This window comes from Hesperophylax consimilis, chromosome 12, assembly GCF_061612785.1.
Source record: "Hesperophylax consimilis isolate HC1 chromosome 12, BYU_Hcon_1.0, whole genome shotgun sequence".
NCBI classification, from domain to species: Eukaryota; Metazoa; Arthropoda; class Insecta; order Trichoptera; family Limnephilidae; genus Hesperophylax; species Hesperophylax consimilis.
Window position 1 is genome coordinate 28,718,718 of NC_142847.1, and position 144,179 is coordinate 28,862,896.

A 144,179-nucleotide genomic window follows, 5' to 3' on the forward strand; every position below is an offset into this window, starting at 1 on the left:
TTGTTTGAATGATTTGAAACTGTCAATCGGCAAAATTCCGTCATCTCTTTCTGTTACACGAGTCATTATGGTAGAGAGCGAGAGATCGAACCAATCCTTCTGTTCTCACCAATGAGATCTGAGCTTTTAGCCATATTATTCGTTTTCTATAAGAATTTTGAGGTGGGCGTGGCGGTTTCAAATGAGTTTCGAGGCCAAAGCTTAGTTAAATGCCCCTGGCCCATGGGTCCTAATGTTTGCCATAGATAAAAGTCTGTAACTGAAAAATATACGTCACTACTACACATACTCACCATCGACTAGGATAGAAACTATAAAAAAGGCGTAACCATAGACAATATAATTCTCATTCGGAGCCAACCCATTGGCTAGCCTAAAATCGGCCAATGACAGCGGCCTATAAACATGCATGAAGTTCGTACTGGAATGTGGAAAATATACGTCACAAGTCACCCATAGAGATTACCGTGTCTTTTTTTCTGACCCACTTTTTTCTCGGAGTTATACCCCCCTGGTGTAGGTTCATTCATCTTGATTCATCTCTTTACGGCATTCCACAGAAAAATTCTTTGTAAATAATCTGAGAAGCTAGAAGTCATTCCGGTATTTGCTGCGTGTTGAGAATAGTTTGGGGCTTGATGGAGTCTTCAAAATAACAGACGCATGGTTTTGGTTGCACAAAACTGCATTTGTACTTTATTTAATGTTACGAGTTTAAATTTATTCCCGACCCGGGCATAACACTTTTACAGGTGGTCAGTTGACCATAATTCCTGACTGTTACTATTTTTTGGAGAGAAGTGAAAAAAAATCCACTCGGCGAAGCTTTTTATAGCCTAGTCAAACAACACACACTGACAAACTAATAATCAAAAAACAAAACACTGTCAAAGAAAAGTCAATTGGTAATTAAAACACCTGTTTTATCTATAGGCCCTAGTTTTACTACTGACCGCTAGGTGCTAGGCAGTGGCCTGTAAAATAAATGGTTGTGCACTTAGCTAATAGCTTGTACATTTTAAACATATTGCCACCGCCGGGATGAAAAAAAAAACTGGTGGTTTTTTTTTGATATCAATACAAAAAACTTTCAACAAATATTAAAATAGTTCATTATAACTAAAACTACCTAAACCTGAAGGGATCGGGAATATAATTTAAAACAATCAAAAAAATATAATAACCCTCATACAAATACATAATCCATAAAATTAATCACATTATTCCATAAAATTAATAAACCCATAACCTGATAAATCATAAAATTGATAAAAATTCATAAAATTAATAACATTTACACATATAGATCACTTAATTAACTAATATTCTAGCTCCCGTATAGAGCAGTTCAAAAACTGAAGTCTGTTTTTTTATGAGTTCATACTTGACTCTTTTCTTTTAATAGAACACAAAACACTGTAATCACTGCACTGTGTAGACCGTTCACTCTGCATTCGGTCCAGTGGTGATCATCCTGTCAAGGGTGGTACATGTTAACTCAGGGGGTTGAGTCTCATATTAAGGGTGCCCTGTCCTGGTAGGCAGCGAATACCCCTGGTCCTGGTTGACTGGAAGCCCCAGTGGCTTCTGGATATAGGTTGGTCAACCACAGCGATGCTCTATGGTCAGTAGTCCTGTGTGGTAGCATCGGTTCAGCCCTGGTTACATTAGGCTGTGACCTTGGGAAGGTCTGTAGTTTGCCGGGTCTGGAGATGCAGATCCTGGTTTGATTCTATTGGCATCAAACATATTTTTGTGATAGGTCGCACAAAAATGCCTTGAGACGTCTTGAGGGTAACCACCCTCACTACGCCATCAGGTCCTGGATGAGTTGCTGTTATGCGCGCCATTCTCCATAATGCAGGAGGCAGATTGTCCTCCTTCAAGATGACCAAATCGTCCTTTTTTATGACTTTTGGGCTGCTGGCCTGCCATTTGGTCCGTTTTTGTAGTTCAGCAAGGTAATCTCGTTTCCATCTACACCAGAAAGTTTGAATTAAGACATTTAATTTTTGATATTGGCTTAGTCTGTTCTCTGGTAGCTCGCGGACGTCTAATTCAGGGATGATAGAAGCCTCAGTGCCCATAAGGAAGTGGTTGGGGGTGAGGGGGAGTAGGTCGTTGACGTCATCAGACAAGGAAGTTAAAGGACGGGAGTTCAAACAAGCCTCTATCTGACAAAGTAAAGTATATAATAATTCAAACTGTAATGGATTATTTTTGGTAATTCTATATAAATGAAACTTGGTAGATTTAACTGCAGCTTCCCACAACCCGCCGTGATTTGGCGCCCTAGGAGGAATGAAGTTCCAAACTATACCTTTATCTGCTAAAAACCTATGAATTTTGTCATTGTTCAGCTTTAGACTGGCATACAAATCTTGAAGCTTGTTGGAAGCTCCTCTGAAGCTAGTTGAATTGTCAGAAAATATTTTTTCAGGTTGACCCCGCCGGGCGATAAATCTCTTTAAGCAATTTAAAAAAGTATCGCTTGACAAATCCGTTACAAGTTCTAAATGAACAGCTTTAGTAGAAAAACAAACAAATATGCAAAGATACGATTTGATAAGTGGAGACTTCCTCAGCGTTCCACTCTTCATGTCAATAGGTCCAGCATAATCAAGCCCCGTCACCGCAAATGGTCGACTGGGAGTGATTCTTTCAACAGGTAAGTTTCCCATAATCTGAAGGCAAACTCGAGGTTGGTATCTAAAACATATAATACAGTTATGTAAGACTCGTTTAACAGTATTTTTTCCTAGTATGGGCCAGTATTTCAAGCGTATTTCCGCTAACAGCGCTTGTGGCCCGGCATGTAAATGCACATAATGATAATGTCTTATGATTAATTCGGTTAATTTATGTGTAGGCGATAATATTACAGGTTGCCTTTGTTGATGTGATAAGTACGTAGCTAGTTTTAGTCTACCATTTGCACAAATTAAACCATCTAATAAACAAGGATTGAGGGCTTTCAATCTACTATTTTTGTTTACCATCATGTGATTTTACCAGTCCTTTAATTCTCTTTTAAGGAATGTTCTTGAGATGATTTCAGCAGACATTTTAAGGCTGCTTCTAGTTCGGTGACAGTTATATTGCCTTCGATTTTATCTTTAGAATTCCGACAGTTATTTATAAATCTCAACGCCAAAGCGGTAATTCTCTTCAATTTGGTTAGCGATGAAAATTTTTCGAAAATCTCCCATTCTTGAACATTAGCTGCCAGTAATACATTTAGTTGTGATAGTTCACCTAGATAGGCCCTCCAGGGTAGTAAAATTTCATCAGGTAGTGTGTCGTACCATGCTGCTTTTGATTGCCATAATTTCTGCATAATTAATTTGGCCACCACTATTATGGGGCCTAGGAGACCCAATGGGTCAAAAGTTGAAGCTATGCACGACAATATCTGACGCTTACTTTCCGTCTTACTTGACGGTCTTTTAATTTCATATGATAAATAATCTGATTCATTATCCCAGATCAAACCTAGGATCTTTTCAATTTTGGAATTGTTAGTGATCATTTGTTCACCATTGCTTTTCTCAGCAATTTCACCCTGGCCCGACCCAGATGACAATTCCGAAATATTCGATCTCCACTTCCGCAGGGTCATTCCGGCGGACAGTAAAATATCATGTACCTGTTGTTTCAACCTGACGCATGCGTCCAAGTCGTCCTCTCCGGTCAACAGATCGTCCATGTAGAAATCGTTTTCTATGACCTGGCTTGCTACGGGAAATTTAATTCGATTGTCCATACCGATTTGCCGTAGACATCTAGTTGCCAGGAAAGAGGAAGGTCCCAAACCGTAGGTGATTGTCTTCAATTTATAATGCCTGAGTTCCTCTTCTGGAGAGTCGCGCCATAAAATCTTCTGCAGGCTGCGATCCTCTGGGCGTACGTTGATTTGACGGTACATTTTTTCTATGTCCGCCGTCATGACGTATCTATGTTTCCTAAAACGTAAAAGATGAGTGTATAAATCTTTTTGAATAACAGCTCCTACCATTAATGCATCATTCAGGGAAATACCGGTCGACGTTTTAGCCGATCCGTCAAATACTACACGCACTTTAGTAGTGCTGCTCGCTTCCTTTATTACCGCATGATGCGGCAAAAAATAGGAATGGTCCTTTGTTTTCTCACATAGCTCCATGTGATTTAATTGCTCATATTCTTTCATAAATTGAGCATACTGAGATTTCAGTTCAGGATTCATTAAAAATTTTCTTTCCAAACCTTTGAATCTTTTTTCCGCTGTGCCTAATGAGTCACCAAGTTGGTTGACACACGGCCGGCGCGGCAAACTCACTACGTATCTACCATCGCTCTCTCGGGTGTGCGTGGCTACAAAGTCGGCTTCACAAGCCTTCTCCTCGTGGTTATAAAAACTTGGAGGCATCACCTCTTCCATTTTCCAAAATTTTTCAACTTAATTTGACAGTGTATTTATTGATAAACTACAGATTTCTGGTACTGGCCTTTTTTATGGTGAGCGTTGATCGGGCCCGAGATGATCCATCCTAATTCTGTCCTTTGGAGCGTAGGTCCGGTATCCAATCTTAGCCGATCATTCTTCAAGATCTCCCAAAAACTCTCAGCGCCCAACAGTATATCAATTGGTGCTGCTATGTTGAAGTTTGGATCCGCCAATTCCAATCCCGGCGGAAGCTTGAAATCCTTCCTGGCCACCGTTGCTTGCGGTAAATTTGTAGTTATTTCCTGCAATATTAGACATGTGATATCTTGTTTATAATTTGTTTTTAAAGATTTCATTTTAATTGCAACCCGTTTCTTTATATGGGTCACGTTGTTATGTATACCCGACACGGGTTTGTTTATGTTTTCACACTTCAAATTCAATTTTATTGCGAACTTTTCGCACATAAAATTTGATTGAGCTCCTGAATCAATTAATACCCTTGCTTTATGCATTTCATTATTGCGATCCAACACTCCTATGATTGCTGTCGACAATAACACAGTTTTTTCCGCCTTCACCAAGGCGGAGTGGTTGGACACTGAAACTCGTTCAGTTTCCATATGGTCGCTACCTCCAGGGCGGGCTTCACCATTTTTATCGGAATCATTACTCGGGTGATTCCCTTTATGCAATAACGTGTTGTGGCTATCGCTACCACATAACTTGCATTGTATATTAATTTTACAATATGAGGCCGTATGCCCTAACCTCAAACATTTGAAGCAGGCCCTACACCTCTTTATCATTTCGCTTCTCTCTCCTGAAGTTAACTTTAAAAACTTTTTACAATAATAAATTTTATGTCCTTTATCGTGACAACATATACAATTATTGTGGGCGGCTGCTAAGAAAACTGATTCCTTTCTAGGAATGTTATTGTTGCCGCCATTTGTTTTCGGGTAGGTAACATTTTTTTTCGATTCTGTATGTAACATTAATTCTAAAACTTGCGCCCTTGACGTTAGACACTTGAGAAATTCTCCTAACGTTGGTAATTCTTCCTGTAATGTTGTTTGTTCCCAATGCTTTCGCGATATTGCGTCTAATTTATTAGAAACTATATAAATAATTAATGCATCCCATTGATCGATTTTTAAGCCTAAATTTTGCAGAGCCTTTAGGTTAACATTAGTCTCATCAATTAAATAGCGCATGGCTACCGGATCCTCTTGTTTCATTTCTTTAAGTTGAAACAAAGCTTGTATATGCTTATGAACGGTAGTTCGTAAATTTGCAAATCTTTGTTGCAACAATTCCCAGGCTGACACGTAATTTAAATCTGATACTTCGAAATTGGCGATCACTTTCGCTGCATTTCCCTTTAAGCAGGATTGCAGATAATAGAATTTTTGCACATTATTTAACGTTTGATTATTATGCACCAGTGTTTTGAATGTCTCTAAGAAGTTTACCCATGTTTTTTGATCACCATTGAATTCCCTTAATTGGAGGTTAGGAAGTTTTATTGCTACCTTGTTTTGCTCAACGGATTGTAACATTTCTTTTGCTTTCGCTAAAATCGAATAATATTGATTCTCAAAACTTTCCCTTTGGGAATTATTCTCGATGTCGTCAGAATCTGGTAGAGATTCTATTTGATCTTGAATTAATTCAAACTGGTTTAATACGTTTTCAATTTTTTCGTACCTAATTTGGATCTCATTTAACGATAAACTATTTATTGAATCCCCGAACCTCGTGAGTTTCCCTTTTAAAACTCCTCGTTTGGCGATTAGCGATTTCATATTATCCATCTTAATTGCGTAAAAACCAAAAAAAAATGTTCCCTTTAAAATATTTTCTGCGCAATCGTATTATAATTAAAACCACAAATAATGAAATAACCAAATCCAGCCGTACCTTGACAAATTCTTACAAATAATTTGTTTGAGCTACCTAACCTTAAAAAACCAACAATAATAATACACAATGACTTGCATCTATGCTGTGGGTAGCCGTTTTTTTCTTTTCAAATTATTATATTAGCAAAATACACAGTAAAACATAGCTTGTTTGAACTTGGGGTAATTATTCGGAATCGCTGGACAAGGGTTATATGAAATATTTATATATAAAACCTTCTGATTTACCTTAATTTACTATAAAAGGAATCTGACTGCATTTGGGATATTTTTAATTTTAGCATTTTAATTTTTAATTACGTAAATCGAAAATTCACTCTCGTTGTATGGGATGACAGCTGGAATGGTTTCTGTTGATAAAATTTTCTTTTGTTTGTATTCCTGATACGAGTGGCTATATTTTTTACCATGTGCAAATACTAGGTAGGTACTATTTTAGCCAAACTCGAAAAATAAAATAAAGATATTTAGGTATGTTTTATAAAATAGAAAAATTAAAAAAGGTGATGTTATTATAGGTAAGGTTGGATAATTTTAGGTTAGGTTGGTTTATTATTAGGATTTAGGTTAGGATAGATTGGATATTATAGGTAAGTTTGGATTATTATAGGTTAGGTATGATTATTATTAGGATATAGGTTAGGTTGGATTATTATAGGTTAGGTTAGAATATTGTAGGTTAGGTTCGATTATTATAGGTTAGGTTAGATTATTATTAGGATATAGGTTAGGTTAGGTTAGGTTGGATTAGGTAGAATGAAATCACAAACCAGTCTATACAAACCTAGCGTAGCCCACAAACTACTTGAAAACTGGTATATAACTCTAAAGGGGACGCGAGCAGGCGTTATTAAAGGTTCCCCAACATTTATAGGTTAAGTTAGGTTGGATTATTATAGGTTAGGTTGGATTATTATAGGTTAGGTTAGGTTAGGTTGGATTATTTTAGGTTAGGTTAGGTTGGATTATTATAGGTTAGGTTGGATTATTATAGGTTAGGTCGGTTTATTATTAGGATTAAGGTTAGGTTGGATAATTGTAGGTTAGGTTCGATTATTATAGGTTAGGTTCGATTATTATTAGGATATAGGTTAGGTTAGGTAAGGTTCGATTATTATAGGTTAGGTTAGGTTGGATTATTATAGGTCAGGTTAGATTATTATAGGTTAGTTTAGGTTTGATTATTATAGGTTAGGTTGGATTATTATAGGTTTAGGTTAGGTTAGGTTGGATTATTTTAGGTTAGGTTAGGTTGGATTATTATAGGTTAGGTTGGATTATTATAGGTTAGGTTAGGTTGGATTATTATAGGTTAGGTCGGTTTATTATTAGGATTAAGGTTAGGTTGGATAATTGTAGGTTAGGTTCGATTATTATAGGTTAGGTTCGATTATTATAGGTTAGGTTCGATTATTATTAGGATATAGGTTAGGTTAGGTAAGGTTCGATTATTATAGGTTAGGTTAGGTTGGATTATTATAGGTCAGGTTAGATTATTATAGGTTAGTTTAGGTTTGATTATTATAGGTTAGGTTAGGTTGGATTATTATAGGTTTAGGTTAGGTTAGGTTGGATTATTTTAGGTTAGGTTAGGTTGGATTATTATAGGTTAGGTTGGATTATTATAGGTTAGGTTAGGTTGGATTATTATAGGTTAGGTCGGTTTATTATTAGGATTAAGGTTAGGTTGGATAATTGTAGGTTAGGTTCGATTATTATAGGTTAGGTTCGATTATTATTAGGATATAGGTAAGGTTAGGTAAGGTTGGATTATTATAGGTTAGGTTAGGTTGGATTATTTTGGGTTAGGTTAGGATATAGGTTAGTTTAGTTTAGGTTTGATTATTATAGGTTAGGTTACTATAGTTTAGGTTAAATAAAACAATAATTATAATAATACCTAAATATAAATAATTTAAGTTTTTTAAGTAACATAAAAATATTTTATTTTTCGAGTTTGGCCAAAACAGTACCTAACTAGAATTTGCATTCTGAAATGATTCAAATTCTAGCTACTCGTATAAGGAATACAAACAAAAGAAAATTTTATCAACAGAAACCATTCCAGCTGTCATTCCATACAACGAAAGTGAATTTTCGATTTACGTAATTAAAAATTAAAATGCTAAAATTAAAAATATCCCAAATGCAGTCAGATTCCTTTTATAGTAAATTAAGGTAAATCAGAAGGTTTTATATATAAATATTTCATTTAACCCTTGTCCAGCGATTCCGAATAGGTATTTACCGAACTTGGAAATGATTAAAAAGATAGGAAGGCACAAGGTTACTCATCTGAATTTCTTTTGGAATTGGCATCAATTTTTTCCATCAAAAGCCTTTTGTTTGGTGCTGGTTCATTTTTTCTGGTAAATCCTCTGATTATATCCATCCGCTCGTTAGGACCATGTTGAGAATAGTTTGGGGCTTGATGGAGTCTTCAAAATAACAGACGCATGGTTTAGGTTGCACAAAACTGCATTTGTACTTTATTTAATGTTACGAGTTTAAATTTATTCCCGACCCGGGCAAAACACTTTTACAGGTGGTCAGTTGACCATAATTCCTGACTGTTACTATTTTTTGGAGAGAAGAAGTGAAAAAAATCCACTCGGCGAAGCTTTTTATAGCCTAATCAAACAACACACACTGACAAACTAATAATCAAAAAACAAAACACTATCAAAGAAAAGCCAATTGGTAATTAAAACACCAGTTTTATCTATAGGCCCTAGTTTTACTACTGACCGCTAGGTGCTAGGCAGTGGCCTGTAAAATAAATGGTTGTGCACTTAGCTAATAGCTTGTACATCTTAAACACTGCGTAAAGAACGAGAATAGCCCAAGCGATTGTGACCTTATTCTTCACACAAATTCTCCACACATAAGGGTCAAAATCGCAAATAATTTTATTTTGTTTTTAAATTGGTAGATAATGTGCCGCACTCACAACTCACATAAGCGGCCGCGGCGAGAGTGGTTTATTTATGGCCGCGGCGCACCTCGGGATGATATTCGGAAACGTAACATAAAAATACAATTGTACACAGACATTATTGTTGTTAATTCCGTTTCAGTTTAGGGTGAAAAGCATACAAAGGATATTTATATGCTTTTACTTGCATCATATAGCATTTGTCTACCTCATTTTAAATCATTTCGGCAAGCAATCAATATTAACAAATAAACAAACCAAAAATGATACCGGTGACAGTTGGCGGCACATAAATAAACCAAAAAACCACCCACAATGCACAAACCACTCTCGTTGGCGGCAAACATAAATATACCTATAATATACCATGGCGGCAAACGTCACTTTTAGAAGTAGTGAGAGTGTAACAAAGTCATTACTATCCAGCGAGGTACTTACCTTTTTACAAAACTCAAATCTTTGATAAAAGGCTTAATTATGTTATTTAAAAATAAAATAAGCAGTGATTAAAATGCATTATAGTATAAAGTAATTGTTTTTAAAAGTTTTATGACAAATAACAATACTTACCTATATTTTAATGATGTATCCCATTCCTCGACTCATAAAATACCCAACAACAAATTATAAGCCGTAATAACTGCATTAACGAAAAAAAATCATAATTCATCATGTACTACTTTGCATACAAATCAGTTCAAAAGTAGTCGTGAGATGGCAAGTATACAAGATGGCTGCCAGGTAATTTTCTCTCACCCTAGATTTGCCTTCAATACCATTTATACAAAATCGCTCTAATGCTCTATGGGCTCTTTAGGTCCAGGTACAAAATGCACGAAGTTATCAATCTAGTGGGTGGTTTATTTATGGGTCGAGTTAAAATAGGACTTCGCCACGGTCATTAGATATTAGAGAATTATTATTACATCATCAGAAATTTGATATAAACTGACTCACTAATAATGTAACTAACTAGCTAATGAAGCGTACAACGCATCATTGGTATAACTTATCAATGATAGATAATGTGAGAAAAAATAGCCGTCACAGGACGCTTGGCAGATGTGAAACATTGGAATTGATTTTTATGAAGTGGGAATGAAAGTGGACCAGTCTTTAAATTTTTGAAAATACCACAATTATTCTTTTATTACCAAAATATAAACAAAGAAATAAATTACAAATTAAAAATTCATAGTCATTAAGAATAGATCCATTGCCAATTTATTGAGAACACAAGCAAATATACCGCACAGAGTTTTGGCGGCCGAAGAGCCGACGAGTCACGAGACTGGCCGAATGAAGCATCGTTCCATGCAAAAGTATCATTCCGTCTTGATACGTTTGCTACGCAAAAGAGTCACTTTTATCTCCCCAAGTGCGCCAAAAGATGTTTTACGTCAAAAATATAGCTGAGGATTTGCCATGGAAAGGCTGCCCTTCCTCCCATTTGTATTTAAGAGTTAGTTGTAAAAGTACATAATATAAATGCAAAGGTTTGCAGTCTGCCGCCGACCTCGGAATCGTTCTTCTACTCTCTGACTCTGACTCAATTCAGTTGAAAGATTCGATTACTCCGACTCTTTAAAAAAATAGACAAAAAAGGTTTATTTTGAAATCGACATCTCGACAGTACTAACCCCAACGCTAATTACGCTATTTAGTATTAATGCTTAGGTAGGGGATATGCACTTTATCTGCGCACTTCTTTGGGTGGCTATGAATAAAAATATTGAAGCCATACGTTAGTTTGTTTTTTATACTACTTTATAGAAAAATGTTTGAATGTCTGTCACGTGTTGATTGTTTATGAATTTTACGAAGACGTAAATAAAAGAATTGTGACATTTATATCGATTATTGAAGATGTCAGATATGCCTCCACACTTGCCTTCTGATGAGGAGGACGAAAGTTCTGACAGTAATCAAATAGACCCGTCTAAAGAACTGACCGATTGGGAACTTCCCTTGAGCTTTGTAAGCAATAGACATTGCGAATCTATTGAAGGGGCAAAAAATATCGAACAGACATGGAGAATGAAAGAAAAGGTTAGAATTCATTTAATTTATTACATGTATTAAAGCTGCAATGATGTGTCACAACATTTTAGCGATTGTTTCGCTTATTGCCTGACAGCACTTAAAGACATCCAGATTAATTTGTGTTGAACGTTTATACATGTGTATAAATTGCAATCAGATCCCTCCAATGTCCACATCCAGTTCAGCTAGACACACAAAACAAAGCTTGTGGTGTAAATAATAGCGATTTTATGACTTCTGGATTTGGTGGCAACTGTTATCTAATTCATTATTACTTGTTCCTTATCAGATATCCTTGAGTACTAATAATGATTTTTTCCTTTGATTTCAGTACAAAACGCATTGCGTAGCTTTGGTGCTATGTTTAAATGTTGGTGTTGATCCACCTGACATTGTCAAAACACAGCCATGTGCCAGATTAGAGTGTTGGATAGGTAAACATTTTACTCTTTTACATTCTAATTTCTATAAGGCGATGATGATGTTTTTTCCATATTTGTGGTCAAATTCGCATCAATCTTGTCGAATTCCGCTGCACGCTTAATATAAGCAGCACTTGGTTTCAACTTAAAGAATTAACTATTTTGTGGTGGGAGATGTAAAAGATGCATTAAAGTTCCATTTTTTTCAAAGTTAGGTTTGAAGGTTAGGAAATACGCACAAAATATTAAAATAACCAAAACTAAACCCTAAAAACATATTTTGTGCATGTTTACTGTAACGTCAAAGAATTATGCAAGTTTGGATTGCCACGGTAGTGCCTGATTATTGTTTTGTTGAGAGTTTTTCGGGTGGCTGCCCTGCGAGCGGTTGGACGGGCGGGCAAAAATAACGCGGGCAGATTTAGATCGGGACATTACGGGAACAATACGCGAGACGACGATTCCGCGGTGCGGGTGGTTTTTGGGCGAGAAAGAGTGATATGGAAAATAATGAAAAAGATCGCGCGGATACCTTGAACTTAATATCCTTCGGAGACTTTCCGTTTAAATTTACAAAACATAAAACCAACGTTTCGACTCCTGTGTGAGATCGGCCTGTGCTGGTTCGAGTGTTGTGGCTTGAAGAGATGGAAATATACAATCGTTTGTTTGAAAGTAAAAAATGGTTTTATTTGTGAGGCGTAATTCCTTGGGGACTACACTGGATTACCAAGCATGCTGTCGAAGTGACACAAAGATGAATCATCATTGTTCCGTTAGACGTTAAATGGAAGCTGATTAATTGAGGATGGCCTCGCGCACTCGTTCGCCCTCCATCTGACGAATCTCTACCCGGCGCAACCTGCTCATCAGACGTGACAACATGAACAAGGTTCTTCAATGTTTTTTACACATTATGCCTGCTTGCTTTACCCCATAATAGCCCTGGTGATTGACAAGGGTCCATGCTCATCAGACGGGACATCAAACGGGACTTCAGACGTGACATTGGCGCTCCAACGTAAATAAAGTTTTAAAACAACTTTAGGTGCTCGTATTTAAGCCTATGGCAAGGGCATACTCTCTATCGTATCAAATTTAAGATTAAAAATTGTAATTTAATAATTTTTAATGTATAAATTCTCTAATAATATGCTTAATGTATAGATATGATGTGCATTACGAAGTACCTATGTGTGTGCATTGTGGTTGCGTTGTGGCTTCGTTCGCTTTACATTGATGTTTTGCTCGGTAGCCGGTGTACAATTTTGACGTGAACTAGCTTCGTTCGCTCATTTGCTCGAAATATTTATTTTTTTAAATTAACTACTGAATTGATATTCGTGTACCGTTGTTTTATTCCACTGGTAACACGGACCTGTCAGTTGATATTGTTTTGAACATAGTGACAGCGATAATGTTTATTATTGTCGATCATTTGATATGTCATTACATTTGTAAATGCCAGCTATACACTTATAAAGAATTTGAACACATTTGTTACGACTTGCGGTAACGTGTTAGTGTACCAGACTGTTTTTTAAAATTTCAGAGGTATTGTTTTTTTAAATAATTTTTTTTTGAAAAATTTCTCAAAATTTTGTTTTTTCATTACAATCAAAATGGCGATTTCTAATATAAACGCAGCTACAAAGGAGGAGATGATACAAATGCTTTCTGAAGTGAATATCACTCCAGAAAGTACATTATCAGCTATGCGGGAACAGGCTCGTATGTATAATAAGAGCTTAAAACAATCCGGTAGTGATTCTTCACAACAAAATGAAGGCAATAGTGATAATGCGAATCAGACTACAAACATAGTTAATAATAATTATTATCAATCTGCAAATACAAATACGTCCGTACATTCTTGGGGTATTAAATTTTCGGGTTCTTCTGATGTTAGGGATTTTATACAACGTGTGGAAGAGTTATCTAGATGCCGTCATATAGAACTGTCATCGGTTGTGATTTCCTTTGCTGATCTTCTGGAGGGGAGAGCTCTGTCTTGGTATCGGACAATTTATAAAGATTCTTTATCTTGGCCTGAGTTGAGAAATCACCTCATAGCACGTTTTGACCGTTATATTAACCAAACAGAGGCCCTAAAAGCCTTATTCGCAATGAAACAAAAATTTAATCAAAGTGTTGTGGATTACGTCGAGGACATTAAATTAACTAATCTCAGATTAAACGTTCCACTTACGGAGGAACAGTTGGTAGACCTAGTTTCTGATAGTCTGTTACCTAAATATGCCTTGGCTATCGCATATTTTGCAGAAAAGGACTTAACTTCTTTGGTAAATGTGTGTAGGAGATTTGAAAAGCTCTCAGTAGATAAACCCTTACCGCATTTCACTTCTTCTCAAGCAACTTCCTCTTCATCAACTCATACTTCATCTTCTTCTTCTAATAATAGAAAAACTTTATATTGTTTTTATTGTAAGGGGCAAGGTCATACAAAACAATTTTGTAGGCTATGGAAGTCTGAATCTCAGAGAAATTCTGGTAAACGTAAAGATGACTCCGCTCGCACAAACCCAAAAAACTAGCGTGTGATCCTCTGCGTCCTGCTAGCAAGGATGCCAGGAGATCATCACCCTTAGTTGATAGCTCCAGTAACCGGTTCTTCGGGCGTGACATGGACGCATGCATGCCGATGGCTAGTTCTGGACAGGACATCAGACCTCATGCGAATATTTCTATTCAAAATCTTGTCTTTTCGGGTCTTTTGGACAGTGGTGCGACTGTCAGTTGTTTTGGCGGTTCTCTTTACAACTTCTTTATTAGTTTAGGGTTTAGTCTAGATAAGTTAGAATCGTACGTTACCACCGCTGATGGGGTACGTCAAAATGTAATTGGTACTATGCGGGTACTTGTTACTTATAATAATATTAAGAAATATATTACCTTTTTTGTTATTCCGTCTCTTTCACCTGTGATTGTTTTGGGAGTCGACTTTTGGAAACAGTTTGACATCGCTCCTCAGTTGTTTTCAAAAGCCAACAGTGGTCGTGATGTTGAGAATACTATAGGTGAAATTCGCAAAATCACGTCAGCTTCCCTACTGTCCCCTCAAGACAATCGTAGGCTAAATATTGTTATAGATAAATTTAAGACAATTTCTTTTGAAAAATGTGGATTGGGTCGAACTCATTTAGTTCAGCACAAAATTAATACGACAGGAGATCCCATTAAGCAACGGTATTACCCCTTGTCTCAAACGCGTCAACAACAACTTGACTCTCAACTTAAGGAAATGCTTGAATTAGGTGTTGTTCGCCGTCACCCCCGACCTAAATAGTTGTCTCCATTCGATATTTAAGTTGAAATCAAGTGTTGTTTTTTAAAGAGCCTTTGCATGCAGCGGAATTCGATAAGTTTACCAAATTCGCAAGTCTGGTATGGGTTTTAAAATGTTTATCTAAGATCTGACATTTGTATAATATTTACGATCAGTGGTGACAGATGCAAATCAAACTTCTGTATAGAAATACAACATAATAAAACCAAAAATAAATTTTAATATTTAATTATTGAAGACAATATTAGCGATTCCTAAATTAAAATCTGTAACAGAAAAATCAGAGAAAGATGCGGTCACATCTAGGTCCTAGATGTGACCATATCTTTTTCTGATTTTCTGTTTCAGATTTTCGTTTAGGAATCGTTAATATTGTCTTCAATAATTAAATATTAAAATTTGAGGTTTTACTCACTTAGTTATTCCAAAAAATAAACATAAATGTATTATTTAATTCTTTAGCAGATTCTCATTACGTTCAAACTCATGTTGAATGCCAAATATTAAATGTATCTGTTAACTTTTAGAGTATTATTGAGTATCATGGTCATAGAATAGCGATGGGCATAACCGATATACTCTTTTGAGATGATAGATTAATTAAAGACCTAAAATATTTAAAAATTTCATTCGATCCATAGACTTCCAAATTGATAGACTAGCTCATCAGAGAAAGGGGACCAAACCAAGTGCGCGGAGCGGGGAGGGGGCGTGACCGTCTCACTTTCTGTAATTTATCAATAAATAAATCTGACAGTAAACAGGCAACTCACATTGTAAAACATATCACCATTTAGTCTGCGCAAATAAAATTTGCTTACTAATAAAATTGCTGGCTGCATTAAAAACTTAACTACAAATCCCAAATCGGGTAAACAAAGGTTCGGGCATGTTTCCAAAACTGAATATTTTGTTACAATATTTAGTTAGACACAATTTGGGAGGCAGGTTTGGGTGTCGCCACCCCGGCAACGACTCTGCCATAGGTCATGCAAATAGGTCTGCCATAGGTTCGCTACATTTGGTGGTTTAGTATGGGAGCCCTGGTTCGTTGGATGAGGTGTGTTCAGTATGTGTCTGCCCACCAGCTGCGTGGCGTGTCAGATTGGGAGAGGCTGGTTTGGGTGCCGCCACCCCGGCAACGTCTCTGCCATAGGTCATGCAAATAGGTCTGCCATAGGTTCGCTACATTTGGTGGTTTAGTATGGGAGCCCTGGTTCGTTGGATGAGGTGTGTTCAGTATGTGTCTGCCCACCAGCTGCGTGGCGTGTCAGATTGGGAGAGGCTGGTTTGGGTGCCGCCACCCCGGCAACGTCTTTGCCATAGGTCATGCAAATAGGTCTGCCATAGGTTCGCTACATTTGGTGGTTTAGTATGGGAGCCCTGGTTCGTTGGATGAGGTGTGTTCAGTATGTGTCTGCCCACCAGCTGCGTGGCGTGTCAGATTGGGAGAGGCTGGTTTGGGTGCCGCCACCCCGGCAACGTCTTTGCCATAGGTCATGCAAATAGGTCTGCCATAGGTTCGCTACATTTGGTGGTTTAGTATGGGAGCCCTGGTTCGTTGGATGAGGTGTGTTCAGTATGTGTCTGCCCACCAGCTGCGTGGCGTGTCAGATTGGGAGAGGCTGGTTTGGGTGCCGCCACCCCGGCAACGTCTCTGCCATAGGTCATGCAAATAGGTCTGCCATAGGTTCGCTACATTTGGTGGTTTAGTATGGGAGCCCTGGTTCGTTGGATGAGGTGTGTTCAGTATGTGTCTGCCCACCAGCTGCGTGGCGTGTCAGATTGGGAGAGGCTGGTTTGAGGAGACCCTTTGACCTCTCCAAATGATCTATCTTGCCTCTATCGTGCCTTGGACACACTGATCCCTAGATTCCTACCCACCCCTCATACCCCTTTCCTTCCCAGAGCTTCCTCTCCTTCTTTTCCTTAAAAAGACCTTCCACACAGCTTCCCCAAGGATGACATAGGCCCCGGGGGAAACTATTTTCCTTAAGGCCTCCTGTGTGGAGTTAATGTAAAAAAAGACACTTTTACAAATGTGTTATAATTTACCCACCACACTCATTTTTAGCATCGCTACGCAATCCGATTTGAAGGCAGTTCGGTGCGGAGAAAAACCCACAGTTGACTGGCTGCAAACCGTTGCCTTACTTTAGCGAACTTTTCTTTTCAATGCAGAGTCTCGTTATTTCGTGGTGCGCTCTTCGGCATTCAACGTACGACTAATGTCGTAGATTATTCAAAGCATTCTCGAACCCTCCTGATGCCAAATATATGGTCACATGTTTTGCCCCCAACTCGACGAAATGATACCCCGATATTAAGTCTTATCAATTTCGATGTCTACAATGTTTAGCATGTTTTGAATTATTTTGCATATTTATTTGAGACGCCGTTTTAAAGTTGGTTTGGCCAATTCGAATTCCAATTGGCGAAGATTTCATTTATAAACATATTTGAATTATTATGACGCTCTTTCTATTCATGAGTTTGGTATACCCACCTTTAGTTAGTCTAATACTACCAGCGAAATTACACCAACCTGTATTAAGTGCCTGTTGGTAAACAATGGCGGTCATAAAATCTCCCTATAAGTTTTTTGTTATAGGTAAATGTATTTTTATTAGACTGCATTGTGTTTGTATCTCACTGAATTTTTCCTCTAGTATAATATATTATAAGGACAAAGTCCATATCCCTCAAAAAAAAGGCTTTAATTTAAGAAGGCGCATACACAAAATAAAGCACATGTAAATGAGGCAATTAAATCAATGCTGCTTCTACTACCAGCACATAAGGAACGTGGCAGATGTGTTGGCATTTTCTTTGAATTTTTATTTTCTAGGTAAATAATTAACATTTTTTTGTATCAGTCAGAAATTATTATGAACAAGGTAACAACAAAATAGTCAGGCAGATTCACAATGTAAACTTCACCGATAAACCTCGATTGTTACATCTCTATTATACTAATATAAAGTCCCTATCCACGTCTGTCTGCTTGTACGCTTAGTTCTTCTAATCTATGCAATGGATTTTGATAGGGTTTTCACTATCGTTTAGAGATTTTCTTCCGGAAGGTTTAAACAGGTTGTCAAGAGACGTACTTGACTTACCTTAACCAGTAATTCCTGACATTATTTTCAGTAAAAAATGTAAATGAAATTTTCGTCTCCGGTGATTTTTGATTTTTAAAATTTATTTTTTCAACAAAGAACATAGAAAATTAGTAGGTAGACCAACATTTCATTTGCACTTTTTATTCCAAATAATGTCAGAAATCACTGGTTAAATTAAGTCAAGTACGTCTCTTAAAACCCTGTATATATATATATATGTAATACATGCATATTATATTTATAGAAAATAGAGAAAAGTCGTGCAACGTCAGGTCAGCTAGTGTAATATAAACTATAGTGTACTATGTATATTAGTGATGGGTCATGACTCATTTTATTAAGAGCCGGAGCCGTAGTACCAGCTCAATATTGTTTTACGGCTCAGAGTCAACTCAATCGAACGATGGCTCGATTGAACGGGAGCTGTTAGCTGTGCTCACCCGATACGACTTGCCCGATACGACTTGCCCGATACGGCCCCCCGATATGGCTCCCCTGATGCGGCTCCCAGTGTAAGCATATGAATGCATATGAATAAGCCTCTTAACACATTGTAGTCAGGCAGTTAAAACAATAGACTCTAGCCTGTAGTGGGTGTTTTTCGCGATTAGCGCAAAAATATATCGCTTTCTTAAAATTGACACAATTTCTAAACAAAATAATATTTTCAATTGAAATTTTCAAAGAAATCATATATGACATTTGATCATCAAAAATAAATTATAATTGCTTTGATTACATCATAATTTCACAATTAGTTCAATACGTGAAATGACTCAAACTAAACTGGAGATTGAGATCGCATAAAAGCTGTAGATTTGTGGCGACGCCTTTACAAGCGGCACACTAGCCAATCCGGACAAGGAATCTCAAATAACGTGGACAGATTGTCACCTAGCACCCAGGTAGCAAATTACCCTTCAAGGCGTTTTATTTCACGCTGATGACAAACCCGTATAATGCCGTTTCCCGCCAAAAACCGACAGTCGACAAAAACGGCATTTGCCGTGTCCCGCAGTTGACCGACAGTCCGCGAAAAACGGCAAATGCCCTGTCCCAACGACAATGTGTTAACATGAGAAAAATAAGATGCTAAGTAATTAGTAAGTGTAGGTACATATGTCCAAGTCAGACGCCATTCATGTCTCTGAGTATCAATTAATACTTGCATAATATTAATGGCGCTATTATTGTAATAACTAATCTCCTGATAAGAAAGAGCAACCGTTCAATTGAGCCACGGTACGGTTTACCAGGAGTTGTACAAATGAAAGTCGTACATTAAAAAGAGTTAGCGGCTCGTTCATGAACAACTCATAGCTAATGTATATACATGCATCTCAAATATATTATATTAATAAAATAAGACAATAATATGGCAATATTGTACCTGCAATGTATATTTTTTAATAATAATCGATCACACAAGTGTTAAAAAATTACACTAATGAGTAAATTATCGGTATCAAAGTTTTTTTTTGTGTTATTGCATGTGTAGTTAATTAAATCTGTGTAATGGTTTGTCAAAGTATAAAGGTTGTACAATACTTTGAACCACATCAATAATGTCGAATTTTTCAAACTTAGCACTCCATCACACTCAAAAGTCACAAGCCGCCACCCTGTATAATACCTTAATTCACAAAACAATTATTATATAAATTTTTATTTTCTGGTCAAACCTTCAGCCACTAAACAAGGACACAAAAAATTCAAATAAAATGCGTAAAACACCCAAAACTATACCTTTATTTCGTTGCCCATGTATGCTACAACACGTGTTTGTGAGTGAGGAAACATTATAATATTGTTTGTAACTTGAAAAGGCTAATTTTTGAGTTACCTAGTTATAGTAATTACACCTCGATATAATAGATGTAATCTTTAAGTTTTTTGTCTACGACGCCACCATTTTTTTCCAGATCCCCTCTCTCTATCGCCGGCCAAGTCGTTAGAGTTAATAGGAGGCAACTTGAGGCTGCAGTACGAACAGTGGCAGCCCAGGGCGCGCTACAAACAGTCCTTGGACCCCACAAGCGACGAGGTAACACCCCCATTCTACCACTCTACCTCACTTTACCCACTAAATGATTGTGTACGTCCAAGCTGCCAGGATATTGCAATAGTGTTACCCGGTAGCGAAGAGATTGAGAAGTTCACATTTAATTATATTAAGTTTCTCGTCAAAGCAATTTTACCCCGAAAAAATCCCATACAAATGACTTCTAACTAACCATAATACATAATGTTATTCTGACTCTTGAGATGATCTGACTCAATTATTTGATTCACTTGATCGTGCCATGTCTTCCTCGGGCATCCATAACTTCTACTGTTCATTTTCACACCAGTTTTCATGTCCTTACAATTTTTTCTTCGTTCATCGGCACTACTTGTCCAAACCATCTAAGCGTCCCTTTCTTAATATTATTTGTTATGGTTACAGCAGCTTTGCATTCTTTCCGGATCTCCACTTTTGTAATATAGTTTAACAACACATTTGCCTCAGGGATCTCATTTGCACAGCGTTCAGACTATTATTCTTTCTCTGCCAAACGTTTTATTACAGATTAGGAACAATTTGGTTGGTCATTTCTAATAATAAACCCAAAAATGTTTATTGTAGTTTAGCTCATAGTGTTGTAGAATATACATTATTTATTGCTTAAAGATTTTTGTATCAGATCTACACTGTTTATTGAATCTTGAGATAAGAATTTTTATATCCATTTTATATTGTGTTGCGTAAGTATAATTTTTTTGTTTCAAGGACATAAATCCTACCTTATAATATTTCTATTTTTGACCTTATCAGTGCATTTCTTAGAATATTTAAAAGACTAGATGTGGGATCTATTATGCCGTTTGGCAGAAAACCACTGCGCCCATATTTCTATAAGACCTTAAAAAATATGAATGTTCGGCGATTTGTTGGGCGATACGTGATATATCTCTTCTATCTCGTCACTTATGTATCTCGTCTATTTTGCTTCCGATATTGGGCTATTAACTACATATTTAAAGACATCAAGAAGAACAATATTTATTATTGCAGACATCGCTCCGATTTTTTTTTTGTTATTTTTGTTATTTGTTTTTGGGGTGTTATGCCGTGTTGCGCTAACTCCTTCTTTAGCCAACGTTTCGGACAGCATTGCAGTGTCCATCATCAGGGCAGATGTGTTATTTGCTAATATATATTTGCTATAAAATCTGCTTACGAAAATAACACATCTGCCCTGATGATGGACACTGCAATGCTGTCCGAAACGTTGGCTAAAGAAGGAGTTAGCGCAACACGGCATAACACCCCAAAAACAAATAACAAAAATACTTTTGGCCGTGAAAATCTCAAATCATCGCTCCGATTACTTCTCTAAAAGAATGTTGGATCACTGCAATATTGTCATGGTGATATTCTCTGTGGATTTTTTCAATATCGAACCATGATTGTCAAAAGGTCGTAACCGATAAAAATTTAATTATACAGATGATTTTTTCTTTTCATTGTACATGCATTCATAAAACTTTGTATGTGCATTCATGAAATTTTGTATCTGCATTCATGAAACTTTGTATATGCATTCATGGAAACTTTGTATGTGCATTCATGAAATTTTGTAGATGCATTCATGAAACTTTGTACGTGCATTCATGAAAATTTGTACGTGCATTCGTGAAATGAAGATCTGAAAAGTTCGCCCACCTTTAAGTGGTGGAACACCCCTTTAGAGGAAGGGGGAGATTTTTTGAAAAATTATGTTTCGTTTATTATATTTTCGTTGCGTTGAATGGAATGAGCCACTTACAAGTTGATAGTTTCAATATTTGGTGAGATAAGACAGGTTTTTAGAAAAATCTGCTTACGAAAACGGTATTTTATTTTGAAATATGTTTCAAAAACAGCAAATTTTTCTGGAATCGAATGTAATGCGAAAATATTTCCCGCCTAATCCGCATTTTGACAGTTAAAATACAAAGACAGACAGAAAAATACATTGCAAAAAATATAGGGCTCTAGGGGTTAATTTTTTTTTGTTACTGGTTTTCATTACTGCAAAACAATCAACATTTTCATAATATTTTTGCACTCGCAGACAAAGTTTCAGTGTAGAAGCTACTATTATATATACTAGCACATTGCTCATTGATAGGTGACTCAAGAAAACACCTCACTTCTAGCCTTTTATCCGTTCAGAAGCGCTTTTGAACTTCCAATCAATAATGTACAAATAAAATATTAAAATCCAATGCCAATCATAAATGCTTACAAAAGTGTTGGATATTTCATACTGAATAATTTATATGATTTTTAATAATAAATGTTTCCGTTTGCATTACTGTTGTATCGGTCACTTTATTTATGTGTGACAAATTAAAATTATGTTTGATAATAATTAATAGCGATGACCTACGGGATCATATTTAAATCGTAAATCTTTAAGACAACATACAAAATAATATATTCTAATTATTGGCAAAGATAATAATAATGATTAAAAAATAATAAACAATTTAAAAAATATACGCTAGGTGCAGAAGTTTTGAAAAAGGTACAGATAATATTAAAATCAATAGTTTTTATTTGAAGCTGTTTTCTTATAAAAAAATAAAGAAAGTTATGCTCTTACCAATCAATACAATGGACGAACACCGTTAAAATTGTGTTTGGAAGATTTAAAATTTATTTTTCCGATTGTGATTATCGTACATAGAATATGTAATTTTAATATTTTCATTCATAATTACTGATTTCAAGGGTGATCTAAAACTACACATTCCGAAACGGTTCCAACTGGCTACAACATCATTATGACATTGAAACTTCCGATGTCTGGTAAGACGGCTGTCACCAACGTCGCCCGGGGTGATATCAACTCCGCTGAATTCACAAATAAAAATGAACATGTCGTTTTCGCAGCAAATCGAAAATGGCACATATTAAATCATAATAGAAAATTTATTCGTCAACATAAAAATATTTTTAAAATTTTTTTCAAGAATATAAAAAAACAATGAAAATTGCGAAATGCCAATGGAAGTGGCGACATCTTGTGGCGAATTTTAGACATATTATTTGCGTTTAGCTTTGGTGTAGCCGTCAATTACCGGATACCAAGAGCTGTTGAGCTTAGCTCCGTCGTCTCTAGGCATTTCGCACTTGGACGGGCCCCAGGCTAACGTAAATACTGTGCTTTCACTTGAATTGCAGTTCCCTTGTACTGTAATACCTACAAGCCCATAGTGGATTGAAGCTGGCGGCACGGTATCGCTTCCAAGTAAATAAGCACAAACTCGACAACCAACAATTACACATCTTCGGATCTACCGGATCTGCCCTGATGATGGACACTGGAACGCTGTCCGAAACGTCGGCTAAAGAAGGAGTTAGCGCAACACGGCATAACACCCCAAAAACAAACAACACAAATCCTTTTGGCCGTGAAAATCTAAAAACTTACTTCCGATATAGCCTGAGAATAAGTTTGATTAAAATAATCTATTTGTAAGTGTGTTATAACTTTTTCCTTTTTTTATTTCAGGTTAAGAAGTTGTGCTGTTCTTTGAGACGCAATGCTAAAGATGAAAGAGTACTTTTCCATTACAATGGTCATGGCGTACCCAAACCCACGATCCAGGGCGAAATTTGGGTTTTCAATAGAGTAAGTATTCATTTACAACAGCAATAAAAATTTACTAACATTTAGCCAATGTATTGACTTTTATAGAGTTACCAAAAACATACCCTAAAAATGCCCGTCCCCACTTCCATTTAAAAATCAGACGCCCTACTGGCAGTAGAGGTTATATGAAGCTGTTCACGCTTATCCGACATGATTAAAAGTCGTCTCCAGCACTTTTTGTTGGATGGATAGCCAGCGCATCCGTTTAACAATTGCGTCGGAACTCGCTCGCTTATAAGTTTGTATCGAGTTATTCACACTCGTCGTTTCGACATGTGCCCCACTACAACTCCCCGACCCCACAACCTGCCCGCTCTCCAGTCGCAAGGAAGCGGGTTTTTACCGTCCAATTTTTAAACGTCCATTTTTTATTATCAAAATCACAATATCCTAACTTTTATTTAAATGACTATAAATATGTTTTCAGGCATACACCCAATATATACCTCTATCAGTCTACGAACTACAGACATGGATGGGTGCTCCCTCTCTGTATGTATACGACTGCTCTAATGCGGGGGTGATAGTTGAACAATTCAAGATATTTGCTGAGCAACATGAAAAAGATTTTGAGGTATGTATTTATTAGTCCCCTTAGATTAAAGGGTAAAAAAATCATTATAATCATGTAGGTAGGTACTTATTTTGTGTAAATAATTAATAAAATATGCATTGGGTAGGTACATGACTTCTTTTAATTAATTAATGGCAACACTGTTTTAATTTTGTTCTATTATTGAATTTCAAATGCTAGGAATATTTGAGGGAAAATCATTATTAAATTATTTATTTGTGTACTAAGCGTGAAGTGGAATTCTGCAAATTTACCATAATTTATTTTTGGTAAATTTGCAAAACGATTTATAAATAAATTTGCGTTTCCTCTTATTCGGTAATTTTTTCATCGTTTTTCAGATGTCACGCCAGAACAACCAACAAGATGGGGGGGCTGCCCCGCCCACTGCTCCCCCCTCCTTCAAGAACTGCATCCAGCTGGCGGCGTGCGCTGCCAACCAGGTGCTGCCCATGAACCCCGAGTTGCCCGCCGATCTATTCACGGCATGCCTCACAACGCCCATCAAGATGGCGCTCAAGTGGTTTGTCATGCAGAATCACGCCGCCAAGATCACACCGCCCGGCACCACCGAGCTCATAGACAAGTAAAAAAATTACATAAAACACTTTAGTTAACAAGGTTGAAGTCGGGACAATTTTCTGAAGACAAATCGCTGACATTGATCATTATTATTTGACGGCCGGCATAGTCCAGTGGTAACGCATTGGACTGCCATTCCGAAGGTCGCGGGTTCGAACCCGGCGTGCGCAAATAAATTTTATTTGATTAATTTGTGTTATTTCACAATTAATTAATTAAAATAATATATAGTATATTTGCGGCACGTTCCAGAGTGGAAGATACTACCAGTATCGCCCTGGTGTAAGACCACCATTCAGAATTGAAACGTTGCTCCAAATGGCTTTAGCCGTGTTTAGTGACTAGATCTGAATAGCCAGGTACTTCCCCACCTTCCTCTTTCCCTTCCCCACTTACCTTCAGCCTCACAACATCCCCCAATTGGGGATGCCATAGTCTCACTGGCTCCAGACGGGAGCAGTTGGGACTCTTGTGAGGTATTCACTATAAAAAAAAAAAAAAAAAACAACAGTAAGGAAGACACTGTGAGACCATAAGAGTTGTTCTCAAAAGCTAACAAATTAGCTTGAAGGGTTTTTTTGAAAGGTAACCGCCAATTTTTATAATTACCAAAAAACTTGTGCTTTCAGAATACCCGGACAGCTAACAGACAGGCGAACCATGATAGGAGAACTAAACTGGATATTCACAGCCATAACGGACACTATAGCCTGGAACACATTGCCCCCCGAACTGTTCCAGCAGCTCTTCAGGGCAGACCTGCTAACAGCTAGTCTCTGTAGGAACTTCTTGCTTGCTGACAGAATTCTGAGGTAATAAATTGTTGTGACTTTTCACTATTTTTACAATTGATCTATCAACATATTTATCTAAGATATTTGTACAGTAGAACCTCGTTAATTCGGAATCCACGGGACAACAAAATACAAATTTCGAATTAACAAATTCCCACGTAATTCGAAATTTAACTGACTTTTAGATTCAGATACACGAAATATTATGATTTATTTTCGCAAATATCAAGTTTTTTGAATTACACGAACAAATTTTCGTGATCAAAATAAATTTCGAATTACTAATTAACGAATTTCGAATTAAAAAACCATTTTTCTGCGGAAATTTTTTTGGCGAAAATATTGAATTACCCGTTTTTTGGAATTATCGGGGTTTGAATTAACAGGATTCTACTGTACATACCATAGACGTTCAAAACAATAGAACTGCCCATGAGTTTATTTTCATTTAGTTAGACACTTTTACAAATGTACTCACCTCACTCTTTCTTGCTTCCTGATTCTTGATCTGTAGACGGTTCGGTTAAAAACGAACATTCAAATCCTTTACAGAAATGAACTGCATTGCAAACTGTTAACTTACTTTAGCCAACTTTATTTTTCTGGTTATTTAAATGTGAGCTTCTTTGCGGTTATTGTAAAATTGATCAATTTATTCAAAACATTCTCGAATCCTCCTGGTCCTAAAAAAAAGTCATCTAGTTTAATTCCAGGTCATTGAAATACCCATATTTTACGTTACATACGTACATAGTAGATTTTGAAAGTCGCCGTTGCTGCAAGTAGTAACTGCAATATGTATTATTGCTACTTACCACGATTGTGAGGTCAACAATAGAAGAACACAATTCTACTTTCTAATTGACTATATTTCCCATGTAGATCATACAACTGCAGCCCTGTATCCTCGCCAGCCATGCCCTCCATGGCGGGGCACCCCATGTGGCAGGCCTGGGACCAGACCCTGGACCTAGCGCTGGCACAGCTGCCCGCCATGCTGGACACCAAGCGGAGCTACGTGCACTCGCCATTCTTCGAGGAACAACTCACGGCGTTCCAGGTGTGGCTGGATCTAGGTGAGTAATTTTCTTTTTTCCATCAAGACAAGCACGATTGGCACCGTAAATGAATGTATATTTCTTCAATCTATTCACACAGCTGAAGATGTCAAAAAGTGTCTCCTGTGTCCTCTTATTACTAATAATTTTCTTATTGCCAGGTTCCTCTTGCCGCCCCCCACCTGACCAACTTCCAATGGTCCTCCAAGTGCTGCTCAGCACCATGCACCGGGTGCGCGCGCTGGAGATCCTTGGGCGCTTCCTCGCCCTGGGGCCCTGGGCCGTCAACCTCATCCTGAGCGTGGGCATCTTTCCCTACATGGTCAAGCTGCTGCAGACCTCTGCCAGGGAACTGCGCCCGCTGCTGGTCTTCATATGGGCCAAGATCATGGCTGTGGATGGGGTGAATACAATAATTACAATAATAATTTTTATTCCAGGATGTGGGGAGGTTAGTGCAATCCCACACGTCCCATATAGATATACATATTTTTGTACAATACCAATGTTCGCTATGCAATTACATACTTATTTCATATTTACCTTGTTGCTGGAGCAAGACAGGCTGAGAATGGAGTTGAGGAGTCAGGCTTCGAGCTCGTTATATAGTGTTGGCCTGGAGTGACCTTTCTGTAGTATATAACTAAATATATTACTCCTAGCATTAATATCTCTGGCCAACCCAATTTAGACCTAAAACTTAAAGTACACGTCTGTTCTAATACTAATGATGCATACTGTAAATGTCTTCGTCTGTACTGTACCGATCATATTAAATACTGTCTTACGTTTGATCCACGTTTTAAATGGAACTCTCATTGCCTTCTAATCACAAAAAAAAAAATTATTTCTTCAAAAGTATTAGAAATATACTAATAGTACTTAAATATATGAAAATTGCATACTAAGCTCTCTGCCAATCGATCATCGAATATGGAATAATAACAGGGGGTGGTGCAACACTTTTGGCCATAGATTCAACGGTGTCAACATGTCAACGGTGCAAAAATTAATCATGAAAATTATCCAAAGTCCCTTTAAAAACAAGCACTGAAACACAACAGGATTATAAACATACATACTATTCAAGGTAACATTAGATATATAAGAACAGTAATAGAAAAAGTGTATAATGGCACAGTAATAAAGATACAATAATAATAGGTATATATTTACCAGCCTCACTAGGTGAACTTTTATTGAGGCAGAATTTTTAACAAAATTAATTTGTACACTGTCTGTGGTTTGTTTACTCATACATAAAACAAATTAGTTCATATAAAACCAATATTTACAAGTAGGTACCTACAACATTACTCATCGTCCATCTTACAGTAACTTTACATGAAAATCGCTATACAAGGGTGAGTTCACTGGTTACTGCACAACCTTCGTTGAGTATCCATTGTTTAGTGGCAATTTAAAATTATTATAGTATGAAAAAGTAGACTGTGCCAAATGTGGAATTCTCAAGAATCGCAGTTGAGAACTACAGTTCTGCTTTCCAGAGCTGGGATATAATAACCTTTGGCCCCAGCGACACAATTCAGTACCGTGTGTGATTTCAAAATATGTGTGTAGCTGACCAATTCTCCTATTTATAATTGATATTGTTTCTGTTTTCAGAGTTGCCAGGCTGACTTAGTGAATGCAAAAGGCCACAAATACTTCTTGTCTGTTCTTCAAGATGTCACTATCCCAGTGAGTTGTAATGTTCATTCAATTATTTTGTTTTATGATATCCATCTTACATTTATGAATACTAATGAATCTATGTCAAAATTTCTAAAACAATGTACCTAATATTTCAGAGTGAACATCGAACTCTAGCTGCGTTTGTGCTAGCGGGTATTGTAGACAATTATCTGCCTGGACAGGAAGCTGCGTTGCAGGTAAAATATTATACTAAAGGACTATCAATTAAATGTTTGTCTTTTTATGACAGTCTTATAAAGCTTGTATTTCTGTGAATAGTTTAAGCTCGTCAACAACAACAAAAAATCTTGAATGTTATATAACTCCTTAGACATAATTTTTTGATATGGAAAAGAAGAGCTGACCTAAATTGATGCCCTGGGGTACTCCAGATCACAAATTTTTATTTTTTTATTTTTTAATCAATACTATACAAGTTGATACCTTTCTGTAAAATAGTTGATCACTTGTTTATATGTATTGCTGAATGTTGTTTTGAGTATCGAAGATATTTCTCATAAATGACCCAATGTTACATGTTAACGATGTGGTCTTAGCAGGTGGACCATACTCGAAATATATTTTTTTGTATGGGCGATTCAAACAGTTTTGCCGAAGAAGAGCAAGTATTACAATTTGTTTTTTTTTTACAATTTTTCTTTTGTAGGGTTCCCTGGTGTCCATCTGTCTCGAGCAGCTGAGGGATCCCAACCCCACGCTCCGCCAGTGGCTAGCCATTTGCCTAGGCCGCCTATGGAAGGGCTACGATCAGGCGCGCTGGTCGGGGGTGAGGGACATGGCACATGAGAAGTTATACCGTCTCTTGGAGGACCCCGTACCTGAGGTAAGGCATCAACAATTGACTATATAAGGCTCTTCATCCCACTTTTACAACTTTTTTTGGTGACAAGAACTCATGCTATGTTTTGATGCCAAGGTCTCATCGAGTGACTGATACTTCTTGCTTGATAAGCCTCTTTTTAAGAGAATTTTGTTACATGTGTTCAAAAGAACAAGTCTATATTGCTTCGATAGTTCACTTGAAGTAACTTTTGAAAGTTGACATGAACTCTTGCTTTTATATGTCACTTGGAGTGATTCTTGCTGCCCTATATATGATTACACATGTACTAACACTGGTCTGAGGCAGTCAACTCTTAGATCAGCAACATCAGCAGCTGTAGGCAGACTGATGGAACCTAAGCGCAAGTCAAATACTAAGTTTGGTGATCGTGCTTTCGGAGTATCTGGGCCGAAGGCTTGGAATGAACTCCCTCCGGAACTAAGATCCATAACAAGTCCAACAGAATTCAGGTCTAAACTAAAATCTTACCCTTTTAAGCTGTCATACCCTTAAATTAAATATACAATTTCTGAGAGAAAGTCCAGTTATATCCAATTTTCCAATTACGTCCTAAATCCTATATCTAAATTTCGCTAATAAACAAATAGTTAATGTTAATTAAGTGTTAATCTCAATGACCCACCAGGTAAGTATTGTACTGTATTTTATCTCCATATATAGTTATAATATAGATCATTGTAGAAATGTATTATATATTTGTACAGCGCCCTTGAGGTGATTTTATAAATATTATTATTATTACTAAAAGACTTAAGAACTAATGCCTGAATATGTACATATTATGTATGTAATTTTGAGTGACAGAAATTCATGGTGTGTATGTACATAATGAGAATGTCATTTTGAGTGACTTCTGTTATCTCTTTTCCTAAAAGTGGCCCTCCACACAGCATCCCCAAAAATGGCATCGACCCTGAGGGAAATCATTTTCCTCATGGTCTCTTATGTAGAGTTAACGTTAAAAAAAAATGTAACATGTAGGTGCGTGCGGCCGGTGTCTACGCCCTGGGAACCTTTGTGTCTTCGGGCCGCGAGAGGACGGACCACGCCAACAGCATCGACCAGCAGGTGGCCGTCAGCCTCGCCAAGATAGCCCATCAGGACATGAGCCCTATAGTGAGGGCTGAGCTGCTGGCAGGTTGGAAACTTCAGTATTTCATCTAATTTCTTTAACCATTACAACCGGCTACATATGAGTGTGAGTTTGTCTTTGAAAAAATCCTGACGACAAAATAATCTGTTTTTGTGAACGGAACCGGTGTCGATGGAACGTGCGGAAGCTGCCTATGTAGGGTACCTTCACACGCTCGTGTTTGAACCAGTAAGTAACCCAGCCCCATGGCTCATCACAATTCGGAAATTTTTTGCCGGTTGCAAAGGGTTGTAAGATTTCCACATAAAATTCAAATCAGAAATTTCTAACATTTTATTTCGTTAACTTTATTATATGATACAATCCGTAACTTAGCTTTTTATGCAAATATTTGTAATTAACTTTTGCAGGTATTAACGCCTTTTTTCTCTGTTCTATCTTTTCTGTATTTGTTGTATCGTTGTGTATTACATTAATTAATTTTGTTCCCATGTTATTTTTTATATTCTTTTGATGTTATGCTCATGATGCTATACAAATATTACTATCTTTTATTATTATTATGTTCATTTGAATGCACTATGTAATGTAATTAATTTATACTTGTTTTATGAAAAAACCGGCCGGGCGTAAATGAATAAATAATTAGAAGTTTTCATGCTTATTAACACATTGTGATCGGGCAGTTTTCGGTCGCGTACTAGTGCTGGTAACGGGTGATTTTTTGCGTAATTTCGCGCTAACGTAGACCTCTAGAAAAATTGCGATAACTTCAAAAATATTTGTTTGATTTCAATAATTCTTTTTGCAAATTATTTATTTTATTATATTTAGAAATGTATTCTTCATCGTTAAACTAGTGCAGAATTTCACATAAAGTAGGAAAGTTTGAAAAAAATAATATTTTTTTTACATAACATCCTTTATTTTACAAATTATACACAAAAATTATTTCTAAATGTAAAATAAAAATTAGTATTGTTTTAGGGTGTGATATGAACTTCATAAAATTTGCATACAGACACGACATTGCCTTTGAACAAATTTCTTCTTTCCCTTGCTTTCAATTTTGGCTATCACATGTTTGCGCATGTCCATGGAAAGCCTTCCGGGAGGGTCACGAGAAGGAGCCCTTTTCCACGAAGATGTCGATGGCCCTGGATCTTCAGAAATAACTTCTTCATGAATCGAATCGGAAGTCCATTCGAAGGCAATGTCATATAAAAATCTTTTATATTTAATCTTTTTAGCTGTAATGGAGTTGTATACAACAAAAAAATTGAATAAGGCACAATTTATCATATACATTGCCACACGTTTTGTCCATTTCGTGGTTTTTCTCAAAATATTGTAATACGATAAATATTGATCGGCACGATCGACGCCTTTCATATACTTATTGTAATCAATAAGGGCATTTGGCTTGATAATCTTTTGTCGCGTCATTCGGTCGACGTTATGGCTCTCCTTCATTTCTGCAGAATGGATAGAAGATATGAGAGATACCTCTTTCTTGGATATCCAAACTTGTAACAATATATCATTTTTCCGACGGAATATTGTATCTCCTCTCTGTAAATCCGTTTTTTTTAGGCATTCAGGTAAGCCTCTATTTTTTCTAATGGTTCCACAAACCCTTATTTTCTTTTGTAAAAGCGCAACAGTATTGTCGACACTATTATAATAGTTATCCATATACAAATGGTGCCAGACATCAGTATATGGCGAAACTACAGTTTGGATTGTTTCAATCAATCGTAGTCCTTGCGCAGCGTAAATTTCAAAATTACAGATATATCCTGTATCACTCTCGGATAATATTCTCACGAGAATCCCGTACTTTATGATTTTTCCAGCATTGTACACCCTGAAGAATAGTCTTCCTCTCCATGGTATTATGCCTTCATCCAATGAGACTTGCTGTTTTGGCTTTTAGATGTTTTTGAACTTTTCAACGAAGTGATTGATTATAGGTCTTACTTTTTCCAGACGATCAGATGGGTCAGTAATATCTTCATTGTTATTGAAATGCCAAGCGCGCCATATTTGGTTAAACCTATCTCTTGACATTGTTTTACCGAAAAACGGCGTTTCTAAAACAGGATCTGTGGTCCAATATTCATTCTGTCTATTTTTCCGTACTAGCCCCATGAATATTATGAGACCTACAAACTTTTTCATTTCCGGAATGGTGATATCTTTCCATTTGATACCTTTGGTTTCTGATTTTAGTCGGTCGATGTTTTGATAATAATATCTGTTGGATTCGATAACCAAAAACTTAAAAAAATCGTCATCTATGAACAATTTCAACACATCCATCTGCGTTTTTGGAGGATTATTCAAGGTAATTCCAGGAATACCCAAAAAATCCCAAGAACTGGGGGATTACCATTTATAGACCAACCATCAACCTCTTCTTCGTCAGAACTGGACGAAATGGTTCTGCGGGTAAATGTTGTAGGCAGTGGAATAATATCTTCATCATCAACTAGATCGCTATCATCACTATCAAAATCACTTTCACACGATATGTCGGATAAATTGTCGGCGTATATTTCTTGGTCACTATCTTCATTGTGGTGAGACATTTTTCTTATGGGATAAAACACAATATAATAATATAACTAACTAAAAAAAATAACAAACTTTCAATCACAATCGTGGTAAAAATGTCTGTTTCATCGAAAATTTATCAAAAGTATTTTTACTTTTAAACACTAAAATAAAATGTAAATATGTACGTAATATATATATATATATATATAATATCTATGTACTCGATATTTAGCTTTTAGCAACGTCTGACCACCAAAGAGTAGTGAAATAAACTAAAAAAAATTATTATTCTTCGTCTTAGTGTTGCATGTAGACCGTTATATGTACCGTTATCTTCGACTATTTTTGTGATGAATAACACTACCTCGGTACCCACCGTACACCCCATCTATTGTTCTCAAAAGGTTTTTACCTGCATGGCTACAACCCTACAGACGCTATATAGCGAAAACTCAAGTAAATATATTGGAACCCGTATTTTAACGTGACCCGCGCTCCACTAACAATCTATCAAAAACGTATAAATACGTGATCCGCTCTCTAGCATTAATTTGCTAAAAACGTATTAATATGTGATCCGATTACAATGTGTTAAGTTCTGTTTTTTCGGTCCCTTGAAGACTGGAATTTAAAAATGGCCTTTAATTTATCCCACATACATTGAAATTCAAGGTTCTCCCATATGATAAGTTTTCACTCCATGTATAATACAATGTTGATAGTTTGTCAGCTTCCAAATGATGTTTTCTGGCTTATGAATTGATATTTATTGGGGTTCTGTCTGAAAACATTATAAGGGGGTTTTAATGTACCAACAAAAATATTGTGATCACTCAATTAGCGTTACTTTATAATACCAGGGTCAATTATAGTAAAACAATATTTTCCAGCTCTACAATGGTTGGTGTTGACATTTGAGCCCCACTTCATTGCTGTTTCCTTACAAGAAGGAAGATCCACCCCACAGATACACCAAAGAGGAGGAAGCAGGTACCTCTACATTTTTATTTGTTTACTTGAAATAACAAACCTGATATACCTTATTGATCCATATTGACCTACAGGCAATTCAATTTCATCTGTCCTAGCGATTAGATTTCTTCTGTCCGAGCGATTAGATTTCTTCTGTCCTAGCGATTAGATTTCATCTGTCCTAGTGATTAGACTTCACCTATCCTAGCGATTAGATTTCTTCTGTCCTAGCGATTAGATTTAATCTGTCCTAGCGATTAGATTTAATCTGTCCTAGCGATTAGATTTAATCTGTCCTAGCAATTAGATTTAATCTGTCCTAGCCATTAGATTTCTTCTGTCTTAGCGATTAGATTTAATCTGTCCTAGCCATTAGATTTAATCTGTCCTAGCCATTAGATTTAATCTGTCCTAGCCATTAGATTTTTCTGTCCTAGCGATGAGATTTCATCTGTCCTAGTGATTAGACTTCACCTGTCTGAGCGATTAGATTTCATCTGTCCTAGTGATTAGACTTCTTCTGTCCTAGCTATTAGATTTAATATGAACTAGCAATTAGATTTCTTCTGTCTGAGTGATTAGATTTCTTTTGTCCTAGCGATTAGATTTCATCTGTCCTAGTGATTAGACTTCAACTGTCCTAGCGATTAGATTTAATCTTTGCGAGCGATTAGATTTCTTCTATCCGAGCGATTAGATTTCTTCTGTCCTAGCGATTAGATTTCATCTGTCCTAGCGATTAGATTTCTTCTGTCCTAGCGATTCGATTTCATCTGTCCTAGTGATTAGACTTCACCTGTCCTAGCGATTAGATTTTATCTGTCCTAGCGATTAGATTTCTTTGTCCAAGCAATTAGATTAGAAGACTCCGCAATCTGACCCTCAGAGATTCTCATAGTTTTTCGATTCCTTAGTTAGGAGTACACTTGAAAGTGGGTCTGTAATTTGGAGTCCACATCAGGTAAAGTATTCCTTCACGTTGGAGAGAGTTCAGAATAACTTTCTGAGATTTCTCTATTTGAAGGGAGTATGGCTACTACCCGTGGCTCTATCCTACTGACTTTCTTTTGGGTATGCTCGGAATGAACCATCCACAGGTCAGAAGAGATGTGTGCATTGCTACACATTTATTCAGATTGATTCGTGGATGGTTTGCTATCATGCAGAGCATTCATTTCCATGTTCCCGATGGTTATCTCCGTCACTGACGGTAAAATGAACAGTTCAGCTGCTCGGGTGTAGACCATATTAACTGACAAAAACAAGTTTTTAGATATAGCATTTTAAATGTTTGGATGCATAAATATAACATAATTCGTTAAAAATTAGGGGTCGTTTTTATTTTTTATTATACTTTTACTGTATGAAAATACAAAGTTATGTTCATCAACACTTTCAGTGCGACCTGCTGACCACAACAAAAGAGTAAAAAGAATTACTTTCAGAACGTGAAAACGGTTTTCTTTCACGGTGTTTTCAATACATTTTTAAGACAGCATTACAAAACCCAGAAAAAGGAATAACATAGCTGACAGTTATTACGTATGCACCTACCTTACTAGAAAGCAGTTTACACAAAAATAAATAGGCGATCTAGCTTCACTTTTTAATTTCTTATTATTTTACTAATAAGAAATTATGAGTGTAATGCTAATTAAACTAGGAACTCACTTACAGATTAAATTACAGTTCTTTTCATACAGTTTATTCATCTGCAGATGCTTTTAAGAAAGAAACCTCGAGGAATTCTCGTGTTTGAACAAACCTTGTGACCTAGGAGGTTTTGAATTTTAAAATCCTAGTTGCAGACTGTGTGCTGCAAACATCACGGGAAACCATATTCGTGTTTCACCCGTAGGTTTAATTAAAGTTGGAAAAGCAGTTTTGTGTACGGAATGTAATGATAAAATTCCAGCTGTGGATTCATCTGCTGATGGATTTTGAAGGAAAACAATCACAAGATGTAATCAATTGAAAACATGACATACCCTGAACAACATTTTCAGGTAAACAATGACATATGCATGCAGATATTATTAAAAGCCTTTTAAGTTAATCAAAGTTGTAGCGTGTAAAATGTGTTAATAGAAAACACTTAACGTGCTTTACATGAAACAGGTTACAAATGCACCAAAATCTTATTGTGGTCATATCTTCACTACTTGGAGAGTTTGGTTTGTTGTTTTCGGCAGAAAACGTGCGATCTGCTACACTGTAATCACTGTCAAAAGAATCCACAGAATTTACAATGTTTGCATTCACTTTATCCATTAAATGTGATGACATAGAACATGGTATGTGTTGGCCATCCGCCATCTTGCATAACTTAGCATTCTTTACTTGAAACATAATGTCGGATACATTGATTATATATCTCAAATCCTCTATTAAAACAGTGCTACCACTACAAAAGTGATCTTCAGCGAAAGAAGATATAAGAAAACACCGTATACACGAAAAAAATAAATTATCAATAATGTCAGCTAACATGGTCTACACCCGAGCAGCTCAATTTTGTAATGCTTTAATTTGAATGGCAGTGCGACAGGACTGCCGCGCCAGTCGTTATATGCACAGAGATATCTTAAGCTTATCAGCCAGCTCAAATATCAACATTTTGACACCTTATATCTTCGGTTCTATTCAGTATTTTCCATAAATTCAAAAGTTATGTCCTCAGCGTGCTCTTAATTAATATGATTCTTTGTAAATCACATGAAATTTCATTGAAGGACAAACAAGCTCATTGGTTTATCAAAACAGAAACTGTTAGTGTTGGTATCACTGATTTAGATGAAAATTGCCACAATAAGCCTAAAAAATAAATCAATCACTAAATTTTGATTATTTTAAAGCTCGTGTTGAAAATGACAGTGTGAGCTGAAAAGATTTTTGTTGCTTTGTCTTATAAATTCCTTAATTTCACCACACCAGAGTTCACCTTTGAAGAGTTTTGGCTATTCTAGCTTTCACATATACATGTTGCAATAACCTATGAATATTTTCAGAGAGCGCAGCCGGATATACTCGGGTGGTGCCATTGACACGGGGCGCGATGCCCTGGACACCAGTCTCCCCTCAAGTCCCTCGGAGCGCCTCATGAGGGTGTCCAGCTCCAGTTCCATAGCTTCTCTGGGCTCCACGGGGAACCTGCAAGGACTGCCCACTATAGGTGAGCGATAACATATAACAGTCTCTCCTCCGGTCCCTCGGAGCGCCTCATGAGGGTGTCCAGCTCCAGTTCCATAGCTTCTCTGGGCTCCACGGGGAACCTGCAAGGACTGCCCACTATAGGTGAGCGATAACATATAACAGTCTCTCCTCCGGTCCCTCGGAGCGCCTCATGAGGGTGTCCAGCTCCAGTTCCATAGCTTCTCTGGGCTCCACGGGGAACCTGCAAGGACTGCCCACTATAGGTGAGCGATAACATATAACAGTCTCTCCTCCAGTCCCTTGGAGCGCCTCATGAGGGTGTACGGTTCCAGTTCCATAACTTCTCAGGGCTCCACAGGGAACCTGCAAGGACTGCCCACTATAGGTGATCGATAACATAAGACAATCTCCCCTCCAGTCCCTCGAAGTGCCTCATTAGGGGTGTCCAGCTCCAGTTCCATAGCTTCTCAGGACTCCGCCTGCAAGGACGGCCCACTATAGGTTAGCGGTAACATATAAAACAGTGTCCCATTCAGTCCCTTTGAGCGCCTCTCGAGAGTGTCCAGCTCCAGTTCCATAGCTTCTCAGGGCTCCACGGGGAACCTGCAAGGACTGCCCACTATAGGTGAGCGATAACATAAGACAATCTCCCCTCCAGTCCCTCGAAGTGCCTCATTAGGGGTGTCCAGCTCCAGTTCCATAGCTTCTCAGGACTCCGCCTGCAAGGACGGCCCACTATAGGTTAGCGGTAACATATAAAACAGTGTCCCATTCAGTCCCTTTGAGCGCCTCTCGAGAGTGTCCAACTCCAGTTCCATAGCTTCTCAGGGCTCCACGGGGAACCTGCAAGGACTGCCCACTATAGGTGAGCGATAACATAAGACAATCTCCCCTCCAGTCCCTCGAAGTGCCTCATTAGGGGTGTCCAGCTCCAGTTCCATAGCTTCTCAGGACTCCGCCTGCAAGGACGGCCCACTATAGGTTAGCGGTAACATATAAAACAGTGTCCCATTCAGTCCCTTTGAGCGCCTCTCGAGAGTGTCCAGCTCCAGTTCCATAGCTTCTCAGGGCTCCACGGGGAACCTGCAAGGACTGCCCACTATAGGTGAGCGATAACATAAGACAATCTCCCCTCCAGTCCCTTGGAGCGCCTCATTAGGGGTGTCCAGCTCCAGTTCCATAGCTTCTCAGGACTCCGCCTGCAAGGACGGCCCACTATAGGTTAGCGGTAACATATAAAACAGTGTCCCATTCAGTCCCTTTGAGCGCCTCTCGAGAGTGTCCAGCTCCAGTTCCATAGCTTCTCTGGGCTCCACAGGGAACCTGCAAGGACTGCCCACTATAGGTGATCGATAACATAAGACAATCTCCCCTCCAGTCCCTCGAAGTGCCTCATTAGGGGTGTCCAGCTCCAGTTCCATAGCTTCTCAGGACTCCGCCTGCAAGGACGGCCCACTATAGGTTAGCGGTAACATATAAAACAGTGTCCCATTCAGTCCCTTTGAGCGCCTCTCGAGAGTGTCCAGCTCCAGTTCCATAGCTTCTCAGGGCTCCACGGGGAACCTGCAAGGACTGCCCACTATAGGTGAGCGATAACATAAGACAATCTCCCCTCCAGTCCCTTGGAGCGCCTCATTAGGGGTGTCCAGCTCCAGTTCCATAGCTTCTCAGGACTCCGCCTGCAAGGACGGCCCACTATAGGTTAGCGGTAACATATAAAACAGTGTCCCATTCAGTCCCTTTGAGCGCCTCTCGAGAGTGTCCAGCTCCAGTTCCATAGCTTCTCTGGGCTCCACAGGGAACCTGCAAGGACTGCCCACTATAGGTGATCGATAACATAAGACAATCTCCCCTCCAGTCCCTCGAAGTGCCTCATTAGGGGTGTCCAGCTCCAGTTCCATAGCTTCTCAGGACTCCGCCTGCAAGGACGGCCCACTATAGGTTAGCGGTAACATATAAAACAGTGTCCCATTCAGTCCCTTTGAGCGCCTCTCGAGAGTGTCCAGCTCCAGTTCCATAGCTTCTCTGGGCTCCACGGGGAACCTGCAAGGACTGCCCACTATAGGTGAGCGATAACATAAGACAATCTCCCCTCCAGTCCCTCGAAGTGCCTCATTAGGGGTGTCCAGCTCCAGTTCCATAGCTTCTCAGGACTCCGCCTGCAAGGACGGCCCACTATAGGTTAGCGGTAACATATAAAACAGTGTCCCATTCAGTCCCTTTGAGCGCCTCTCGAGAGTGTCCAGCTCCAGTTCCATAGCTTCTCAGGGCTCCACGGGGAACCTGCAAGGACTGCCCACTATAGGTGAGCGATAACATAAGACAATCTCCCCTCCAGTCCCTTGGAGCGCCTCATTAGGGGTGTCCAGCTCCAGTTCCATAGCTTCTCAGGACTCCGCCTGCAAGGACGGCCCACTATAGGTTAGCGGTAACATATAAAACAGTGTCCCATTCAGTCCCTTTGAGCGCCTCTCGAGAGTGTCCAGCTCCAGTTCCATAGCTTCTCAGGGCTCCACGGGGAACCTGCAAGGACTGCCCACTATAGGTGAGCGATAACATAAGACAATCTCCCCTCCAGTCCCTCGAAGTGCCTCATTAGGGGTGTCCAGCTCCAGTTCCATAGCTTCTCAGGACTCCGCCTGCAAGGACGGCCCACTATAGGTTAGCGGTAACATATAAAACAGTGTCCCATTCAGTCCCTTTGAGCGCCTCTCGAGAGTGTCCAGCTCCAGTTCCATAGCTTCTCAGGGCTCCACGGGGAACCTGCAAGGACTGCCCACTATAGGTGAGCGATAACATAAGACAATCTCCCCTCCAGTCCCTTGGAGCGCCTCATTAGGGGTGTCCAGCTCCAGTTCCATAGCTTCTCAGGACTCCGCCTGCAAGGACGGCCCACTATAGGTTAGCGGTAACATATAAAACAGTGTCCCATTCAGTCCCTTTGAGCGCCTCTCGAGAGTGTCCAACTCCAGTTCCATAGATTTTCTGTAACCTGCAAGGACTGCCCACTACAGGTGATAGCAATCATCTTTTTCTATCAGAGGTTGGTTATTAAGCTTTACATAACTGAAGCTAAAAAACGGATCATCTGAATGGGGGTCTCTAGGGTCCCCCACATATCGCATAGATTTTAACATTCCTTTTGCCCTTTCCATTAACATTCTGATATTAGTTACTATCTTTTTTTATACCTACTGTTTTGACCAGACAACGACCATCTTCGCTCAGCAGTCAATCATTAAGTAATGCAAAAAGATAAAAGAGAAAATTGAGCGAGTGATCCCTCTCCAGTAAAATACACTTTTTGCACCTGCACTTGTGACTTGTTTGCGGCGAGCAATATAAAAAAAGTAATGGTGATCCGGGGTGGGGGGAGGTGGCAGTTATTTCCTCAGAATTGGATAGATATTACTCTAAATAATAATTTTCTTTAAATGCATATCGATTACCGATATTATTTTCTAGGATTACCTAAACTATAGAGTAAATGAGTAAAAAACAACCTAGATATCTTACAAAACTCTCGTCAGTGGGATCTGTATTACCCCCTCCGGTGCGGGAGGGTTAAAAGAATATTCACCTGCAGGCTGCAGTCTGGAACTGCTCATTAGTATTTATTGTCTTGCTTAACTATGGCTATCACCAATATTCTCCTAAATTTTCAGTTGGGTTATCTTTTATTTGAAGTTCATCTATCAATATTGGGAGGTTTCTTCTTTATATAGTGCATATTTGAACATTATTATTTTCAGGTTTTGGATCTGTCTACATGAAGCTGTGGTCTGTGCTCTGCTCCATGTGCACAGATCCCCATCCCCACGTGGCCGACATGTGTAAAAAGATTGTCAGCTATATTAAAAATCAGGTGAGGTCCTTTCCAATATGCTGTATACAAAGAGACATAATTTTGTCATTCTCATAAATTATTAAAAATTCATTTCATATCACTGTTGGAAAACCGACCGTTTATTGAATTTTAAGTTTTTACATGTATGTATATGGACGTAACCCGCCTCGCTAGAACTGATGTCTGCTCTGAGAATTGATTACGCATTTTTATAATTAATATAATTAGTGTAATTATTAAACTTTTCATACATGAAAGTAAAAATTAAGTACGAACCGGAGGGGGTCACTAGGGTCCCCCATAAAATCGCAAAGCAAACGTGCCTTTTTAATATTCCTTTTCCCCTTTCTAGTAACACTCAGATATAATTAGATATTATTATATTAATGATGGTATTAGAGCGTAACTCAAATATATAAAATATATATTATTTTAGCCCTTACCAGTAAAATGCACTTTTTATATTTTATTATTTATGTTTTTTATTTCTTGTTTGAGAGTGTATGGTATTACCCCCCTTGGGAACGGGAGTGTTAATATTGCGATACGCTTTGTGCAGATTCTAGAGTTAAGTACTTCACGGGAGCTGTGTGTGGAGGGGAGGTTTGGAGGAAATGGTAATGGTTGTGGGAGCAGTTCGTCGCTTCCCCCATCCCCCAATACGAGAGCCACTTATATCAACGATCACGCACGCACACTGCCTCTACCAGGTGAGCTCTTCTTTCTTTACTATTATAAATTTAAAAATAAAGGGAACGTAAAACTAGTGGGATGCACACATTATTAATTAGTTCTTATTTTAAGAAATTAATTTATCAGATTCTGGTTTCACAATTTTCGGTTCCGGAGTCCTCATCTTTGCTCTAAGTTTACTAATTTTACCCTCTAGCTGTCAAATGGAAGGCCGTTATTGCTAAATTTAGGATACCAGAAGTCAATCCTCAGGGTGCAATATGATAGGCCTGACTAGACTGGACTAGACTTGCATCTAAGGCGTACCGATCTACTACGAATATTCCCGGCTTTATAAGACGCACGCGGCTCTGTGTAAACTCCGCCACATCGCGTTAGTCACTCAGTGAGTCAGTGAGTCAGTGAGTCTACAAGTACTCACCAAATCTAGCGTCTGGGGATATTTTGCCGGGCTGCACCGCTCACCCCCGGCCCGTGCCTTCCTTGCCCGCGCCCCGCCTGCTGTCGAGGCCCGCTCGCGCCTCCGGCTTTCAGTTTAGTACTCTTTGCTTAGCCGCTCTGCTAACCCACCGCGTAAGAAATAATGATTTCACTGAGGTTTTGTTTAAAAATATCGTTAACATACAAGATGAAAAGTAATCGACCCAATACAGTGCCCTGCGGTATTCCAAAATCACTTGTAACAATAATAAACTACTAGCAGTTAAAAACCCGCTCCGCGGGTCTTCATTTTTTGGGTCCGGTCTCCTGCAAACTGAAATGAACCTTATGGTCGGTTAAAATTGAGGGGCAGAATGGTCGTTTTTTGCCTGCAGATTCCTGATTTAATTTTTATGCGCGAAGACTACTGAATTTACCCGAAAAATACGATTTGAATTCGACCATTCAGAGGGCCGAAAACGTCCAAACGATATCATAATAATACTATCAGATATTCGATTTACGCCTCCGATTGGTTAAAATTATACTGAATAATTGTAGGTCATATTACTTGGTATCCAGATCTGCAATTTGAACCTATCTTTTGTAAATTCAATTGTAATCAAACTCCTCAAACAAATGTTTTGAATTAAACCAGGTAATCGCAGTCGCCGCGCCGTCCTGCCCGTGACTATATCGGAGGAGGGTGCTGGGCGTGCTGGCAGCGCGGGAGCCGCTACGGGCGGGGGCACCGGGGAAGCCCCGGGAGCATCGCGTCGCCCAATCGTCACCACGCAGTTCGTTAACTGGGCCAGCAGTCATTTTGCCGGCACTGCGGATGAGGAGCAATGGCAGAAGGTAACGGGATGAGACAATTATGTTTTATTTATTACAGTTAAAATTTTTATATTTCACATTCTTAGTGATGGGGACAACCCTTTTGGACTGATAAACAAGCACCTTGACCCAACTATAAAACCGCTAGGGTTCTCCTTCCTCAAATGATGTGGATTTCACTAAAACGTATCCGGATACAATAAAAATTTGAGAGTTTGAATAGAAAAGTTTTACTGGATTTGATGAGATCTGTTTTTTTTTTATCTTTCCATGTGAAATAATTATTTTCATTGAAAAGTACAAATACATAAGCATTATTAGGATGTCCAGCTTTTTTTGGCCCTTCCTATAAACATGCATGTTTAGCAAATATGTTTTTTTTTTTTCCCAGGATATTGAAAGTCGCATGTACCAAGAGAGACAATGGAGGTATAGCAGGAATAAAACTCTTAGGAAAGAAGCAAGAGGTAAGATCTAACCTTATTTTCTTATAATGAAGCTTTTCCAAAAAGTTCATCAAAATTATTACAAACACTATTCGAGAGTCCATCAATAATTTTAATATACATCTATTAATTTAACTTTTGTTTTCGTGAATGAATGAATGCAAATCTTAGAAGTGGAAATTAATCCACTTCCCGACATCCGATCGAGCTGAAACTCGCCAATTGTTTTGTTGTAGATGACAATGCATATTAACTTTTAGCAGAAATAAACGTCATTCCTACCTAATCTGGATTTCGCGCAGTTGTCGGCGCGGTTGACTCCAATCCCCGGGGAGAAAGGTTCAATCCTCAGTTAAACCATTTTTTTTTTGTTCTTTGAGATTGGCTACTAGCCAGCCCAAGAGATGGCGCAACTATGTTGAAAATTGCAATTTGATGTATTATAGTAAAACATCTTTATTTTTTATGATTTTTTACAAAGCTGGGTAACATTTAAACAGAATTCGTTTACAATTTTAACCAGGAGTTATTTGAAATTACGCTCTCCATTATGACCTTGTTTAACAATAAGCCATTTTCTGAGTTTATGATGTATAATTTGTCTCCACAGAAGAGCAACTGCGCATGCCAATCAGCAGGCTCGAGTCCCAAGTGTTCAACGCCAGAAGTCCTCTGCCTCCATCTGTCATCATCTTCCATCCCTACGATCAGCACATTGCCGTTGCAGCTAAGGACTCCTTTGGGTAGGTGCCATATTATTACAAAAAACTACTTAACCCTCAGGACAGGTTTGTAAAAAGGACTAGTAATTCGTAAGCGGATTGAGGACTGAATAGTCATATTACAATGAGAGTTCGCCGTATACTGTTAGATTCATTTAGTGCCAAATCACAGAAAGGGAGACGGTCACGCTGCCTCGCTGGTTGGCTATTCTATCAATTTGAATGTCTATGATTGTAACACAGATTTGATTAACTATTTGTGATGTATTCTAATACATAACTGTATAAATATATTTTTTACTGTAGTATCTGGGACTGGGGTACTGGTGCCAAGCTCTCCTATGGCCAATGGCGACCGGGCGCGCGCCTGACGGCCCTGCAATATGTGAACGCACACGATGCTGGTCGTCTGTTGCTGTGCGGCGCAAGTTGCGGCGCGGTGGCCCTGTACCGGCCGGGCCCGGCGCCGGGGCAGACAGGGGCGCGTGGGGCAGCAGGGGGAAGGGAGCCGCGCCTCGTCACCGCGTGGCGGGCGCTGTCCGAGCCGCAGAACCAGCTGCCCACTAATAACACTTCCAAGGGGACAGGTATGTTAATTATATTTCTAACAACTCTGTGGGTTTGATTTTTATTAACCTTTCAAACTGCTCCCGCTAACCGGAGTCGGTGAGACAATAGCTTCTCCAAATTGGGGTATATTGTAAGGCTGAATGGGAGGGTAAGGAGAAGGTGAAGGTGTGGAAATACCTGGCTCTTCAGATTTAGTCTCGAAAAATGGCTAAATAATTATGTGAATACCGCACAAGAGTCCGCACAACTGCTTCCAACTGTCTGGAGCCAGTGAGACTATGGCATCCCCAATTGGGGTATATTGTGAGGCTGAAGGTAGTGGGGAGGAGTAGGAGATGGGGAGAGGAATGTGGGTCTATTAATATCTGGTCGCCAAAAGGTCACGGCTAAAGCCATTTCAAGCAATGTTTAATTTTTGAATGGTGCTCTTGTACCAGGGTGATACCGGGAGTGTCTTCCACTCCGTAAGGTGCCGCAAGTGTACTATATATTATTTTCAATTAATAAATTACGAAATAACACAAATTCATCAAACAAAATTTACTTGTGCACGCCGGAATTTAAACCTGCGGCCTACGGTTTGTTAGTCAAGAGCCTTACACCTCAGCCATGGAGGTCATTACTCGATTCAAAATGGTGGTCTTTCATCAGGGCGATACTGAGAGTATCTACCACTCAAAAACGTGTCCAAATAGATTATATATATTTATTTCATAAAAATCGTACCTACGAAGCGAAGCGTCGTGCTCTGTCAAGCTATCGTTAATAATAGTAAACAACTTTATAATAAATCCGACCGAAGATAAAACGTAATCGTCGTTAAAAACAACGAAAGTTTAACTCGTGGTAGTGTTCTCCAGTGACTTTTTAACATTTTACCATTGTTTTTTTAATAATATAAACTATAAAATTCACTGCATCCCAAACCAAAGTGTTGTGTACAACGGATAAAGTGCGCGGATTGGCCGCTTTAATTATGAGCTCACCTTTCAGGGCTCCTATTGGTTGCGTTTGTGTTGTGAATTTGTCATACCCCTTGTTTACAATCGAAACTATCTAAATTCTGTGTATTAAATCCTTTTAAAGTGACAATTGTGCGTCGAAAGAGATTACTCTCATCTCGCAAAATACTTTTTAGTATACATTTGTGTATTTTTTCTTTTAAATAAAATTATCCAGAACCTACAAAAAAACATATCCGATAATTTCGTGAATAAAACAGAAACTTTTCGGTAAAACCGATAGTGGATTTCGTAGATACATTCATAGTGATAAACTGTTTAAAGTTATTTGTGCTCAATTAGTGCAAATATAAAAAAAATCGTGATATAAAAACTCGATACGGCGACTTTTGTTTTGATTTACATAGAGCTAGACCGATTGCCCACCTACGAATTTTCAGGCGCAAAGCTGAACAGAACTAATACTCTGTTTCAAACATTGTTTTTTTTTTATGTGTCCTTATAAAGTAGTGTTTAATAATGAATCGTCCTAAAAAACGACACATAAGCACCATGATGTCTCCTAGTCCAGAGGATATAGGAGGAAAGTGCGTCACGATTGAGGATGCGGATGAAAACAGCTCGGTTACGTCATCCAAAGGCTCGGACGTCACCGAAGCGGAATATCCTTGCGCTTCAGGAGTAGATGTGCTCAATGAAACCCAAGCACATTTGACAGCTCTTCAACTTGTGTTAGCAGAGAAGCAATCTAAGGTCTCAAAAGACCAGCAGCTGAGGATCGCTAGAAACGTATCGGAAGTTTTCAGATCCGTATCTCAGCTGTTGTTGGAGCGAGAGACGATGCGTGCGGATTTAGCTACAGTTACAGCACAACTTAGAATGGCAGAAATAAAAATACGCCACGAGAAGAGGGAAAAAAGGCACCTTGAGCAAAAAATCATACAATTAGAGTCTGATCTCGGGCCTGTAATGCGGAGAGTGGCAGTGGCAACGGAGGCTACCCTCTCTTTTGCTGACATCGCCCGAAAACAGCCATATGATGCTCACCAACCCCCACCAATCACTCAACAAGGACATCGCGTCGGACCACCAAGACCTGCCGTTTGCATCTTTCCAACGGATGCGGACGCCACAAAGGACAGTGACGGTACGAAAAAAATGATTGAAGATACAATTCGGCCATCTGAACTAGGCGTTCGGGTCACGGGAATAAAAAAAATAAGAAATAAAGGCATCCTGATCAATACGGCAACCACGGGCGAACAACAAAAGCTATTAAATGCACCTTGCTTCGACAACTCGAGCAAACTGAAGGCCCGACTACCGTCAAAGCGTCTACCGAGACTGATATTCTTTAATGTTCCCCGGGACCTGACCGACGAAGATTTTTTAAGGATGGCTCTCACTGGTATTCCCAACGTTGAAGACATTGAAGAAACTATTGCAGGCTGTAAACTAAGTCACCTGGCTGGTGCTCGCACAGGTAACGCTTGTCACCGTATCTACGCAGTACCCGCTACCGTACGTAAATTTCTAGTCGAGCAAGAGAAAGTATTTATAAGCTGGACTATTTGCCGCGTCCGAGATTTTATTGGCCTTACTGTCTGCACCAAATGCTACATGATTGGTCACTCATACAAGTATTGCAGAGATACCAAACCCACATGTGGACATTGTGCTCAACAGAATCATACTGGTGAGTCCTGCCCAAATTCCACCATCAAACCAGTTTGCGCGACATGCACCAGATTTGGTAAGCCTGCTGATCACTCAACTGGAGATAGGGACAACTGCCCGGCCTACATCGCTGCACTCAAGAACGACCTTGCAACTATAGATTATGGAGTGTAACATACATGAGCATAAGTGCCTCACCATCGAGAATTATAATCCCGTGACGAACTGTCTACGAATAATGTATATGAACGCGAGAAGCATCCGTAATAAGTTTGATGAGATCGAAGAAAAAGTAAGAAGTTCGCGGTACATTGTACACGTGCTCGTCATTACGGAAACGTGGCTTAAGATTGGAGAGGAAAAGTTTTACTCCCTGAATGGTTACAAAAGTGTTTTTTCTTCTCGCCCCAACGAAGGAGGAGGCGGCGTAGCAATATATGTGATTGATACTATGAAGTGTGCAATTATTGAAAATTTCTCAAATGAAAATTCCTTTTTAGGTATAACGCTTAGTAGCAGTGATAGGAAACCAGTTAACATCTATGCTATCTATCGAAAACCCAACACAAATATGCAGGATTTTCTAATACATCTAGAAAAAATACTGAACGAAAGTAGACAAGATACATTAATATTCGGAGACTTTAACATTGACATATCCATATCCACACATTCTTCATTAAATTTTTGCAACATCTTACAATCTTACAATTTTTCAATACATAACAAAACATTTCCCACGAGAGTCACTGATACAAGCTGCACCTTAATAGATCACATCTTATCAAATAGGCAAAACATTCAGACTACTATATCGAATATTGATGATCCACTTAGTGACCATAATATACTTATTGTTGATTATAAGAACAACTTAAAAAAATGTTTTAATAATAGAACCAAATCCCGGATTACGAGACCTATCATCAACAGTATGTCAGTAAAATCCTATCTTCTTGATAACAATTTCACGATCAACTTAAGCAACTCAGAAGACCCTTTTAAAAGTTTCAATTATCACATTAAAAAGGCAATAGAATCAGGTACAACTACACCAAAAACAGGATTAAGAAGTCGGGTACAACTGAATACTCCGTGGTTTGATTCCAAATTAAATACATTAATCAAAGAACGAAACCAGATTCACAAGCAGTGGAAACAAGACCCTGGTAATCTTACTCTTGTAACACTTAAAAAGAGATTGAGAAATACCATTACTAATTATAGGCGAAATCTAAAACACAAATATTATGCGAACAGCTTTCAACAAAACCAAAATAACCCCACTAAAACCTGGAAAATCATAAACTCTATTCTATCAAACCGAACACATAAACCAACTAACGAAATAGAATCCCTCGTGGTAAATGACTGCGTAATTAAGGATCCGAGCCAAATAGCATCCGCATTTAATGAGTTTTTTCTCTCAATAGGAAAAAAGCTAGCAGCTACCATTCCGTCATTCCCGGATGACTGTAATACCGTTTTTGTGGAACCGAAGGCTTGCCAATCCTTGTACATGGCTAGGACAAACAAAGATGAGGTACTGAGGATCATCTCTAAAACTAAGCTGAAAGCAGCACCGGGACTCGATGGAGTAACACCATCAGTTCTTAAGACTTGTAAAGAAGAATTAGCGGGTCACCTTACAGAACTTTTTAATTGGTCACTGTCCTCGGGAAAGTTTCCAAATGAATTAAAGTTAGCGAAGATAATACCTATACACAAAGGAGACTGTAAAACATGTATCTCTAACTACCGTCCTATATCACTTCTATCGGTTTTTTCAAAAGTATTTGAGACCATAATCAAAGATAGACTCCTAAAATACATATCTGCGAATAATATCCTTACACCACAACAATATGGCTTTCGGAAAAATTCTAGTACTCAATGTGCCGCCTTTGATTTTATCTCCAACCTTCAACAGTATATAGACCAGGGTGAATATGTGGCAGCCATATTTATAGATCTCAAAAAAGCCTTTGATACGGTCGATCATGAAATACTCTTAAAGAAATTGGAATATTTGGGAATTGTTGGGAAGCCCCTAAAACTCCTCCGAAGCTACTTAGATGATAGATTTTGTCTTGTTGAAGTCAAAGGTGTCTCGAGTGGCTTAGGTAAAATCACATGTGGAGTGCCACAGGGATCAATTCTTGGGCCTCTGCTTTTCTTGCTATATGTCAATGACATAACTAAATGTGGTATCTCTGGAAACCTCCAACTTTATGCGGATGACACTGTAATCTATTATCACAGTACAAGCCTGAGTGACCTGGAGTCTCAAATGAATGTAGATGTCTCAATTCTAGCTAATTGGCTGCGTATTAATAAATTGAGCCTCAATATAAAAAAAACGCACTACCTAACTTTCGGTAATAAGGATTATGTGCCAATGAATATCACACTTGGAACTGAGAAGCTCCAAAATATAGAAGTCACGAAATATTTAGGGCTATTAATAGACTCTAAACTTTCGTGGAATTCCCATGTTGAGCATGTGAAATCTAAAATATCCCCAATAACCGGCGTACTGTACCGACTCCAAGGTCTTCTCTCTACATCTCTACTAAGGGCCACATACTATGCGATGATTCACTCCCATCTGAGTTATTTAGTTAGTATCTGGGGCACTATTACTAAAAAACAAATATCAGAAATACAAGTGATTCAAAATCGAGCAATAAGGAATATCTACCGTCTACCGTGGGATATACATATCAAAGATATATATTTAAAGACAAACATACTTCCTTTTACGGTTCTACCTAAATACAATATCACTTGTACAATATTACAAATCATACATAGATCCTCACACACTAACATCAAACCAGCATTTAATTCAGACATACACCAGCACAAAACACGGTCCCAAAATCTAATACACCTAGCATCGTCTACCCACACAACAAAATTTGGTATTAACTCATTACAATATATTGCATATAGACAATACAATGCATTACCTAATGAAATAAAGCAATCAGTAACTAACAAAAAAATATTAGTTAAAACGCTTAAAGATTATTTCCTGAAAATGTTTTTAAACCAGTGAATTTTCGCTCGCTTTCATATGTTGGTTTACTATGTTTCATGTGTATAGATGTCTCTCAGTATTTCTAAAATCTCTATTCTTAACAATGTATTTTTCCTTTTTTATTTATTTTTCTTTTCCTTTTCAATATGTTGTATTTTTTTTAAAAGTGTAATATCCTTGTAAAATGTATTTTATGTGTCTGTACTTCCCGTAATGAGTTTTATCTCAACTCATTGGGAATAATGTGTTACTTACCATGTTTTTTGTAATACATTATAAATAAATAAATAAATAATTAATAAAATGTGAAATAACACAATTTAATTAATTAATATTTACTTGTGCACGCCGGGATTTGAGCCTGAAGATTTCTTGTCGAGGACCTTACTCCTCAACCACGGACGCTGCAACTGTCTATTTTCTACCGCCAACCAACTCACAACCTTACCCAACCTGGTGGCAAACAGTTACCTGGGGGGTGAGTCTGTACCTTTTGCGTTAGCTAACGCAGATTAAATCTATGTAAAATGAGTCTTAACATAGTAACGTAAATACAGACGCACTCTCCAGAAGTTCATTGTATGTACGTCACACTCAACTCATTTAAGTATTGGGCGCCCCACTATAGCAAACATCTGTAAATCAAATTACACGTAAATCAATAACAACAATTCAAATACAAAATAAAATATTATAATCAATAATTTTATAAAAACCCTTTTGTAACTACGTCCTCCAACTTTCTATTATCTATCTATTGACTCCATAGTTTAAAGTGTATACAACTTTGTATTTTGATTTAGTTATGCATGTAAATATTCTTTAAGTATCTGTATACATCTGTCTCGACACAGGGGTACCCTAGTGAGACAGACGTCGATAAATACACGTAAAAAACTTTATATTGATAGATAAATAAATAAAAAAAAAACACCGCTGGTTTGTTTGATTCACCTGATTCACCCTACCACTATTTAAAATATGATTAGATTATATATTTTTATTTATGTTTTTCTTTCTAGGTCCTGGGCTGGTGATGGAATGGCAGCAGTCCAGCCAGACCCTGGCTGTGGCCGGTGCGGCGAGAGTTCTGCAGTTGTGGGATGCTCGCTGCGAGAGAAAGTTTGCTGACATCGCTACGGGTGAGACCATTTATTAAAGATTTATGTTATTATTGGAAGTTTTGGCGATGTCTCCCCAGGTATTTGCGCTTTTTCTTATGAAGGCAGGACTTTTCCTTGCTAGCCCAGCAGCACACTCATTATCCTCAATGTCTTCTCACACTCATTATCCCTGACTAAGCACGGCTCGCGCCAACGTTCACTCGTGGGCTGAACCGCCAACAAAATTGAACAACATTTTACAGCTCGTTGTATTCCTACATAATATTTTTAATTATGAAATTGCACACAATCGTTAAAAAAATGTAAAAAATAAAAATTAAATATGTTTGGTTGAGAATAATTTATTGCGGATACAAGCTTTTTCCCGCACCCCAGTTATGACGGCTACGAACCGAGATACGTATCGTTCCGGCTGATATAGTTAAACGCCCCGTTTGGGAATGGTCTGAATTTGTATGAAGCTTCTAGCATACATCGCTAAACCGTTTTATCACAGAAAATATATTGAAAAAATTGTTGCTGGACGAGCGGCGTGTGGCGTGAAGATGACACGAAGAGAATTGAAAGTATCTGAAGATTTTCGAAGAAAGGGCAGCAGCGAAGTAATCATTCTTGACCTACGGTTTGAACAAGGTAGTAATAATATTTCTGTTGTAAAATGCAATCATGAGTCAACGGTTTATGCGTCTCGTGTAATATTATCTTGTAATGCAGCCCTTGGCTTAAGTAAGCCATACACGCTACGGTCTACCGGAGAGGTTACCTTTGAAGGTCTGCCTGCGCAGGTCAACCGTACGGCGGTAGCGTGTATGGGGACGTTCCGATGTACCGGAGCGGTCTTCAGTTCATTCTCTTTGCGATGGCATCGATTGCAGACGATGACGGGTTGGCGTTGATAGGCCTTGCGTTAATTTTGATGAAAAAAGATAAAACAGTTAAAAAGAAGCGAACAAAGTGGTGTAAGCATAGGTTATTAAAAAGGAAAACGTATTGAATGAATTAAAATTTGAACCTGAAGATTACTTGACTAAAATTACTTGCAATGGTTACACAAATGATAAAAAAATATACAGTTATGAGAAATAATATATTATCAGTTACTTTAAGATTTGACGCAACCTGTGCAGGCGACCGGAGTACATGCACACACACGCAGGTACACCGTACGGTGTTGCCCGAAAGAATTGATTTTCGATTTTGCTCCGGTCGCCTGCGCAGGTTAAAAAAACTGCACAGGTCTATTCCCACACACGCTCCGGTCTGCCTGCACAGGCATACCTGCACAGGTAGACCTCTCCGGTGAACCGTAGTGTGTATGGCCGCCTTTGGGAACCTATTTGACATTGACATCATAGTTTTTGTTTGATTTACAGTTAAAAAGTAACCTTTTGTTTATGTGCATTTTTTGTCACTTATTGCAAACTTCACACTAAAGCTCATTAGCTCAGTAAACACCCGCTCAGCAAAGTGAAACGTTTGTTATTATTGTGTTATTATCAGATCTGTTATATAAAATTATTCTGGTATCTCTATTCTTATATGATTATTATAATCTCTTCATATAATTATAGTTATCTTTTAAAATGATTGACGTGTTAATAAATGTGGAGTACAATAAAAGGGTCGAAGAATTGATCTTCTCTATAAATTATTAAGATACCCACACTTATATGAATTATATTACTTTTTTGAGGAATTGCTCGGTGAAACACCAAACATTTAAGGCACCGGCTGCACCTGATCCTGACACCCGTGGATGTAACTTTTAGTGAATTACCCCCGAACTCACCTTTGTGTGTACTTATTCCAGAAGCGGAATGCGCCGCCACGTGCATATCGCGTGCCGGCCGCCTGGTGTCGTGCGGCTTTGCGGACGGCTCTCTGCGCCTGTGGGACATAAGGACGCGTCGCAATGGACCCACACTGTCGCGCCACAACCACCAGAGTGCTCTGTTGCAGGCCCATCTCGCCACGCAGGGGAACCTGCTCATCTCCGGATGGTAATACACATACAAACTGACTGAGGTCTATTATACTCGGGAATGTTATGAGTCGGTTTGGGCTTTCAGGAAACCTATCCGATAATCATAGGCAAACATAAATACTATCTCTCAAGCCGACCTTAAAAAGCAACTGAAATACCGGCCCTAACTGCCGTTGCCTCTCGTTTACTTACTGTCTAAATCAGATGAATTATCTTTAGGAAACCTGACATAGGGTATAACTGTAGTGCGTCACTCTATATCGGTTCCATGACAAAACATAACACTGAAGAAAAGTGTAAAAAAGTCAAACAAATCTAACCTTACCTGACCCAACCTCTGCCAACCTCGCCAAACCCAACTTATTCTTTTATCTTGTTCTGTTTGCTTTATCCGGTTGAAATCAATGTCAAAAATATGTTGTTTAAATTTCCCATCTACAAAACTAACATAACCTAGCCTTGTGTTTTACTCTCATAGTACCTAACAAATTAATTTAATATTTTCAGCATATCTGGTGAAGTGAGGATCTACGACTTGAGAAAAAGCTCCCCGCTGGCGTGCATTCAGACCTCCCAAGGCATGACGGCCATGGCTGTGCATCAGTTTGCCGACGTATTTGCCTGGTAATTATTTTTACTGTATGCACCCATAACTTCAACCCAATTTTTATAAAACCTTATCATAACTTTTACATAACTTTTCCATAACTTCAACACACCTTTTACATAACTTCAACATAACTCCGCATATAACTTTTATATTAACAATAATGCTTTGATAATCTATTCATACTGTGACATTTTTGTGAGATTTCATCTCAATATCATTACCACCTGTGGTATCAGTGTTTACAGTATCTGAATGATCAAATAAATTGAAAAATTGTTTCCTAAACTTTCACTTACCTGTGAAATAATATTCCTGTCATTTATTTTTCTTAGAAACACGTTTATACTCGTTGGCTGTACACTCACACGGCATTGAATGTTTATTTAATAAAATTTATATTGACTGACAGTTCCAATGAAATGGACTATCAACAATGGCGTCACACATGGACAAACAATTGGAATTTGACAATGTAGTTATCAAAAAAAAATGTAGGCGATGAAACCATTCTAGTCTCTATCTAACAAGGGATGCGCGAAATGGACTATATTCAAATGAAATGGACTATCAACAATGGCGTCACACGTGGACAGTCGATCGAAATTTGACAATGTAGTTTTAAAAATAGAATGTAGGCGATGAAACCATTCTAGTCTATCTAACAAGGGATGCGCATTAGCAAGAGAAGAGTGCAACTATTTTCAAACTCTGTATTATCAGTGAACTTCCTCTGTTTGTTATTCAATGCAATTGATGATAATATTTGTTTTGTTCCAGCGGCTTCTCAAACCAACATATAGGAGTTTACAACAAGAGTGGGTTGACCCTCAACACCATCAAGTTCCACGAAGGGTTCATGGGCCCCCGCATCGGGCCTGTGTCCTGCCTGTCTTTTCATCCAGAAAGGTAACGGAACTTTTATTATTATTCCAATAGACCAGTAGTAGAGTGGGTTCTGGTGGACTGATTGGGGCTAGGTTAAGTTTGTTGTAATGTAATAATTGTTCCAATAGACTAGTAGTAGAGTGTGTTATGGTGGACTGATTGGGACTAGGTTAGGTTTGTTCCAATAGACTAGCAGTAGAGTGCATTCTAGTGGTCTGATTGGGGCTAGGTTAGGTCTGTTGAAATGTAACACCATTGTTTTTTTATCACTAGTGTAAATTTCACTGCAATTCTTTTGGTGTACCACTTGCTTTATTGTAAATGTTTCAGGACACCTCACACTGTGGTGTAATTGTGTTGATAGACCACACACATTAGTGTAATTGTTTTGGTAGACCACACACCATGGTATACATATCTTGGTACACCACACACCATTATATAAATGTTTTGGTACCTCACACTACATTGTAATTTTTCTGGTAGATAGCATTATTATAGTGTAAATGGTTTGGCACACCACACACTCTACTGTAAATGTCTTAATATACCTCACACTATAGTATAATTGTTCTTGTAGACCTGTTCTTCTAAAGTTTGATTGTTCTGGTAGACTGCATGGTATAGTGCAAATGACTTGTTAGACTGGATGGTATATACATAGTTAGTTTGATTGTTCTGGTGGATTTCATGGCATAGTACAAATTGACCTGGTAGACGTTTTTTTCAATATTGTTCAATTTTTTTTTTTTTATAGATGCGCCCTGGCAGTAGGAGCACGAGACTCCACCGTATCCGTGTACAGCACCGACCCGAGGAGGTGATATTCGCACTACTACCTGCCTCTCCCTCTCCCCTTCTCCTGCCAGCCCTCCGAACCCTGAACCCACCTCTCTGTCTCACTACCCCCTGGCAGGTGAGACACACTACTATTGGAGATACCACAGAACATATGCTATATTACCGTCTGCCTCATTTCCACTTAAATGGTCATAGGAGACACGAAACAGGTGAGACACTCTTCTACATAAACGAGATACCACAGAACATTTTATTACTAGAAGGCATATGGTGTTTGGTCCTGCTGCCAATGGTTCTGTCATTACCTGTCATTTATGGGAATGTGGGAGAGGTTACAGATGAGTTGTCACCAGTACGCCAGCTGCTCGACTGTCTTACTCCCCCTTGGCTGTTACAGCACTTTGACTGGTGAGATAGCTAGCATTCCATTGAAGAACAGAACATATAAGTTACCCAAAGTAATATAGTCCTGCCGCTGATATCTCCATTGTTACCTCTCTTTTTGTGTTTTATTTGTGAGAAAGTGGAAGATATTATAAAAAGCTCTCAGTGGTTTGCCTTTAGATGATGCTTCCAGTTCGTTTTGTATATGTTTGGAATTCTGTCATTTTTAGATCTTTTCTAATCAATTATTGGTATCTCCATTTTTCTTTGATATTTAGCTGCCTTACGACTACTAGAATTTGCCATCACTTATATGATAATACGTAAACATTAATATAAAATAATATAAAACCTCTCAATGGATGATTTACAGTTAATTAATAAAGTGATTTACAAACACGCTATTTTTGCATAGAACAAACTGTAGAATTTGCCTAAACTTATATATACCTAAAATGGAAGAACAGACATGTGATTTATAATCAGTCTACCTAAAATTCACTATGTTACTATTTTGTCAATGATTAGGGTATGTATTCTTGTAAGGAACAATTCATTATAAATTAATTTGTTCATAATCATCACAAAATCAATCAGTTAAAATGGTAGAAATTTCAAATATGCGTGTATCTTTTATCATAAAAAACTGCAAAATTTTGGGTTAACATATAAAAGGATATACATATTGGCTTGGTGTATATATGAGCTGGCTCATTTTATTGTTTCAAATTTTTCCGCAGCATGATAATGCTTATTTTCAAAGATATATATAAATTATGAATTATAGTAAATTAAAATTATTGTAATGAAAATCCACTACAATGTGAGTCACCCAATTATTTATGCCTTTACAGAGTACTTATAAGTGTAATGTTACTATGCATAAGATCCCATTGAAGTGTAATGTTACTATGCATAAGATCCCATTGAAGTGTAATGTTAATATGCATAAGATCCCATTGAAGTGTAATGTTACTATGCATGAGATCCCATTGAAGTGTAATGTTACTATGCATAAGATCCCATTGAAGTGTAATGTTACGTGGGAGCGGATTAATAGGAAGTATATTATAACGGAGCATGAGATCCCAACAAGTCTAATAATTGAAGAGTGCAGCTTTAGCTTTTGTCAAAAGCAATGCATGTGTCTTGTTGCATTTTGTCTGTGTGTGATGAAGTGCTATCATGTCATTAGTGATTATATTTATTAATAAATTATGCCTTCACCTCCATTATAGGTAATGAAATTTAATATTAACGAAAGTACAATGATTTGTACTTTCAAGATTGTTAAAATTGCTTTAGGAATATATGTGAAATAGAATTTGTAACTTTACGATAAAATAATTCATACAATTATTTTCTAAGTCATTTTTATATCAGTAAAGAACATTGTTAGGTACCTACACAATTTTTATGCCAATTTTTGTTTTTTCACTGAAGTGTAATTATTTTATCACGGAATTGTCAAGATCCGCAGTCCATGGGTTAAATTTATGACAAATTTTTAACCGTTTTAGTGCTAAGCTAACTTTATTTGAATTTTTAAAAAATGGCCTCAATAGTCAATAAATCAACTGAATGAAATTTGTTTTTGATTTCGCACTTCTTGTGAAATGTAATAATGAATGCCGTTCGTAAAATTCATCCCTTCACGCAATGGTTATAAAATTTAGACTGGCTATTTATTATTTTATTTGTGTTAACAAGTTAAGTGAGATTGTGTATTGCGATAAGTGAATGTGTCAGTATAAAAATGCATACCTAATTGCGTTCATTAGAATATCATTAAGATGATTTAAAACCATCTGAACTTTTGCTCAAATTAATCTTTTGTTGGTTGTGATGAATAACAAACGACAATATCATTTATTTCCGCTGTCACTTATTTTCCCAATATCACTAGATACATTTATTCAAAATCACAGTTCAGGAGATTTCTTTACAATTATCTTCAAAAATGTGTTCTCTCCCGATGTTGTAAATATCGGCATTGTAATTATGATATGCTTGCCGTAAATATGAGTAAAAACCAAAATACACAAAAACATCTGCTCTGTATTTCACTTCTGAACAAGGCGCTTTGTCTTTGAAAAAGCTTTTATCGCACAAATAAGTAATGTTTAAAATTTAAATATATTTAATATATGCCTGTGTGTGACTACTCTACTGATGTTGACAAACTGAGAGCTGTATCTGTTAATTTTTTACACGTTATTGCCCATTTTCAACAGCGTAATTACGATAAGCACTAAAACGGTTAAAATTGGCAGTCATTTATAGACTAGGTACATTAAGTCCACTGAACATAAAATCCCTAGATATGTGATGTCAATGAAATTGATTGTCTGTTCAAGAAAAAAATTCTATACATATTTGCAATTTTTTGTAAATAAGTATTTGGGGCACACAATACACTTCTTTTTTTCTTCAGTCATTGAATCAAAGTGAAAATGAGAGTTAACCTGTTGTACGCGGACCTTACAGCAGTTGGTTTGTGAACGGCCATGCCTCATATGCAAAAGTCACAACAGTTGTCATGCAAACACTCGTCTATGAAAAAGTGCCGCTTACAGGGCACCTGCATCGAAACGTTATACGTTTAGAGAGTTAAGAATCACGTCGTGGACTTGGATTATGTATATGTATTGCACATCTGTAGTTGTCAATCACATTATAAATTGCACAAAATATTAATTTTATAAAATGATGTATCCATATATTTTTTCGTCTTCTGTAAGTGCTATATTAAAATGATTGTGTTCAATAATTAATAGAATAATACTTATATCTACATGTTTTTGTTAAAGTATGCATATAAACTATAATATGAAATTCATTCATATTTATAAATGAACATAACAATACGTTGAGGTAAAAAATAGATATTTTATCATAATTATATTTAAGTTTGGTTAGTGGTATTTAAATAGGACTTCATTTAAAAAAATCTAGTCATAAAGAATATTATAACATGCTCATAGATTTTATTCTCATATCAAGTCAAAGTAAAAACTAAAATAATTATATTTTAATCGTAATGTTTTCTTCTCTGATGTAAATGATAAATGGAAAATATTTGCAAGGAATGTTTGTCCTTTTCTTCTTTGTTTATTTACCGGCCTCTTCATATTGTATTACAAATGTGAAATCGTCATTATCATTTAAAATTTCTAATGAATGATTTTTGTGAATTTGATGTTCTTAATGCAGCTTATTATCATGTTATAATTTATAATATTTTATAAATATTTTGTATGCATCTAGGCAACTGATTAAAAACATATAAGAATTTTTGTTTTCCCTGGTGGAATATATCCTTTAAATGCTTGATATATGGTTACGTATAAATTATTATGAAATGAAACCAGTAAAAATTTTATAAATTATTTTTTAACAAGTAAAAGATGTAATTGATATATTTTGATTTCTTAACCTTGTTTACACATGGCTGACGCATATGTGATCCAATCACAATTTTCTCTGTAAGAGGATGTTGCATTATGATCCATGAAATTGAACTAGAACCCATGTATCGTGTGGGGTAGATCGCGTTGAAAAGGTTAACTTGTGTCATGATTTTGACAAACAAAAATGTGGGATTCTTATCACTTTTACTTCTACCACTGAAGGTCTGGGATTATTCAAGATTTAGAGAATGAATGGAATTGTTTACATACACAATTGTCACAAACACAAGTAAACACGATTACACACACTTGCTAAGACGGCATGGTTTGTTTAATGCCACTTGCGCTCCATCAGTTTCTACTGATGTGGGAGATTAGATTTATTCTTTCCATCGCTTTTCACCCTTACCCAAATTAAATAATATGTTTTTTTCCATACTTTACTTTACACATTCAGTGAGACTTCTCCTGAGGTGATGGACCTTCAGTGCATTACCTGTACTCTCTCCTGGGAGATGATTTGTCTTGTGTCCGTTGAATCGAAAATTTGTTTTTGAACTAGCACCGTCGCAAGGAATGGCAAAAGAAACACCACTACTACAATCTCGTGTTTGAGCCACCTCAAGGGTATAAAGCAGGTATCACTTACTTAAACCCAATACAGCAAGGACGCAAACCTAGAATGAAGACATTTTCAGATGCCATGTTAGAGGCCTAACTGTTGTATTTAAAATTTATTTTTTTGTATTTTATGTTACACCTCACAAGAGCGCCCCTGTCTGTACATTTTAAAAAGACAAGGGGGGCATTCTTGGATAGTGTTGTGAGGGGGGTTAAGGGTAGGGGCTGTAGGAAGAGATTTAAGGTGGGTCTTGAAGAGGCCTAGATTATATGAAGGAGGAAAATCAGATGCCGGTAGATCATTTCACGTGCGAGCCGACATACACAAAAACGAGTCAAACAAACAACCCGTTCTCATTAATCAAAATACCTGCAGAACAGATTCAGTAAATTTTTTTTTCTGGAGACGTGGGTTAAAGAACAAGGCCTTAGAATATAAATACATGCACATCGTGAAAAAGACTCTGATTGTATTTTGGGACAGTTCCCGTATTGATTCCTAGTTGATGCTACTGGGTAGTGTCGAGCCATTGCCAGTACATGATTCGATAAGTTTTTTAAAAAAATGTTTATATTAGTCAAATTATATTTTTAGTAGACACGTCAAGAACATTTTTTAAATTTATAATATTACTTCTGCAATATTTCTTGTACATAATTATGACAGCGCATTTTATACAGCGTCCGATGATTTGCTAATTTGCGGAATAAGTTATTGACGTTTATTTTCAGACACCATTTTATTATTCGGCAATGATAATACCTAATACTTATTTCACATTAGGTTAATATAATTTGTGAACAAAAAGCCCCCTAGCCTTTATTTGAAGCTTTGCGGTACAAATTATGTACACTTTGAAGACATTGATTACTCTGGATTACATTCTAATGGTTTGTTCTTACTAAATTAAAATTTTGTAATAATTATGTTATGACCTCAGGGTCTTGATGATTTTGACAAAATATTTCAGTTGGTATTGAAAATACCAACCTTGTTTAAAATATTCTGATTTTGAATTGAATAAAATATTCTTCAGACTGTAAGGGGCCGTTCAAGTATTATGTAAGCACTATAGGGGGGCAGGGGGGTCTTTGCTTTGCTTATTTTTGATGACATGGGGGGGGGTGGGGGGTCGAGATAGTGATTACGTCAGCACTGCTCAGCAGTACTTTTTTTTTTTTACACATTGGCAACCCACACATTGTTTATGTTTGAAAACCGAATACATATTTGGGGATTCCCACAAATAATTAATACGTTTAGGTACTTGCTTGAAAACAGAATACATTAACAGAAAAATGCATATAGGTACCAATTTTTACGTAAGCATGGGAGGGGGGGGGGGGGGGGGTAAGAGCTTTGCTTACTTTTGGTGACAATATTATATATTATCTCATACAGGACCCCACCGAGAGACAGCCTGGGTTCTCACTGCCTCGCAAAACCTGGTCCGCCATCAATAGGTTAAGGTGCTCCCATAGCCGCTGTGCCCACATGATGCACAGATGGGGCCTTAAAGAGTCGGCGATGTGTGAATGTGGTGCGGTGCAGACTACCGAACATGTGGTCAACGAATGCCCGCTCCATTCATTCCCCGGCGGGATTGATGAGGTTCACATGGCGACGCCTGAGGCCCTAATATGGCTCGCAGATCTAGATGTCCCCCTCTGACCCCCCACCATACGAAAGAAGAAGAAGGTGACAAGGGGGAAGAGGGGGTAAATAATTGTAATAAATCTGCTTACGTAATACTTGAACGGCCCCTAAAGGCTGAATTACACCTGCCGAGTGCTCGGCCCAGTCACTCGCTTTGTTACTCCGTCGAGAACTTATTGGAGAGTAGAGGTTATAACATGTAGAAGAGACAGTGGGCGCGTCAGTCCGTTGAGATTATGTAGTTTAAAGCGCTGTTGACATGGTTACGCCAAGTATGAAAAATTGAGTATAGCAACAAACGTGTAAAACGCCTAAAAATTTCTAAATTTTGAATATTTTTCTTTCACTGCCTGACTCGGCTGATTGCACTGACCGAGTGAAAAGCCAGTGAAGCGCCGAGATGAGTATGCAGGTGGAGAGGGTTCTTACTCGACCGAGTCATTGGGCCTTGCTTTCATCCACTGTCTCGCCTGAATCACTGATCACATCAGCCTAGCACTCGGCCAAGCACTAGGCAGGTGTAATTCAGACATTATACATAGTAATCTTTCCATATTATAAGTAATTTGAAAAAAAGAATTTTTTGAAAATAATAAACAAGGAGAAGTCCCTTATTTATACATAGTTTGAGTTTTAATTAATTATTACAAATTAACAACTTAATGCTATGAATACCAAAAATATATTAACGGTTTTAGTGTCTTTGTGCTAAATGTATACTTGCGTTATATAATTTTTAATTGTAAATTTCATGTAAATAAAAATATGAAATAAAATAATATGTGTAACTACTTCTGAAAAAATTGAAATATAATATAATGTATACATTTTTAATGCCTTTTTTCTGTTATAAATAAAACATTGCTTAGCCATGCAGATTGGGACTCTTAACCATGTTGTAAAATATAAAATATATTTTCGATTGTAATTTGTTTAATGTAAGTATGTAGAATAATTTGTTTTTCTTTTTGATAATAATGATTATATCTGTATAAAGCTGGCAATAAAATGTTTAAGAATACATATAATAATAATTACTCGTTTTATTTAAATATCAGAATCAAAATGTTGCATGAAATGGCTTTACCCATTTAAGTGACCAGAATTCAGTAGCCAGGCCCTTCCCAACTATCCTCTTCCCCTCCCCACTGCCTATCACCTCACGATTTTCGATATATTATTATTACCTCATATTACCAACTACCGATTTTATTTTATTTTTATATCATCCTGAAAAGAATTCATTGAATAAACAAACGGAAAATGCGTGACCAAATTTCATGTTCACCTACTACTACTACTAGAAATTTATAATTGCACTCAGAACGCGAGAATTGTTTCCCTTGAATTGCGTCTACAAATGAGTCTGCAAATCGAAATTTAAGTTGGGTTCAGAACACAAGACTTAAACATAAAAAGTAATTCTGCATAAGAATCCACAAGCTTAAATAATCGTTGCACACTGAACATGCAAATGGTTTACCTCGGAATTTTGCAGCTTATGGTGTGAAACTAGAATTTAAATTCCACTTGGAATATGCGAACGGTTTCCTTTGAAATGCGTCAGCAAATGAATCCGCAACTGGAATTTTAACACATTATTCGGAAGACAATACTGTTTTTAACTTAAGATTGAAAATTTGTGCGAGTCCAAGGCTTTGATTAAAACTAAACCTTGCACATGAAAATAGTTTTCAGGATTTTATAACTCCACTTCGAACACGATAGATGAATCCACTGGAATTTTATCGTTACATTCCGAACACAAAAATGGTTTTGACTTAAGTTATTCCTTGTTCGAGTTCTCAGCTTTAATTAACCGTTTGAGTGCCAAAAAAATTCATACAGTTGCTTGTAAAATGCCACCAAAAAAACATTATTTTTTATGAAACTATATATTTTTTTAAAACCCCATAAATTCTTTGAATTTTCAAGGATTTCGATGATTTTTTCGGTGTTTTATTAAAGAATATTGGTTTAGAATCACGCGGAGTAGGATCCCGAAGTCCAGGCGTTTCGAAAAAATGAGAATTTTACGTACAGACGTACGCGCGAATCAGAACACGACTGACGCAATCGACGGAAATCGACGATCGGCAATCTTCGTTAAAACACGAATCGACGAAAATCGACGATTGGCACCCAAACGGTTAAAACTACACCCAGAACACGAAAATGGTGTCCTCCAATTTTTGCAGCACATAGTCCGCAACTAGAATTTTATAACTGCACTTCAAACACGAGAATGGTTTCCTTCTAAATGTGTCTGAATATGGATTCACAACTATAATTTTATCTTTACATTCTGACAACAAAACTGGTTTTAATTGAAGAGTGACGATCTCGACGAATCGCGCATTTAATTTCTTATTAGTAAAATAATAAGAAATTAAAGGTATGTTGGATAGCTTATTTATTTGTGTCTTTACTGCTTACTAGTAACGTTGACGTAAGTATCTGTCAGCTATGTTATACCGTTCTCTGGGTTTTGTAATAATGTCTTAAAAATGTATCTGAAACATCGTGCAAAGAAACCGTTCTCGCGTTCTGAAATAATTTTTTTTTATACTCCTTTTTTTTGTGGTCAGCAGGCCGCACCGAAAGCGCTCGTGGGCTGCACCAAAAACGCTTGCGGACCGCAGGTTCCCCACCCCTGGGGTAGAATAATATTTCCTCTTTAGAGTGCTCGAACAGAATGTGCAGTGGGTATAGTTTTGGGAGGGGGGTGCTCGATAGGTTGCTTCAGGCTTGTAATACATCATCATGAAAGTAGATTTGAAAGCTTTGCTTTATAGCCGCAATAAAAATGAAATCATAAAAAGCTGATATAATATGAAACGGTCATAAAGATGTTGTTTCCACAACCGTGTGATAGGAAATGGTTTGCTTCTATCAGCGCTTCACTTTTGGACCAGGAGATTGTACTTTATTATTTTATTATGGTCAAAAGTAGGGATGTAAGATGTAACGATACTGATACCGACATATCGGCCGATATCAAGCGCGCGAAACGAACAACGCGCGCGACGTTGTCACTCTGTCGTAGCTTTAGATATCCAAATATTCCAATTAAACAAGATCCAAAGAACTATTGGCGCCATGAAGATAAATTCCCAAAATTAAAAAAGCTTGCGCAAAAATACTTGTCCTGTCCAATGAGCTCAGTTGTCTTTAATTGGTTCAGAAAAAAAACATTTAATTTTTCCTATAAAGAATTCGAAAATGCTATGTTTTATAAATGGTATTTTTGATAGTAAGTGCGTTCGCATTTGAGTGTTGCAATTTGCTGTGTCTCAGTCTGTCTGTGCAGATAGAGAAACGATAGTGCGTGTTGATTTTACGTCCAACAGATAGCATTTTTATAAAAAAAACATGTTTGTCCAACAGATGGCACTGTTTTTAAAAAAAAACATGTGACATCTATATATGTAATATAGGTGTACAAAAATACACGCGTATTCGAATGCAACTTTGTGTCAACAATTAAAAGGAATCGGCGGAGAAATTTCGGAGTTTTTAAAATTTGAACAAACGAACATTTCATTTTTATTTATAGAGATAGGTGCTACATAGATAGATACATGCTCATCTATATATCTAGATGAGCAAGCCGTGCGTGAGAAGTCAGCGTGCGAATCCAACCCTTATAATATATTACCATTTTACGCTTCATTTCATCCCTACCCGAAATAAAATAACCGCAGGGCTGTGAATCCTACTCGTTTACGCTCAATTTTCTCCAGATTAATCGGAAAATGTCTCAACATTTCTAGTTTTTAAAAGGCGGACGTAGGACTATAAATATTTATCTCGAATAAAATGTCATATTCTTTTTACCACAAAATATTAGAGAGACAAATTACTACTTCTAGGAAAATCTTCTTAGTTTGTCACCCAGATACTGGAATTTACTCTCAATATCGCCCTGGTGAGTGGACATCATTCAAAAACGAAACTGTGCTAATTGGCTAAACTGTTTTTTTAGTGACTACTTATGAATTGCTATTTACTTCAAAATCTTCATCTTCCCCTTCTCCTTCCGTTCCTTTTCTTCATCCTCGCAACATTCCCTAAAAATTGGGATTCCACAGTTCCGCTGGTATAGAGAACTATGATTTTTTAAATTTTATTTTTTTCCGATTTATATTTTGTTGCATTGTTCGTGTTCACTCGTAAGATAGTCTGACTTCATAAAGTTGATCAAGTAACAAATCCGTTTCTATTGAAATCCTACCAAATTATTAACATAAAATTTTATCAGTTCGGCGGGCCGTAAATTTTTTTCTCAAATTTTGGCGATATTCCAAATTATAATTTATATGTTCAGTATTTTTACACTTGAAAAAATAAGTGACGTCTTCAAATGTGTAGCTGTTATCAGTGAACAAATTGTGAAGCGTAATATATACCTTTTTAAAGTGGAAAGAAATGTATATCGCCAATTTAAATAAGATTTTTCTTCCTCTAGGTCAGCGGTCCACAACCTTTTTGGAGCTGCGACCCCAAAATCAAAGAAGATAGATGTCAACGTAACAACTATTTTTCATTATTTGACAAAATATTGCTTTTGGGCCAAAACTTTGATTTTTGGTGATGTATTGTGGTGCGTATGAACACGCGAGTTGAAAGTAGCATAAGAAACAAGAGCGTAGCTATACCATTCACATAGGGGCGGGGGGGATTGTGAGACCCCATTTGGGGTCAATTCATTCGTTAAATGCCTACTATCCCGTTTTTAACCGGAATACGATTTTAAATAAATTAGTAATAATTTATATCGCTAAGTTTTCTCCGTGCGTGTTCATAATAATCGTAATATTTTCGCATTTCGTCGTTGTATATTTTATGAAGGCAAATGAAGGTGCATGATGGCATGTTCCGATATATAGGAAATTTACTATGACTTAATCAGGAAACGGCCTGCAATTCCGTTTTTAACAGGGTTACCAATAATTTTAAGAGATTTTCAATAAATTAGCAATACACATTTTTGTCCGTTTAGTCAAGTTATATTCCATGTTTTTGCACGGGTAACATCTCGTTTAATATTTGGATAATAATGTATAAACAACTACGTCCCGTCAAAGAAAAGAAAAATGTTCGAGGATTCTGATAATCGTATTAATCTCAAAGGACATCTCAATATGACAGGAAATTCATCTATCAAGAATAATTTAACGTCATATTGCCACAAGCGGAGTTTCCTGGATAAGATTAATTATCTATGTAAATGGTTTAAAAAAATACTTTTAATTTAAAATGTTCGACGGTGGAAAATATTTTAAAACAGTTCAAAAATGCCATGCCGGCAGTTATTTATGTAGTAAATTAAATTTGCAGATTGTGGCGTCACTAGCGTAAATGAATTAAATTTGCAGATGGTGGCGTCACTAGCGTAAATGAATAAAATTTGCAGATGGTGGCGTCACTAGCGTAAATGAATTAAATTTGCAGATGGTGGCGTCACTAGCGTAAATGAATTAAATTTGCAGATGGTGGCGTCACTAGCGTAATGAATTAAATTTGCAGATGATGGCGTCACTAATGTAAATTTAGTGGAACAACATAGTTTAAAGATTAAAAAAATGTAGTTTGTTCATCCTTTGTCCGTCTTCAAAGTAATACACGTTAATCTGCATGCGTGTGATATGTTGTGTAAGATAACAACATTTTTTGACATTATCTTATTGGAATACCAGAAGAGTAGGTACTTATAAGTCGATGAATGATGTATGAATGTGGATGAAGTAAATAGTCTGTGCTAGGATAGAATTATCTGTATACCTACCCCTTCGGAGAATTTGGTGACTTATTTACATATTAAATTTTGACTAATAAACTTTACAGTTTCAAACATCCTTTCATCATAATCTTGTGGAAAATATACTCTGAAAATAGTAAAATGTAAAAAAAAATATATTAAATAAACCGTTCCCCTTAGTTTTTTTTCGAGGCTTTTTATAACATAGAAAAATCAATTATCCAACTGTAGAATAACTATTTTCTTTGATGTGTCGTCAGAGAGGCTGTCTTAAAATGAAATGTTAATTGAAATGTTGTTTGTAAAGTTTCAAATAATAATTAAATTAAATTAATATTTGTATGTCATTAAATTAGGAAAATAAGGTTGAAGCCTTTTCTCAACATTCCATCAAAAATATTTTAATATTATTAAAATCCTTTCCAACTCGGCTTTTTAATAATCATGTATTTAGGTATAACGTAAAATAAAATTTTGTTAAAAAATATCAAACCTTCCAATTATCCGCTTGAGAAAATAAAATGAAAATGTCTAATTTTTTAGGCTGAAAAATGAGTTTAATAATTTCTTAAGCCTGATTACTCAATGTCCCAGAAAAATGTATTATTGTTCTTGAGTTGGTCTAATATTCTTTTGTTAATTAAGTATCATTCTCAGCAGCGAACAATGAATTTATTCTCAATCGTGTAATTATACCGGTAATTTAAACCCGACCCAGAACTGGGGGGAGAATTATGGAAACGGAATGTAGATTTACAGTACAGTCTATTCAGTCACGGTGACGACTGTAATAGATTAGGTTTTGTTTGTGCAAAATCATTTACAAAGCCGAAACTATTTCAGTCATTAACTATTTCACTATATAATAGATACTTTTGTAAACCTAACCTAACCTATAGATTGCATTAGATTAGACTTTGACATCATAATTCATCTCCATTCTCATTAATAATAGGGGGTTTATTGACTGAAATGGTATAGGCTTTGTATAAATGATACTGCACAAATAAACGCTACTCGTCACAGTGACTGAAATGGTACCTATGGGCTTTGTATAAATTATATTGCACAAACAAAAGCTACTCTATTACAGTCGTCACCGCATCTGAAATGGTATAGGTATAGGCTTTGTATAAATGATATTGCACAAACAAACTCTATTACACTGGTCGACCTGACGGAAATAATATAAATATTATGAGTTATACAAAATATTCTTCCGTAAGTTTCTCCGTTGCCTTTTTACTCTTTTTTTTTAATAAATTAGTGCGTTCTTTCGCTAGTTCAACTTTTCACCACCTTCAGAGATAATCCCCTTCTTCTGGGCTTGCTAGGATTCCACTCCATGCAACTCCGAAGAGATGTGTATGCAACTACCCACCTTTTTTGACTGCTGCGAGGTAGTATATAGAAAATTCAGCTATTTTGGAGAGCGTAGGTCTCCACGTTCCAGATGACTATTTTAGACAACGTCATCGTAAATTATTCTATCTTCCTGCCTGTAGATCTAAGCTGCCAATGGTTCTCCTGGTGGAAGTATATCGCTCCCGAACAAAATTTTTTCGAATGTACAGTGGGTTGCCATATTAATAGGGACACCTATGGAAAATGTGTTTTTCACACTTTGTGTTCATAAACAAAGATATTTATAATTTTAGGTGCGGTTATTATTATTTATTAACAAGGACATTGAATTTTGAAAATTATATACACCGCATTTGTCCTTAATCTGCGATTATTTTATTTTTTTTATTATTTTTAAACATTATCGAACAAAAAGTTAATATTTCGTAATTTCGCCTTTAGCCGCAATAACAGCTTGTACACGCCGTGGTATACTATCAATGCACAATTTTGCAGTAATCTTTAGTTCAGGAGAATGATGCCACACCCGGATGAGGGTTTCGATGAGCTGCTGCTTCGTTGTGACCACCTCCTTGGCAATCTCCCTCTTGGTGAGCTCCTACAGGTTTTCAATAGGGTTCATGTTAGGGGAATTCCCCGGCAAAGGTAAAACCGGCACATTTTTTTTCAGCCAGGAGTACAGTGACAGTCCTGGCTTTATGACAGGGTGCGGAGTTGTGCATATAAACGTATTCCTGGCCACCAGGGAACCATTCTCCGACTTGAGGCAGTAATCGATTTTCCAGTATTTGTCTATACTGATCCTGCCTCATAGTCCCTTGCACGATGTGGAGGCGCCCCATCCCTTTGGAAGAGATGACTGACCACACCATGATACTGGTAGGGTGTTTGATCGTCTCTACAAGGCAGTCCGGATGAAATTTCTCTCCTGGGCGTCGTCGGACGAACGATGATTTATCCAACAAAATTTGGAATATGGCCTCGTCAGAGAAGCACACCTAAAAAAAGACCATAATCAAACTAGTGCAATTTTTTTTAAGTTTGATAACCACGAAATTGTTAATTACAATATTCCAGTTCTCTATAGTCATGTTTTGGTGTGCGTTGGCCCTCCAGTAGTTTTTTCCTCATATCTACTGTGAGGCGAGGTATTTTAGCTGGCCGATGGCCAATGAGGTTCTCCTCAGCCAATCTCCTCTGGACTCTCCTTTGGGAGACTTCGATATCATATTCGTTGATCATCAAGGTCAGACGAGCCACACTCTTTTTGCGGTTTTGGAGACAGACGTCTTTGATTTTGCGGTCAGTACGAGGTGTAGTGATTCGTTTTCTGCCACATTTCCCATTGTGATTCAATTCAAGGGGCAGGTTTTGATTGATTTTCTAATTTATCCTGTTAACCACAGACTTTAAAATATCTGTAATGGTTGCTTTTTTCCTTTGGGAATGTTGAATGTTTAACAATAGTGTCTTCACTTCCGCACATTTTCTTGGGGACGTGTCTGAAGACCTAGCCATACTGAAAAAACAGAACATTGGACTCAATATGGAAAAACTATTCACTGAAATAAGATATTAAAAATAAAATTACAAAATTAATAGATAATTAATAATTACTTACATTTTTGTACAGCTTAACTGTTAAAACTCTTAAATATAATTATTATGTATATTTATTTACCAAAACTTCAATCACGAATTTTCACAAAAATGCTGGCCACATGGAAAAAACCTTAAATTTTCGAGGGATGTGGCACTTTGCGAGTGTTGCCACTTCTTAAAAGTATCAGTGGTGATACCAGCAACAAAAATAATGAAGGAATGGCCATCATATTCAAGTTATTTAGAAGTAGAGACAACTTAAACATAAAAATCAGGAAATATTGGAACTGTCCCTATTAATATGGCAACCCACTGTAGACAGATTTTGCGTCAGTGAGGAGAGATTCTATTGATACTACACGGATAAAAATGAGTGTTGCTGTTTCATTAAAATCAGGTTAAAAACGGAATTGCAGACCGTTTCCTAATAAACTTTTAGTAGAATCCGAATATATTGGAACCCGTGTTCATGCACTTACATTTGTCCTGATAATATACAATGACGAAATGCGAAAATATTAGAATTGTTATGAACACGTGTTCCGATATTGCGATAACACATTCGTGTTTTATTGAAAGTTTATAATGATACCTATAAATTCAATCGTTAAAGGCGTGCATTCCCGTTTTTAACTGTATTATGAATAATTTGAAGAGATTTTTAATAAATTATAAATATTTTATATCAGTATGTTTTCTTCGTGTACTTGAAATAGTCTCTCACCTCTTTGACCGGATTAACTGACTGCAATTTATTTTTTATTTTTTTTGGTAAAGCTTTGTAATGTTGCATATTTGCATATTACATAGTATTTCTTATATGTATTAATCTTATTTGTTTGTAATGTATAAGTAGTCTATATAAATAAAAATGTAAATAAATTTGTTTGTTCAAAATATTATATCTGCGAAAGTTCTCCACTGATTGCTTTAAAATTTTGAGAAAAAGTTTTGTTCAAATACGAGTGTGTTTTTATGTTTTATAGATGTCACCTGTGATAGGTAATAACATGTTTTTTTTTAAAACAGCGCCATCTGTTGGACATAAAAGTAAAACGCGCTATTTTTCTCTGTCTGCATAGACAAACTGAGCCAAAGCAACGCATGGTTGGGTATAGCTAGTTTAAAATAAAAAAATGTAAGTTTTCAAGTCGGTTCGTACAGAATAAATTAAAACAACCCTTAAACAATAAAGACCATCAACACTCGAGGCGTTAAGTTGACTACTACGTATTTGGGTACTCTAAAGTTACTTAGTGGTGGTCCCACCGTAGCCACCAAGTGAACTTGACGGAAGTTCTCAAAGATATTATTGGAAGTTATATAGTCCTTCCTTCCGTGACCTACCGAATTTAGGTAAAAGCGTATAGCTGATAGCTCCGCCACACAGTGGGCTGAAAATCGCCTTTCATAGACATAGAGACTTGAATTTTCAAGCGTATTTTTTTTGGCTAGAAATGGATTCTGCTGATCATTACTTTGCTATAAAATTTCGTATGAAGCAATTGCGTGTACAAATGAAGAAGTCATAATTTTTTTAAGAAAAATTTGTATGGCACTGACATTAAAAATGAGGCTATCTCTGGAATCATAATGTTGGCCATTATATCCTTACACACAGATATACTACTATTTATTTGTATTTTTTTGACATACTTCGTATTGTGGCGCAACTTGCGTTTTTTTTTGTTTTAGAAAAAAGCAGAATCCATTTCTAGCCAAAAAAAATACCCTTGAAAATTCAAGTCTCTATGTCTATCAAAGGCGATTTTCAGCCCACTGTGCGCCGCCCGTAAGCTTTCCTCTTTCTCATAAACGGCACGTGTAACAAAGAGAGAGATAGAGGATAAAACGGGGTTCTTAGTGGTAGAACCATACCCCGGTTAGTGAGAGTTATTCCATTACACTGAACACAGAATTCTAAGAAGTGTTAAAATATAATAACCGATTTGAAAGATAACTGATGTGGTCAATTTATATGAATAGAAGATATATTTCCGTATTTTGAAATAATTAGAGCAATTTCAGTTAAATAGCCAAGTATGCTTATTTTGGGCATATAGACAGGGGACACGTTCATGAAACAAATAATTTTGTGGTCTACCTCTAAAGAGGCCAAAGCAGTTTTTAAAAATAACGAATAGAGATTTTCAGATGCCCCCGAAAATCTTAAAATGCTTTCTCTAAATCAAGAGATGCTTTCGGAATTCGGAAAAAGTATAATGTATCGAAAAACGCATGTGGGCCCTTTTAGAAGCAAGCCACAGAATTAGGGGTGGGGTTTCTTTGTAGTTTTTTCTGAAGATTACTGTTGCAGAGTTAAACCGGTCCGGTCAATAATAAATTAAGAGAAACTGTTAACGGTTTTTATATCTTAATATATCATTGAGGAAGAAGATAGAAAAATAAAAAAGTTAAGGTCTCAACTAGGAATCGAACCCAGGGTCTCTGTCCTACCGGAAAAATGCATCTAACCACTCGGCCCTTGGGACCTAATTATTTTACGTCATTGCTGTCGATATCATATTTAAAATTCAGAAATAAAATATAGTATTATATCCAGCTAATTTTTCCCATATTTTTGGCTGCTATCTTTTTGAATTCTTATAAAGTTCTAAAGAATTTATTTGTAACCTAGATATTGTCTCGGATAAACTTATCAGATTTTGATATGAGATTTAGATTTATTAGTATTATCTTCTTCAATGATTTATTACATAGAAGGGAATATATATATACTAAAATTATATGTATCCTTGAAGGGTATATATATTATTAAAGAAGATATTCTGCTCAGACATCTGCCACATTTTGACAGAAGGTCAGAGTTTTTCCGATTAGCAATAAAAATATATAAAATAAATGGAATATTTCTGATGCATCCACAAACTAAAAACTGCCTTTGAAAGACGATTAAACATGCATTCAAATTTTATTGTTATAAATAAATATATAAGTTTCGATATGTTAAGATTTTCAATGCGAACATAAAAAAAAAACTGCTCACCTTATGCGCTTTGTAACTTCTGATAGCCAAAAAATATATAAACGCTTATTTTATGAGACAAGACATATACCTTACTGTCACCTTACTTTATGAGACAAGACATAAACCTTACTGTCACCTTACTTTATGAGACAAGACATATACCTTACTGTCACCTTACTTTATGAGACAAGACATATACCTTACTGTCACCTTACTTTATGAGACAAGACATATACCTTACTGTCACCTTACTTTATGAGACAAGACATATACCTTACTGTCACCTTACTTTATGAGACAAGACATATACCTTACTGTCACCTTACTTTATGAGACAAGACATATACCTTACTGTCACCTTACTTTATGAGACAAGACATATACCTTACTGTCACCTTACTTTATGAGACAAGACATATACCTTACTGTCACCTTACTTTATGAGACAAGACATATACCTTACTGTCACCTTACTTTATGAGACAAGACATATACCTTACTGTCACCTTACTTTATGAGACAAGACATATACCTTACTGTCACCTTACTTTATGAGACAAGACATATACCTTACTGTCACCTTACTTTTTTGTCGTTCCATATAAAAATAATTAATAAAAAATTCTCATATAAAAATAAGTAGTTTCTTGATTTTATTTTCAAATTGCGTTCCGGAACATTTTGTTTCATAAAAGTACACATTTTAATTCTTCTGTGGTTAATTTCTTAATTCAAATATAAAGCGTGGTATTTTCTCTTTCTAACACCGTTTAGAACATATTTCTCACAGTGACAGAACTGGAGATACAACGATTTATATGAGACCACATGAGAAATCCTGAAAGGTTAAAATAACTTATTCCAATCAAATTAAAATCTTAAGTTTGTTCTACACTTCTATCAGTTTATTTATTCAGTGTAAGAACCTCAACCCAACCTTAACCCAACATAACCTAACCTAACCTGACCTAAAGTCCTACGTGATTAGGGATCTGTCTTCACCGCCCTTAGTGGAACCTCTAACAAGAGACTTTGTATTTGTGATGGAACCACATGAGAGGACTTGGGTACTTTGTGTAATATCGACAACTCGAAACCCGACTACTGTCTGCAATCTACATTCTTGCCTGAGGGTATCAAATAATAATTTGTTTTCCGAAATAGTTGCTTGCAAACAAAATGACGGAGTTAGACGGCCTACGTGGTCGAGGGGTAAGGCTATGAATCGGAAAATTCGAACATTTATGTGATTACTTTTAGTTGTTTTACAATTTAAAATGTTATATAGCATATTTACTGCACGTTCCGGAGTGGAATATACTCTCAGTGACGCCCTGATGAAATACCGCGATTCCGGTTTGAAACGTTGCTCGAAAAGACATTTTTTATTTTTTTTTTATTTGGTACAATATTTTTTACATTTTAAGTTTTCCAGTAATGTAAGCCTCACTGGGTGGCTTGCCCATGCTTAGCCGTGTTTGGTGACCAGAACTGAATAGCCAGATACTTCCCCACCTTTCTTTTCCCAATATCATTCCCCACCCCTTTACCTCCAGCCTCACAATATATAGCAATTCGGGATGTCAAAGTGTCGCTTGCTCCAGACGGTTGGGACTCTTATGCGGTATTCAAATAAATAAATAAATTACACATAATTATCATGTTACAAATTTTGTTCACTGTAAAGGATATATTTTCTAAGAACCTTGGTCAACGACAGTGGTTTTGTTCACTGTAAAGCATATAATTTCTAAGAACCTTGTTCAACGGCAGTGGTGTTGTTCATTGTAAAGCATATATTTTCTAAGAACCTTGGTCAACGACAGTGGTTTTGTTCACTATAAATCATATATTTTCTGAGAACCTCGGTCAACCACAGTGGTTTTGTTCACTGTAAAGCATATATTTTCTAAGAATCTTGGCTAACGACAGTGGTTTTGTTCACTGTAAAGCATATATTTTAAGAACCTTGGTTAAAGACAGTGGTTTTGTTCACTGTAAAGCATATATTTTCTAAGAACCTTGGTCTACAACAGTTTTTTTTTAAATTTCTAAAGTATTCTTTTATTACTCCGGATAAGATTTCTTTTTCAAATAGGTAAACAAACTATCAAAGCACCTCTAGGTAAATTATTGTTATCCTTACTCGTTACTTTAATACGAAATTAGTAGACACAAAACAACCTCCGTCATATTTCAGTTCTCCTTACCTATTATTAAGCTTTTGTAACACCGCGCACAGTCTCTTAAAAGAATCTTATTATTGGAAACGGGAGACGGCCATTATTTTCCTGGCGTTTCCATTAGCTGGAAACGTGAAGCCGCACAGACCTCCACATTTCCTCATTCCATCCATCAATTCAACACACAACCCTGAATAGAGCGCCACGGATAACAAACATTTCCTATACATGACTCGGATATCAGACGCCGACAGAATAATAATGGATATTGATAAAAGTTATTCTCTTACAAAATTGTGAACAGCATTATTGATTCATCATGCGTATTAGAAAGGATTGCATTTCGTTGCCCTGAACGCCACATCATATCGTATGATGTATTCGGTATATCATTATTATGAGTGTGACTGTGAGCAAAATGGATTAAGGCGATGCACTACGTAGTAATTTAAAATCATGTGTTTTTGGTTTGAAAATTTTGTCACCTAGAAATGATTCAGATGCTTTAATTAAATACTGCGAGTAGAATACACCTTGACCTTTGAAATAATCGAGTATTTTTTAGATAAGTCTTTTTATAACCACAGAAAAAAATAATGTACAGGCCTATGAAAACTGCTTTAAAGTTCAAAATCTCCTACTTACGAACCCATTTTCGGTTATGGTTTTATTGTATAGTGTGGCAAATTAAGTTATTTATAAAATGATCGTAATACATTTAAACCACAAAATAAAATAAAAGGCACTTTTTGGCCATGTTTTTTTCTTGCATAAATCAAAACAGGTTGATGGTGTGAAGTGGGAATTTAAGCCTTATCGCCATCTACGTAAGGTGTGTTATTGATAGCGGCTCGATTCAAAATATTACACGACGTAGTGCATCGCTTTAATGGGACGTATCTGCAAAACATTCAACACTCTACGAGATGTAGACATTTTCAATTGTTCCTTGAATACATCCACTCGAGCAATTGGTGTCATATGTACATATATATACATTTACCATATTATTTAATTTATACCATTGCTCAAAATATTAAAATGGAAACGTGTGAAACTGCTTACTGCTGTTTAAAAAATGAATATTCTTCAATGGAAAAACATTTTTGTATAGAAAAAAAAAACATTGTAATTTGTAAATAATTATTTATCTTTTTTACTTCTACCATGTAGAATATAAAAGCCTTCCGAATTTAGCGCAATTTGTTTCTTATAAATAAATAAATTATCTACACAAATATTTCCAATTTTGAAAATAACACTTAAATTCAAAGCAAAACTTTTGGAGTTCATTGAACCGGAGTTACAGATAGACAGATGTAGCCACAATCGAAATTAGTATTTATAATAATAATTAATAATGATTATTACACATTTCAATAAAAATATTTTGGCCCCATCTACTTATAATAAAACTAGCTGAGTTGCTGGGAGTTATTCTTAGGAGATAGACATATACCGTCGCGTAGGTCACTTTTTAGTAGACCTATATTTTTAGTAGGAAATACAATTCTGTACTACATTATTTTGATGTATCCTTAGCCAGCGTTAGCAATGTAAGCGCCCGAAAGTATTTATTTACGACTTGATTACAAAACGTCGACTTTTCTACACTTACTATAAATGTAATATGCATGTATTATATATAAAAACCCTATCAAAATCCGTTGGGTAGTTTAAAAGAACTAAGCGCACAAACAGACAGACGGGGAAAGCGACTTTATTTTATACTATTTAGAGATATTCCGGACTACACTTGAAACTTGAACAAAGCCGAGTAATAAAGCTGTATAAATATATGTGTATACATAGTAACAATATTATCGGACGGTGCCCGCATCATATCTGTAAAGTTTCATAGAATCAGCTTATCGTAAAAGCATTGTTGGAGCGTGTCAGATTTGCAACTTCTTCCGCTGCCAACTTTGTACTACATATTCGTACGGAACCGCTCTGTGAAACGTTACCCCCCGTGAAACAGTATTCACAAAGGACTGTTGCTACGTTGCGAAATCTAGGAATATTAAAATATTAACATTGCCCACCCGTGTTACATAATAAGAAATTGCAGTTAATTTATTTTTTAATGGTTGTTAATAATATTAATTATTGAGATACTTTAACTTTAAATTTTAGTATAATATAAAAAACAAACAAAAATAATTCCCACAGTTTGAAAATTATCGGCATTTTAAATAATGGAGACTTATTGGTTGTTGTCTTTGATAATTTTTTCAATGTTTTCTATTATTTTCAACAGATATAGCAAACGTAAGATCTTAATTTAAATTCGCTTATATTTAAACGATTATCGTAACTCTATACCAAGGCTGCCCAACCTTTTTAACAGTTGGGCCAAATTGACGATTTTGAATCACTGGCGGGCCACTGAATACCTGACGGTTCCTATTTCCATGGGGGGGGGGGGGGGGGGGGTTGTTACGGAACTTCGCTGAGAAAAAATTCCGCGCACCCAAAAACATCATATGTGATTCCCCACAACAATTTTTCGAATTCCATGGGGGGGGGGGGGGGGGGGGGGTGGCTACAAGATTCCATTTCGGACGCAAAAAAAACTATATCAAAACCGGTGTATTTTTGTATAAAAGGTAAGTTCAACAGGTTAGATTTTTTCGTCGCTGATTCTCGGTCTGAGTAGCCCAAATAGCGATACCTTTTCAAATTGGCGGATTGGCGGGTTTTTTGAAAATGGTTCACGCGGGCCACTTATAATTCGTTCGCGGGCCACATTATGGCCCGCGGGCCTGGGGTTGGGCAGCCTTGCTCTATAAGAACCCTATGAAAACTAAAAGAGGTGGGCGTTGCCCATTTACAATTCGAAAGATGGAATGCCGCGTCTTAAACCGTTTACTTCGTTCATCACTTACGACTGATTTTACCACAAATAATATCGTGATTCATGTCTTCCTCGGGCATCCCCGACTTTTCTACCACCCACTTCACGTAATATCATGAAATCCACATTGAAAACTACATAATTTCGAATTTAGTTCCACTCCGTATCTCATTACAGTGCAGAGATAATGAGTTAAGTTCTTTTCGAGCGTCTCCGACTTCTTCTACCGCTCAAACCACTCTCTAAATACTTCTGGACTAATAAGAACAAATTTAGAAATTTTTAGCTACATCGGATGAACGGTATAGGAACGGGTATGGAATAAACAAAGAAAAAATGTTTTATATATTTATACTAGCTGACGTGTACCGTGTTATCCTTACGAGACAAACATATACCATGGCGACTTTTCTGCAGGCGTTTTTAAGATATACAAATTATTCCTTTATTGTATCTCATAAGGTTTAGCCAGCGTCACCAATTTAAGCGCCCGAAAATATATTTTTTTACTACCTGATTACAGAAAATCGATTTTCTCTACTTTATCGAGTTTACATTTTTACAGCCCGCCAAAATATCGAAGTCTGACGAGGCTCGCGTGACGTCATACGTACCTCGTTTTTTTCGGTTAACAGTAAGGTGTTCGAAGAACGAACAGGGGATGGAATAGCCGACTAAAGAGCTGTTCCACACAGATAACGAATACATTAATTATATGTCTTGTGACACGCGAATGCGGAAACACAATGCATAACGTTACTTCACAATCAACTTACCGGTGAAATCTGCATAAGCCTCATCTGTCAACACTGGAACGGGATTGTCGTTCGTTATCACTCGTTATTTTAGATTAAATGGCGATAAAAAATACGTATTATGATTACTCCGATAAGACAACCGGCGATCGATATTTGACAGGACGAACGGTGTTTTTTCAATTGGCTCGGCTCACGGCTCTCCGTCATTTTAGCTGACTTGTGCGAACTTAAACTATACAGTTCAAATTCTGACGATACGATTGGTTAGTACACGGCCTGTCAAAAGCAATCGGCGTTACGGAACATTCCGCCCACCAAAATACAACAACGTGTATTTTAAAGAAAATTTAGAAACCAAAACGGGCAATGCTGTGGAACGTTGCGTGAACTAAGAAAGAAAGAAAAGAGAGAAGAAAAAGAAAAAAAATAATATTAATAATAATAATGAAAATGATAAGAAAGAATGCGCCGCGGAAGCGAAGATGATTAGTCACATTGACTAGGCAATGGACATAATTTGGTTAATGGTCTGGTGAGAAGAGAACCATTCGATGTACGAACCGTAGCGATACGAACAACGCCGTCGGGGCCTGGGTGACAATGTTCTCGATGTAGAGCGTCTATCACAAGAGAAGTAAGCTTAGATTCGCGAGGAAGTAGGGCAGGATGTTTATGCTCGAATTCGAGCCCAGATCGTGATAACCTGCTACCCACCCTGAGCACACCGTGATCGTCAATGAAGGGATTAAGCTTCCGCATTTGTTTCGACATAAGGTTGCCCTCTTTCAAGCGTGTGATATCATCATTAAAATGTACATGTTGAGTGCGTTTAACTACTGTCAAAAGTGAAGTGTGAATTTCGGCACGGTTTAATGGAAGATACAAACGACGAGATTCTTTATTCTGTAGGTTATAGATGAATCTAAGACAGTAACCGAGAATGCGTTGGATCTTCCGAATCGAAAAAAATTTAACTTGTAATAGGTCCACCAGATTTTCGTCCTGTTGGACAAATAAAGATCGAACTCGTTCCGCAGAGTGAAGTTCAATTTCGTCGAAATTGCCATCGAACAACGGCCAAGAATCGGATGACTGGATCAGCCACGAAGGCCCCGCCCACCATAACGTGTGATCGATCAGATCGGCTGAGGATTGACCACAAAAAGCGACATCCGCTGGATTATCTCCAGATGACACGTGATGCCAGGAAGTCCCTTCGAGGGCATCTTGAATGTGACTGACACGGTTAGCCACGAAAGTCTTCCAGCGACACGAAAGAGAACGTAACCAGGCGAGCACGATGGTTGAATCTGACCACGCAAAGGTATTGGAGATCGGAAGCAATGGTACGTATAAATCTTTGACGAATTTTAATAGATCTGATAGAAGAACTGCCGCACACAGTTCAAGGCGAGGCGATGAAATCTTTTTTGTGGGGGTGACTCGAGACTTGGCGCAAACCAAATATATTTGGACTTTATCGTCAACATCCATGATTCGCAAGTAAACTACCGCGCCATATCCAAGTTCCAAACTATCTGAGAAGCCATGAAGTTGACACGACTCCATGTGAGGGAATGACAACCATCAAGGGATTTTGAACGACTTCAAGAGCGGTAATTGTTTAGTAACGATCCCATTGACGAACAATGTCAACAGGGGGGGTGTCATCCCACCCAACCTTTAGAACCCACAACTTTGGTACTAGGGATTTGGCGAAAAACGTCAAAGGGCATAGAAAACCGAGAGGGTCAAAAACCCGAGCGACTTCACTAAGGATAGTGCGTTTAGTAAACTCGCGATCGAGGCATAGGACTTCGAATGAAAATGTATCATGTCGTGGCTCCCACTTAATCCCAATACCTTGAGAATGTGAGAGTTATCAACATCCATGGACACCAAGTCATTGAGGTAGTATTCCGGAGGCAGATCGGCGAGTAATTCTGGTTTGTTACTAGCCCACTTCCGCAATTCGAATTGAGCTCGTTCCAAGCTGTTACAACCGGTGACGATGTCATCTATGTAAATATCCGAAGTTAACACAGGACGCGCTAGCAGTAAATCATAACCTTCATATTTGGTCAACTGTTTGACAGTACGAAAGGCTAAAAATGGGGCGGAGGAGACACCATAGGTTACAGTGTTTAGTTGATACTCTTGGATGGGTTCCAACGAATGAAAACGCCAAAATATTCTTTGGAAAGCACGATCTGGTTCTTGAACCAATATTTGGCGATACATTTGTCGTACATCAGCAGTAAACACTACCGATGGTATACGGAATTTTAGCAAAAGCTCCATCAGGTTCTTTTGAAGCTTTGGACCGATAAGCAAGGTATCATTTAACGAGGATCCGTTCACATCCGTCGCTGAGGCGTCGAAAACCACTCTTAACTTAGTGCTAGCGCTGCCTGGACGAAGAATGCAATGATGAGGTATGTGATACTTTCCCTTGTGCAAATCTTTTCCAGGAACACGAGTCATGGGACCACTGTGTAAATAATCAGTCATGAAAGCAGAATATTGTTCACGTAAGGTTGGATTTGCTATGAGTTCGCGCTCGAGGGAATGAAATCTACGTAAAGCGATCTCACGCGACCCTGGAAAAGACATATCCCTTCCCCTTTCTCGGAAAGGCAAGGATACGATGTATCTTTCCGAAGTGTCCCGTGAGTGGTCAGTGTAGTACATTTGTTCACAAAGTTGTTCCTCAGGAGTGAGGTGTAAAGACTGGGGAATGGTGTCTAACTCCCACAGTCGCTGGACCTCTTCGTAGAGCCGGTCTTCGTTAGTAACGATGAAAGATTTCGTTTCATGAGCAGTGTTCGAACCAACTGAACCTAGAAGAAGCCAATCAAATGCAGAATTGAAAGCTGATGGCTGACGTGGACCACCATTCAAATTACCAGGTCTCAGAAGAGAAGAGAAAACCTCAGCACCCAAAAGAAGATCAATCGGTCCCGGCTTATGACAGTCAGGATCGGCAAGAGGCAAGTCTCTCAACTGATGCCACGATGACTTATCTCGACGAACAGTTGGCATGTTGCCACAGATACTAGGCAGCGTAAGTGCCTTGATGTTGAAGAGAACCCGTCCCTTAACACCGATCTCTAATTGAATGATTCCTGACGTGGTTGCGGAAGATTGGCCTAAGCCGCTAACTCTCTGAGAACTGGCTTGACGAGGGATGCCTACGAGCTCCGCAGCACGATCGGTGATGAAGTGAGCTTGACTACCCGAATCGATCAATGCGCGAAAGGTTTGGAAACGGCCGGATGAATCGCGAATGCCAACATTGGCGGTTGACAATAGTACTATGGACTTGTCTCCTAAGTTGGTGAGGACCTGAATTTTAGAGTCGGAAGAAGGCTCCTGGTCCGTAGACGTCGTGGGGTGTTGATGCTGATCTTTCAAAGAAGCGTTTTCGTCTCGATGGAGCAAAGTATGATGTTTTTGCTGACATTTTTGACATGTAAACAAAGATTTACAATCTTTAAGATAATGAGAAGAATGGAGACAATTGAAACACCAACGGTGTGATTGAACAAACTGTAGGCGATCCTGAACTGACTTGAGTGCAAATACCTTGCACTTGGAAATGGAGTGGTCTTTCCCGCAACAGGAGCATTTCAGATAAGTGGTGGAGTTCGAGGACCTATTTGTTTTAGGCTGTCCTTTCTGAAGATCGCAAAAAAGCGCTGAAGTGAGTTTTTTGGCAGCCTGATTAAAGTTCTGTTCAAGAGGTTTGTCAATAGTACTGCTATCGCGAGTCGAAAAATGTAAGTCTCGTACAAGAGCTTTGCATTTGTTATAAAGAAACTCTTTGAGTTTCAAATATGAAGGCAGCTTGGTAGGAGACTGAAGTTGTTCGAATGCGCATCTTGTAGGTGAATCTAATTTCGACAGAATTAAATAACAAAGCACGAAGTCCCAATTATCTGTTAGGAGATCCAATTCTTTTAAAATTGTTAAATCCTCATTAAATACATCGAACACGCGACGAAATTCAAAAGGATCGTTAGGCGGAAAATTTAAATTTAGCATTTCCCGCCAACACGTAAATGCGAGTTCACGCGCGTTACGATAGCGCGCGATTAATCTTTGATATGCTTCAACGTAGTGAGCTCCTTGTACTGGAAATGTCCGAATTAACCCTAAAGCTTCTCCAGATAAACATGAGAACAAATACTGCATGCGTTCGATGCTGGATAAAGATTTGTTTTCATGAATCAGAGCGTTAAACATGTCGTAAAATTCGGGCCATTGCTTGACATTTCCAGAAAATATTGGAATGTTTATTTTTGGTAATTTAACGTTTGTGCACGCATTCGCGGTTTTACAATCGAGAGGCTGACTGGTTAACTCCTGGTAAATTTCGACAATTTGATAATACATCTCGTCAAAGGTTTTGCGAATTCTATCCTCATCAATTTCGTTTGTGTCATCTAAAGCTAATATTTCCGCGTGAGACGTTTCAAATTCAAGAACTATCTTTTCCAGAGTAGTATAATGCGCTAACAGTAAGTTGCACTTAGTTGCATCGTGCAAAGCGCTTTTTGCTATTTCATGTGTCTTGAGTAATCTATTATTCGCTAATGTCCGTTTCCGGCGCAATATTTGAATTGCTGGGGCCATGTTGAATAAACACGATTGGAAACGTACCCAAAAACGAAACGAAAATAAATAATATTAATATAATCTATTATAATTATATGCGCGGTAGGTCGTAAATACTCAAGAGCTAGGTACCTACCTAATTACTGTTCGAATTGATTATTATTCAAAATTTAAGAAACATTCCACAGCACTATCCGTTTTGGCATAGATAGATTATAATCTTAAAGTTCCCTGGTTTCGGCACCAAAAATGTTCGAAGAACGAACAGGGGTTGGAATAGCCGACTAAAGGGCTGTTCCACACAGATAACGAATAAATTAATTATATGTCTTGTGACAGGCGAATGCGGAAACACAATGCATAACGTTACTTCACAATCAACTTACCGGTGAAATGATGGAACGGGATTGTCGTTCGTTATCACTCGTTATTTTAGATTAAATGACGATAAAAAATACGTATTATGATTACTCCGATAAGACAACCGGCGATCGATATTTGACAGGACGAACGGTGTTTTTTCAACTGGCTCGGCTCACGGCTCTCCGTCGTTTTAGCTGACTTGTGCGAACTTAAACTATACAGTTCAAATTCTGACGATACGATTGGTTAGTACACGGCCTGTCAAAAGCAATCGGCGTTACGGAACAGTAAGGAAAATTAAAAAATCCAATTGAAATATTGAGTGTGTGCTAAGACCGAGTTGTTTGGTCCGTCTTCACTGCCTACCCCCGCAATTTACTTGTTGTATATTTATTCGTAATTCATAAAAATAAAGAAGAACACTAGAAATGCCTTCCATATAGATTTCAATGGAAACCAATGTTGTTACTGACTTAGTATCTTTGGTTCTAGACCATTTAGCGCGCGCTCTGTCTCTCTTATACTTGCCTGACATCGTATAGCGCCTCAAATTTGAATTTAATAATGGTGATGAAACACAAATCTGTATATTGTAATTTAAGCAAATATTGGTCAGATTTTTTGATCACGGAAAACGCCTTCTTGGATTTTCTTGTGTTCTTCTTTGCATAAGGTTAAACGTATTTTAATGTGGCAGTAATTTTGTCGGAATTGGTTAGATATTATTAGATATATTTAGATATTATGTTACGAAAACACGGTCATAATAACCTCGTTCAGTGGTCCGGTAAAACAGGTATTTTAACTAAAAATGTATCATTATGCATATATAATGTATAATGATAAACTGCAATAATTAAAAAGTTTTACTTTGCGTATGTACTCAGTTTTTGTAGTACGCTTCTCAATTTTGGAACCCCAGGTACATATCACATTTTTGAGCTATTGTCCTCATATTGATGAGTCAGCCGCGTTTTTCAGGATTTCATCACTGGAAAGTCGTAGAAATTCCGCAGACGTAATATTCTTACAAAAAATATTCACCGTTGTGATAGATTGCGGGAATTACTTAAAAAAATCAATTGAGGTTTTCCATCAGACAAAATCCCTCAATGCAAAACCAAATCAAAATAAACCACATTTATTTACCGCGCTTCATACATCTTTAGAATTTCTTACAGAGAATTCGACTTATTTTTGACTTCCCAAATTGTACATTCTGTGGTATAGATGTGGGAACTTTAGATCACATATTTTCCTCTCCAAATAAATATCCTCTCTTCCATACATTTTTGATATTTTCCCAATCAAACAAAACTAATATATATATTCACCTTCCCCCTCTAAATAATTTTAAACGATGGAATAGAATACCCCTGAAAGGTGAAAACCAGAAAGAATTGAAAAAAAACAGTACCTCCCATTTTCAAACCTATAATCAATAAATAACATGCGCACCGTACAAATTATCCTATGCAGACTAGATCCATCCTCTTTCAACCTATTATTGGTTGAATAATTATAAATTTTTTATAACTGTTGGTTTTCCAAATAAAATAAAATAATATTTCTTCATTTTAAATGACCAATTAATTTGTATGCTTATTTATAAAAGGTGTCAAATGATTTCATTTTAAAATGCGTGCATGCTACACAGCTAGATAGGTCAAGAAATTAAAAATCTGTTAAACAATATAACGGGGATGTATGTTTTTAGTTACCTGTGCTAGTTTTAAAATAAGTGCTTCCGTGACGTCAATTTCTGTTTTCAACGGAAGTATGGTAGGTACTATTCTGCGCACAAAGCTTTCCGAGTCAACGGGAAACGGAAGCCAAAGCCTAAACGGAAGCGTTTCCAAACTAGATTATTTATAGCGATCACGATGCCAGACAACATTAACTAACATTCTCGGACCACATATCACGACTTACTACAGCATGCTACAAACTCCTGGGGTTTATCACCAGAACATGTAAACAATTTCACGACCTAGATGCAATGATAGCCATGTTTGATGGCGTCATACGAAGTAAGCTGGAGTATGCTAGTGGTGTGTGGACTCCGCACCAAACTAAGTATATTAATATGCTGGAACAAATCCAGAAAAAATTCCTCAGGTATGTCTATATGCGGATGCGTGGAACTTATCCAAGGTTCATGCACCATGTGGACTTACTTGAGGCAACAAATAGATTTAGCTTGGAAACTAGACGTCATGCAAATCTTGCAATACTTAGTTTTAACATAATCCATAACTATATTGATAGCCCGTTCCTCTTGGAATGCTATGGTTTATACGTGCCCGAAAACTTCAGCCGTAGTCGTCGACACGACTTATTCAAAATACCATACGGCAGAACAGATATTCTAGCACAACATAGCATGACAAGAGGAATGGTGCTATTGAATGAAATCTCAGAAGCACTAGATATATATAATTCTTCTTTAAATAGCCTAAAGTTTTTTTTGTATAATAATTATCTTCATAGGTGTTAAGATTGTCAAATTAAGAACTGTACAGTAATTGGATAATCTACCTGTTGTGCAATAAATAAAAAAATAATAAAAAAACATACTATTATTTTATAGTAACATCACATAATAAATAGCCAATTATATTCTCGTCTCCTTTTATTTAGCGAAAACCTTTATGACCATCTTGTTGTCATGTGGCCACTGAACAAAATGTATGATTATACGATTGCTCAAAATTCGATAGATTTCATTTGGGCACTTCTTCCTAGACATAGCATCACTGCGAGACAATGTTTGACAACAACTAATCACTCATCTCACATTTTGTAATTTGTATCGAAGATAGCTGTGAGCGGAACATTGGCTGATAATAATTAAGCGAAAATGGTGAAAATATTTAATAAAACAAGAATCATTATTTTTTTGGTAAACTAATGTTTAAGACAAGATTTTTTTTTATGCATAGCACAAAGTATAATAATTTTATGCTATGCATAAAAAAAACTTGTCTTAAACATTAGTTTGCCAAAAAAAAATTATTTAATATTTGACAAGTGCTAGTATCTTCACCAAAAAATGTAGAAAATTTGTCTCGACGCCATCTAGTGAGAGAGTTAGCACTTACAATGCCTTTCTCATATAAAATAAAGTTGATTGTTTTCAGGTGAAAAAATGTAATAAGCAGTAAGTGTTGAATGAAACACTAGTATATATTGAATTATTTCGCGGATAAGAGATAAGCCGCCATAGCTCAGTGGTCAGAGCGTTCGACCGGAAATCGAAAGGACACGGGTTCAAGTCCCGTTGGCGTCATGTATCTTTTATCAGGAGATTTTTCAATGTGTGTTTCAGGCTAATAATTATTTCTTGTAAAAATAAAACAAGAATCGTTTGAAATAGAGCTAAAATCTTTGATCATATGCTTTAGTTACATTTAAAGATACAATGTGAATTTTTTCATGGCTATATCACTGACTTGGTATTTCTATTTAAAATTCTAAATAATGTAGTTGATAGTCCGGTACTGCTTGAATTGATAAGCTTCCGGATTCCACAACGCAATACTAGAAGTCAGGATTTATTTCAGTGCAGAAATTCTGGGACTAACTACCATATGTATTCCTTTTTGCCCAGAATACTAATGGAGGGAAACAATTATACCAAGTCAGTGGACATCTTCAATTTATCTTTAGTCAAATATAAAATGTTGTTAATGAAGCAATTCTGTTTCAAGGCCATTATCAAACTGTGGTTATAACAACATTTAGACGACTTATTTATATGATTCTAATTTACCCCCTCAAAATTGAAAATGATTTATTACCGGTTATCTCAATTTAAACGAGTAATCTCACCACTTCAACATGGATTTATTAAAGGAAGATCAACTCTTTCCAATTTAATAGTATACACTAATGATATCGTTAATGGCTTTAACAAATCATATCGAACTGACTCCATATATACTGACTTCAGTAAAGCATTTGATAAAGTAAACCACAGAATCTTAATACGTAAATTAAAATTGTTGGGAGTGAGAGGAAGCATGTTTGAATGGTTTAAGAGTTATCTGTTGGGAAGGTACTAGCGGTAAAGGTGAATTCATTCACTTCTTACAAGTTTGTGGCATCAAGTGGAGCACCGCAAGGATTCCATTTGTGCCCAATATTATTTTGTTTGTTCATCAATGACATAGGAAATATTTTTAGCAAAGTCAAAGTTCTGTTATTTGCCGATGATCTAAAGATCTACAGAATAATTAAAGATGATAATGAACGCGCTATTTTGCGTCTTCTTCACCCGACCTCTCTCCGCCAAACCTGGACAGATACAACCCACCGCCACGACCTGGACAAACCTCACCTCATGAACCCGGGCACCTCTGCTAGCCTGGAGCGGCGGTACACACACCCACATCGCAAATTGAACTTAGAGATAATACCAGCTATCCGCAATGAAGGAATGAAAATTCACTACCACCATCCTAAGTTCTCAGTGAGTTAATAACTCCGCCCGCACATTCCCAAGGATACTAATGATATTATTAGCAGTCACGCCTCACAAGGAGAAAGTCATTGAAATGCTGAAATCCGTTTACGGCCTAAGAGCCTCTCATTTGCCGCTGCAGACAATTATATTATTACGTCGAGAGACACGAACATTTAATTAAGCGATGTAGTACACGCCTCTCTAATTCAATTTTCAATAATGTAATGCATTTTGCAGACACTCTGATATCTATCAAATAGACATAGGTACCTAAATGCTTTACATTATATCTATAACTTTAATGAAGCTAGTGATAGTTTTTAGTGTGTAAAGAAACGTTATGCGATATAAACCTCTTGAAAAATTGCACTTACATCGTCTATAATAATAATAATAATGTTCGGATGATTTTAATAGCGCCGTTTTTGTGCAAAATCACCTCAAGGGCGCTGTATAAGTATATAGTACATTTCTACAATAACACATCGACAATTCAACACACCTTTAAAAAGTGATATAAAGTCATTAGAAACAATGAAAAACAATAAAACTTAAACCTAACCTAACCTAATCTAACCAAACCTACTAAACCCAGTTAATAAAGTTTTTGTTAAATCACTTTCCATGACTTTATATATATTTTTAAAGATGTGATGAACTATCATTTTGATGATTTATCCTGTCACCATTTAATTTAAGGGTATGACAGCTTAAAAAGGTAAGTTTTTAGTTTATACCTGAATTCTGTTGGACTTGTTATGGATCTTAGTTCTGGAGGAAGTTTATTCCAAGCTTTCGGCCCAGATCACCAAACTCAGTAAATTATATTTGGCTTGCGCTTAGGTTTCATCAGTCTGCCTACAGCTGATGATGTTGCTGATCTAAGAGTTGACTGCCTCAGACAAGTGTTTTCCGGCATTGCAAGCTTGACGGCCTCAGGGGTCGAGGGGTAAGGCTCTCGACTAGCGATCCGCTGGTAGCGGGTTCAAACTCAGACATGCAAAAATAAATTTTATTTAATTAATCGTCTCACTGGTTCCAGTTGTTTGAAGCAATTGGGACTCTTGCGCTACATTCACATAAAACGCATAAAATTATTGAAATTGTCCTCTACACAGGTGAATTCCTAATTTCTACGCTGTATAAATCTACATCTACTATGTTATAAAAAAGTTGTATAGTTTGTTTACTTCTTGGAATTCTATAAAATATTTATTTTTATATAATTTAATTATCTGATGTGTACCTGGCGTTGCTCAGGGACTTATAAATGGTTTGGGGTTGTTAATTTTAGAGTACCTGACAACTGAATGCATTCAATGTGGCATTTGTTTCACTTGATCGTGCCATGTCTTTCTTGACCTCTTCAACCATTCATTTTACATTCTCCTTACACCGCTTTCTTGGTTCATCACTTACGACTCATTTTACCACAAATAATTACTTGATTCGTGTCTTGCTCGGGCATCTACGAACACTACTTTCGCTAATAAGAATTTGTTAAATTTGTAGGTTTCTTTCAGTAAGAAGATTTGTCGTTTTGAAAACACTAGTTTATTTTATAAATGTTACAATACATTCGCTTTGCAAATTATAATATATTTACTACCCGATTTAAATAGATTCCCCAGATTATCACAGACCCTGCTGTTTTATTAAATTTGGTTAAGAATGACTCGCAATAACAAAAAACATGAATATTTATATAAAGGTCAACTGACACAAGCCTGACCCTCCTGTCAGCGAATTTGGGTAACAAGGAATCTATTTCACCGACTGTCAGCGTTGTCAGAAAATAAAAACTAATTACCTCAGTAAATAATTACTTTAAAAATTAAAGAAAGAATACACTTTGAAATTTTCAGCGATATCGGATGAATGACATACGAACGCGTACGGGACAAACAGAGAAACATTGATTTTTATAGATGTGGTTTTTTTAATGTTCTGCTGAGTTTATTAAAATTGCTTTAAAATTAATTACAATGATATAAAAAAATTAACCAAGCAAGAATAATAATATTTTTAATCCAATAATATTAATAAAAAAATTATAACAGTTGGTAAATAAAAAAAAAACTAATTCATAAACCAAAAAAGGCACAATTTTGCCTCTGAGAATACAGTACTTTCTTTCAAAATCCAAATTAGTGTTCTAAATAAAGTTAGAAAAGAAAAAGCTGTTTTCGTAATAAACGTCAAAAATCCAACACGAAACAATCAAGCGACGTAAAACGTTTTTCTGTTTATTCATGAAATTTATTTTTTTGCGTCTTTAGAATTTGTTGAATTGACGATTAGTGTTGATGTGTACATGAAAAGCATGGATGGATGGAACTCGGTGGACGGTTTGGACCAGGACTCTGATGCCCCGCTGGTGCCCGCCACCTTGATCAGGGCGTGCTTCCTCGTGTCCAAGAAGAGCGCGCGCGCGCACCGCGTGCTCAAGAGTGCCGAGGCCATCCGCCAGGAAAGGAAGAGGCAGGTGGAGGGCAAGTATTACACCATCCACCCTTTCAGTGATTTCAGGTAAATGGGAACTAATTACAGAATATACATTCTATACTTTGGACTGGACGGGTTTTTTCACAGAATTTGAACAATTCGTCAGATTTCAACGTTAATTGTTTAGTTTTGTCAAAGTTTTATTATCATTCAACTTAAACTTCTCGAATTCCTCTGCCTGAAGAAGGCTCTTTTAAAAAAACACTTGTTTTAAAGTTAACTATATAATGGAGGCAACTATTTAAGTGGGGGATTAAAATGCTAAAAATAGATTTAGGTTGTTGGTTCATCCTTTGTAATGGAACTGGCAGAGAAAGGATGAAAGTAGACTGAATGCTGTTGAAATGAGATGCCTGAGGCGTATGTGTGATAAAACCATGTATTTTTGACTTTTGAAATATTGACATAAAGAGCTCCGGGCCAAAAAGGCCCCTTTCTCTTTCATCATGATTATAGGATATTATACATATTGTACAGTATATATTATACAGATTATACATATTGGTTGTAGGATAAATAGATTTTATTTGGGTTGAGTTAGAAAATATTTTTGCTAATAGGTAACATAGCTGCAATATGGGGCGATTAAACTTTACGAAGGATTTGTTTGGATTTTTTACGAGTCGTTATTGTATTTTCATCGTATTGTGCAAGGCAGTTTATGGACGGGTTTTCATAGGTGTGAAGGACTGATGATTCCGCGAGACTTAAGATATAATTAAAACCATGTATGATCGTGTGAGAAATGTGGAGATCCGCAAAGAGTGCAAGGCTGATGTAAGCGTAATGAGTAAGATTAAGAAAGGTTGCTTAGGTTGCTTAGATGGTTTGGGCATGTAGAGCGAATGAGCGAAGAATGGAGTGTAAGGAGAATATATGATGCGAATGCGAATGGTAGCAGGAGTCGGGAATGCCCGAGGAAGTCATGGCACGAACAAGTGAATCACATACTCGAGTCAGGCTATGTCAAGAGTCAGAATAATAGAACAGCATGTATGAGACGATTTATGAATGTGAATGAGGCAAGAAGTGTGTGCCAAGACCAAGTTGTTTGGCGGTCCGTCCTCTCTGCCTACCCCTGCAAGTTACTTATTGTAATTAATAAAGATAAAGAAGAATACTAGAAATGGCTTGAAACCAATGCTGTTACTGACTTAGTATCTTTGGTTCTAGATCATTTAGTACGCGCTCTGTCTCTCTTACACTTGTCTGTGGTCTTATAGCGCCTTAAATTTGAATATCACAATGGTGATGAAACACAGATCTGTATATTGAAAACTAAGCAAAAATCGGTCAGACTTTTGGATCACGAAACACGCCTTCGTGGCTTTTCCCATGGCGGAAACGGTGATAGTTGGTTGGTTAGTTAGTTAGTTAGTAACTGGCCACTAATAATATCACATAACTTGAACAGAACCTTTGCATAATTTGAATATTAACTTTGAAATTCGATGAATTGTTCAAAAAAAATAAAAATTAAAATAAAAATTAATTAAATAAAAATTCAAATTTTGTTTAATATTATGTTTGTATTTATTTCAAAAGTTTTTGATTATTGTTAAATCATTAGAACTAAATGTAAAGACTCCTCCCATAAACACGAGCTCCTGGAGCTCAACTTATGGAGAAATAGAATAATAATGAACAAATTATTTATAAGTCTGCATATTGTTATCATTTATAATGTTAAATAATAAAAAAAAAAAAAAAAATAAAATAAATACTGTGAAACAACCCTTTCTTATAGATATAACAGATAGTAGGTAGTACTACTGTGAACAGCAGACATCACGTCCAAAAGAGTACGTTTCTAATTTTCTCTTATTTAGTAAATCAAAACTTAAATTTTCTATGAAATCATAAGATTTGTAAGTAGGTACTTAAATACCCATCTACTTCATTATAAACCACAAATGTTTTATCCGACTAAACTTATTTTCCACATACAATATTTCCAGAGAAACGTCACCTAACTGCCAAAACATTTGTTATAAAAATACTGTTGTTTAAGTAATCCAATGGAAATTGTGTTTTTTTAAATAACATATGTTTTTATGAATTAATTACTGACTAAGGCTCAGTTGTTTCGCAGAAATTCAAATATAACATTTTCATCAAATGGCCATTCACAAACTGGGACAACAAACTACATATCACGTTGTTGAGCTTGTCAGCTTATTACAGTTCGATAGAAACATGAAACTCACCTAGAATCGGCCTTTGACGGGGAACTTTCAGTGTTAAAAATGGTCATTTGATGACAATGTTACATATGATTTTTTGGTGAAATAGTGGACATAAGAAAATAACATCCAGGGTGCATGTTCAAACATTTTTTATTCTTCTTTTAGGTTCCTATGGGATTCCTCAATGGTGTTATTAATTTACTTTATGACGATTTTTGAGGCTATGGTTCTGACATTCGAACAGAAGGAATCTAGTAAAAAAGTAACGAAAGAAATGAAAATTTTAAAATGGCCAGTCTACTTTGGAAATATCCTCCTTCTTTTAGATATTTTATTTAACTTTTTCACGGGATATTATGACAGAGAGATCAAAACGGTCCGTCTTAGCCACAAGGACATCGCCAAGAAATATCTCACAAGCAAGTTTTGGATCCACGTTGTTTTTTCTATTCCCTGGCTGCTAATTGCCCATTTGTATGAAAGAGTGACAAGAAGGACTCAACTAAAAGATGATTTTTACCAATTGAGAGATTATTTCTCCATCGCGTCTTTTACGAGAGTTTTGAGATACGAGGAAATATCAGATTTTTTGGGCTTTTATGAAAACTGCTCCATTAAGTACAAAACATATTGGAAATTACTAAAGTTGCTGATATACACAACAACTTTGTACCATTTGGGAGCTTGCCTACTCCTTAATGTGTACAGTTTAACAGAGTCTGTTAATTATACAACCAATTCAGACAATCACCAATATGTTTCATGGATCGTTCAAGATCACTTTTTCGAAGCGAATAATGGTAGCGTGACCCAAAAATACATGAGATGTCTTTTCAGAGCTTCTTGTATCATGTCACTTTATGGGGATGGAATCGAGGTCAACACCAGTCCCACAGACAGGAACCTGACGATATTTTTCAGAATTATTGGAGTGGCACATTTACTGTTCATCGTGTCAAACATGTCCTTAATAGTTCACTCGAGATATTCGGGTGAAAGGAAGTTGCAAACGTTGAAGCAGTATGTTAAAGAAATGTCCAGACATAAAAGACTACCTTCTAGTACAACCAAAAGAATGCTACAATATTTCCAGTTTAAGTGTGAAGGAAAGTTCTTTAATGAAACTAGGTTGATGGGGATGCTGTCAACTCAGTTACAGCGCGATATCCAAAACCATTGCTTCAAACGGATGGTGGATGCTGTTCCCATGTTTCAAGGCTTGCCCAAACAAGCAAAAGAGAAATTGATATCTCACCTCATCACCGATGTTTATCTTCCTGGAGATATTATTATAAAATCTGGAACAGAAGGGAGTGAGATGTTCTTTCTGTCTATTGGCATGGTGTCTGTGAAGTTGGAAGGGGAGCAGGAGTTCCAGCTGAGGGACGGGGAACACTTCGGGGAGGACGCGCTGGTGTCGGATGGACAGCTGATAAGGACGGAGCACGTGGTGGCCCTGGAGCCTTGTGAGGTGCAGCTCTTATTAAAGAGAGACTTCCTGGAAGTGATGGAGCCGTACCCGCTCTTGTTGCACAGCATAAAGTACAGATTTGGGACTAAAGAAAGTGATTCAGAACTAGAAAATCCAGATCTGTTTGATAATGTTTAAAGTGACTACAGATAACATTAAAATAATATTATGTAATTTGTTTTGTAAAATAAACAAGTTTTTTATAATATTATTTTGTATCTAATGTGCAACTGTAACTTTTTTGTTCTGAAGGGTTAAGCTTACTAAATGGTTGGGTTACTTTCAATCCTAATCATAAAAATGTTTATTTCAAAAGTTTAAAAGCACAATTTTCAGCAAGATTTTCAGTATTTGCGATAGTGGCAATATCTAAAGCAAACATTAGGTAGGTACAGCAATATATAAATGCAATTAGATTTTTCTCTTCAAACTTGAAAAGGTTCCCGGTACCACCGCCTTTCATACTAAATAACAAAAGATTTATTAGTGTCATTTTTACGTATATAAAAAAAAGATGGTCCTACTTAGCAAAATTGTCATACACCCGTTTAGGCAGCTCCATAATTAAAATGCTCCGTAATATTCCTGGCACGCCAAAATCTATCTTTTAGAGGGAAAAAAGGGAATTACATCAGATAATAGAGGAAATTTCTTAGAATTAGTTAATCTACTGTCGAAATATGACCCAGTGCTAAAAGAACACATGCTGAGAATTGAACATGCCACCTGTATAAACCGGAAACGGGTAGATTCATATTTGTCCAAAGACATTCAAAATGAGTTCATAAACCTTTTGGGGAAGGAGGTGAAAGATAACACTGTGAACGACATAAAAAAGCCAAATATTTTGGAATTATTTTTGACAGCACTCCAGATATATCACATGTTCATCAGATGAGTTACGTGATCAGATATGTTCATATTCAAGGCGATCAAGTTGAAGTGAAGGAATCATTTCTAGGTTTTTTCCCTATAGCTGGAAAGACTGCAGTTGATCTTGCTGAAAATATCCTTACACAGCTGGGGAGTGATAATTTAGACATATATCTATGTCGAGCCCAAGGATATGATAATGCTGCAACCATGGCAGGAATTCATGGTGGTGTACAAGCAAAAATCAAAGAACGCAATCCGAAAGCGTTGTTTTCGGCTTGTGCAAATCATTCGCTTAATCTATGTGGAGTGCACTCGTTTGGTAGCGTTTCTTCAAGTTTAACTTTTTTCGGAACTGTAGAAAGAGTTTACACGTTCTTTTCATCATCCACACATCGGTGGGAAATATTAATGAAAAATGTAGGCGTGTCCGTTAAACGGCTATCAGAGACAAGATGGAGTGCTCATCACGACGCTGTTAAACCATTGAAGAATAATTTTGAGAAGCTTGTATCAACATTCGAAGATATGTGTGGTCCCAACACCAGTAAAGAAAACTTTGAGACAAGGGAAGCAGCATCAACACTCATACCAGCTTTGTGTGACTTCAGTTTTCTATGCTATCTTTCCTTTTGGTGTGAAGTACTAGAAGAAGTTAATCAGATGCAAAAGTATATTCAAACATCTGGGATATCATTAGAAAAGTGTGTAATAAACATTAAGGCCCTTAAAATAAGTCAACGCAATCAAATAGTGGAAAAGGCTATTTGCTACGCAACAGAAATATGTGAGGACTTTGACATTCCGATTGAAGGAAAAAGAGGAAGGAGGAGATTTCGTAAACGTATGCCCGGAGAAATGGCCCGAGATGCTAGTCTAACATTACCAGACGAGCTGCAGAGAGCAATGTTAGAATGTCACAATAGATTTTACAAAGAACTAGACCATCGTTACAGGGCAATGGATTTTATTCTGGTTACATTTAGTGTTGTTCAGACAAAAACGTTGGTAACATCACCAGAAGGAGATCTTCGTGAAATGGTTCCAAATTTATTAAAAATTTACGATGAATTTTCAGCAGAGGATATCGTGTTGGAGATATTACGATTGAGGCGCCATTTAGAAGCCGCCAACATTTCTGCCCACGAAACAGTTCAATGGACTACATTGGAGCTCTTCAGATTAATTGTAAATGGGGCTATTCTGAGTCAGTTCCAAGTTTAGCGCTGTGTCTAAGATTTTTTTTGACAATCTGTGTTTCGGTGGCTTCATGTGAAAGAAGCTTTTTCAAAGTTAAAATTAATAAAATCTTATTTAAGATCCACAATGAGCCAAGCGCGACTAACCAATCTTTCGATTTTATCAATTGAAAGAGACAGGAAAATAAATTTTGATAATGTCATCGAATATTTCAGTAAAATAAAGTCTCGTTAGCATGTTAAGTATTCGGTGTTTTATTTTAAGTAGGGGTGCTCAATACAAAAGCGCCCCGGGTGCCAATCTACCCTAGGCCGCCACTGTCTAATAATTCTAGGTTTTTGCAACTATTTAATTTGACTGTGTAATATCACACATTTTAAACACGTAATATATGTACGTAGAGTATTACGTGATTAAAATGTGTGATATTACACAGTAGTAGTAGTAGTAGTATTAAGTTCAATTACTCTTTCTAGTGATTCTAGGTTTTTGCAACTATTTAAATTGACAATGTGATGTCACACATTTTAAGCACACACTACATGTGTTCACGTAAATAGCACATTATTTAAGTACATAAAAGAATCAATGCTTGTTTTGTGATGAGGACTTAGCCAGCCGAGGAATTGAACACACTACGCCTGGGTGGACCCAAACGCGATGCCAACTTAGCCTTAGCTTAATGAGCAAAAGTAAATGACAACCAAAAAACTAAAAAATAAAAACTTACCTTTTTAAGCTATCGTACCCTTAAATTAAACATTCCATTCCTAAGAGAAAGTCCAGTTATATTCAATTTTCCAATTATGTCCTAAATCCTGTATCTAAATTTCGCCAATAAACAATTAGATAATGTTAATTAAGTGTTAATCTCAAGTGACCTACCAGGTAAGTATTGTACTGTATATTATCTACATAAATAGTTAAGTAATAACATAGATCACTGTAGAGATGTATTATAAGGTTGTACAGCGCCTTTGAGGTGATTTTACACAAAAACGGAGCTATACAAGTTATCCAATTATTATTATTATTATTAAGAATGGGTAAAACGTAGATTACAAATAATATGTCCATAAACAAGTTATTACTGTCACCTGTACTGATGAGACAATCTTTTAATGATTACCGATATTCTATTTTAAGAATTTTCAACTATTTAAGTTCATTTAATTCATCCAATTTTCATTTAACTTCAATAAAGAAAAATGCTATCATCTTTGCGTCATATTATTTGTTCCGTACTTTTAAATTGTTCAATGAGAAAAAGTACAAAAACAGGTACAAAAAAACATCTCACGCGGTCATTTCACCAAAGAACTTTCTACTGAATAATATATTTTCATTTTAACGAAATCATTTTTATGTTTGTTAAAAAGAGGAATTTAATGTTATAATCGGCGGTAACCAATGTTTGCTTACACTAGCAAACTAAAGATAAGGTTCGCACAAGGCGTCATGAACACTCCGAGTAAGTACTGTAATAAACACGAAAAGAGCGCGCTGTCCAGCCTCCCTTGGTAATGCAGCGCCTCACAGATGTTCGCAGAGGGAAGGCTGCATGGGTTCGCTGCTTTCATGCCCCACAGAGTGCCCGGGACTAGTCAACGCCACCGGAAATCGGTAAACACTCTCGTCCAGGTCATCGCCCAGTGGCAAGAGCATCCCTACACCACAAGTGCTAAATATGTATTTATTATATTTAATTTTATAATATATTCAATTTTATACCCTATATTCAATTATACTTATGCTTATTTTCTGAAATATTTTCCAGTTAGGGGGATTATATAATGAGAACAATAGACCATTCTTCATTTTTCCAAGTTCCTTACTAAAGCTGTAAAGATATAATTTTTGTAAAGTTCATAACTCTTGAAAAAAAACAATATCTTAACACCAAGTTAAGCAAGTTATAGCAAGTTATTGCAAGTACATGGCAAACAATATCTGATCACCTAATTGTGACAAGTACATGAGAGACAAGATGACAATCAATATCTCAACACCCAACTAAAGCAAGTACATTAGATGACAAAAAATAAATTATTAATATATTTTTGGTGCACAGAAATAACATACACATTACAGAATCTGCTACTCCCGATAAAAGGGAAAAAAGCGTTTGGCAAAATGCTACCAAGGTCATCAATTTTCGAATGTTTTATATCTTGTTCACATTAGGAGATAAAAAGCTCACGACGTCTTTTTATAGCCATTGTCAGCCTCAAAAAGTGTCCCTAATGTTCAACGTTGTAACCACGTCAGTTGTCATCGGCAAAAAATACGTTGGTAGTTTTTTACTCCTAATATCTTCTCTACGAACAAGGCATTAAGGGTAATGAACTTTCAGAAACCCTACAAGAGTTTTTGTTACTCTTCACAAAGCTCCACTCGGAATGAGAGTTTTGAACTAATTCATCATTCAATTACACCACTGAATAAAATATAAAACTAGAAGGCAACTTGTGGAATTCGAATGCTGTATCGAATTATAGAACTAGTGTTCCAATAAATAGTTCTATAGCAAACGTTTCTTGTAAAACTTATGGCTTTGGCAAAACTACGGGTAACTACGGCAAAACTTGGGATAATTGGCGGATGTTTTCAGGTTGAATGGGGCACGGCTCAACAAATAATGTATTCAATACTCTAATAATAATACTCCAATGAATAATAATCAGGCGGATCGTGACTGAAATTGCCGACAGCGCATTAAACTTTTAAAATGTACCTTTAATGTTATATAGGTGCAGAAATTAAAATAATTGAGTTACTGCAATTCATCAGCTCCACTTAGTTACACGTAAAAGAATTGAACAAATAATACTGCTCCGTTCGCAAAATAATCTCGAGAGCAAATGAGTCTACCAAGTGCTATGAACGTATCAAGCTCGTAAAGAAACACGACACGCATCGCTATGCCCACTGCAACGGATGACAGCGTTCAAAATATTCTAGAGTCCTTAAATGAAACCATTATTCACTGCGCACTAGTGCCAGTGTATAAATTTTAAAATGGGGGCCTTAGCAGAGGTAAGGCCCCCAGCGAGGCCCACATTATCAAAAACGTTTTAAAATATATAAAGTATCGTACCTTAAAAAATAAAAATTAAATGTTGTAGCGCTAACATTGTCAGTTAGTATTCATAAACAATTCCATTCCAGACACATTGGATTACTCAAGATAAAAATTCGCGCATGCGTCGACCCACATAAATTTGGAAAACAATACATTCACAACAAATTTGAGTTCATTTAACGTGAATCATTTCACACATGAATAACGCTAACCACATACAGTAGAAAATATAAAATTTAATAGGTAGGTATCTAATTCATCGCTTGTCTGAATGTTTTACCAAATTAGTTTCAATTTGAAAATTACACATAAATTCCAAAAAAAATTTGACTTCATTCAACCAGATTTCAGGGAGATGCGCCCAGACAACCGAAATTGGTATGTTTTATAATCAACAAATCTGATGATGAACTATTCTACGCATTTCATATTGTTTCTTAAAAAAATCACAAAATATCAGCATTTTCGCATCATACTTTTATGTGTTCCTTAATTGTATTTGTTTTCTACCTGAACAGACTTAAAAGTTATTGTCCCCTGACGCAAATAGATTAAAAGTTATTGTCCTCTGACAATGTAATCAAATCCACATTTGAATACAGCCATATTTTATAGCCAGGGGCTTTTATTTATCTTTCATCTGAACACAAAATGATATTAATCAGAATTGTTATTCATTGCAGCCTAAAATTTGCTCCCCGGAATACAAATTTTCGTCCAAACAAAGAGATTGAATTTGTTTTTGAAACAGTAATATACACATTTAGCTACAATTAGAGGTGTTACTGCATACTAATATCTCGTCGAAACTTTTTCCACTATTATAATGCGATAAGCGGTGCGCGTACACCGGATTCGGTAGTTTTAGTTAGAGCATTGGGAAAGTTGGAGGTCAGTTGAAGGTGTAGGGTAAATTATAGGGAGTTTACATCTCCCGAAAATAATGACAACATTACTTTTACCCACATTCTTGTGAGGCTGGTATCATTGTAAACCTGCTTGCGATACCTCGCGCGGCAAATAATTCATTTTGTCTCCAGCGGTCTATCCATCGGTTTAGCCCTAAAATCTCCTCTAGGGTGCGCGATCTGTTTTTGTTCATAAAATTATTGTAACGTGAGTTTTGTTAAAATAAAAACTAAATTGGAAATATCCAAATTCTCATTATTGCACACCGAGAGTAATCACGCAACCTTGGATTCTGCGGATTGGAGAACCACAGAATCATTCAGCCAACAACTCATTCAAATTGGCGATAATCACAATCCTCCAAAAAGGTAAAAAAGCAGAACCTATATTTTCGCTTCTTGTTCAGGCTTCATTTGCCTACACGGAGAAAACTAAACTGATATTAAATATTGTTAGTTTCTTAAAAATCTGATCAAATTATTCATTTTCCTATTAAAAATGGGGCTGGAGGTCTATAACTATCAGAAAAGCACGAATATGTTATTAGGAAGTCGGAACACGTGTTCTTAAAAATAATAATACTTTTGCATGTCGTCCATTATATTTATTTGAACAAGGGCACCTGCGTGAACACGTGTTCAGATATTTTCTGTATGACTAATATTTTATTAGAAAATATTCATGCAGTCATATTTTTAACACTATCTTGATAAAAAGCCGCACTCGTTTTTCTCAGTACATATGGGCTTTAACAAATATATGATACACATAATTATTTAGTGAAACAGTAATTCTGAAGTAAAATTTGCTGTAAGAATTATTTAGAACCCAAGCAGAAGAATAGTATTATGCTAGCCTTAATCTGATATTATTAGTATCTAGATGTGAGTCTCTAGCTATGAAACTTAGTTAAACCTAAGCCTTAGTTATAAGTCTAAGTGATAGGAATAAATTAAATGCATAATCTAAGTTGTTAAGCACCCTTGAGGTGATTTTTCACTAAAACGGCGTTATACAAATGGTTAAATAATAATAATTATTACAATAATTAATAACTATTTGAGAAATAAATATGTATATATATATATATATATATATATAATATTAATAACTATTAATTAATTATTATTATATATATGTTATATCTGATAGTATTATTACCCTAGCGTCTGGACGATGTAGGCCTTCTGATTGGTCAAATTCAAATTGTGTGTTTCGGGTAAATTCCGCAGGCAAATAATACCACTCTGACACTCAATTTTAACCAACCGTAAGGTTCACTTCGGTTTAAATATGGCCGATACGCACGGCGGAGATGGCCGACGGAGCACAACTCTGGCGGTATAAAGAACGAACCAAATGACTGCCGCGAATATTTAAATATGCAGTATACATAGTTATGCAAAATTACTTGACCATTAACAAGCGTTTAATAAGAAGATTTCTTCTGGAAGCTTATAACTTTGTGATGGCATTTTTCATTATTATTTATATTTTTTTTGCTCTTAATTATATCTGATTTTGTATTGACATGTTTTCTAATTTCTAAAATTTCAAAATTATATATTTGCGATCTTTTATATCCTGAGTGAAGTATTTTAAGACCTGCATTTTTATCGAAAGTGTGATTATTATTCAAAAGATGATTTGCAAACTCAGATTCACTATTTCCATTTAGAGCCCTGAGATGTTCTTTAGTTCTGACTTCAAAGTTTCTATTGGTTCTACCTTTGTAAAAAAAATTACAATCATCCTAATTGAGTTTCTAAACTCCTGATTTTTTGTTTGATTTTGCTATCTTTATTATTAAGAATATATTTATTCATTGTTATTAGTGAAAAACGCCAGTTGAATAGTACCAGGAATGTTTTTATATATAATTTTAGAAGTATCATTATCCACAAACAGAATTCTACGGCATTGTTTATTTCTATCTTTAGAAATAGGGTAAATATACCTTTTGAAGAGAATATGTTGAATTTTTTTATTTAGTATTTCAACTATCAATTTATTAGAATAACCGTTATTAAATGCTAATTGTTTTATAAATATATTATTTTATGGTTATATGCTATTTGTTTTTTTTCAGGTCTTAAAATACTTCACACACGATATAAAGCATCGCAAATAAATAATTTTTAAATTTTAAAAATTAGAAAACATGTTAATATAAAAGCAGATATAATTAACAAGATTTTTTTTATAAACTCTCTTTTATATATTTTCCCACTTAACTGGTCTTTCCCGTCTAACGATATTGTAATTTCTAATTCTTATAAACCCAGCCTACTTTTACCCCTCTCCCCTCTTTCCACTTCTTCTTTCCAATTGTAATCTATATTTAATTTTTTCTAAGGAAGCAAATACTTTGGGGTGTGACATATAGAATGAAAAAAACATACACTTAGTAAGACACCACTTTATTTTTGAATTAATAACAATAGCCAACCGGGTTTCGCTTGTCCCAAGCTTCATCAGGACTAAATATCAACTAAAGCAAATTAGATACAGGCACATATAAATATAGGTAAATGAAAACAATGAGTGAAAGAGATACAAAACAGATAGAAAGAGATGCAAATAGAAAATGTGGAGACAAATTATTAAGGATGATGAGGAGGGTGGGGGGGAAGGAAATAACAGTTTCAGCGGCGGAATAAATTTAATATGGGACTATCAGATAAATTAATTTGGTTATTTATTATATTTAAATTATTATTAACTGCTTTTTTTATTTCAAGGGCTTCTAAGTTGTTTAATCTAATTCCAGATCCATTTTTATGCAATATTTTAGTTCCCGAGATTTTATCGAATGAATGATTAGATTCTATTAAATGATTCGCGAATTCTGAAAAGCCATTATTGTTTAAACATCGTAAATGTTCTTTTACTCTTAAGTTGACATTCCGGGCCGTTTTTCCGATATAAAAAGCAGAACAATCATTACAATTAAGTTTATATATGCCCGAGTGGCTTAGTTTGTCGTCTTTATCTTTAGTATTAATTAAATATTTGCTTAAATTATTATTAGTGTAAAAAGCGGGTTTTATTTCAGATGGGAATTTTTTAACGCTTAAAGAAGAAAAGTTATTTGTATACAGAACTCTACGCCATTGGAATGTTTGATTTATATTTATATTATTAGGGTTATAAGATTTGTTAAATAGGAATTTATTTGATGCTATTTGTTTCAATTTTTTATTAAGAATATTGTCTATTAGTTTTGTATCATACCCGTTGTTTAAAGCGATTTGTTTAATGATGGATAATTCGTTGCAAAAATTATTATTATTCAACGGAACGGTAACCAATCTATGAATCATGGAGTGAAATGCTGAATGTTTGTGGGATATAGGATGGTTGGATGAATTGTGAATTGTAATATCAGTATACGTGGGCTTACGATAGATATTAAATTCAAATTTATTGTTAATTATACTTAAAGTTAGGTCTAGAAAATTCAAGGTTAAGTTTGTACCTAATTCTACAGTGAATTGAATTTGTTTGTGAAAGGAGTTTAATATTTTAAGAAAAGAGTTTAATTGTCTTTCAGTGCCTGTCCAAATGCAAAAAACATCGTCAACATATCTTCTCCATAGTAAAATATTCTTTAAGAGAGGTGAATTTGAAGCAAAAATATTGTTTTCTAAGTTATTCATAAAGATGTCAGCGATAAGGGGGCTTGTAGGAGCGCCAATTGCTAGTCCTTCTCTCTGCTGGTAAATAACATTATTGTATTGGAAGTAATTTTGATTCAAACAAATATTAAAAAGACGAGATAAATCATTAATTAGCTAAATCTTTAGACAAGTGAGAATTATTCAGTAAATTAGAAATTAGGGTTTTGCTTTCAGTGACAGGTAATGTACAAGGTCTTGAGACAAGTCTTGTCAGTGACAGGTAATGTACAAGGTCTTGAGACAAGTCTTGTCTCAAGACCTTGTACATTACCTGTCACTGAAAGCAAAACCCTAATTTCTAATTTACTGAATAATTCTCACTTGTCTAAAGATTTAGCTAATTAATGATTTATCTCGTCTTTTTAATATTTGTTTGAATCAAAATTACTTCCAATACAATAATGTTATTTACCAGCAGAGAGAAGGACTAGCAATTGGCGCTCCTACAAGCCCCCTTATCGCTGACATCTTTATGAATAACTTAGAAAACAATATTTTTGCTTCAAATTCACCTCTCTTAAAGAATATTTTACTATGGAGAAGATATGTTGACGATGTTTTTTGCATTTGGACAGGCACTGAAAGACAATTAAACTCTTTTCTTAAAATATTAAACTCCTTTCACAAACAAATTCAATTCACTGTAGAATTAGGTACAAACTTAACCTTGAATTTTCTAGACCTAACTTTAAGTATAATTAACAATAAATTTGAATTTAATATCTATCGTAAGCCCACGTATACTGATATTACAATTCACAATTCATCCAACCATCCTATATCCCACAAACATTCAGCATTTCACTCCATGATTCATAGATTGGTTACCGTTCCGTTGAATAATAATAATTTTTGCAACGAATTATCCATCATTAAACAAATCGCTTTAAACAACGGGTATGATACAAAACTAATAGACAATATTCTTAATAAAAAATTGAAACAAATAGCATCAAATAAATTCCTATTTAACAAATCTTATAACCCTAATAATATAAATATAAATCAAACATTCCAATGGCGTAGAGTTCTGTATACAAATAACTTTTCTTCTTTAAGCGTTAAAAAATTCCCATCTGAAATAAAACCCGCTTTTTACACTAATAATAATTTAAGCAAATATTTAATTAATACTAAAGATAAAGACGACAAACTAAGCCACTCGGGCATATATAAACTTAATTGTAATGATTGTTCTGCTTTTTATATCGGAAAAACGGCCCGGAATGTCAACTTAAGAGTAAAAGAACATTTACGATGTTTAAACAATAATGCCTTTTCAGAATTCGCGAATCATTTAATAGAATCTAATCATTCATTCGATAAAATCTCGGGAACTAAAATATTGCATAAAAATGGATCTGGAATTAGATTAAACAACTTAGAAGCCCTTGAAATAAAAAAAGCAGTTAATAATAATTTAAATATAATAAATAACCAAATTAATTTATCTGATAGTCCCATATTAAATTTATTCCGCCGCTGAAACTGTTATTTCCTTCCCCCCCACCCTCCTCATCATCCTTAATAATTTGTCTCCACATTTTCTATTTGCATCTCTTTCTATCTGTTTTGTATCTCTTTCACTCATTGTTTTCATTTACCTATATTTATATGTGCCTGTATCTAATTTGCTTTAGTTGATATTTAGTCCTGATGAAGCTTGGGACAAGCGAAACCCGGTTGGCTATTGTTATTAATTCAAAAATAAAGTGGTGTCTTACTAAGTGTATGTTTTTTTCATTCTATATTTAATTTTTGAATTTGGTGTATACTTACTCCTGATGAGGTGAACTTTGCTCATGAAACATGTATTGGTTGGATATAATAAAATGATGTTAACAAAGTTATTTGTTTTTTAATAAAATAAAGTTTAATCGGATAACATTATTTTATCTATTTCCGTTGTACATCAATGCATATGTACACAATAAAATGTAAACATTATATTTATTTATTTCTTGGACAATTTGCTGGCGCCGTTTTTGTGAGATATCACCTTGGGGGCGCTATATTGTAATAATATACCTTTATATAAAGATTTTTACTCTCCTGATGAAGGTGTATATATAATGTACCTTTAAATTTTATTAGATACAGTAATAGTTGTAGGTAAAGAATTACCACCAGTGGGAGTAAAATTAACACATTTTAATTAAACCGACTGCTAATCTCATCGCACAATTACCTTCGTTTTATTCATAAATACGGGTACAGTAAATCAATATGTAATAGTCTATTATTTCAGTCGAATTTGTCATAACTATCGTTAATTGTTTTGACAATCTATACGATATTGATTCAACTTACAGACATTGACGGTTGTAACACATATTTAAGCACTGCAAGTCTCATATGAGCTAATTATATTAGGTACGATAACAGTTAATATCAGTTGTAGACATGTAGTCAATAATAGTGTTTCATTTGAAATAATCCATCACAAATACGTAAAATTTCATGTATTCAAACAACTGTCATTCTTATTATGCGTAAATTGAGCATGTTATTAATTATAAACTCCTTCCTGCACCGTGTTTTAACAATATATACTCACCCTCTCTCTGTGAATGACCTAACACCTTTCTATTAAATGTAACTGTTGTTAGTATCACTTAAAATGAACAAAGCCCAATGAAGTGCTGCCCGCATTATTATTATCTCAATGCCTGAACAGTTTTAATTGTTGTAGACGGAAGTGGCGCCATCTGCTATTTTCGAAAATAATCGTTTTCAAACAGCATCACGATGACAAAATATCAAAAATAAAATTTACAAAACTTGGATTTGCTAAGTTCAAAAACTTTACACAATTTCCCGACCCATTTTCCTCCTAATCTTATATTAGAAAAAAAATACAAATTTTACATGACAAAATAAATATTAAAAAATTCTCCGATATTTAGGGAAGAATTTTTTTCAGAAAAAAAACTTCCTACATGGAAAATGACCAAAATTTTCATAAAGATAAATGTGTAATAAAATATTCCCGATCCATTTTGCGAACAATTTTCCGAGATGTCCGATTTTCCTATTTTCCCGAAGGATTTTATTTTTTTAATTAAAAAAATTTCAGTCTATTAGAATTATGTTCAGTAAAAAGGTGTTTATAGTACTCTATAAACACCTTTTTAAAATATTTAATTTTTTACAAAATTATATAAGTCTTCAAACAATATGCAATTTGTTTTTTTTGATTATTATTCTACTAATCAATAAGGTGTAATTTGTATTAATTGATGGTTAGGTCTCCAGGTAACCGCCCATTTCTCTTACAAAACAATACTCATCGGAGATATTAACGTAAATATCGCTAATGACTACTTCTCTAACGATAAAGATAACTATTTAAATATGTTAGCAGAATTAAATTACATTTCATGTATAAATTCATACACCAGAAACATTATCGGACAACGACCATTTTGTATCGATCACATATTCACAAACACCAAAGATATACAAAATATATCATCTGCGGTAATTAAAACAGCTGTAACGGATCATTTTGCATGTATATTTAAATATGACTACAAACATCAAAACCTCTCATTACCAACTACAACGGCCGTTAATAATACTGATAAATACAACTATAGTATTAATATAAATTCTCTCACTAAAATATTAAGTAACGAAAAATAATGGCAAGAAATATATCAATGTAACGATGTAGAAGAATGCTGCAAAATGTTTGATAAATTCTGAGTTTTCACATAAATGCTTGTAGAAATATTACATCTAACAAAACATCTTTAAAACTAAAGCCAATCAAACCATGGATAACTCACGGATTAATCATCTCAATTAGACACAAAGAAACACTCTACAAACAATATACAAAACAACAGCTGATCATTTTATGACGGGACTAAATTTACAATACCATGACGTCAAAAATATTGAACAAAATGAAAAAATCACAATTCTGTCTCAAAAACGTGTTGATAAAGAAATAAAAAAATATAATTGGAATATTCTTTTGAAAGAAGTGGATTGCGTTACTCTGTATAATAAAATTAAAAATAATTTTAATGAAATCTATGAAAAAAGTACTGTAGTAAAGTCTTATAAACCTCATATCAGACCTAATGCCATAAATGAATGGATAAATGAAGATTTATTATCAAAAATCAAATTAAAAGATACACTTTACAAAAGATGGAAAAATAATACTACAAATAAATTTTATGAAAGAGAGTACAAATGTAATCGAAACAAAATTAATCAGTGCATGCAAATTAAAATTCTTCAACTCAAAATTTAAAAATTACTTTGCCGACTCTAAAAAAACGTGGGACGAAATAAACAGATTGTTAGGAAGGAAGAGCAAAAGTAATTGCGACCAAGTAATATCAAACTATTTTTAAAAAAAAGAACAAACGACTGAACAAACATCTAACAATTTTGCAAACTTTTTTTCTGACAATGTTAAGCAACTATTACATAAATGTGACAAAAAAGCTTTTCATATTCAAACACATAGACTTCCACACAGCATGCTCTTAACACAAGCAAAACTTTGTGATATTGAAAAAGTAGTCAGAAGTTTAAAAAATAGTCAATCGCCGGGGATAGATAAAATTAGAATGTCTGACATTAAAAAACACTTTAATATCTTAGGACCTATTTTAACTCTATTAATTAATATGATTTTATCGGAGGCAATTATACCTGAAGATCTTAAATGTAGCATAATCCGACCCATCTACAAAGGTGGTAAACACAGTGAAATTGAAAACTATAGACCGATCAGTATTTTACCTGCAATTGAAAAGATCCTAGAAAAATATATATCTGTAAAACTAATAAAGTACCTTGAAAAATTTTCTATTATTGATACCCATCAATATGGTTTCCAAAAAAATAAAAGCACAGATCTACTACTTCAAGAATTTTCAAATAAAATTAATAATGATCTTAACAAAAGAAAACATGTACTCGTATTATTTATTGATAATTCAAAGGCTTTTGATACGATTGATCATAGTAAATTACTTAAAACTCTAGAAAACATTGGAATTACAGGAAACCTACATAAATTATTTGTTAACTACTTTCAAAATAGAAAGATTTGTGTAAAATTTTTGATCATTTTAGCAAAAAAAATATTGTTTTCGCAGGCGTACCACAAGGGTCCATACTAGGCCCTACCTTGTATATAATATATGTTTCTGCAATGAAATCTATTTTCTCTCATGTAAAACATTACGTTTATGCTGACGACACTGCATTAGTTATTTCACATGAGGATTTATTAATAGCGAGTACTTTACTGCAAATTGACTTTGTCACTCTTCAAAAATGGTCACATGATGTAGGTTTAATAATCAATGCTAAAAAAACGAAGCTTATGTACATCAGATCTCCTCATAATAACATCACCATAACTCCTAAAATTATTTCTCATGACTTTAATTGCATCCATAACTTTGTAATACAACCATGCTCATGCAAAAATATTGAACTTGTTTCAAAATACGTATATCTAGGCTTAACAATTGATTGTAATTTTAAATGGGATGTACATATACAAAAAGTGTGCACACGGCTTAGAGCTATAGTGAGCAAACTTTATAGATTGAAGTTTTTTGTTCCACCAAATACGCTTAAAATAGTATACCTATCATTGGCGGAATCCCTAATAAGATACGGAATAACTTCATGGGGACATTCAACAAAAACCAATCTTCTTTCAGTCCAAAATGTACAATATTCTTTGGTAAAATTATTATTAAACAAAACTAAATACGAACAAAGAAATGACGTACCAAAGTCATTACTATACAACTCTGTAAATGTATTATCTGTTCGTGCTTTATTGTGGCTTAAAATTGCGAGTCAGCAATCTCAATCTGAACATAATAAAATAGTGACACATGTTCATAATACAAGACTAATTGCAAACGATGGACTTGTAGTTCCCAGATACCTGAATAAATATGGTCAAAGAACACTAGAATACCTCGTTCCAATAATTTACAACATGTTACCAAACCCAATAAAAAGCTGTGAATTGACTCAGAGAAGGAAATTTATGTTAAAAAAATGGTTATGTGAAAGAATTTTTTTGTACTAATGTAATTATGTGTATATTTTATGTACTTGTAAAAATTGTATATGTATTTAAAAAGTAATTGTTAAAAGAACACGTTGACAAACTGATATCAATCAGTTTAACGGGACTTAATTGTAAAAAATGTATTTTTGAAATTTAATAAAAAAAAAAAAAAAAACCGGAAAATATAACATTACAAAAACATTTCAAAGCTTATAAAAAAAATTACATATCTAATAAAAAACACAAAGGATGACTACTACAAACAAAAACTTGAATTATCTGGAAATGACAGTAAAAGGATTTGGTCCATCATAAATGAAATTGTCGATAAAAAACATTTAAAAAATAAAACAATCAACAATGTAAACCATAATGATTCAAAAATCTGCTGTAAAGATAAACCTCTAGAAGCCGCAAATGTATTTAACAATTTTTTTGCTAATGTAGGAAAAAACCTTGCTAAAAAAATCCATCAAGGCCTTACCCCAAATGACCCAAATACTACAGTAAATAATGAGCATAAATTTGAATTATTTTAACCAACAACACCAGAAAAAATTGAACAAATTATTACAGGTATGAAAGGAGGTTCTGCCCCTGGTTTTGATGGGGTCACAATACAAACACTGAAATGTATAAAATCACAAGTATCAAAACCATTAACTCATATAATCAATACAAGTTTTCAAAACGGAGTTTTTCCATCCATGTACAAACAATCTGTAATTATACCAATATTTAAAACCGGCAATCCGGAAGAACCAACCAATTACCGCCCTATTTCTTTACTATCAAACATTGCAAAAATATTTGAAAAAATTGCCAAAAAAAGAATAACTCAGTTCATAAAGATTAATAATATAATTCACGAAAACCAGTTTGGATTCATGGAAAACAAAAGCACAAAAGACGCCATTGCTAAATTATCTAGTACCATACAAGACGCTTTAGACAAATCATTAAAATGTGTTGGTATTTTTGTTGATCTCCAAAAAGCCTTCGACAGCATATCTCATGTCAAACTAATACAAAAATTAAAGATCGTGGGTTTTAATGACACAGCAATAAGTTGGCTAAAAAGTTATCTTCACCAAAGAACACAAGTTGTAAAAATTAATCACGCATCTAGTCTACCACTCACAAGTGATTTTGGGATACCACAAGGTACTGTTTTGGGTCGATTACTTTTTATCATGTACGTAAACGACATTTTTAAACAAAACCTCAGTGGAACAGTTATATCTCACGCAGATGATATAATTATCATAAGTATACTTATATACCATACACAATAAATAAATTTAAAACTTACCTCAACATTCACATAATAATACACAACAAAAAATGTTACAAAGATGTTTGTAATAAATCATGTACCATACTAAACCAAACAACTGAAGTAAAGTACCTCGGTGTAATTGTAGACCAACATATGAAATGGAACAGACACATATGTGAACTTGTCAAGCGCATTAGAAAATGTATCTATATATTCATAAGATTAAGAAATGTTCTCAAGCTAAACAACCTGAAAAAAGTCTTTTACGCACTAGTCCAATCATTACTTCAGTATGGAATCATTGGGTGGGGAGGTGCATATGAAAAAATTCTAAGCTCTGTAAAAGTGGTACAAAAACTAATTATAAAAGTAATTTTGAAAAAAAACCAACATTCTCTTCAGCATTATTGTTCAAAATTTTCGAAGTACCAAAAATTGAAGACCTCTATAAAAAAGATGCAATATTACAAATATATAAAGAAACTGTAATAAAAAAACTTAAATTTAACTCATCCTTAAGGCATAATTTTAACATCCAAATTCCTCTATTTTTAACACAACAAATGCACAATAATTACATTTACAAAGGCATAAGATATTTTAATAGTCTTCCCGAAGAAGTGAAAAAAATACCAGATTTTATTTTATTCAAAAAGAAGGTCAAATTTATCTTTAAAAAAAATTAATATCACCTATCAAATGTTATAACTTCAATTCATGTTATAACCAAAATTAACGTCACAATCCTCTTTTAAGTTTATATTTATTTTACTGTATTTATGTTAATTACTGATATATAAATGAAATAATTGTCAAATAACTCCTACGCCAAGCTTAAGAGCTAGCACTCTTCATTGGAGTAGAAATTCAATAACATATGTTTTTCACTATTACCTATTATTACCTAATTTTATGTACAATGTAACAATGTTATAAGTCAAACAATAAAAAATAAAAAAAAATAAAAATAAAAATCTCGAAAACTGATTAAACACTCGAAAGCTCGAACGTGACTTCAAAGGCATACATAAACTTCGGTTGATAGGACTAAAGCAATCATGGATAGTAATTTAATTAATTTTCCGTCATACATTGCAAAGTGGTCACAAATCCTTCAAACATCAAAACTAATTTAGCATAAGTACCTACAGGTTTTCAGTAGAAATAACTATAATGAAATAATATGATGAAATGGAACTAATTTAAAATATTTCTTCCTCTACTTTTTATTTATTTTTATTCTTTATATTGGCTTTCACCCATTAAAAGTGATCTTGGCCATACATTACAACATTTTTCTTATTAATAAATACAACAAATTATAGGATAAAATTGATTACACAACATAACATAACGTAACATAAATAAACCAAACATAACATAAGCATAACATAACGTAAACATAATAAAACATAACATAACATAAACATAAAATAACTTAAACATAACAAAACATACTTAACATAAACGGCATAACGGCACAGAGCTGGTAACAGTAGATTATCACAAAATTATAAAAATAGGAACCTGTGTACAATATAAGTGGGCGCTTTTCGTTATTTAACCAAAGATTTTTCTAAAATTAGTAGCGTTTTTTTAAACAGAATTATGAAATTGGCAATCTTATAAACAAACACAACATATGGGATTAAACAAATGTGATTATAAAACATAAAAATAAACATAACACAAACATACCATGAACATTTATATATTTATTTAACGCCCAGAAGGCTTTTACATGGTCGGTAGTATAATTTTAATTTGACAAATACTTTCAAACATAAAAAATAAGAATAAAATTACATTTGATAAAAGCTATGTAACAAGTTATACAAACACAAGAAACAAAAACAGAAAATTACAGCTATTTGTTGGTTTACATGATGTGTTTAGGAGTATTGTTGAAATAAATGATCCACAAAACTTGCCAAGTTGGTATTGAATATGTCAACATCACCCAAGTAATGATTTCCCATGGTGTGAAGTCGTTGTATCGGAGAGTGGGCAATGTAGTTACGCTTATGTGTGCTGCTGTAGAATATTGTATTTTGTCGTGTTGTTACTGTGGGTGTATGTATGTTTATAAGTTGCAGGAGTTCACAACAGTCGAATTTAGAGTTAAATATTTTGAATAAGAACGTTAAATCTTTTATTTTACGTCTATCTTCTAATGTATGTATTTTTAGAGTATTTAATAAGAAATTGTATTTTAAGTCTTCGACAGGGATATTTAATTTAAAATTTATAAAACGTAGAAATTTTTTTTGTATTCGCTCAATGTTGTTAATGTGAATTGTATAAGATGGAGACCAAACTACTGAGTTATATTCAATTAGACTTCTTACTAGAGATACGTATAATAGTTTAATGGCTTGCAAAGAATTAAAGTTTTCAGTTGTTCTTAATACGAAGCCTAGTGTTTTCATACCTTTGTTCACAATTTGATGGATATGATTGGTGAAACTTAGTTTTTCGTCCAAAATAATTCCAAGATCTCTCATTTCCGTGACTCTTTCTAAAGCTATGTTATTGATGGAATATTCGAATAAAACAGGATTTTTGTTTCTGAAGAAAGTCAAGGTTTTGCACTTTACTACATTTAAAAATAAATTATTTTGAACGCACCAATCTCTAAACTTACTAATATTTGACTGTAGTATATGGCAATGATTTATATTAGTTATTTTCTTGTATAGTTTGACGTCATCTGCAAAGAGCAATACATATATAATACATATACATATCATAACATAACATGAACATAAAATATCATAAAACTAAACCTACCATAAACATAACATGGGTGTAACATAAACACAACTTAACAAAAACAATACAGAGCTGGTAATAATAGGTAATTACAAAATTATAAAAATAGGAACCTGTGCACAATAGAAGTGGGCATTTTTTGTTATTTAAAAGAACAGATTTTTCCAAAATTAGAAGCATTATTTTTTTTTTAAAACAGTACTATGAAATGAAATAAACAAATACAATAAAAGAATCAAGAAAAATATACAAATGCATAAAGAATAGTGTTTTAACTCAGTCAAAATATGCAGAGTTGGGATTAGTAAAAATAGATGAAAATAAAGATGAAAATAGGAACTTGAACAAATGAAAGTGAAAGAAATTTGGTTTATATTTATTATTATGGTCAGATATTAAGGCCATTTTTAAAAATAAATTTTGCCAACAAATGGTAAATTTCAGTAGTGTTTAGACTAAGAAGGCAGGGTATACTGGTAGGCAATTTAATATCAAGTTTTACCAATTCACGCATGAAGTTTGGAAATTGGTCATTGATAGGACACTCAAAAAAATTATGGTCCAGAGTATCCTCTGACCCACAATCACAGTACGGCGAACCTACTATGTGGAACCTGGCAAGATAGCTAAGACAACAAGTGTGACCCAGCCGCATTCGGGTTAAGGAAGAAATAAATTTTTTAGGCATGGTAGTGTATTTGTGAAACCAGGGCTTAACAGGAATAGAAGGTTGAATTAATGAGTACTGGTGACCTTTTATCAGTGAAGATTTTTTCTATTCAGAAGACCATTGGAGTTGGTACTTAGTTTTTAGAATAGGGAAATGGTCTCTAACCGGAATAGGGATATCACTTAACGGCCCATGGGCAGTGGCTTCCTTAGCAATATAATCAGTCATGTCATTCCCAGTAATACCGAGGTGTCCCGGTATCCAGGCTAGGACGACACTGGATTTGAGGTGATAAATTTTGAATTCATAGATGACGCTAATTTTATTATTTTTACGAAAAAATACACTTTTTAAGTTATGCTTTAAAATATTATTTGCGAAAGTAAATACCGAAGAATTAATTTTTGATTTTAGATGTCAAAGTCATATTCTAAATACAAAAAATGGATTGAATCACCGATGCAATAAATATTTGCATTTCTTTCTTGAAATAATTGAGTTTTTATACGGACAAACCTATTTATTCATTGTTCATCTTAATATTTTAAAGAGTAACTTGCAAAAAGTGTTTTTCCTAAAATAATTGAATTACCACCATCTATGAACGAGCAGTTCATCAATAATTTTAAGTAGGACCAACGAACAATAACATAATTGCAATATCTCGTGGTTAGCAGTAGAAACCAAAATCTAAATAAAATACCTAGGTATTACAGTAGACCAAAGCCTAAAGTGGTTCCCACATGACATAAAAAATACATACACAAACATAACCAAAGACAGAGTAAGGAAACAGATGTCAAAGTCACAAGAATATGACTTTTAGAATTGAATAACTAATTTTATTTATTTAGAAAAATAAAGATTTACTTATACGACTTATTTTTTAAAATACAATACTGCATTAAAGAATGGGGTAAAACATATAAAACATACATAAAACAAAGTGCTTTATATAGCACACATTAATCATCAATATTAAAAACGATTCTATGAATAAAAATTCATAAGAATTTTAAAGAACTAAGGAAGTTTTACAATTAATCCTTATTATATATTTTTTAAAATTTGTTTTACAATTGTTGATTGCAGTACTAGTATATATTGAATTAATTGGCTTGTTGGAAATAAGCCGACGTAGCTCAGTGGTCAAGAGCACCTTGACCGGACATAAGAAGGTGCGGGTTCAATTCCCGTCGGCGGCATTTATTTTTACTTGGGAGATATTTTCATTTTGTGTGGATATTTCAGGCGACTAATTATTGCTTATAATAATTTGTTATCCTTTGTGCTATGCTAAAAAACCTTGTCGTATAAACATCAGTTTATCATTGAAAAAATAACGTTGCAACATATAATTTAGAAAATGAGGTAACATAACTTTTTGAATGAACATAAATATTACAAAAATGAAGTTTACTTAAAAAAACCGTTCTTCTTAAAAAACGTAGAAAAAACTTTCATCAAATTTGTGTTTTCAAAATTATCAGCTTACGTTATTTGTAAAAATTTATCCACTTTAAAATCCCTTTCCGTAGTCTCAGAAATAATGAATCGTTGTTTCTCAACATTTCCTCACAAATTACCAATTCTAATCTCCTTTGTACAGAATATTGACAAAGCCAAAGTATTTCCTTTTTGGTTTAAGTCTAATGTCAGTCGTTACGTAAATAATTAATAATAAGTAATTAATAAATAAATATTAATTAATAGCAACAATTCTTGGACTTTATCGATATTTTGTTTAGGGACTTAACATTATCTTCTTTGTTTTGAAATTTGCCTTACTTTTTTATTGAATAATTTGTTTGGAAAATAATAAAAAAATAAATACTTGGAGAAAAATGAAGATTGCCAATTTATTAAGAATCTCGTAATATTGGTTATCCGGTTAAAGCCGGGATTGCAGGCCGTTTCCTTAAAAACTTTTAGTAATTTCCTGATATATCGGAACACGTGTTCATGCACCTGCATTTGGTTTGATAAATATATATTGACGAAATAGAAAAAAATATTAGGATTTTTATGAACACGTATTCCAACATCGTGATAATATTAGTCTTTTACTGAAAGAAATAAATTCATTCGTTAGGGGAATGCAATCACCATTTTTGACAGGATTAAGAATAATTTGAAGAGATTTTTAATAGTTATACATACTGATTTTTAACTGTGAAAAAAATTATTCCAGAATATTCAGAACTGTAATACGTTTTATACTCGATTGAAATGTGTTAATGATCCGCTTGTCATGAAAATTCCACGGGAAATGAAGATGAAAATTGATACATTGTATTAGAATTCAAATTATATTATACTACCGCAGAACCGTGAAAAATCACGAAATAGTATGAATTCTCCACAAATCAGTTTGAATTTTGAAAAAGGCTATTGAAATTACTTTCTATAAAAAATATAATGTTATTCATAGGTATTTTATCGCTTGTCTAGAATCTTCAAATAATTCCACGCTTAATATTATTTGCTAAATTTAAAATTTATGTCTAATTCTTGCTCCTTTTACGTTTTCATCATAACTGGTAACTAAAATCAATTAATCACTTTTGCTCCTTTTATGTTGTTATTATTACTTATTATTTATATTGAGATTGAAATCTTACTTTTCCTCCTCTTAAGTAATCATTATTATCACTTGCTCCTTTTATGTTATCGTCATTAACGTTAACTAAATTAATATCTGACTTTTATTCCTTTATTGTTATACGCTTACTAAATTAATATCTCACTTTTGCTAATTTTATGTTATTGTCATTATCGCTTACTCAATAAATATCTCACTTTTATTCCTTTGTTATTATCATCATTATCGCTTATTAAATTAATATCTCACTTTTGCTCCTTTTATGTTATCGTCATTATCGCTTAATAAATTAATATCTCACTTTTGCTCTTTAATGTTATCATCATTAACACTTATCAAATTTATATCTCATTTGGTTCCTTTGGTGCTTTCAATGGAATCTACTAAGTAAAGAGATTAAATAATTTTTTTATTTTTATTTTCTGACACTTCTCGTTTTAGCACTTAAGGAAATTCCTTCGACGATAATGATATGAAAGTGCGTTCGACGAAGCAACACACAAACTCACTTATAATAAAGGCAGCGCTAATGTATTTCTTCTAGTAGAAATGTGTTCCTTTCTGGTGATCGCATTATAAAATCTGCTTGAACATTTATTATAAATACAAATACTGGAAAATAATAAATAAATTTAAACATTTTAATTCAAATCTCAGCCGGTTTGGTACCATAGAGACTTTTTAAGTCTCTAAAACCGGCGTAAAATTAGGAATCGTGATTAGAATCATAGTACGAAACGAAATCAATCACAAAATCGTCATAAAGTTGAATTTTTGTAAAAATCATCATAACTATGGGCACTAATTTCAGACTCTGGTTCAAACTTGAAAAGCGATTTTTTCAGACTCTATGATACCAAACAGACTGAAATTTTGAATTCGGAATGAGAATCGTGGTCCAAAACGAAATCAGTCACAAAATCGTCGTAAAGTTAAATTTTTGGAAAATGATGATTCATTCCTATAGGTACTAATTTCAGACTTGGGTTCGAACTTGAAAACATTTTTTTCAGGCTCTATGGTACCAAACGGACTGAAATTTTGATTTCGGGGTATGAATCACTGACCAAAACGAAATCAGTCACAAAATTGCAATAATGTTGAATTTTTGGAAAAATCATCATTCCTATAGGCACTATTTCAGACTTGGGTTCGAACTTGAAAACATTTTTTTCAGGCTCTATGGTACCAAACGGACGAAAATTTTGATTTCGGGGTAAGAATCACTGACCAAAACGAAATCAGTCACAAAATTGCCATAAAGTTGAATAATTGGAAAAATCATCATTCCTATAGGAACTCATTTCAGACTAGGGTTCGAACTAAAAAAAAAAACGTTTTGTTTCAGGCTCTATGGAACCAAACGGACTGAAATTTTGATTTTAGACTAAGAATCATTTACAAAAACGATATCAGTCACAAAATTGCCATAAAGTTGAATTTTTGGAAAAATCATCATTCGTATGGGCACTAATTTCAGACTTGGGTTCGAACATTAAATGTCTATATTTTATCAAACCGGCTGAAATTTAGGAATCGTGATAAGAATCACGGTTCAAAACGAGATCATTCATAAAATCGTCATTAAGTTGAAAAATTGGAAAAATCATCATTCCTATAGGCACTAATTTCAGGCTTGGGTTCGAACTTGAAAACCGATTTTTTCAGGCTCTATGATACCAAACGGACTGTAATTTTAATTTCGGAATAAGAATCCCTGACCAAAACGAAATAAGTCACAAAATTGCCATAAAGTTGAATTTCTGGAAAAATCATCATTCCAATAGTCACTAATTTCAGACTTGGGTTCTTTTTTTATATTTTTTTTATAGTGAATACCTCACAAGAGTCCCAACTGCTCCCGTCTGGAGCCAGTGAGACTATGGCATCCCCAATTGGGGGATGTTGTGAGGCTGAAGGTAAGTGGGGTAGGGAAAGAGGAAGGTGGGGAAGTACCTGGCTATTCAGATCTAGTCACTAAACACGGCTAAAGCCATTTGGAGCAAAGTTTCACTTCTGAATGGGGGTCTTACACCAGGGCGATACTGGTAGTATCTTCCACTCTGGAACGTGCCGCAAATATACTATATATTATTTTAATTATTAATTGTGAAATAACACAAATTAATCAAATAAAATTTATTTGCGCACGCCGCATTCGAACCCGCGACCTTCGGAATGGCAGTCCAATGCGTTACCACTGGACTATGCCGGCCGTCAAACTTAATAACCGTTTTTTTCAGGCTCTATGGTACCAAACGGACTGAAATTTTGTTTTTGGGTAAGAATAATTGACCAAAACGAAATCAGTCACAAAATTGCCATTAAGTTGAATTTTTGAAAAAATCATCATTCCTATAGGCACTAATTTCAGGCTTGGGTTCGAACTTGAAAACCGATTTTTTCAGGCTCTATGATACCAAACGGACTGTAATTTTAATTTCGGGTTAAAAATCCCTGACCAAAACGAAATAAGTCACAAAATTGCCATAATGTTGAATTTCTGGAAAAATCATCATTCCTATAGTCACTAATTTCAGACTTGGGTTCGCACTTGAAAACCTTTTTTTTCAATCTCTATGGTACCAAACGGGCTGAAATTTTGATTTCGGGGTAAGAATCACTGACCTAAACAAAGTCGGCCGAAAAATCGCCATAAAGTTGAATTTTTGGAACAATCATCATTCCTATAGGCACTAATTTCAGACTTGGGTTCCAAATTGAAAACCAATTTTTACAGGCCCTATGGTACCAAACGGGCTAAAATTTTGATTTCGGCGTTAAAATCACTGACCAAAACGAATTCAGTCACAAAATTGCCATAAAGTTAAATTTTTGGGAAAATAATCATTCGTATGGGCACTAATTTCAGACTTGGGTTCGAACTTTAAATGTCTTTATTTTATCGAACCGGCTGAAATTTCGGAATCGTGATGAGAATCATGGTCCAAAACGAGATCATTCACAAAATCGTCAATAAGTTAAATTTGGATTTCGGGGTAAGAATCACTGACCAAAACGAAATAAGTCACAAAATTGCCAAAAAGTTGAATTTTTGTTAAAATATTCATTCGTATGGGCACTAATTTAAGACATGGGTTCGAATTTGAAAACCGATTTTTTCAGGCTCTATGATACCAAACGGACTGTTTTTTAATTTCGGGGTAAGAATCATTGACCAAAACGAAATAAGTCACAAAATCGCCAGATAGTTGAATTTCTGGAAAAATCATTATACCTATAGGCACTTATTTCAGAGTTGGGTTCGAATATGAAAACCGTTTTATTTCAGGCTCTATGGTACCAAACGGACTTACATTTGACTTGGGTTCGAACTTTAAATGTCTTTATTTTACCAAACCTGCTGAAATTTTCGAATCGTGCTGAGAATCATGGTCCAAAACGAGATAATTAACAAAATCGTCATAAAGTTGAATAAATGGAAAAATTATCTTTCCCATAGGCACTAATTTCAGACTTGGGTTCGAACTTGAAAACCGATTTTTTCAGGCTCTATGATACCAAACGGACTGTTTTTTTTAATTTCGGGGTGTGAATCACTGACCAAAACGAAATCAGTCACAAAATTGCCATAATGTTGAATTTTTGGAAATATCATCATTCCTATAGGCACTAATTTCAGACTTGGGTTCGAACCTGAAAACCAATTTTATCCAGGCTCTATGGTACCAAACGGACTTTAATTTGGATTTCGGGGTAAGAATCACTGACCAAAACGAAATCAGTCACAAAATTGCCATAATGTTGAATTTTCGGAAAAATCATCATTCCTGTAGGCACTAATTTCAGAATTGGGTTCGAACTTGAAAACCGTTTAATTTCAGGCTCTATCTTACCAAACGGACTGAAATTTTGATTTCGGGGTAAGAATCAATGACCAAAACGAAATCAGTTAGTAAATCGCCAGAAAGTTGAATTTCTGGAAAAATCATAATTTCTATACGCACTTATTTCAGACTTGGGTTCGAACTTGAAAACCGTTTTATTTCAGCCTCTACGGTACCAAACGGACTGAAATTTTGATTTCGTGGTAAGACTCACTGTCCAAAATGAAATCAGTCACTAATTTCAGACTTGGGTTCGAACTTGAAAAGATTTTTTTCAGGCTCTATGGTACCAAACGGACTGAAATTTTGATTTCGGGGTAAGAATCACTGTCCAAAACGAAATCAGTCACAAAATTGCCAAAATGTTGAATTTTTGGAAAAATCTTCATTCCTATAGGCACTAATTTCAGACTTGGGTTCGAACTTGAAAAGATTTTTTTCAGACTCTATGATACCAAACGGACTGTTTTTTTGATTTCGGGGTAAGAATCATTGACCAAAACGAAATCAGTCACAAAATAGCAATAAAGTTGAATTTTTGGAAAATTAATCATTCGTATGGGCACTAATTTCAGACTTGGGTTCGAACTTTAAATGTCTTTATTTTACCAAACCTGCTAAAATTTTGGAATCGTGATGAGAATCATGGTCCGACACGAGATCATTAACAAAATCGTCATTAAGTTGAATAAATGGAAAAATTATCTTACCCATCGGCACTAATTTCAGACTTGGGGGTTCGAACTTGAAAATCATTTTTTTCAGGCTCTATGGTACAGAACGGACTTAAATTTGGATTTCGGGGTTAGAATCAATGACCAAAACAAAATTAGTCACAAAATTGCCATAATGTTGAATTTTTGGAAATATAATCATTCCTATAGGCACTAATTTCAGACTTGGGTCCGAACTTGAAAACCGATTTTTTCAGGCTCTATGTTACCAAACGGACTGTTTTATTAATTTCGGGGTAAGAATCACTGACCAAAACGAAAAAAGTCACAAAATCGCCAGAAAGTTGAATTTCTGGAAAAATCATTATTCCTATAGGCACTTATTTCAGAGTTGGGTTCGAATATGAAAACCGTTTTTTTTCAGGCTCTATGGTACCAAACGGACTGAAATTTTGATTTCGGGGTAAGAATCACTGGCCAAAACGAAATCAGTCACAAAATAGCCATAAAGTGGAATTTTGGAAAAATAATCATTCGTATCGGCACTAATTTCAGACTTGGGTTCGAACTTTAAATGTCTTTATTTTACCAAACCTGCTGAAATTTTCGAATCGTGCTGAGAATCATGGTCCAAAACGAGATAATTAACAAAATCGTCATAAAGTTGAATAAATGGAAAAATTATCTTTCCAATAGGCACTAATTTCAGACTTGGGTTCGAACATGAAAACCGATTTTTTCAGGCTCTATGATACCAATCGGACTGTTTTTTTAATTTCGGGGTGTGAATCACTGACCAAAACGAAATCAGTCACAAAATTGCCATAATGTTGAATTTTTGGAAATATCATCATTCCTATAGGCACTAATTTCAGACTTGGGTTCGAAATTGAAAACCAATTTTATCCAGGCTCTATGGTACCAAACGGACGTCAATTTGGATTTCGGGGTAAGAATCACTGACCAAAACGAAATCAGTCACAAAATTGCCATAAAGTTGAATTTTCGGAAAAATCATCATTCCTGTAGGCACTTATTTAAGTATTGGGTTCGAACTTGAAAACCGTTTTATTTCAGGCTCTATGGTACCAAACGGACTAACATTTGGATTTCGGGGTAAGAATCACTGACCAAAACGAAATCAGTCACAAAATTGCCATCATGTTGAATTTTTGGAAAAATCATCATTCCTATAGGCACTAATTTCAGACTTGGGTTCGAACTTGAAAACCGATTTTTTCAGGCTCTATCATACCAAACGGACTGTTTTTTAATTTCGGGGTGTGAATCACTGACCAAAACGAAATCAGTCACAAAATTGCCATAATGTTGAATTTTTGGAAATATCATCATTCCTATAGGCACTAATTTCAGACTTGGGTTCGAACATGAAAACCAATTTTATCCAGGCTCCATGGTACCAAACGGACTAACATTTGGATTTCGGGGTAAGAATCACTGACCAAAACGAAATCAGTCACAAAATTGCCATTATGTTGAATTTTTGGAAAAATCATCATTCCTATAGGCAATAATTTCAGACTTGGGTTCGAACTTAGAAACCGATTTTTTAAGGCTCTATGGTACCAAACAGACTGAAATTTTGATATTGGGTTGAGAATCACTGACCAAAATGAAATCAGTCACAAAATTGCCATAATGTTGAATTTTTGGAAAAATCTTCATTCCTATAGGCACTAATTTCAGACTTGGGTTCGAACTTGAAAAGATTTTTTTCAGGCTCTATGATACCAAACGGACTGTTTTTTTGATTTCGGGGTAAGAATCACTGTCCAAAACGAAATCAGTCACAAAATTGCCAAAATGTTGAATTTTTGGAAAAATCTTCATTCCTATAGGCACTAATTTCAGACTTGGGTTCGAACTTGAAAAGATTTTTTTCAGACTCTATGATACCAAACGGACTGTTTTTTTGATTTCGGGGTAAGAATCATTGACCAAAACGAAATCAGTCACAAAATAGCAATAAAGTTGAATTTTTGGAAAATTAATCATTCGTATGGGCACTAATTTCAGACTTGGGTTCGAACTTTAAATGTCTTTATTTTACCAAACCTGCTAAAATTTTGGAATCGTGATGAGAATCATGGTCCGACACGAGATCATTAACAAAATCGTCATTAAGTTGAATAAATGGAAAAATTATCTTACCCATCGGCACTAATTTCAGACTTGGGGGTTCGAACTTGAAAATCATTTTTTTCAGGCTCTATGGTACAGAACGGACTTAAATTTGGATTTCGGGGTTAGAATCAATGACCAAAACAAAATTAGTCACAAAATTGCCATAATGTTGAATTTTTGGAAATATAATCATTCCTATAGGCACTAATTTCAGACTTGGGTTCGAACTTGAAAACCGATTTTTTCAGGCTCTATGTTACCAAACGGACTGTTTTTTTAATTTCGGGGTTAGAAACACTGAACAAATTGAAATAAGTCACAAAATCGCCAGCAAGTTTAATTTCTGGAAAAATCATTATTCCTATAGGCACTTATTTCAAACTTGGGTTCGAACCTGAAAACCAATTTTTTTCAGGCTCTATGGTACCAAACGGACTAAAATTTGGATTTCGGGGTAAGAATCACTGACTTAAACGAAACCAGTCACAAAATTGCCATAATGTTGAATTTTTGGAAAAATCATCATTCCTATAGGCACTAATTTCAGACTTGGGTTCGAACAAAAAAACTGATTATTTAAGGCTCTATGGTACCAAACGGACTGAAATTTTGTTTTGGGTAAGAATCATTGACCAAAACGAAATCAGTCATGTAATTGGAATTAAGTAAAATTTTTGGAAAAATCATCATCACTGTAGGGACTAATTTCAGACTTGGGTTCGAACTTGAGAACCAATTTTTTCAGGCTCTATGGTACAAAACGGTCTGAAATTTTGATTTCGGGGTAAGAATCACTGACCAAAACGACAAGTTTAATTTCTGGAAAAATCATTATTCCTATAGGCACTTATTTCAAACTTGGGTTCGAACCTGAAAACCAATTTTTTTCAGGCTCTATGGTACCAAACGGACTAAAATTTGGATTTCGGGGTAAGAATCACTGACTTAAACGAAACCAGTCACAAAATTGCCATTATGTTGAATTTTTGGAAAAATCATCATTCCTATAGGCAATAATTTCAGACTTGGGTTCGAACTTTAAATGTCTTTATTTTATCAAACCGGCTGAAATTTCGGAATCGTGATGAGAATCATGCTACAAAACGAGATCATTCACAAAATCGTCATTAAGTTGAATAAACAGAAAATTCATCAATCCCTTAGGAACTAATTTCAGACTTGGGTTCGAACTTGAAAAGATTTCTTTCGGGCTCCTTGATACCAAACGGACTGTTTTTTTTATTTTGCGGTAAGAATCACTGAACAAAACGAAATTAGTGAAGAAATCGCCAGCAAGTTGAATTTCTGGAAAAATCATTATTCCTATAGGCACTTATTTCAGACTTGGGTTCGAACCTGAAAACTAATTTTTTCCAGGCTCTATGGTACCAAACGGACTTAAATTTGGATTTCGGGGTAAGAATCACTGACCAAAACGAAATCAGTCACAAAATTGCCATAATGTTGAATTTTTGGAAATATAATCATTCCTTTAGGCACTAATTTCAGACTTGGGTTCGAACTTGAAAACCGATTTTTTCAGGCTCTATGTTACCAAACGGACTGTTTTATTAATTTCGGGGTTAGAATCACTGACCAAAACGAAAAAAGTCACAAAATTGCCAGAAAGTTGAATTTCTGGAAAAATCATTATTCCTATAGGCACTTATTTCAGACTTGGGTTCGAACCTGAAAACCATTTTTTTTCAGGCTCTATGGTACCAAACGGACTTAAATTTTGATTTTGTGTTGCTAATCACTGAACAAAACGAAATCAGTCACAAAATTGCCAAATAGTTGAATTTTTGGAAAAATCATCATTCCTGTAGGGACTAATTTCAGACTTGGGTTCGAACTTGAGAACCAATTTTTTCAAGCGCTATGGTACTAAACGGACTAGAATTTTGATTTTGTGTTGAGAATCACTGAACAAAACGAAATCAGTCACAAAATTGCCATAAAGTTGAATTTTTGGAAAAATAATCATCCGTATGGGCACTAATTTCAGACTTGGGTTCGAACTTTAAATGTCTTTATTTTACCAAACCTGCTAAAATTTTGGAATCGTTATGAGAATCATGGTCGAAAACGAGATCATTAACAAAATCGTCATTAAGTTTAAGAAATGGAAAAATTATCTTCCCCATAGGCACTAATTTCAGACTTTGGTTCGAACTTGAAAACAATAATTTCAGGCTCTATGGTACCAAACGGACTGTTTTTTTAATTTCGTGGTAAGAATCACTGACCAAAACGAAATAAGTCACAAAATCGCCATAAAGTTGAATTTCTGGAAAAATCATCATTCCTATTGGCACTATTTTCAGACTTGGGTTCGAATTTGAAAACGTTATAATTCAGGCTCTATGGTACCAGACGGACTGAAATTTTGATTTTGGGGTAAGAATCACTGACCAAAACAAAATCAGTCACAAAATTGCCATTCTGTTGAATTTTTGGAAATATAATCATTCCTATAGGCACTAATTTCAGACTTGGGTTCGAACTTGAAAACCGATTTTTTCAGGCTCTATGTTACCAAACGGACTGTTTTTTTTAATTTCGGGGTTAGAAACACTGAACAAAACGAAATAAGTCACAAAATCGCCAGCAAGTTTAATTTCTGGAAAAATCATTATTCCTATAGGCACTTATTTCGAACCTGAAAACCAATTTTTTTCAGGCTCTATGGTACCAAACGGACTTAAATTTGGATTTCGGGGTAAGAATCACTGACTTAAACGAAACCAGTCACAAAATTGCCATAATGTTGAATTTTTGGAAAAATCATCATTCCTATAGGCACTAATTTCAGACTTGGGTTCGAACAAAAAAACTGATTATTTAAGGCTCTATGGTACCAAACGGACTGAAATTTTGTTTTGGGTAAGAATCATTGACCAAAACGAAATCAGTCATGTAATTGGAATTAAGTAAAATTTTTGGAAAAATCATCATCACTGTAGGGACTAATTTCAGACTTGGGTTCGAACTTGAGAACCAATTTTTTCAGGCTCTATGGTACAAAACGGACTGGAATTTCGATTTTGTGTTGAAAATCACTGAACAAAACGAAATCAGTCACAAAATTGCCATAAAGTTAAATTTTTGGAAAAATCATCATTCCTGTAGGCACTAATTTCAGACTTGGGTTCGAACTTGAAAACCGTTTTATTTCAGACTCTATGGTACCAAACGGAAAGAAATTTTGATTTCGGGGTAAGAATCAATGACCAAAACGAAATCAGTCACAAAATCGCCAGAAAGTTGAATTTCTGGAAAAATCATTATTCCTATAGGCACTTATTTCAGACTTGGGTTCGAACCTGAAAACCAATTTTTTTCAGGCTCTCTGGTACCAAACGGACCTTAAATTTTGATTTCGGGGTAAGAATCAATGACCAAAACGAAATCAGTCACAAAATAGCCATAAAGTTGAATTTTTGGAAAAATAATCATCCGTATGGGCACTAATTTCAGACTTGGGATCGAACTTTTTATGTCTTTATTTTACCAAACCTGATGAAATTTTGGAATCGTGATGAGAATCATGGTCAAAAACGAGATCATTAACAAAATCGTCATTAAGTTGAATAATTGGAAAAATTATCTTTCCCATAGGCACTAATTTCAGACTTGGGTTCGATCTTGAAATCGAATTTTTTCAGGCTCTATGGTACCAAACGGACCTTAAATTTTGATTTCGGGCTAAGAATCACTGACCAAAACGAAATCAGTTACAAAATTGCCATAAGGCTGAATTTTTGGAAAAATCATCAATCCTATAGAAACTAATTTCAGACTTGGGTTCGAACTTAAAAACTGATTTTTTCAGGCTCTATGGTACCAAATGGACTGAAATTTTGTTTTTGGTAAGAATCATTGGCCAAAACGAAATCAGTCATGTAATAGCCTTAAAGTAAAATTCTTGGAAAAATCATCATTCCTGTAGGGACTAATTTCAGACTTGGCTTCGAACTTGAAAACCGTTTTTTCCAGGCTCTATGGTACCAAACGGACTGAAATTTTGATTTCGGGGTAAGAATGACTAAACAAAACGAAATAAGACACAAAATTGACATGATGTTGAGTTTTTGAAAAAATGATCATTCCTATAGGCACTAATTTCAGACTTGGGTTCGAACTTGAAAACCGATTTTTTCAAGCTCTATGTTACCAAACGGACTGTTTTATCAATTTCCGGGTAAGAATCACTGACCAAAACGAAATAAGTCACAAATTCGCCAGAAAGTTGAATTTCTGGAAAAATCATTATTCCTATAGGCACTTATTTCAGACTTGGGTTCGAACCTGAAAAGCAATTTTTTTAGGCTCTATGGTACCAAACGGACTGAAATTTTGATTTCGGGGTAAGAATCACTGACCAAAACAAAATCAGTCACAAAATTGCCATACTGTTGAATTTTTGGAAATATAATCATTCCTGTAGGCACTAATTTCAGACTTGGGTTCGAACTTGAAAACCAATTTTTAACGGGCTCTATGGTACCAAAAGGGCAAAAATTTTGATTTCGGCGTGAGAATCACTGACCAAAACGAATGCAGTCACAAAATTGCCATTAAGTTGAATTTTTGGGAAAATAATCATTCGTATGGGCACTAATTTCACGCTTGGGTTCGAACTTTAAATGTCTTTATTTTATCAAACCGGCTGAAATTTCGGAATCGTGATGAGAATCATGGTCCAAAACGAGATCATTCACAAAATCGTCATTAAGTTGAATAAATGGAAAATTCATCAATCCTATAGGCACTAATTTCAGACTTGGGTTCGTACTTGAAAACCGATTTTTTCAGGCTCCATGATACCAAACGGACTGTTTTTTTAAATTCGGGGTAAAAATCACTGACCAAAACGAAATAAGTCACAAAATCGCCAGAAAGTTGAATTTCTGGAATAATCATTATTCCTATAGGCACTTATTTCAAACTTGGGTTCGAACCTGAAAACCATTTTTTCCAGGCTCTATGGTACCAAACGGACTTAAATTTAAAGTTTCGGGGTAAGAATCACTGACCAAAACGAAATCAGTCACAAAATTGCCAAATAGTTGAATTTTTGGAAAAATCATCATTCCTGTAGGGACTAATTTCAGACTTGGGTTCGAACTTGAGAACCAATTTTTTCAAGCGCTATGGTACTAAATGGACTAAAATTTTGATTTTGTGTTGAGAATCACTGAACAAAACGAAATCAGTCACAAAATTGCCATAAAGTTGAATTTTTGGAAAAATAATCATCCGTATGGGCACTAATTTCAGACTTGGGTTCGAACTTTAAATGTCTTTATTTTACCAAACCTGCTAAAATTTTGGAATCGTTATGAGAATCATGGTCGAAAACGAGATCATTAACAAAATCGTCATTAAGTTTAAGAAATGGAAAAATTATCTTCCCCATAGGCACTAACTTCAGACTTTGGTTCGAACTTGAAAACAATAATTTCAGGCTCTATGGTACCAAACGGACTGTTTTTTTAATTTCGTGGTAAGAATCACTGACCAAAACGAAATAAGTCACAAAATCGCCATAAAGTTGAATTTCTGGAAAAATCATCATTCCTATTGGCACTATTTTCAGACTTGGGTTCGAATTTGAAAACGTTATAATTCAGGCTCTATGGTACCAGACGGACTGAAATTTTGATTTTGGGGTAAGAATCACTGACCAAAACAAAATCAGTCACAAAATTGCCATTCTGTTGAATTTTTGGAAATATAATCATTCCTATAGGCACTAATTTCAGACTTGGGTTCGAACTTGAAAACCGATTTTTTCAGGCTCTATGTTACCAAACGGACTGTTTTTTTAATTTCGGGGTTAGAAACACTGAACAAAACGAAATAAGTCACAAAATCGCCAGCAAGTTTAATTTCTGGAAAAATCATTATTCCTATAGGCACTTATTTCAAACTTGGGTTCGAACCTGAAAACCAATTTTTTTCAGGCTCTATGGTACCAAACGGACTAAAATTTGGATTTCGGGGTAAGAATCACTGACTTAAACGAAACCAGTCACAAAATTGCCATAATGTTGAATTTTTGGAAAAATCATCATTCCTATAGGCACTAATTTCAGACTTGGGTTCGAACAAAAAAACTGATTATTTAAGGCTCTATGGTACCAAACGGACTGAAATTTTGTTTTGGGTAAGAATCATTGACCAAAACGAAATCAGTCATGTAATTGGAATTAAGTAAAATTTTTGGAAAAATCATCATCACTGTAGGGACTAATTTCAGACTTGGGTTCGAACTTGAGAACCAATTTTTTCAGGCTCTATGGTACAAAACGGACTGGAATTTCGATTTTGTGTTAGAAATCACTGAACAAAACGAAATCAGTCACAAAATTGCCATAAAGTTAAATTTTTGGAAAAATCATCATTCCTGTAGGCACTAATTTCAGACTTGGGTTCGAACTTGAAAACCGTTTTATTTCAGACTCTATGGTACCAAACGGAAAGAAATTTTGATTTCGGGGTAAGAATCAATGACCAAAACGAAATCAGTCACAAAATCGCCAGAAAGTTGAATTTCTGGAAAAATCATTATTCCTATAGGCACTTATTTCAGACTTGGGTTCGAACCAGAAAACCAATTTTTTTCAGGCTCTATGGTACCAAACGGACCTTAAATTTTGATTTCGGGGTAAGAATCAATGACCAAAACGAAATCAGTCACAAAATAGCCATAAAGTTGAATTTTTGGAAAAATAATCATCCGTATGGGCACTAATTTCAGACTTGGGATCGAACTTTTTATGTCTTTATTTTACCAAACCTGATGAAATTTTGGAATCGTGATGAGAATCATGGTCAAAAACGAGATCATTAACAAAATCGTCATTAAGTTGAATAATTGGAAAAATTATCTTTCCCATAGGCACTAATTTCAGACTTGGGTTCGATCTTGAAATCGAATTTTTTCAGGCTCTATGGTACCAAACGGACCTTAAATTTTGATTTCGGGGTAAGAATCACTGACCAAAACGAAATCAGTTACAAAATTGCCATAAGGCTGAATTTTTGGAAAAATCATCAATCCTATAGAAACTAATTTCAGACTTGGGTTCGAACTTAAAAACTGATTTTTTCAGGCTCTATGGTACCAAATGGACTGAAATTTTGTTTTTGTAAGAATCATTGGCCAAAACGAAATCAGTCATGTAATAGCCTTAAAGTAAAATTCTTGGAAAAATCATCATTCCTGTAGGGACTAATTTCAGACTTGGCTTCGAACTTGAAAACCGTTTTTTCCAGGCTCTATGGTACCAAACGGACTGAAATTTTGATTTCGGGGTAAGAATGACTAAACAAAACGAAATCAGACACAAAATTGACATGATGTTGAGTTTTTGAAAAAATGATCATTCCTATAGGCACTAATTTCAGACTTGGGTTCGAACTTGAAAACCGATTTTTTCAAGCTCTATGTTACCAAACGGACTGTTTTATCAATTTCCGGGTAAGAATCACTGACCAAAACGAAATAAGTCACAAATTCGCCAGAAAGTTGAATTTCTGGAAAAATCATTATTCCTATAGGCACTTATTTCAGACTTGGGTTCGAACCTGAAAAGCAATTTTTTTAGGCTCTATGGTACCAAACGGACTGAAATTTTGATTTCGGGGTAAGAATCACTGACCAAAACAAAATCAGTCACAAAATTGCCATACTGTTGAATTTTTGGAAATATAATCATTCCTATAGGCACTAATTTCAGACTTGGGTTCGAACTTGAAAACCAATTTTTAACGGGCTCTATGGTACCAAACGGGCAAAAATTTTGATTTCGGCGTGAGAATCACTGACCAAAACGAATGCAGTCACAAAATTGCCATTAAGTTGAATTTTTGGGAAAATAATCATTCGTATGGGCACTAATTTCACGCTTGGGTTCGAACTTTAAATGTCTTTATTTTATCAAACCGGCTGAAATTTCGGAATCGTGATGAGAATCATGGTCCAAAACGAGATCATTCACAAAATCGTCAATAAGTTGAATAAATGGAAAATTCATCAATCCTATAGGCACTAATTTCAGACTTGGGTTCGTACTTGAAAACCGATTTTTTCAGGCTCCATGATACCAAACGGACTGTTTTTTTAAATTCGGGGTAAAAATCACTGACCAAAACGAAATAAGTCTTAAAATCGCCAGAAAGTTGAATTTCTGGAATAATCATTATTCCTATAGGCACTTATTTCAGACTTGGGTTCGAACCTGAAAACCAATTCTTTTCAGGTTCTATGGTACCAAACGGACTTTAATTTGGATTTTGTGTTGCTAATCACTGAACAAAACGAAATCAGTCACAAAATTGCCAATAGGTTGAAGTTTTCGAAAAATCATCATTCCTGTAGGCACTTATTTCAGACTTGGGTTCGAACCTTGTAATGATTTGCCCTTTCTACTTCAAACTTTTCCTTCTCTTCTTTCTACGATAAATTTTCCTTAAGTCCTATAGGTAACTTTTCCATAAGGCTTTGGTTATATATATATCCGGGGTAGGAAGGTCCTCCCTGCCGTCTTTTCTTTATTACACACCTCTTCAAGTGTGTACATCCTAGTTTGTCTACGTGACGTACGACCTTGAACGTACTCATTTCACGTGACGGTTCAGTCTAAAAAGGCTTCACCGAACGTTGTGTTGGGTTTTTGTTTCTCGGTTTAGAAACCTAGTTATCTATATATGTGTGGTATCCCTTGGTTCTTTTGAGATAGAGTGAGTTTAATCCATTACCGCTGTGTTTTAAAACCATTTTATAAACCTTATCTTCTAAGTCGCCTGCTCCCCCCCCCCCTAGCTACTCGATTCTACCTATCGTAGGGTAATGTGAATATAATAAAGTGTTAGATTTTATATATGTGATATACATACGATAAATTTATGGTGTTAGTTGTCGGCGCCATCCATGTATATATTTTGGGAGGGGAAGGAGAGGAAAGGAAATGAATTTTTTTTCAAGCTAAGATTGACTCCTCCTCTTACCAAACAAAACTGATGGATGATAATTTGAGCAAGGCGATCGATATCTGCGTGTCTGGATATCACAACCGGCCGGGTCTCCCCTTGTTCCAAATCGGCAACCTTCACGCCAGAATAAAGAAAACCAGGTCTCATCACCAATTTCAGAATTGCCCCAATCTCAAACACCTCCAGGATAACCTACTTTACTGAGTGTAGAAGGGGAAAGCCATGACATCCCTTGTCACGAATCTAGTCGCGAAAATGTGACACGTAAGGTCCTAAGTTACGAGCCACCTCTAGAAAACATTGTAACTCCCACGCCGTCGGGGATTTACATCCCTTTCTAGGTCAATACATAGATAACACACGACGATCTTGTCGACATTTAGCCTGCTTTTTAACGATAGGTTGTGTGCCTACCCATTCAGCCAATTATCATGTGAGATATATGTAAGGTCTACTCGAAATGCCAAATTTAGGATGAGGACTGTCTGTATTTTAATATTCGGTTCTAGTAATTATTTTATGAGGTTACTAGCATCCTCGTGTATTAGGTATGGGTAACTCCTACTGAATACCTATCCTCTCAGGTAGGTATAACCGGATAATTGGTTTGATTTTTGCATTTAATTTAAAGAGGCTGCCTACCTCTCGAAAGGTACCTGTTGAGAAAAGTTGTTCGGTTGGTAGTTTTATTTCGGAGATTACCATCTCCCTCTTTTGACTTTAGATTTGTTTTTGTGCATCCCAATTCGTAACTTAGAAAGTCAAACAATAGATGAAAAGTATTAAATTAGAAAGTCAAATAACAGAAGAAAAGTTTTCATTTTGTTCCGTCTGGTTGCATCCGATCGCTTTCAATTTGGGACGGCATACGCTAGCAAAACTTCCCCCTTTGACTGACTGTACACCGCGCCTCTCGGCCTATATATGAAAAGGTCATTGGCCTGTCTCTCACTCACAGCTGATTGACAATCCGTCTAGGGTATTCCTTTTAATGATAACATTGTTTGGGCGGCAGGTGTCGTAAACTTAGTTGTATCCGTCTTTTAAAAGGGGTCCTCTGGAATTTAATAAATAATATAAAAAAACTCACCCAGTTAGTCACCTCTCATTCTCAGCGTGAAGCTTACCTGGTTACACTATATAGCTAAATCACTTTAATTTTCGACCTCCTCCCTACGCTTATAAAAGGGTAATTAAATATTCCTGTAAATAAAATTGTACCTCCCTAATCTGTCAGGATTCGAACCCACAGTAAATAATTTATTTGATTCTCTAGTTTTCGGTCTCCGTGGATAGAATGCCATCTCGCCAAATCAATAACCTAGCCCGATTAAACACTTCCTGCCTTTATATGTTCACTCTGTTTTAAAAAACGCAATCATTATTTTTATCATTTCCATGTTTTTAAGACAAGTCACTTAGTTTGAACTACATATTTACGAAATCACGTTTAATTTAACACATTTTATATGATAATCGCGATTGCCCAACCCTTAGCGCCCCTGGGGTGATTTTTCACAAAACGGCGCTCTACAAATTATCCAATTATTATTATTGTCATTATTATTAATTGTTTTCTCACTGAGTCGAACCACTTTCACTTCACACAAACACCGGATCAATAATCTTTCACTTTAATTCAATGTTCCACAATATTCTCTAATACCATTTGAATTCAATAATTAACTGTAATTTCAAACAACACTTCTGATTTGTATCCATTTCTCGGGGCTGTCAATGCACCCAAGTTCAAGGCTCGACTGTCCCTCCGGTCTCTCCTTTCCCGTGGGAATCTGTTTACTCCAGGCCTGTCTGTCAATAAATCTTCCGTCGTTGTCTAAACAAAAAATTTTTTTGAGCACGTTCGTTTATTATTTATCGTTTATTTTTGTGGATATTCAAAACATCACAACCTGAAAACCAATTCTTTTCAGGCTCTATGGTACCAAACGGACTTTAATTTGGATTTTGTGTTGCTAATCACTGAACAAAACGAAATCAGTCACAAAATTGCCAATAGGTTGAAGTTTTCGAAAAATCATCATTCCTGTAGGCACTTATTTCAGACTTGGGTTCGAACTTGAAAACCGTTTTATTTCAGGCTTTTTGGTACCAAACGGACTGAAATTTTGATTTCGGGGTAAGAATCAATGACCAAAACGAAATCAGTCACAAAATAGCCATAAATTTGAATTTTTGGAAAAATAATCATCCGTATGGGCACTAATTTCAGACTTGGGTTCGAACTTTTAATGTCTTTATTTTACCAAACCTGCTGAAATTTTGGAATCGTGATGAGAATCATGGTCCAAAACGAGCTCATTTACAAAATCGTCATTAAGTTGAATAAATGAAAAATTATTTTCCCATAGGCACTAATTTCAGACTTGGGTTCGAACTTGAAATCCAATTTTTTCAGGCTCTATGGTACCAAACGGAACTTTGATTTTGATTTCGGGGTAAGAATCACTGACCAAAACGAAATCAGTAACAAAATTGCCATTAGGCTGAATTTTTGGAAAAATCATTATTCCTATAGGAACTAATTTCAGACTTGGTTTCCAACTTGAAAACCAATTTTTAACGGGCTCTATGGTACCAAACGGGCAAAAATATTGATTTCGGCGTGAGAATCACTGACCAAAACGAATGGAGTCACAAAATTGCCGTTAAGTTGAATTTTTGGGAAAATAATCATTCGTATGGGCACTAATTTCACGCTTGGGTTCGAACTTTAAATGTCTTTATTTTATCAAACCCGCTGAAATTTCGGAATCGTGATGAGAATCATGGTCCAAAACGAGATCATTCACAAAATCGTCATTAAGTTGAATAAATGGAAAATTCATCAATCCCTTAGGAACTAATTTCAGACTTGGGTTCGAACTTAAAAACCTATTTATTTCAGGCTCTATGGTACCAAACGGAATGAAATTTTGATTTCGGGGTAAGAATCAATGACCAAAACGAAATCAGTCACAAAATAGCCATAAAGTTGAATTTTTGGAAAAATAATCATCCGTATGGGCACTAATTTCAGACTTGGGATCGAACTTTTTATGTCTTTATTTTACCAAACATGCTGAAATTTTGGAATCGTGATGAGAATCATGGTCAAAAACGAGATCATTAACAAAATCGTCATTAAGTTGAATAATTGGAAAAATTATCTTTCCCATAGGCACTAATTTCAGACTTGGGTTCGAACTTGAAATCCAATTTTTTCAGGCTCTATGGTACCAAACGGACCTTAAATTTTGATTTCGGGGTAAGAATCACTGACCAAAACGAAATCAGTTACAAAATTGCCATAAGGCTGAATTTTTGGAAAAATCATCAATCCTATAGGAACTAATTTCAGACTTGGGTTCGAACTTAAAAACTGATTTTTTCAGGCTCTATGGTACCAAATGGACTGAAATTTTGTTTTTGGTAAGAATCATTGGCCAAAACGAAATCAGTCATGTAATAGCCATAAAGTAAAATTCTTGGAAAAATCATCATTCCTGAAGGGACTAATTTCAGACTTGGCTTCGAACTTGAAAACCGTTTTTTCCAGGCTCTATGGTACCAAACGGACTGAAATTTTGATTTCGGGGTAAGAATGACTAAACAAAACGAAATCAGACACAAAATTGACATGATGTTGAATTTTTGAAAAAATGATCATTCCTATAGGCACTAATTTCAGACTTGGGTTCGAACTTGAAAACCGATTTTTTCAAGCTCTATGTTACCAAACGGACTGTCTTTTCAATTTCGGGGTAAGAATCACTGACCAAAACGAAATAAGTCACAAATTCGCCAGAAAGTTGAATTTCTGGAAAAATCATTATTCCTATAGGCACTTATTTCAGACTTGGGTTCGAACCTGAAAAGCAATTCTTTTAGGCTCTATGGTACAAAACGGCCTGAAATTTTGATTTCGGGGTAAGAATCACTGACCAAAACAAAATCAGTCACAAAATTGCCATACTGTTGAATTTTTGGAAATATAATCATTCCTATAGGCACTAATTTCAGACTTGGGTTCGAACTTGAAAACCGAATTTTTCAGGCTCTATGTTACCAAACGGACTGTTTTTTTAATTTCGGGGTAAGAAACACTGACCAAAACGAAATAAGTCACAAAATCGCCAGAAAGTTTAATTTCTGGAAAAATCATTATTCCTATAGGCACTTATTTCAGACTTGGGTTCGAACCTGAAAACCAATTTTTTTCAGGCTCTATGGTACCAAACGGACTAAAATTTGGATTCGGGGTAAGAATCACTGACTTAAACGAAACCAGTCACAAAATTGCCATAATGTTGAATTTTTGGAAAAATCATCATTCCTATAGGAACTAATTTCAAACTTGGTTTCCAACTTGAATACCAATTTTTAACGGGCTCTATGGTACCAAACGGGCAATAATTTTGATTTCGGCGTGAGAATCACTGACCAAAACGAATGCAGACACAAAATTGCCATTAAGTTGAATTTTTTTGAAAATATTCATTCGTATGGACACTAATTTCACGCTTGGGTTCGAACTTTAAATGTCTTTATTTTATCAAACCGGCTGAAATTTCAGAATCGTGATGAGAATCATGGTCCAAAACGAGATCATTCACAAAATCGTCATTAAGTTGAATAAATGGAAAATTCATCAATCCTATAGGCACTAATTTCAGACTTGGGTTCGTACTTGAAAACCGATTTTTTCAGGCTCCATGATACCAAACGGACTGTTTTTTTAAATTCGGGGTAAGAATCACTGACCAAAACGAAATAAGTCACAAAATCGCCAGAAAGTTGAATTTCTGGAAAAATCATTATTCCTATAGGCACTTATTTCAGACTTGGGTTCGAACCTGAAAACCAATTCTTTTCAGGCTCTATGGTACCAAACGGACTTAAATTTGGATTTTGTGTTGCTAATCACTGAACAAAACTAAATCAGTCACAAAATTGCCAATAGGTTGAAGTTTTCGAAAAATCATCATTCCTGTAGGCACTAATTTCAGACTTGGGTTCGAACCTGAAAACCAATTCTTTTCAGGCTCTATGATACCAAACGGACTTTAATTTGGATTTTGTGTTGCTAATCACTGAACAAAACGAAATCAGTCACAAAATTGCCAATAGGTTGAAGTTTTCGAAAAATCATCATTCCTGTAGGCACTTATTTCAGACTTGGGTTCGAACTTGAAAACCGTTTTATTTCAGGCTCTTTGGTACCAAACGGACTGAAATTTTGATTTCGGGATAAGAATCAATGACCGAAACGAAATAAGTCACAAAATCGCCAGAAAGTTGAATTTCTGGAAAAATCATTATTCCTATAGGCACTTATTTCAGACTTGGGTTCGAACCTGAAAACCGATTCTTTTCAGGCTCTATGGTACCAAACGGACTTTAATTTGGATTTTGTGTTGCTAATCACTGAACAAAACGAAATCAGTCACAAAATTGCCAATAGAATGAAGTTTTCGAAAAATCATCATTCCTGTAGGCACTTATTTCAGACTTGGGTTCGAACCTGAAAACCAATTCTTTTCAGGCTCCATGATACCAAACGGACTGTTTTTTTTAAATTCGGGGTAAGAATCACTGACCAAAACGAAACCAGTCACAAAATTGCCATAATGTTGAATTTTTGGCAAAATCATCATTCCTTTAGGCACTAATTTCAGACTTGGGTTCGAACTTGAAAACCGATTTTTTCAGGCTCTATGGTACCAGACGGACTGAAATTTTGATTTCGGGGTAAGAATCACTGACCAAAACAAAATCAGTCACAAAATTGCCATACTGTTGAATTTTTGGAAATATAATCATTCCTATAGGCACTAATTTCAGACTTAGGTTCGAACTTGAAAACCGATTTTTTCAGGCTCTATGTTACCATATGGACTGTTTTTTTTAATTTCGGGGTTAGAATCATTGACCAAATCGAAATAAGTCACAAAATCGCCAGAAAGTTGAATTTCTGGAAAAATCATTATTCCTATAGGCACTTATTTCAGACTTGGGTTCGAACCTGAAAACCAATTCTTTTCAGGCTCTATGGTACCAAACGGACTCTAATTTGGATTTTGTGTTGCTAATCACTGAACAAAACGAAATCAGTCACAAAATTGCCAATAGGTTGAAGTTTTCGAAAAATCATCATTCCTGTAGGCACTTATTTCAGACTTGGGTTCGAACTTGAAAACCGTTTTATTTCAGGCTCTTTGGTACCAAACGGACTGAAATTTTGATTTCGGGGTAAGAATCAATGTCCAAAACGAAATCAGTCACAAAATAGCCATAAATTTGAATTTTTGGAAAAATAATCATCCGTATGGGCATTAATTTCAGACTTGGGTTCGAACTTTAAATGTCTTTATATTACCAAACCTGCTGAAATTTTGGAATCGTGATGAGAATCATGTTCGAAAACGAGATCATTCACAAAATCGTCATTAAGTTGAATAAATGGAAAAATTATCTTACCCATAGGCACTAATTTCAGACTTGGGTTCGAACTTGAAAACCGTTTTGATTCAAGCTCTATGGTACCAAACGGACTGAAATTTTGATTTCGGGGTAAGAATCACTGACCAAAACGAAATCAGTCTTAAAATTGCCATAATATTGAATTTTTGGAAATATCATCATTCCTATAGGCACTAATTTCAGACTTGGGTCCGAACCTGAAAACCATTTTTTTTTCAGGCTCTATGGTACCAAACGGACTAACATTTGGATTTCGGTGTAAGAATCACTGACCAAAATGAAATCGGTCACAAAATTGCCATTATGTTGAATTTTTTGAAAAATCATCATTCCTATAGGCACTAATTTAAGACTTGGGTTCGAACTTGAAAACATTTTTTTCAGGCTCTATGGTACCAAACAGACTGAAATTTTGATTTCGGGGTAAGAATCACTGACCAAAACGAAATCAGTCACAAAATTGCCATACTGTTGAATTTTTGGAAATATAATCATTCCTATAGGCACTAATTTCAGACTTAGGTTCGAACTTGAAAACCGATTTTTTCAGGCTCTATGTTACCATATGGACTGTTTTTTTTAATTTCGGGGTTAGAATCATTGACCAAATCGAAATAAGTCACAAAATCGCCAGAAAGTTGAATTTCTGGAAAAATCATTATTCCTATAGGCACTTATTTCAGACTTGGGTTCGAACCTGAAAACCAATTCTTTTCAGGCTCTATGGTACCAAACGGACTCTAATTTGGATTTTGTGTTGCTAATCACTGAACAAAACGAAATCAGTCACAAAATTGCCAATAGGTTGAAGTTTTCGAAAAATCATCATTCCTGTAGGCACTTATTTCAGACTTGGGTTCGACCTTGAAAACCAATTTTTTCAGGCAATGTGGTACCAAATGAGCTGAAATTTTTATTTCGGGGTTAGATTCATTGACCTTAACGATGTTACTCATGAAATCGCAATAAAGTTTAATTTTTGGAAAAAACATCATTCCTATAGGCAATAATTTCCGACTTAGGTTAGATCTTGAAAACACAATTTTTTCAGGCTCTATGGTACCAAACGGATTGAAATTTTGATTTTGGGGTGAGAATCACTGACCAAAACAAAATCAGTCCCAAAATTGCCATAAAGTTGAATAATTGGAAAAACCATCATTCCCATAGGCACTAATTTCAGACTTGGGTTCGAACTTGAAAACCGTTTTGATTCAAGCTCTATGGTACCAAATGGACTGAAATTTTGATTTTGTGTTGAGAATCACTGAACAAAACGAAATCAGTCACAAAATTGCCATAGTGTTGAATTTTTGGAAAAATCATCATTCCTGTAGGCACTCATTTCAGACTTGGGTTCGAACTTGAAAACCGTTTTATTTCAGGCTCTATGAAACCAAACGGAAAGAAATTTTGATTTCGGGGTAAGAATCAATGTCCAAAACGAAATCAGTCACAAAATAGCCATAAATTTGAATTTTTGGAAAAATAATCATCCGTATGGGCATTAATTTCAGACTTGGGTTCGAACTTTAAATGTCTTTATATTACCAAACCTGCTGAAATTTTGGAATCGTGATGAGAATCATGGTCCAAAACGAGATCATTAACAAAATCGTCATTAAGTTGAATAAATAGAAAATTCATCAATCCCTTAGGAACTAATTTCAGACTTGGGTTTGAACTTGAAAACCGTTTTTTTTAGGCTCTATGATACCAAACGGACTGTTTTTTTTTTAATTTCGGGGTGAAATCACTGACCAAACGAAATCAGTCACAAAATCGCCAAATTGTTGAATTTTTGGAAAAATCATCATTCCTGTAGGCACTTATTTCAGACTTGGGTTCGAATTTGAAAACCGTTTTATTTCAGGCTCTTTGGTACCAAACGGACTGAAATTTTGATTTCGGGGTAAGAATCAATGACCAAAACGAAATCAGTCACAAAATAGCCATAAATTTGAATTTTTGGAAAAATAATCATCCGTATGGGCACTAATTACAGACTTGGGTTCGAACTTTTAATGTCTTTATTTTACCAAACCTGCTGAAATTTTGGAATCGTGATGAGAATCATGGTCCAAAACGAGATCATTAACAAAATCGTCATTAAGTTTAATAAATGGTAAAATTATCTTATCCATAGGCAAAGATGAATTTTGTTTTGGGTAAGAATCATTGACCAAAACGAAATCAGTCATGTAATTGGAATTAAGTAAAATTTTTGGAAAAATCATCATCACAGTAGGGACTAATTTCAGACTTGGGTTCGAACTTGAGAACCAATTTTTTTAGGCTCTATGGTACAAAACGGACTGAAATTTTGATTTTGTGTTGAAAATCACTGAACAAAACGAAATCAGTCATAAAATTGCCATAAAGTTGAATTTTTGGAAAAATCATCATTCCTGTAGGCACTAATTTCAGACTTGGGTTCGAACTTGAAAACCGTTTTATTTCAGGCTCTTTGGTACCAAACGGACTGAAATTTTGATTTCGGGGTAAGAATGACTAACCAAAACGAAATCAGACACAAAATTGACATAATGTTGAATTTTTGGAAAAATCTTCATTCCTTAAGGCAATCATTTCAGACTTGGGTTCGAACTTAACCGATTATTAAAGGCTCTTTGGTACCAAACGGACTGAAATTTTGTTTTTGGGTAAGAATCATTGACCAAAACGAAATCAGTCATGTAATTGGAATTAAGTTAAATTTTTGGAAAAATCATCATTCCTGTAGGGACTAATTTTAGACTTGGGTTCGAACTTGAGAACCAATTTTTTCAGGCTCTATGAAACCAAACGGACTGAAAGTTTGATTTCGGGGTAAGAATCACTGACCAAAACGAAATCAGTCACAAAATTGTCATAATGTTGAATTTTTGGAAATATCATCATTCGTATGGGCACTAATTTCAGACTTGCGTTCGAACTTTAAATGTCTTGATTTTATCAAACCGGCTGAAATTTCGGAATCGTGATGAGAATTATGGAACAAAACGAGATCATTCACAAAACGAAATAGAAAATTCATCAATACCTTGGGAATTAATTTCAGACTTGGGTTTGAACTAGAAAACCGTTTTTTTCAGGCTCTATGATACCAAATGGACTGTTTTTTTTTAATTTCGGGGTTAGAATCACTGACCAAAACGAAATCAGTCACAAAATTGCCATAATGTTGAATTTTTGATAGAATGATCATTCATATAGTCACCCATTTCAGACTTGGGTTAGAACTTGAAAACCGTTTTATTTCAGGCTCTTGGTACAAAACGGAAATAAATATTGATTTCGGGGTATGAATCAATGACCAAAACGAAATCAGTCACAAAATAGCCATAAAGTTGAATTTTTGGAAAAATAATCATCCGTATGGGCACTAATTTCAGACTTGGGTTCGAACTTGAAAACCGTTTTATTTCAGGCTCTTTGGTACCAAACGGAAAGAAATTTTGATTTCGGGGTATGAATCAATGACCAAAACGAAATCAGTCACAAAATAGCCATAAAGTTGAATTTTTGGAAAAATAATCATCCGTATGGGCACTAATTTCAGACTTGGGTTCGAACTTTAAATGTCTTAATTGTACCAAACCTGCTGAAATTTTGGAATCGTGATGAGAATCATGGTCCAAAACGAGATCGTTAACAAAATCGTCATTAAGTTTAATAAATGGTAAAATTATCTTATCCATAGGCAATGATGAATTTTGTTTTGGGTAAGAATCATTGACCAAAACGAAATCAGTCATGTAATTGGAATTAAGTAAAATTTTTGGAAAAATCATCATCACAGTAGGGACTAATTTCAGACTTGGGTTCGAACTTGAGAACCAATTTTTTTAGGCTCTATGGTACAAAACGGACT

The 144,179-nt window shown here is 35.6% G+C and overlaps 2 protein-coding genes and 1 non-coding gene across 3 annotated transcripts; 2 read left to right on the forward strand and 1 right to left on the reverse strand.

Moving 5' to 3' along the window:
- Window positions 1-671: 671 nt before the first annotated feature.
- On the reverse strand, window positions 672-8,381 carry LOC149419437 (uncharacterized). Its single transcript, XM_089638307.1, has 2 exons — window positions 6,580-8,381; window positions 672-4,728 (listed from the first exon to the last, which is right to left on the reverse strand). The coding sequence occupies exon 2, from the start codon at window positions 4,418-4,420 to the stop codon at window positions 3,020-3,022; it is 1,401 nt and encodes a 466-aa protein (XP_089494433.1). The 5' UTR covers window positions 4,421-4,728; window positions 6,580-8,381; the 3' UTR covers window positions 672-3,019.
- Window positions 8,382-11,078: 2,697 nt separating this feature from the next.
- On the forward strand, window positions 11,079-59,223 carry raptor (regulatory associated protein of MTOR complex 1). Its single transcript, XM_089638309.1, has 26 exons — window positions 11,079-11,335; window positions 11,661-11,763; window positions 20,103-20,224; window positions 23,724-23,843; window positions 24,292-24,438; window positions 24,780-25,024; window positions 25,650-25,832; window positions 26,697-26,890; window positions 27,034-27,275; window positions 28,499-28,573; window positions 28,684-28,764; window positions 29,235-29,411; window positions 30,414-30,570; window positions 33,975-34,074; window positions 37,065-37,228; window positions 40,962-41,074; window positions 41,616-41,766; window positions 42,828-43,027; window positions 43,398-43,473; window positions 44,063-44,195; window positions 44,481-44,761; window positions 51,449-51,568; window positions 53,361-53,550; window positions 54,042-54,158; window positions 54,922-55,050; window positions 55,787-59,223. The coding sequence occupies exons 1-26, from the start codon at window positions 11,153-11,155 to the stop codon at window positions 55,851-55,853; spliced, it is 3,870 nt and encodes a 1,289-aa protein (XP_089494435.1). The 5' UTR covers window positions 11,079-11,152; the 3' UTR covers window positions 55,854-59,223.
- Window positions 59,224-87,613: 28,390 nt separating this feature from the next.
- Window positions 87,614-87,686, forward strand: TRNAS-GGA (transfer RNA serine (anticodon GGA)). Its single transcript has one exon. It is a non-coding gene; the product is annotated as a tRNA-Ser (tRNA).
- Window positions 87,687-144,179: the final 56,493 nt, after the last annotated feature.

Bases quoted from the DNA above. Each gene is read 5' to 3' on its own strand.
- LOC149419437 (XM_089638307.1), bottom strand. From the start codon at position 4,420: ATGGAAGAGGTGATGCCTCCAAGTTTTTATAACCACGAGGAGAAGGCT.
- raptor (XM_089638309.1), top strand. From the start codon at position 11,153: ATGTCAGATATGCCTCCACACTTGCCTTCTGATGAGGAGGACGAAAGT. The intron at 29,412-30,413 runs GTAAGGCATCAA...TGTAACATGTAG, and splicing joins TGGAGGACCCCGTACCTGAG to GTGCGTGCGGCCGGTGTCTA. The intron at 51,569-53,360 runs GTGAGACCATTT...TACTTATTCCAG, and splicing joins GTTTGCTGACATCGCTACGG to AAGCGGAATGCGCCGCCACG.